Source organism: Arvicanthis niloticus, chromosome 1 (genome assembly GCF_011762505.2).
Source record: "Arvicanthis niloticus isolate mArvNil1 chromosome 1, mArvNil1.pat.X, whole genome shotgun sequence".
In the NCBI taxonomy this organism is placed as follows: domain Eukaryota; kingdom Metazoa; phylum Chordata; class Mammalia; order Rodentia; family Muridae; genus Arvicanthis; species Arvicanthis niloticus.
In genome coordinates, this window is record NC_047658.1 from 152101789 (window position 1) to 152223684 (window position 121896).

Genomic DNA, 121896 nt, shown 5'->3' on the forward strand with positions numbered 1-121896 from the left:
ATAAGGATTCCAGCTTTGTTCTTTCTATCCAAGTCCTGGTCTTACATACATATACAAAGCCTATAGTTGATCTCTCCTCTTCCCCACCCCAGCACCAGAAAGAGAGAGTGGGGAAGGGGGAAGGAAGGAAAGAAGGAAAGAAAGAAAGAAAGAAAGAAAGAAAGAAAGAAAGAAAGAAAGAAAGAAAGAAAGGAAGGAAGGAAGGAAGAAAGGTGAAACATTTTATAGCTTTCATGCTTTCCTGTAACATTTAGGGCATTTCTTTCTGTTTCTATGAAGTCTCATAGGGATTACATTGAACATGAAGAGTACTTTAGCTTAGACAGTTTAGTATAGACAATTTAGCAGTTACAAAGTCTTCTAAACCAGGTCCAGAATCTCTTCATCCGTTATGTCTTTTCTTCCTTCCTTTCTTTTTTGTTTTTTGGGGGCTTGGTCTGTGTGATTGTGATTCAGGGTGCCACTCTCCAGCCCAACCAAGCTGGCTTAGAATTCACTCCGCAGCTCTGGCTGACCTCAGGCTCATGGTGATCCCCCTGCTTTAGGATTAGGGTATGAGCTGCCACACCCAACTTACTGTACCTTCTTCAATTTCTCTCTTCAATGTTGTCAATGTTCTATCTATGCTTCAATTATTTTTAGTATGTTCAAGTATTATTATATAAAGTGTATCATCCTAACCGCTGTAAACGCAGTTCAGTAGAATTAGTGCAGTTTTGGACAGCTGTGTTTGCTAGAATTAGTGCAGTGTTGGACAGCTGTGGTCGCTAGCCCTCTCCATGTCCATCCTTACATACCCATTAAACAGCAGCTCACGTCTGCTCCTGACTTCCCAGCCTCTGAGACCGATGCATTCCCCTCTGTATCCGTGTCTATGACCGGCTTCGTCATTTGAGGGGAGTCATCCAATGTTTGTGTCTTCTCCCGTTTGTTTCCTGCAGGTTCCTCCATGATGCAGCTGCATCTAAATTGCACCGTTTTAAGCATGACTCTATACTCCACTGTGCACATATAGCGGACACATGGGGAGCTTCTCCCCCTGGGAAGGATGCTGTGATGGAGATTGGTGTTCCGAGAGCGATACAAGTGTGCATTCTGTTCTATTTGTGTGCAGACAGGAAGTGCTGTATCATCTGTGACATTTAACGTTCTGAGAAACAGCTTTGATGTGTCCACTGCAGGTGCACTGTTTCATGTCTCATCATGACTGTGTACGAGAGCTCCAGACTTGTGCTGAGTGTGCACCTGTAAGTCCAGTACTCCTGAGGTGGAGGCAGGCAGACCAAGAGTTCAAGGCCATCCTCGGCTATATAAAGTTTGAGAGAAGCCTGGGCTACTTGAGACCCTATTTCAGAAAGAAAAAAAAAAGACATCTAACTTCTCCATACCCAAGCCAATATTTGTTTTCTGGAAATATATACATTCATATGTACACATACATGTGTAGATAGATAAAATAACTATCCTAATATATATGAAATGATGATTAGTTTGTTTTTATTGCAGTGCTGGGAATCTATCACTGAGATAAATCTATTTTCTATACCTATATTTAACCAGCCTAATTACATAGGTTTTTGGTTTTGTTTTGTTTTGCTTTACTTTTTTTTTTTTTTTTTTTTTTTTTTTTGAGACGGGGGTTTTTCTGTGTAGTACTGGCTGTCCTGGAACTCTCTCTACAGGCAAAGCTGGCCTCGAACTCACAGAGATCCACCTGCTCCTGCTTCCCAAGTGCTGGGATTAAAGGAGTGTGCCACCATACTAGGCCAGTTACATAGGGTTTTTTTGTTGGGTTTTTTTTTTTTCAATTTTTATTTTTTTAATTCACTTTATATTCCAATCATAGCCCCTCCCCCTCTCTCCTCAGTCCTACCCTTTCAAATCCCTCCCACCATTGACCCCACCCCTTCTCTCAGAGAAGGGGTGCCCCCCCTTGGGGTGTCACCCCATCCTGGGGCATCTAGTCCCAGCAGGTCTAGGCATATCCTCTCCAACTGAGGGCCAACCAGGCAGTCTAGGTAGGAGGAAGGGGATCCAATGTCAAGGAACAGAGACATAGCTAGCCCCCATTCCACGTGTTAGGGGAGCCACATGAAGACCAAGCTGCACATTTTGAGGTCCAGCTCCTGCATGTTCCCTGGTTGGCGGCCCAGGCTCTGTGAACCCCATAGTCCTAGGATGTTGACTCTGTGGGTCTTCTTGTAGTGTCTTTGATCCCTCTGACTTGCTCACTTCTATTCCTCCCTCTTCCACAAGACTTCCTGGGCTCCTCCAGATGCCTGGCTGTGGGTCTCTGCATCTTTTTCTATCCACTACTGGATGAACCCTCTCAGGAGACAGTTATGCTAGGTTCCTGTCTGCAAGAATAGCAGAGTATCATTAACTACATAGTTTTTTAAAGAAAAAAAAAATCCAAGCTCTGGAGAGATGGCTCAGCAGTTAAAAGAGTACTTGGTGCTCTTGCAAAAGGCCTGGGTTCAGTTCCCAGTACCCACATCAGGCAGTTCACACTATTTGTGGCTTATTGGCTCTAAGGGATCCAACACCATCTCTGGCTTCCTTGGACCACTGCATGGTGCACATATTATGCATGAATGCACACACACAAAATATATTTTTAAAATATTATTTTTAAGATTTATTTATTTATTTATTTATTTATTCATTTTATGTATATGAGTATGCTGTCTCTGTCTTCAGACACACCAGAAGAGGGCATCAGATCCCATTACAGATGGTTGTGAGTCACCATGTGGTTGCTGGGAATTGAACTCAGGACCTCTGGAAGAAGTATCTATACTCTTAACCGCTGAGCCAGTTCTCCAGCCCCCATGAAATATTATTTTTAATATTCAAAATGGATCTCAGGAACCAGATGTGGAGAACACCTGTCATTTCTGTGCTTGGAAAGTAAAGGCAGGAGAGTCAGAAATTCAACACAAGCCTTGGCTACAAGGGACAACCTGTCTAAAAACAAAAATCAAATTAAAAAACAGCCTCATCTAGGGGCCGAGGACGCTGTTGAGTTATAGAGTATGTGCACGTGCACAAGACCTGGGTTCAACCTCCAACCCAAAGCTGCATAAACCAGGCATGATGGAATGGAATCCCAGCACTTGGTAAGTGGAGAGAGAAGGATCAGAAGTTCCAGGTTATCCTCAGCTACATAGTGAGTCCAAGGCCAACCTAAGGTATATAAAACCCTGTCTCAAGGAGGAAAATAAGGCTGAGAGGACTGAAGGGGTGGTCCTGACACTACACTTAGAACCCACCCACCTCCAACAAGCCAATGTCTAACCAGCTGAGCAATTTCTGCTCCTAATGTTGGCTGGTTGTCTGTTAGTCCTCTAGCAATTTGTCTTTCACCACTGATAACCTGTGGCCTCTGCAAAGCCTTAGACCTGAGAACTCAGGACGAACTAGCTGTTTTTCTTTTCCCAAAGACTTATAAGCTCCTGGCCTGTCTAGTCTCCTCCAGCTCAACATTCTAAGATCCCCTCACTCCATCCCTATTGCTGTATCAGGAAAGTCACCACTCCATCCAAACTGACCTGTCCTCCTGTATTCTAAACAACTAGCACATGACAGCGAGACCTCAGAGCTTAGCTAGACGATGTGGATGTGAACCTTATGTCTGGGATCTCTTTATTAGGTGGCCTTGGACAAAGTAGTTAGTCTTGCCAAGTGGGGGTTTTCTCTTTTGTAAAATAGGGATGGCAAACCTTTTACACGAGAAAGAGAGAGGGGAGAGGATAGAGAAGGAGGGAGGGAGAGAGGAGGATTTTTTGTTTGTTTTTATTTTTATGTTGTTGTTGTTTTTGAACTGCAGAGAAATGTACACAATACATCACTTCTCCAGGTGAGAAAGTTCTATAAATTATTTGCTTGGGGCCCAGCCTGCAGCACGACCTTTGACAGATCAATGCCATTTCCCTTACTTCTTAACTGAGTGCCACCTTCCTGTCGCTGGGTCCCTCTAACATTTGTTAGCTGTTGAAGACCTTCTACCCGGCCTTCCAAGGCTCAGAGACTTTTTCTCCATCTAAGGCCCTGGGTCTGCTTCCCAGGAGTGCTCCCCTGCAGCCCTGGCTCTGCTTCCCAGGAGTGCTCCCCTGCAGCCCTGGCTCTGCTTCCCAGGAGTGCTCCCCTGCAGCCCTGGCTCTGCTTCCCAGGGGTGCTCCCCTGCAGCTCTGGTTCTGCTTCCCAAGGGTGCTCCCCTGTAGACCCCTCACCTCCAGGGACTCCCGTTCTTCTAACAAAGGGCAGACTCTCAGCACAGCTCACCCGTTCCTCAGAAGACATAATACCAAAGAACCGACAGGAATCAATCCCAAGCCACCTCCTGTCACTGCTCAGTCCCCCAGCACATTTGACAGCTCCACAGCTATCCTCAGACCTAGAGCACGAGTCCACATGGTTTACCCACAATCTGAGGCAGATCCCTGTCTCCCAGCTACCTTGGTCACTGAGCTTATCTGTCCAATGTCACCCTTTGTCACCATAAAAATATCCCAGGGGCCAAATTAGCCTTACCGTAGCCTTTTCCACAGATGCTATCAGTAACAACTACTGAAAACTTACCTTTGTCCGGCTTGCCCTGTTCCTTACCCCCACCCCTGCTGCCCCAGCCGGGACCCCCAGCTCTGGAACTCGGGCACTGAGAAGTGACCTTGTAGAACTGCTTGCAGACTCTTCAGTATACTGTTCAGTTGTTGAGTACTTCCCAGGTGATCTGCTAGGCACTGTGGTGTCGGGCACAGAATCCGCCCCTTTCCTCTCCAAATGAGCAAACGGCACCAGCAAAGTTTGCATTTCACAGATACTTTTTGACGCTCTCATTCTTGCTTGGGATTTCATTCTGGGCCCAACAGGAAACTGATCTTAATTCATATGGTGTTACGGCAGCTTGCTATATGTAACTGCACAGAACACGTTGCTCTTCTCCAGGCTCCTAACTTAACCACCTGCCAGACGTCCTCGATCCCTTGTTGCTGACTTCTGCACACGGCCTCCCAGCTCAAACAAGCGTCTTTCCTCCAAAGATCTTAACCTTGGGATTTGAACATTCCCTTCTTTCTCCATAGCTCCCTCCCTCTCCCCAACTCTTCCTTAGCATAACATCAATCCAGTCAAATGAAATAAACAAACATTTACAGAGTGAGGAAGGGGGAGGGATGGGGTAGGGACGGCTGTGATTACTGACCCATCCTGCCCTGGCTTTCAGCTTCACTAAGACAAGCTCATAATGGCAGCTAAGCGGAGTCCTTTCTCTTTTCTTTCCTAAGACCCACAATGAGCAGGTGGAATTTCAATGTTTTAAAAAGCACCACTTGTAACAACACCAAAAAAAGAAAGGAAAAGAAAAACACTTAGGTATAAATCTAACAAAATACATACAGGATCAGAAAAATGGATAACACTTGCAGAAGAAAGAAAAACAAATTGAAACAAAGCCAACGGTGGAGCTGTACTCTGTAATCTCAAACATGGAGAGATGGAGGCAGGAAGACTGTGAGTCCCAGGCCTGTCTGGCCTACATCCTGAGCGCCACACCAGCCAGGGATAGTCAGCACAATGAGACTCTCTCTCAGAAAACAACAACAGGAAAGGAAGGAGGGAAGGAAGGAAGGAAAGAAGGAAGGAAAGAAAGAAGGAAGGAAGAAGGGAGGGAGGAAGGAAGGAAGAAGGAGGAGGAGGGAGGGAGGAAGGAAGGAAGGAAGAAGGAAGAGGAGGAGGAGGAGGAGGAGGGAGGGAGGGAGGGAGGGAGGGAGGGAGGGAGGGAGGGAGGGGGAAGAAAAATTCTAAGTAACCAGAGAAGGATTCTGTTTTATGAGGTCAGTGTTCAAGCCCAGGCTCCTTTCTGTGCCACAGCAGTAAGCGATAGGGTCTGAAATGTAGAGCCTTATAAACCCCGTCCCTGATCTCCAGCCCCAGCCACCGCCTTACTTTTTTTTTTTTTTTTTTTTTTTTTTTTTTTTTTTTTGGTTTTTCGAGACAGGGTTTCTCTGTGTAGCCCTGGCTGTCCTGGAACTCACTCTGTAGACCAGGCTGGCCTCGAACTCAGAGATCCGCCTGCCTCTGCCTCCCAAGTGCTGGGATTAAAGGCGTGCGCCACCACTGCCCGGCTTCTGCCTTACTTTTTAGAGTGGGTCACAATTGCTGGTTGACAATCTCAACTCAGCTCTGTCCCTTAGCCAGAATCCCTGGGACTGCTGAGACTTTGCCATGCTACAGTTCAGATCTGAGCCACAATGTTTATCAAAGCAGTGCTCTGAGTGCTGGCAGGATGGTTCAGTGGGTAAGGCCTGCCAACCTGAGTCTGATGCCTGGGACCCATATGGTAAAGCGAGAGAGCCACATGTGTGCCATGGTACATGCAGGCATGTGTACAAGTGTGTGCATACGTGTGTGTATGTGTGACATATACACACACGAATAGTTGTAACTAAATAAATAAACAAACAAACTGCTGCAAGAGGCTCCTGTGCCTATATTCTTCTTAGTCTTTTCCCTCCAGTCAGGCAGAGCCATTTCCCTTAGGGTCCTCTCTTGTCATTTTTAAGGGAGTCCCACTTTCTGCTTGCTGGTCCCAAGACTTTCACCATCCATTTCCAAAACACCTCCATCTTCTAGCAATTTTCCAGGCCTCTGCCACCTGCAGGGGTCCCTTAAGCCACCCTGTTGTCCTTTCCCCTTGGTCTCTCCTTTTTGCTCTCTGAGCACACAGGCCAGCCTTCTAGACTACACTTAGCACGGATGACTCTTCTTTAAAGCATTTTCTCTGAGGCAAATATTTGCATATGTGAACCCCATTTGGCCATATGGCATCCCCCTCCTCATCCCAGCCAGAGGAACTCTCAAATTCATATGTATTTTAAGAAATGAAGTTTTTCCCAAATGATCTCTCCAAAGCACAGGGGCAAGGGCAGGGTCATGCTTTCCTTCAGAGGTTCCGGGAAGAGGTTAGACTTCCCACGTGTTTTCTTGCCCACATCGGTCGTTATTTCCTCAGTGTGCATGATGACGGGACACAACCTGCCTTAGCTAAAAACACTCCAGAGGTGGAGGGAGATGTTGGGTCATAAACTAACATCCCCTGGGAAAAGAGAAAAACCTGCTCTGCTGCTCAATAACGAAAGTCAAAGACCCTAAGAAGCTTCCAGAGGGGGAAAGAGGAGGCCATTTGAAAAGGGATGAGGCAGGTGTGCCGAGTTCATTAGCCATTCTGAGCTCCAGAAGGGGATGGGAGAGCTCCCCCATCTCTACTGGGAACTGTATTTCTCCTTTTAAATCAGAAAAGAAAAGGGAGGGGGAGGAGAGAAAAGGAGGAGGAGGAAGAGGAGGAAGAGGAGAAGAAGGAGAAGAAGAAGAAGAAGAAGAAGAAGAAGAAGAAGAAGAAGACGAAGAAGAAGAAGAAGAAGAAGAGAACAACAACAACGTGGCCCCAAATAGAGAATGTTTTCTTTTGTAACTGGAAGCAAACATTACTGATGGCTTTAGCAGCTGCCTGCCAACATGGCCGGAGCAGGCGAGCTCAAACAGTTTTCTTTTCTGGAGATCAACACATGCACAGACATACAGTATATTAGGTCAAATTATAAACCCAGGAATAAAAGAAAAAATAAACAAGTTTCAGCTTTTTCTAGGCTTCTGCGTCCAACACTAGCTAAATTAGAGTAGTCTGAAGCAGAGAAATCTGGATTCCAAGAAGGCAGGTCTCCTGGGAGTTCAAGTCAAAACCTCCCTCTGGTAGGAAAAGAAGATGTCAGTGTAGATTAACTGGCTGAGGCTGACCAGGCCTGGGCTGCTGGGCCCAGTCTAGCTGAAGCTCCCTGCATCTTGGCTACGTAGACTCAGAGGATAGGTGACGGGCTAGGGTAAGGCCTGCCATTGATCTTTGACCCTAGTAAATCATTTAATATGCCATGTGCCTTTGTTGACATGTTGAGTTGGCTGCTATTCGGATGGGGATTCCAGTAAGCCTGAGTGTGCCACACATTAGGGCTAAACCCTTCCCTTTGGAGTCTCTAGGAAGAACCTTCTGGACTGTTGCATTGCAGAGAGCTGACGAGCCCTCGTTAGCCAGGTGGAAATGCCTGCAGATGGTGAGAGCTGCCTTCCTTTGACTGTGACACAGGAGGGCACAGATGCGGTTGTTTTTAGTCACCAAAACTGCCATCAAGCTTGGAAGATAGTTTTCCCTGAGTAGGAGTATCCAACCTTTGTCATTTACAAATCTTGTGGGCTACATTCATAAGTATCCCGACACACCTGGTAGACAGGAGGCTGTTGAACAGAAGAGAAGGTATCCATGCTCAATTCAAAGTAAGAGCAAGTACATACATGTGTGTAGATGTTTCCTGCTGACCTAGAAAGAGGCATAGGGTGACAGAGGACTGTAGGGACTCCTTCCAGACCTAAGGACAGCAAGTGTAAAAAGACTGAGGCAGTATGCCAGGCCTCCCTCAAAGTTGTCATGAGGTCCCTGTGAGATGTTAGGGCAAACAGCTATTCAGCTGTGACACGTTATTGTGAAAACATGCATGTCCCTGACAAATGAAGTTAATGTCCTTTTAGTAACTATAGTCAGGTACTGACACCATTCTGGGTTCTGGGGACACAACTGTCAATGGGACAGGGCTGCTGTCTTCAAGTCATCCTCCTTCAGAAAGGCAGGGGACAGAACACCACCACCTCAATGTTGGTGTGATAATTGTTTCAGTGAACCGAAAGGAAGCCTGGGAAGAGAGAAGGGCAGGGGTACAGGTGCCCTAGACGGGAGAGGAGGACAGGTTTCCTGAAAGAGTGATAGCCAGACCTAAATGAATTACCTCCACTCTCTGACAAGTACACATCACCTGCCTTTTAGCACTCTGTTCTTGAGCTGGCAAGCAGACGCAGCCAGTGATGCCAATTCCTCCTAAAAGCAGACTCTAGCATGATGAGGTGTGGAGCTTCAGGGTCTGGCAGATCACCAGGGAAACATGCAAGAGAGAGGAACAGAGCTAGATGTGATGGTGCACACCTTCCATTCCAGTGCTCAGGGTCCAGAGGCCCACAGATGCCTGTGAGTTCAAGGCCAGCCTAGACTACATAGTAATCACCTGTCCCAAAAACAAAATTTAAAAGAGAAAGAGGAGAGAGGGAGGGAGGTGTAGGCACAGAATTAGGCAGGAGATACCTCAGATTGTTTCTATGAACTCCTAAGTCAGAAATTCCTTTTTGTATTGGGGTACAACGTGGTATACACGTTGGTAATTACAGTTCTTGGAAGGCAGAAGCTGGCCCCAGGCTGGCTTTGAGTTTGCAGTGGTATCTGAGTGGAGATCAGAGAAAACTCTGCAGAAGTCCACTCTCTCCCTCTACCATATAGACGTTGGGGTTTGAACTTAGGTCATCAGGCTTGGCGGCAAGCACCTTTCCCCACCGGGCTGTCTCACTAGGCCTTCATACCTGACAGTTGTAAGGTTAGAAGCTCAAGCTATGGAGTTTGATTTAAACCCCAACAGGGAAGTTCTAATAGAACCACTCTCTGGGCCAAGCATAGTCAGATTAATCTATGGGGGCCAACCCTATTCAAACCACTACAAGACCAGTCAATACTCAGCTAAAAACAAAACGAAGAAGGGGCTGAAGAGGAGGCTCAGTCAGTAAGAGCACCTGCTATGCAAGTATGAAGACCTGAGTTTGAATCCTCAGCACCTAGGCAAAGGCCAAGTTTGGCCAAGTCCGTACATTTGGTTCCAGTGCTTCAGAAGGTAGAAATGGCAGAATCTCTGGGGCCTGGCTCCAGGTTAGTGAGTCTCAAGGAATAAGATAGTTCGATAGAGGGACATCTGACGTCCTCCTCAGGCCTTGCCACCCTCCCCCAACCCCCCCACACCCACACACAAAGATACAGAGACAGACAGACAGACAGACAGCACAAAGCAAAGCAAACAGGAATACTCAAGAAATCCATAGATTTGGATCAAAGAATAAATGACCTCCAGGGCAGTGATGGGACCTTTAATCCCAATACTCAGGAGGCAGACGCAGATGGATCTTTATGAGTTGGAAGCCAGCCTGTTCTACACAGTGAGTTTCAGGGTAGCCAGAGATACTCAGAGAAACCGTGTCTCAAAAAAAAAAAAAAAAAACCAAAAAACAAAAACAAACCAACCAAACAGAAAGAGTCAATCAGCTGATGACATCCTATAGAAACTGAGAGAAGCCTGTAAGCTTGAGCAGAGGCAAGAAAGGAAAGGAAAGGTGAGAGAGAGAGAGAGAGAGAGAGAGAGAGAGAGAGAGAGAGAGAGAGAGAGAGAGAGAGAGAGAGAGAAAAGCTGTTCCAGTCACAGCAGGCCCCATGAGATAGGTGTGGTGATGGCTGTCCATTCTGTGGCGGGAGACCCTGTCTGTCTTGCTTAGCGACAGATCCCTGTTTCCTGAAACATTGTTTGAGCCAAGTCGCTCCCCCTAAATGTCAGTTGGATGAAGATCTCCTCACCTAGAAGATGAGGAACTCAAGCTCAGGAGGTCTGAAACACTTGGCCTCATTCCAGAGACACCATTTGGCTTTGCCCATCACCCCGCGTTGAGAACCGCACTAGCCCCACGTTCAGGCGGCCAAAAATGTCACGGCCTGAGCAAAATGTTGAGGCCCAGGCTGCCCCGAGTTTGGCGGCCACTGTATCCTGGTCCAAGCTGCCGCTCCGGTCCGAGGGTCGGGGTTCAGCAAGAGAGAGGGTGAGGGCAGACTCGAAGAATGGAGACCAGACAGAGTATGATTCAATCCCATTTATTCTTCAGTCTCTCTTCCTCTAAGTGTCTCTCGTCCTAAGTTCCTAGTCCCTAGTGCCTCCGAGTTCCAAGTTACTTCTTCCAAGTTCTCTTCCAAGTGCCTGCTACCTAATGCCTAATTCCTACTTCAAGTTGTACTCCAAGTTGTACTCTCTGAAGTGTCTTCTTTCTCTCCTAAGTGTCTGATTCTCTCCTGTCTGCCTCTGCCTTTTATATGTCTCACTTCTAAGCCATGCCTTTTGGTCACACCTATAATCATGCCCTTAGGTCTTGTCTCTAACTCTGATCTCTACACTTCTAAATTACACACCTTTAATCTCACACACCTTTAATCTCACACACCCAAGGTGTCTAAACCAAGATTATTGGAGTGTGCTCAGCTGTTGTAGGCTGTTGTAATCCAAGTCTCATGTCAGGGTATATGGCTCAAGATGGCTGCAAAGCTGATAGCCGCTTTCTGCTAAAAGTCGGCCCCCAACAATCCCGGACTTCTAGAAACAGCCTCTCTCTTCTTTGGTTTTGATCTGTCTCAAGTATTTCTATCATTATTTTTTCTTTAGAGACAAAATCTTGACAAATGGCCCTGGCAGGCCTCCACTGCATAATCCTCCTGCCTCAGCCTCTTGATATTGGGACCAAAGGTGTACACATCATGCCCAAACTATATAACCTTCCTAAGAACTAACGTTTCTATGTCTTGACTCCTTTTCCTTGGATTTACTTTTATTTTTTTACTCATGAGAGCGTGTATGTGTGCACTTGTGTGCACATTCATCTTCAGAAACCGAAAGATGACGTCAGCTCCCTGGGGGTGGAGCTACAGATACCTGGGAGCCACCTGACATGGGTGCTGGGAACTGAACTCCAGTCCTCTGGAAGAGCAGCAAGTGCTTTTAACTGCTCAGCCCTCTCTCCAGCCCCAAGGTTTGACTTGTTTCTATGTAAAATGGAAAAAAAAAAATAATATAATCCATACCTTACAAAGTTTTGGGGGTTAAGTCAAGTAATAACACATGTAAATCTTTTTTGTTTTTTTTTTGTTTTTGTTTTTGTTTTTATTTTCAAGGGTTTCTCTATGTAGTCCTGGCTGTCCTAGAATTAGTGCTATAGACCAGGCTGGCCTAGAACTCAGAGATCCACCTGCCTCTGCCTCCCAAGTGCTGGGACTAAAGGCGTGTCCCACTACCCAGTTGCATGTAAATCTTGGACAGTATTTGACATCCAGAATTTTTTTTAAATGCTGGTGAACACTTTGCACCAAATGTAAATTGTCACCCCAGCCAAATGGGTAAAGGAGCTATATAGTGCCCTCCCCCTTCCCCCTGCTCCCGCACAGGGTGGACAGGCAGGCTTCTGTGACTACCTTTGTCTTCTTCAAAAGGTACTGTTGTGGCACATGCCCGCCATCCCATCTACTTTGAAGGCTGAAGTGGGAGGGTAGCTTGAATCCAGGAATAGGGCCAACCTGGGCAACATAGTGAAACTCTTACTTTTTCAAGTTAACTAATCAGTTAAACACTATCAGCCGCTTTGTTCTTGGCCACAGCCTCTTGCAGAAGAAAGGCAAAGGCGTTGGCTGGTAAGAGGGACCTCCCAGAATCCCCAAGCAGCTTTCCCCTCCCCAAACTCAAAGGCTCCATGCTGCTTCTGCCCAGGCCATGCTGGCTGCAGTCTTCCAGTTTTCTTCCCATCCCTCCCTCCGCACTTCAAACCCTGGGGAAAAAAAAAACGAAGAGCAGCACACGGACCAAGGAGGCTTTTCCCGGCATTGTGTTTTCCAGCTAGACCTGAACAGAAGATCGGCCCTCTCGCCCCTCCTGCTCTCTTTTCTCCCCAGTCCTCTTTGTGGTTTTGTTGTGTGTCTCTACCACCACCACCACCCCGCCCCCTGACTACTGTGTCTTCAAGCTCAGGGAAAGGCAGTTAGTGGCCAGCAGCATGAAGACAGGAGAAGTTGCTGTCCTCCACTTCGAAGCCAATGTGACTGCAGCAGGCCCTGGCAGGTCTGTTGTGGACATTGGCCCTGGGAAAGGCTGAGCAGCCTGGGCTCCTTCTCAGATTCTCTGAGAAACTTCTCTGACCCCCAGCATCTCAACACAAGCTGCTCTGGGACAAGTTGTGCAGAAACGTCACCCTCTGACTTTCTCTGGCCAGGAAACTTCTGGAGTCCTCTTGGTCCCCAGGCTAGGTGCTTTCAGTCCAAGTTTGAGCAAGTTCCAGTCAGGCTGGAAGTCAGTGAGGGGGACCGAGGGATACACCTTTTCTATCTTCAAAGCAATAAGATGGAATTTTTTCCCCCCACAAATTGGCAGGGCTTTCATGGCTACAGACTTCCCTGTCCCCAGGCGTTCACTGAAGAAAAATTTCCTGGTGAGGTTGGCATGTGTGGAGATTTGAGGTGCAGACGTGAGACAAGTTTAACAAGTAGTTAAATTGAGCCATGAATCAGATTCGTCTAAACAAGTCCTCCCCCATCGCATGCCTGGTGAGTTGGCCTCCTCAACTCCACACCAAACAGAGATTCAAAAATAACCTGTATTTATCAAGTGCCCAGTGAGTACCAGGAACTGAACCCTGCCTCTCCGCTACTCACACAGGCTAATTTTTATCTTCTTAACTATGCGAGGTAGAAATTGTTTTTCTCTCTGTGAGGCACAGCTGAGGAAGGCGATTTTCCCATAGTCACTCAGTTAATCGGCGACTGAACATGACTTCCAATGTTACCCTCAACAGGATAACAAAGATGATCATGAGAAACTTCAAAGAGAGTAAAAGGAACTAAGTAGAGGCAACAAGAAGCCACCACACCCCATCCCATGGATATAAAATTATAGATGGCACCAATTAATCTCTGTGATTACCTGGGGATGCAGTAGGGGAAGGGAGATTTACAAAGAAACATACAACTGATGAAATTGAATACCCAGAATTGGGGCTGGAGAGATGGCTCAGCGGTTAAAGGCACTGACTGCTCTTCCGGAGGTCCTGAGTTCAATTCCTAGCAACCACATGGTGGCTCACAGCCATCTGTAATGAGATCTGATGCCCTCTTCTGGTGTGTAACTGAAGACAGTTACAGTGTGCTCAAAGACATAAAATAAAATCTTAAAAAGAAAGAAAGAGAGAAAGAAAAGAATGTTAAAATTGCTGCCCCTGTATGCCTCCTCAGGAAGAGAGAGGCACAGTTAAGCCTGACAACCTGACCCAACCTGACCCATGGAAACTGTATGGTAGAAAGAGAGATCCAATCCCCAGATAAGTAGTCCTCTGACCACAAATACAAGTGCCATTTGGTGTCAGTGAGGAGGCACACACACATACCATGGCACAGGCATCATTACACACACACACACACACACATTACATACCATACCAGCATACATGCCTTTAATCTCAGCACTTGGGTTGCAGAGGCAGGTGTCTCCCTGTGAGCTGTGGTGCAGCCTGGTCTACAAGGCAAGTTCCAGGGCAGCCAAGGATGCATAAATAGACATTGTTTCAAAAAATTAAAAAATAATAATAAGCCAGGCAGTGGTGGCCCACGCCTTTAAGTGCTTTAAGTGCTGGGAGGCAGAGGCAGGCGGATTTCTGAGTTTGAGACCAGCCTGGTCTACAGAGTGAGTTCCAGGACAGCTGGTGCTACACAGAGAAACCCTGTCTCAAAAAACCAAAATAATAATAATAATAAATGAAAAGAAACCCCTCAGTTTGGAGCTGGCAAAATGGGCTCATCACATAAGTACACTTGTTGACCTGATGACCTGAATTTGATCTCCCAAACTCACAAGGTGGAAGGAGAGAACCACTTCCTACAGTTCTCCTCGACCTCCATGTTCACACCATGACACACACAAAACAAAATAAACAAGTAAATAAATGTCGGGGGGGGGGAGAAGATAGAAAAAGAACAAAATTCTTAAAGGAAAGCTAAAACCCCCACCCCTAACAATTTCCACAAAGGCATTTCCTCTGCTCTGTTGGCACCTTGGGTCCATGAGGCCTCAGGTTCAGGCCCGCCTCTGGGTCCTGGGGAAGAGAGCCAGCGGTACTGGCTCTTCTCACTGGAAACACCATCAGTCAGCCTGTGGTTCTAGACATTCTTTTGTTCCACTCACAGGCTTGCCACAGCGTCAGTGTGATTTGAGTGATGATATACAGCAGTGGTTCTCAGCAGGTTTTTGTGGGGTGCTGGGGATTAAACCCAGGACCTCACAAATGCTAAACATGTGCTCTCCCCAGGGCTCCACCCCCAGTCCCCAGTGCTCAGCTCTTAGGTCTGGGGCTCTTTTCAGATGTTTGAAAGGTCTGTATGGGCAATATCCATCAATAGTCACAAAATCAGAGATGAAAACTGGGAACTTTTAAAGACTTAGTTTGTTTTCAAAATAACACCCCTGTTACGTATGACATAAATAACTTGGCTAATTTTTGTTGTTTTGAGACTGGGTCTTACTGTGTTCTAGACTGGCCTGGAATTTGCTATGTAACTCAGGCTGACACTGAAGTTAAATATCTTCCCGCTTAGGACCCCTAAGGGCTGTGATTACAGGAATGTCCCAGCATACCTGACTAAATAACATTTTTATTAAGTGCAAATCCCTCCCCCCCCCCAAAAAAATAAGGAGAGTAGTAATGGTGTAAAATTTTTGCACCTATGAAATTTTTGATTTTCTATACATGTTTCTCATATTTGACACACTATTGAGTCTGTCTCAATATCATGTATTATATAGATTTTAAAATATTCCATCATATACTTTGAAAGAACAGATGAGAGTAAACAAGGCAAATAAAGTCTAAGTTTTCTTTGGTAGGTGTTTCTCTGTAGACTAGGCTGGCCTGAAATTGACATGTAGTCCAGGCTTGCTTAGAATTCACAGCAATCCCCCTGCCTCAGCCTTCCTAGAGGAGGAATTATAGGCAGGTGGTGCCATGTCCAACTTATGCTAGTATTATTTCAAAAGTTTTTATTTAATGTATGCTGGTGCTTTGCCTGCATGTATGTCTGGCACCACATCTGTACCTGTTATCTGAAGAGGCCAGAAGAAGGTGTTGGCTCCCCTGGAACTGGAGTTACAGATGTCTGTGAAGCCACCATGTGGGTGGTGGGAATCGAACCTGGGGCCTTTGGAAGAGCAACCAGACAAAGTGCATCAATCTAGATGGGAAACAGGTAGCTGACAGGTCCGGCCCCGTCTCCCTTTGCCCAACCATTAGCCACTGGCATCTTTATTGATCTATCAAAAACCATTGGGGACAGGACCTTTAGTGTTTGGACACACAAATTCCTGATTGAATCAAAGCATTAGAATTAGAACCAATCTCCAACAGTTTCCCTTCTCTCTCTCTCTCTCTCTCTCTCTCTCTCTCTCTCTCTCTCTCTCTGTGTGTGTGTGTGTGTGTGTGTGTATGTGTGTGTGTGTGTATGTGTGTGTGTGGGGGGATAAAACTCTGCACCTCACATTTGCTAGGCAAGTGTGCAACTACTGACCTACACCTAACGCCTCTGCTTCTGTAGTGTATGTAATCTTGTTTAACTGCTCAACCTTTTTGAACTTCAGCTTCCTCATCCATAAAAGTGAGCACATACTATCTTGTAAAAAAGATTACTGCACACTCCAGTGAGACAAAGCATGCTTGAGAATGCCAGTATCACAAAGACTTTCACCTGCTCTTGCTTACTTCCTACCCCCATGTTTTGTCATAGTGTGTGGTAAGCTCACTGTCCCACCTGAGCACAGGGCCACAGTTTGGCTTTTGAAAAGATAAGCTGTGTTTGTGTTCATGTATGCTTTGCTTCTTCAGTAAGGAGTTGTGACTAAGATCATATGGGAAGCTTAAGGGACAATGTGGTGGCCGAGAGGGACAAAGTGCTTGCTGTACAAGGCTGACAACCTGAGTCTGATCCCAAAACCCATGTGTTTTGTTTTTCAAGACAGGGTTTCTCTATATAGTTCTGGCTGTCCTGAAACTCACTCTGTGGGCAAGGTGGCCTAGAATTCACAGAGATTCACCTTCCTCTGTCTCTGGAGTACTGGGATTAGAGGAGTGTACCACCACTGCCCAGCCCCATGTTTGGGGGTTTTCTGTTTTGGTTTGGTTTGTTTTTTTGTTTTTTTTTTGTTTTTGTTTTTGTTTTTTTTTTAAAGCAGATTTCCCCTGGGAAGATGGCCTAGTGGGTAAGAGCACAGGCTCCTAAGCTTGATGACTGAGCTGTACCCTAAGGACCTCGGTGGCAGAAGGAGAGAACCGGCTCCTGCAAGTTGTCTTCTGAGCTTCACACATGTACTGTGTCATTAATGCCACACAAGTGTGCACACATACTTAAAAAAAAAAAAAAAGGTGGAGGTGGAGGGCGTAGGATAAGGGAAGGAAGGAAATCTGGGGCAGAGACAAGAGGAGAGTGGTCGAACCCAAACTTTTAAACCCAAGTCCCAGGCGTTTGTGCCAGTGTGCTTGCACAGCAGGAAACAGCAGATGCTCCTGAGCTCCACAGAAGGGAACAAGCTAATTAGAAAGCACTTGGTGTGGTTCTCTGCTGCTGGCAAGGCCCGAGACCTGAAGGACTGAATACTACTTCAATCAAGAGCCTTACCGTGCTCTTAAAAAGAGGGGCTCTTAAAGAGTTGGGGAGCAGGAAGAAAGCACAGCAGAGCTGTAGGAAGCACAGGAGAACCAAGATGGGGTGACGTTTCAGATACTTGGTCCCCAGCTAGTGGTGGAATTCAGCCAGAGAGGTAGGCCTCTAAAGCTAGGTAGGTCTTTGGAAGTATATTCTCCTCGGCCATTTCCTGTTTTACCCTCTGTGTCCTGGGCCACTATGCTGTGAACAGGTCTCCATTCCACTATAAGGCTAGGCTTGAAACCTGTGAAATTATGAGCCTAGAAAAACAAGTCCCCTGCTCCTTATAGACAAAAATACCTTTCTGTCAAGTATTCTGAACACAGCGATGTCACACCACTGGCACTGTTAGTGTCAGGCGTGTGAGGCAGCCTCAGAAGCTGGAAGAATTCTGGTGGGTGAGCAGCAGGTGCGTGCCCGCAAGAGAAGAGGTACAGGAAGGAGCACGGGGCCCATGTGGCTCCTGGTTCAAGTATACCTGCACATGTGTGCACATGTGGATGGCGGTCTCAGGTCAACATCAAGCATCTTCCAAAATTGGCCTTTACTGTGTTTTCTGAGACAGGGTCTCTCAGTAAACACGGAGCTTACTGATTCAGCTCAGCTGGCCAGCCGTGGAGCCCCAGGGATCCTTCCGTCTCCACCTCCCTAGGGCTGGGATTACAAGACAGCCACCCTAGAGCATTAACCGCTGGTCTTTAAGATCGCATTGCAAACCCTTTACCAGCTGAGCCAGATTCCCAGTTCTTCCTGCTCTGTTCTTGACAAGCGCCACCTTGAGAAAGATGAGGGACAGTGTGAGCTCCCTGCCACTGGCAGAGGATATGCTCTTGGGAAAAGTGGGAGGCAGTTCTCAGCCTTGGTTGTTCCCCTTGGTTGTTAGGCGGTCGCCCTTGCTCTATGTACGCATGCGCATGGCACCTTCTGAGCGATGGGGGAGCAGTGATGGTGGGGAGAGGAGAGAGGTAAAGAGCGAGTGAGGGAGGGAACAAAACACAGGAAAGAGAAAAACTAGACAATGAGGAGAAAGAGGGAAAAGACAAGAGACTGAGAGAGGATGGAGAGTGAGGAGGAAAAGGAAGAGCTGAGGAGGAGGGATAGGAATGGAGGAATCTATTAGAAGAAAAGACGGAGCTGTATGCCGAGGCATGCTGGGACACTCGTGTATAAAAACACACACATGAATAAATACAAAAAAATATAATAAAGTCATGTTGGAACTGGGACTGTAGCTTAAACACAGAGTGCTTACCTGGCTTTAAGGTCCAACATGACAAATGGAGACATAGCTCAGTGGTACATACTTCAGGCTCAAACACCATGCTGTCCTTTTGGAAATATACAACTCTGTTATTGTCTCAAATAAGCAGATATGTAGCTGAGATGGTCTTGAATCTCTGCTTGCTTGTCCCTCCTTTCCCAGTGCTGGACCTCAGGTGTATACTACCACACTTGAATATGAGGTCCTTAGGTCCAACATGTGAACACTCTGTCAACTGAGCTACGTCCCCAGCTCTCACGACGCTTTTATACCATGAAATACATAAACTTCTTTATTTATCTCCCAATCGTTTAAAATGTAAACACCCTTCCTAGCTTAAGGTGTATAATAAACAAACAAACAAAAACCAAGTGTCAAGTGGACTTGGACTCTCTGGTCACAGTTTCTCAAACTCCAAGGGAATTAAGGTAAAGTCTGACAATCTCTTCCAGTGCCAGAACCACTGATGCTGTCTCCCAAAAGAAGTACAAAGTACCCGGGAAATTCCTTCACCTTTGCAGACAGCATGAGTTCATGTATCATTTAATCTAGAAGGGATCCGGTGCTCCTACCTGCTCATGTTACCATTGAGGAGATTGAGCCCCATCACAGAACTCCCAAATAATGGAGTAATTACAAGACTATCAGGCAGCAGCTGGCAGAAAAGAAAGGGCACAAGGTTAGACCGAACAGGAGGCCCTGCACAGGGGCTCTGAATTCTAACTCGTCCATCTAGTATTTGCCCCACCCCCTTCCAAGGGTCTCACATATACAACCGGCTCCCTCTTGTCTCCATCTCCCAATCACCAGGCACACTTGGGAGGTACAGAACATAAAGCATACCCAGTCTGTGTGGGGCTGAAGGTAGCTGCCATTGCTTCTAGACAATCAGCAGGATCCAGAGCAGGAGGACCTTCTGTTTGAAGTTAATAAACTCTGTCTTGCTCACAGTAGATGGTGAGGAAACACAGAGAGATTTAAACAGCAAAGCAACCATCAGGTTGAGTTTGGGGGGGAAATCACATTGGCAGTCTGCCAGGCTGAGGGAAGAGGAAAGAAGATTCCATAGGGAGAGAGTAGCTTACACAAAGCCTTGAAGGCTGTGCAGGTCAAGGATGGTGACAGATGCAGTATGGCTTGGGCCTGGTGAGGAGCAGACAGGAGAAGCCAGGAAGGAACACAAGGCATAGTGTCTTAAATTCCAGGCTGACTCTTGTGGACAGTGGCTCAGATGGAGGGGGACCGCCAGTGAGTTACCAGGTTGTTATTTGAGGCTCAGTCTCCTCAGAGACTCAGGGAGAGCAATAGCCATGAGAAGCTGGCTGGGGAAGCCCCTGAGAAAAGCAGTCAGCACTATTTGAGAGCCCAACATAAAAGACAATTAGCCCTCAAAATGGCCGTTCTGAAGCCCACATGGGGTGCCTGACACACGTCCACGGGCCCTTAGGTCTTGCGGAATTACTGTTGCAGGCCATCCTCAAAGGACAAGATTCTAGCCTGGGATGTCTGACCTCTAATTTGAACCCTGGCTATGTTCTCAGCACACCCCCAACCGTGTGTGTGTGTGTGTGTGTGTGTGTGTGTGTGTGTGTGTGCGCGTGTAAGGGGGAGGTTGGCTTGCTTTGGCTTTTACGGGTCAGGGGGTCTGATACATAGTCTGGTGTCAAATTCAGTTTAATCCATGATGGCCTTGAATTCCTGATCCTCCTGTCTCCACCTCCTGAAAGCTAGAGTTGCAGATGTGCACACTCAGTAATCTCTTTGTATTTTGATGCAAAGCCTTGCTCTGTAGCCCAGGCTAGCCTGACACTTGCTATGTAACATAGGCTGACCTCAAACTCACCATCTTCCTGCCAATGCCCCACAGGTTCTGCAGTGCACACTTGCTTGACCTTCTATTTCTTTTTTCTTTTTCTTTTTCTTTTTCGTTTTCTTTCTTTTCTTTTCTTTTCTTTTCTTTTTTTTTTTTTTTTTTTTTTTTTTTTTTTTTTTTTGGTTTTTTTGGTTTTTTTGAGACAGGGTTTCTCTGTGTAGCCCTGGCTGTCCTGGAACTCACTCTGTAGACCAGGCTGGCCTTGAACTCAGAAACCCGCCTGTCTCTGCCTCCCAAGTGCTGGGATTAAAGGCGTGCGCCACCACGCCCGGCGACCCTCTATTTCTTAATGTGGAAAGTAACGAAGGGGTTGGAGAAATGGTTCAGCAGTTAGGAGTAAAGACAGATTTTGCAGTTCCGCCCACGATGGGTATTTTACAATTGCCTGTAACTGCAGCTCCTGAGTCCCTGATACACCCATTCCTCGCCCCACCAGCACCTATATGATGTGCACATACCCACATGCAAATACACTCATACAAATAATTAAAAGTAAATCTCTTTAGGAACGAAATGTAGCTGTGAATCCACACACCCCATTTGGAGATGTATTTTGTAGGTAAGCGGCAGGAACATCATATGTGTGTGTTTGTGAGAATATCCTAGATTTTGTTAACCGTTTTCTCTAGCATATGGAATGGTGTGTGTAGAGACAGGTGTTGAGAAGAAACTTGTTCTGTGTTCTGACTTTTAGTTGTGTTTGTTTTATTTTGTTCTGTTTTGTTTGACAAGGTTTCTCTATGTAGTCCTGGCTCTCTCTCCTGGAACTTGCTATATAGACCAGACTGGTCCACCTGCCTCTGCTTCCCAAGTGCTAGGACTAAAGTTGTGTACCAGCTCACACACTTTGCTTGCTTGCTTTCTTTCTTTCTTTCTTTCTTTTTTCTTTCTTTTTTCTTTCTTTCTTTCTTTCTTTCTTTCTTTTCCTTTCTTTCCTTCCTTCTTTCTTTCTTTTTATTTTGAAAAGTATTTCAAGGCTATTTTATTTTATTTTTTAATATGCCATATTTTGACAAATACATGATTATTTTACTTGGCATGGTCTTAACCAATTCATTGATTATACCACCAGCTGGCATGACCATTGAGCTTGCCTTTCCTTTGGGGTGACTCTGCCAACAGGGCCAGGTATCATTCTACTACAGTCTGTGTTGCTGTGTCTGTCCATACAGTGATACAGAAAATTCTCCCACTTTCTAGTACAAAAAAATTTTTTTTTCTGTCCTGGAAATTGAGTATCTGTTTCTAGGGCTGTGTCTGGTCACTGTTCACTAAGTTTGTCAGCCTTGAAGCTGGTTCCCTGTAGCTTGGCCAAAAGAAAGAAACATGGTGGAGCTACAGCTGCTGCAGCTTTGTACAAATCTGCCCCAGATACCCTAGTAAAGGGCCCTGAAGAGAAGAACTAACTGGGTGTTTCTTCTTGAGACAGAGTTTATGTAGCCCAGACTGGATTCAAACTCATGATTCTACTGTCTTAATCTTCTGGGTGCTATAATTACTATCATGTACAAATATGCCTGACTCCTCTCTGTGTGTGTGTGTGTCTGTGTGCCTGTCTGTGTGTGTCTGTGTATGTCTGTGTGTCTATGTATGTCTCTGTGAGTGTCCGTGTATCTGTGTCTGTGTGTATGTCTCTGGTTCCATATGTTCATGTGTAGAGGTCAGGAGCCAGCACCAAGTGTCCTTCTAAGTTACTCCCCATGTATTTGTGAGGTAGTCTCTAAGTGGCACTCTGACTAATTGGAAAGCTCCAGGGCCCTCTCAGCTCCTCCTCCCCAGTCCTGGGCTTCAGTGCACACACTACACTGAGCATGCACTGGAGGCTTGGGATTATGCTCCCCTTTTTGTGTTTATTTTTAATTGTGTGCGTAGGGGTGTGTTGCCTGCATGAAAGTCTGTGTGTCATGTGTGTGTTGCCCATGGAGGCCAGAGGAGGAGTTAGGGCCCCTAGAACTGGAATTACAGACAGTTATTGGCTGCCGTGTGGGTGCTAGGAACAGAATCTAGGTCCTCTGAAGGCCAGTCAGAGCCCTTAACTGCTGCACCATTGCTCTGGGCTATGGGATGGGTGAGCGCACACTTAGCATACTTGAGGCCCTGTGGGTTCTGTTCTCTGGACACAGGAAAAGGGGAGTGGATACCACATACATTATCTATCAAAACAAGTAAGACAGCACAGGTAGAGGAACCTGCTGTCAAGTCTCATGACCCACATTTAATCCCTGGGGCCCACATGGTAGAAGAAGAGAATCAGGGCCAGAGAGATGGTCCAGCAACTTAGAGCACTTGCTTTTGCAGAGGATCCGGGTTCAAGTCCCAGAATTCACAAGGCAGCTCTCTCTGGAACTGTGCTTCCAGGGGATCTGATGCCTTCTTCTCATCCACACAGACAGCAAGCACACACATGGTATTCGTGTGTACATGCAGGTAAAACACTCATAAAATATATAAAATAAATAGTAAATAAAAACTGAGTGTGGCAGACGAATCTCTGAGTTTGAGGCCAGCCTGGTCTACAGGGCAAGTTTCAGGACAGCCAGGGCTACATAGAGAAATCCTGTCTCAAAAGAGAGAGAGAGGCAGAGAGAGAGAACTGACCTCCACAAATTATCCTCTGACCTCCACACTTGCGTTACAGCACTCACAGGTCTGTACACATTAAATAAACAAACAAATGTAATAAAACAAACAAAAACATGAGTCTCTAAGAACCCTGCTTTTGTCTAAAGAGCTAAGCCAGAGTGACCATAAGGGTCGAGTCGTCAGTGTTGCTTTCCAGAACCTGGTTCTTTAGTTTCAAAGGCGACAGTCTTGATCCTCAGGCCTACTGCAGGCCTTAGGACCGTTCTGTGGTTCAGGCCTCCCAGCTGGGCAGGCTGGGGTGGGGGATGGGAAACACTGGCACTTGCTGTGTTCCCCACAGGGAAACTGAAAGCACTGAAAGCTGCCTGTCGGTTGGTAGAGGATTTCAAGGGTCTGAGGATGAAAGAGAATATATTAACAGAAAATACCCCCAGTTTTTAACTCCACATAGTTCTAGGGAAATGCAATACAAAGGCATCCGATCTGCTTACAGCGGCTGCACTGAAGGTGAATGTCAATTAGTGACTAACAATTGTCATCATCTCTGTGACCCTGCTTGATGGCTGGGTGCTGTAGGAGTCTTGCTACCTGAGTTTTCTGTCTCTGTTTCATCTAACTTGCCTGAAACAGAAAAGGAACCGGCTCACCTTGACGAAGGGACTCGGCTGTGATCAAGGCCAAGAGTCCTGTGGTCTAGCTGGACAGTGTTTGCCTGTCTGGGTCCAGTGACCGTGTCTTTTAGAGCAGCTAGGCTTTGCGCTGGCCAGTATTATTACCCAGAGTAAAACCCACTGAAGGTATTTTAAAACTCCAGGCTGAGTGTCTGTCTGTCTGTCATCAGGATGGTGCTTTCCAGCCCACTTTAGAGATGGGGAAAGAGAGGCATACAGAAGAGGGGTATCCTAGATGAGTTTCTTTACAGAAGGAGTCCCTGAGTCAGGCAGGTGACCCAGTTATGTCCTAAAAGCTCATCTCTTCCTCTGAACAAAATGCTTGGAGGGTGCTTCAACTCCTCTTCAAAGTCAGAAACAGAGAAGCAGTCGTTAAAGCTACTCAGTCAATAAGACCAGCAGACCACCAAGACTGTTGTGCCCCAGGCTCCAGCATCCCCAGCCATTAAAAACAATGACTTGGGTGGGCATAGTGGTACCCACTTGCAAAATCTCAGCACTTCGGAGCCCTAGACAAGAGGATTGCCACAAATTAGCCAGCCTGGTTAACATAGTAAATCCCTGACTGTAAGACCCCGTCTCAAAAGAAAAAAAAAAAAAAGAGAGAGAGAAAAGAAAGGGAAGGAAGAGAAGGAAAAAGAACAAGAGGAGGAAGAGAAAAGAGAAACAGGAGGAGGAAGAGGAGGAAGAGAAAGAGGAGGAGGAGGGAGAGAGAAGGGGAGGGGAGGGGAAGAGGAGGGAGAGGAGGCCAGCTATTATCGCTTAGGTAGCACAACCTCTCAGGTCCCTTCTTTCTCTCTGGTCTGTGTACACAGCCTGGCATCCACCAGCCCGTTCAGGCCATCTTTGCCTGCAGTTTGCCTTTCTTTAATCCCAAACTTCCAAGGGGGCGCTGTGAAGCCACGGGCTCTTCGCCCCGCAGAGCAGCCGGGTAGCTGGGTCTCTGCTGGTAACCAGGCCCGGCCCGCCTCTCCAGCGTCCAGCATGGTTGCTATTTCCATTTGCTCCTTTATTCTCCAGGTTTTCCTTGACTCTGATGTTTTTTCTCCCCGCTGCACAACAAGCCCTTCTGATCTCTGTGAAAGGCAAACCCGTGTCATTCTTCCAAATCATCATTGTATGACATGTTTTTATATGAGCCGGACAAAGGAGCTATTTGATCAGGGGGTATGGTGTGTGATTGTAAGAAATTCAGCTAGTCGGTGGTAACCATTGTTCCCCAAGCAGCTCCCTGACCCCATTCTGTTCCTGGAAAATCTCCCTGAGAGTGGCCTCTATTCATGGAGTAACCCCAGTCCCCAGCCGCTCCAGGAGCATGCTCAGTTTGGAGCGGTGTCATTGATAGCTGCCTGCAGCCAGCCTTTAACTCTTTCATCAGCATTAGGTTTCCAAGCCCACAGCTGTTATCACGGCCCGGAGCTCAGGGGGTTAGAGATATAGGCATGCTCTCTGCTCTCCCTCTTATCTTGGAGAAATTTAACCTTCCTTTGAAATGGTCATTTGGAAATTACCCGTCTGCGGCTTTCAGCCAGTGCAAGCCCTGCCCTCCTGGCTATTCCCTTGAGGGCAGTCTCCCTCGTTCTGCCAGTCCACGTGCCCTGCTGCTGGCGTGTGGTCTGGTGGCAATTCAAAACTGTTTCTGATTGCCTGAGTTGGAGGTGCAGAGCCCCTCATGATGGCTCCAAAGCCTTGGGCAAGACTGCTGTGCTGGTCCCCGGAAGAGGAAATACTTCCGTGCTAGACTCCATACTGCTTGCTCACCCTTTCACCCTCTTCCCTAGGGGGTGCACACGGTGCCCCCACAAATATAAGGACTGTATTACAATTGGAGGAGAGACATCACTTTAAAAATAAAGAACAAACATACAAATAAATAAACAAACAAACAAAAACATTTTCCTTAAAGGATCCTTGGCCCTGGAACCTCAACCCCTTAGGGAAAATGAGGTCATGGATCTCTAGAAACAGTCTCTCTCGGTCTTGACCTCATGCCACTAACAGAGTGTGACAGATGCCCAGACTCTTCTGGTCTAACTGCTCAGTACACTAACTAGCCAATTCAATGAGTGCTTGAACCCCTGTACAGTGGTGAAGCATTTTCCTATCACAAGGTCGAGCCTGGCCCAGTATGTGCATCTTAGCATTGAGATTGCTCAGTAGAACGATCCAGAGGATACTAGAAGACTCTTTGACATACGTTAAAGTCAAACAGCTTTGGGATTCCTCGTTGTCACTGTGCTTATTTTGTAGAGACTAGGGAAAGAATGGGAGGACCTGTTCAGGACTGCCAAAAACCAGGGGCTGAACCAAGCTCAGATCTGGAGTCTTCAGTCATCATGTTTCCCCTTGTTTCCAAAAGAAGTCAGCATTCAATCGGACTATTGACATTTGTCCGTAACTGTTATCCAGAAGCCAAGACCTCAGAGCCAATGGAAGTGGTATCTAGAAGGTCCAGAACCACACGTGCAGAACCTTTTCTGCTTCAGTGCCCACCCTACCTCCTGCCACTGAAGCAACAGAACCGCCTCTCGAGTCAGAGCAGTTAACTGCAGCTCCTGCCTCTGCCTCTGTCTTTGGCCCACAATACAATGACTAAGACACAAAGGTTCCATGAAAGGGGAATGAAATATTAGCATACAAAGTACTGACTTCTGCTGTGGCACAGGTGGATCCCAAAGACTTTATGCTAAAAGTGATTCCATCTATATATCTGGAGTGGGTAGATCTGGACTGGGGAGAAGAGGGAGGAAGGACCTGCTCACAAGTGGGGGCTGTTTTTAGGGGGTGATGAACAAGATTACAGGATTAGATGATGATGGTGGTTATACAGCTCTGTCAATACACCAAAAAGCCCTTATATATTCAAAAGGGGTTACAATTAGTGGTGTTTGGATTCTGTATCAACAATAAAAATACAAAGCCAGAATCTAGTCCGTTTGATAATTTGATAATTATCGTGGAAAAGACGTGGTCACCCAAACAGGCTTTGTGGCTACTGCAGCTACAGGAGGTGAACTCTGTCAGCCTTTACACCTCCAAGAGCATGAAGCAGCCTAGACGCCTCCCCATTGTGAATGCCCTGGCGGCTGGTAGGTGGAACCACTCCTCATACAGAAGCATGCACTGAGCCCAGGGAGGCCCGAGGAGGGGAGATGTCCCTTTTCCTAAAGGTGGGAATTTCTAGAAGGTCATTACCTCAGGATCAAGGAGAAACTGTTGGCAGCAGCCTTCTTTTGGTCTCCCTTAGAAGGAGAAGAGAACAGTATCTATGCCTTTCATCCCTCTCACACTTTCTTTCTTTTTTTTTTTAAGATTTATTTTATACGTGTGAGTATACTGTCAAGGTCTTGGTTGTGAGCCACCATGTGTTTACTGGGAATTGAACTCAGGACCTCTGGAAGAGCAGTCAGTGCTCTTAACCACTGAGCCATCTCTCCAGTCCCCACCCCCAGCCCCTTTCCCACTTTCACGCCCCTGGAACTACACATGGGGATCCTGGCAATGACAGCACATGAGTCTCATTGCTATGGTGATTCTCTAGCTTGTGAATGATACCTGGCCTTCCCTTCCTCCTGACTCTGTGTTCTGGCCCACATCCCTGGCCTTAGGAAGGCCTGTAAAATTAAATTGCTTCCCAAGGTTACACAGCTGACTGCTAACCAAAGGCAGGCTAGAATCCCATCTTAGTTCTCAAGATGGGAGTCCTTCTGGTCTTCTGGTCGGGGTTGGGTACTTGTTGCCAGGGAGACAGAAAGCATGGGGCATGATTGATAATAGATATGGAACTTTTTTTGTAGGTGATAAAAATGTTTCAGAAGATGTTGACATTTCCTAACAAAGTCCCCATGACCTAAAGAGGGAGGTCCAGCCAATCCTTGGACAGGCTTGCTTTGTTATTTTTAAGTTGTTCTTTAATTCTTAGCCTAGTCTATTCCAGGGTGGGTGGTAGCAGAGATAGCAATGAATAAATGGCTGCTGGTGCCTCAGTTTCCCTCAGATGAGGTATTGGTACCTGTCAGTCTGGGACTCTGATCTCTCACCAGCCTGCTTATGTGACCCCAGACTGTGTACCATGCAGTTCCCAAACCCAGAGACCAACAGTGTCCCCGAGCTGAGGCAACACGATGCTCTTCCATGATACAGATGGAAAAGTTCATACTTGGAGGAATCAGAGGCCAGAGAGGCGGCTCAGCAGTGAAGATGGTCCAAGTTCAATACCCAGCCTCCACATGGCAGCTCACAGCTGTTTGTAACTCCAGTTCCAGGAGAGCCACACCCTCTTCCAGCCTCCTCTAGTACCAGACGCCCACGTGGTGCACAGACATATATAGACAAAACACCTATACACATAAAAAATAAATAATTCTTAAGAGCCTGGGTTTGACAAGCCAACAGATGTGTATTTAAATCCCAGCTGTACAGCCTTGGAAGGAAGAAAATCTGTTCACTTTTCTGAACCTGTTTCCTCAGTTGCAAACTGGAGCTAATGGCTTATTTGGGAGAAAATATCCCCAAGAGGGTAGTAACAACCACAGTAGTATCAAGAGGCTCAATGAGGTGGATGTTCAAGTACTCAGCACAGTTCCTAGCAGACGGTGAGAACTTATAGAAAGGTGAATAAGGTCCATGAGATGGCTCAGTGGGTGGAGGTGCTTGCTGCCAAGCCTGACAATGAGTTCAACGCCTGAGACCCACGTGAGGAGAGGAGAGAACCAATGCCTGCAGTCCTCTGACTTTCAGCTGTGTGCTGTGACACGTGTCGCACACACAAATAAATGTCACACAAGTTGTATTTTAGAGGAGGCAATGGTAGCTTTTTGTTGCTCCCATCTTCTCCAAAACTGCCTCCAAATCCAAAACTGTGAAGACTGCGATCAATTCGCAGGGAGATCACGTTGCCACCCTCTTACTGAGCCCACAGTGCTGGGACCAAGCACTCAGGCCTCCATGAGGGACTTTATTCATTCATGAAGAACATAGGAGCGTTAACTAAACTCCAAGGCTGCCTGTGGTCTGGGTAAGGCATTACAGGTAGCTATTACAAGGGAAGAATGTTCCAGAGCACAGAAGACTGCCTGGGAGACAACGAGAGCCCGAAGAAAGCTCAGGAGTTTACTGAGGCAGAGGCGCATGAAACTGCAAACACATGGAAAAGTATGGACTATCTGGAAGGGGTGGGGGTGGGGGGGCATATCTGAATTACTAGAACCTTCCACAGAAGTGGAAGGAGGTCAGACTAGTAAGATAGCTCAGCAGGTAAAGATAAAGTTTTGCTCCCAACCCTAGAACCCATGGCAGAAGGAGAGAAGCAATTCTGCAAGTTGGCCTATATGTACACACACACACACACACACACACACACACACACACGAGAGAACACAACAGATAGACAAACAGATGATAGAGATAGATACATGATATAAATGATAGATAGATAGATAGATAGATAGATAGATAGAGACAGACAGACAGACAGACAGACAGACAAAGCTTTTTTTTTTATTTAAATGGATAGTCTACAAGGATGTTACCATATCTGCTGAAGGATTTGACTTTTATCCCCGGGTCAGAGTGAGCAGTGCAGCTCTCTAAGCCTGCAGGGGATTCACATTTTCTTGGTTTTGTTTGGAAGTTTTGATTCTAGCTGCTTTGAGTACCATGATTACAGCATGAGCCCTACTTTGGGAACAGAGAATAGTGTCCCAGCCTCACTAGAGAAACAGCTCTGAAGGAGACCCCAGCCTCTGGAACCATCAGTTTCCTTTCCTCTTCTTGAAAAAAGCTTTACAGTTTTTATTTACATCATTTTATATGTATGCGGAGTTCAGGAAGAGGCCAGAAGAGGGCGTCTGATCCAAGAATTGGGAGTTAGCAGTGGTGAGCACCCCTGTAACTCCGGGAATTAAACCGGGGTCCTCTGGTCTTGGAGGCAGTGCTCTTAATGGCTGACTTATCACTCCAGCCTCGGAATGTGCTTTTAATTCACAGAATTTTCATGGAGGTTCTGGGGGACTCTCAAAACTTTAGAATAGCAGCTGAGGTAAGGTCTGACAGGGTCATTATCTCCACCATTCAAAACTAATGTTGATCTCAGACTAAAAACCTGAATTTCACCTCTAATTCCTGACTGCGGGCAGGGAAGGGTCTGTCCATTCATGCTGTTCTCTGACTAGGTGGAACACTCCCATCCAAAACCTCCCTAGCATCATGGTGACCCCATCATGGGTCACTCTCCCATTAGATTTTGCTGGCATTATTAGCTACTGTGTGCTGGCTTTGAATTCTGGTTTGACCACTTAGCCTTGCTGAACTCTGTAAATTTCCTCCTCTGTAAATGGAATGCCCACATGTCTGAGTCACAGAGAGGCAGACAGGCAGGTGTCCTTTTTCCAATGTATCCGTTTATTGTTCACAACCCACAGCAAATGAATCTTAACAACCTGACGCTCTGGTGCTAAGTGGTGCCTGTGATAGCCCCCCACTGTGTGGGACCCAGGGATGAAACTCAGGTTGTCAAGCTGGGCAGCAAATGCCTATGGAGCCATCTTGCTCACCCAAGTGATTGCCTCTTTTGCAGCTTGAGATGCAACAGCTGAAGAAGCAGAGATGTTCCTTCCATCGTAATTTCGGAAATAGACAATTTACTCTTTTTCTAGGTCTTAGCGACATGAGCATAAATTGTCTTCCTATCTTTATTAAGCCATGGACTTTTAACCTTTTGCTCAGAGAGAATGTCATGGCTTTTCTTCAATCTAGAGAAGTTCCCAGCACCACTCTCTTTGTGTGCTGGGACCATTAGTGTGTAATGAGAGCCACCTGGACACAAACACGGTGATAACAGAACAGTAGATCTGATAACCAAGACAAAGATGTGATTCGTGTTCTAGGTAGGACTGAGCAGGATGGCATGAGGCTTGATCATGCTACTCAAAACTGTGTGCAAAACTGTGTGTAATTTAAAACTCGGTAGTTGGAGCTGGAGAGATGGCTCAGTGTTTAAGACCCAGATTTGATTCCCAGCGCCTACATGGAGGCTCACAGCCACCCATAACTCCAGTTCCAGGGAATCTGACACCCTTTGGCCTCCACAGGCACCCCATGCATGTGGTACCCAGATATATGTGTGGGCAGAACACCAATCCACATCAAATAATAAAGTAACTTAAAAATAAATAAAATGTGGGAATCGTCTGTTTCTGAAATGTTTTCACTTGGTACTTTTTGACTGTAATAACTGGTAGACTATGAGTCTGTGGCTAAGGAGAGCAAGGGTACCTTACTTCTCATCCTAGATCACAAGACCCCAGGAACAAGAAGAGCCCAGGCTGTGGTACCTGTTGGTGGAATCAGTCCTTCACGGACCCCACAGTCTATCAGCTGTGTCCACTCTGTGATTTGTGGGCCACAGGCAACCGAGGATAGCTATGCATGCAGCCCAGTTCAAAATTCCAAACATACTTTAATATCATGAATGTGTGTGTTGTGTGTCTCTCAAGCATATGCTGTGTCATATTGGAACATCTAAAGGTTGAACACACCTGCTTAGAGCCAGGCCCCCAAGCTGGAAGTTGTCCTGATGCTCAACCCTCTATGACACTGGTTCAAACACAGTTATGGGGAAAGTATTCTCCAAGTACGGCTTGAAGGTAAGTACCCTGAGACCTGTAACCAAAGCCCCAAGCCACTGATGGCAGCAGCCACACTCCAGTCCTTAAGATATTGAAGAAATGGCATTGGGTATGATACTATACGACTTTTAATTCCAGCACTCAGTAGGGAGAGACAAATGGATCTCTGAGTGTAGGCCAGCCTAGACTATAGTGAGTTCGAGGCTAGCTGCAGCTACATAGTAAGCCCCTTTCCAAAAAATAGGGGGTGGAAGGGCAGAGAGGGGGCTGGGAAAGACAATGAGGAAATGTCTTTGTACCCAGGGTGGGAGTTGAGCCTGACCCAATCAGTTTGCTAGAGGTTTTTCTCCCTGGGGCTCATATATGTCGTGTGGACTCTGCTGAACGCTGTTGTAAGAATTTTATACATGATATGTTCTTTCTGGCACTCCACCTGTGGGTAGATAGTATGGTGAACCCTACTTTACATAGAAGGAGACCGAGCCTTATTGGGTGAAGTAACTTTCACAAGGCCGCAGGATCCAAGTTAAGAAATGAGCACTTTGGGGTTCCTTTGTCTGTTACACAGTTTGAAAGGAAAGAAAGGCCTTACCTTGATGTCAACCAGGCCTCTCAGGCTCTAGAGTTCAACATGGCAGAAGAGCCATTCGTCCTGTATACTCACAAAGTCCTGTTCTTTGATGCTGGGTAAGCCATTACCCAGCTAGCTAGCTCTACCACTTGTGGGTGATAGCAAATCGCCTATGTTCTGTGGGCCTTAGTTTCCCTGTCAGTAAAATGAGGTAGGACTGTTGTCTAGATCACAGACATGAGCCACGTGCCTGGCACTTGTTGGGCATTTGGTAAACTGAGAGTCTAAATGTCTGACCATGGCTCTCTTCCCTGATCGCCCACCACAGGACCCTGAGTTCCTGGCTGGCCCTTCCCTTCAGGCTAACAGCAGCCCATTATAGTAAGTGGAAGCAGCTGGAAAGCATGGGAGGGTGGGAACCAGGGAGGAGAGGGGACAGCTTGAGTGACTGCAGGCCAACCCTGAAGGCCTCCTGGGGGATATTGGCCGTGGCCACAGGTGTACCAATTACTCTCCCCTAGAAGCAAGCCTTCCTCCCCACTGTCTCGGCCCTGACCTTGGTTCTGCAGGAGGCAGGAGCGGCACTACTGCCTGGTCGTTTGTCTTCAGGGTTTCATGGCCTCTCTGAGGCTTCCAGCACTTTGCAAGATTTCTCTCCCTCTCCAGCCACTTCCCAGTCTAAGGAGCCTCTTCTTGGCAGCTCGGGTTTCATTCCTAGGAGCTTTGTTCCAAGTGGAAGTTTCTGGTCGGGATAATACCTAGGTGTTCGTGGTCAGTACAGGAAGAGTCAGAGGCTGCTCTGGGAACATTTCTGCTAGCCCAGGTGCTCTGAGGAAAGCTGGGTTTGGCTTGTCATCCTGGAGGCGCCTTCTCCTTTGGGATCCAAGAATGCCTCTGAATGTCAAGCCCAGAACCCACCCACCCACCTCTGCCTCGCTGGAGGGTCCGAGGCATCATTTCCTGAATGCCCAGAAGAACCCTGAAGGGCTCAGTCTTGCCGTCTCTTGCCACAGCTGAGGACACTGGAAGAATCTCTTCACTGCCAAGGCAGACATTAGCAACTATTTTACAAGATACCGTTCCCAACTAGGTTTGCCTCCTGTGGGGGGATGGGTTTCTATTGCTGGAAAAAAAAAAAACCCACAAAACTCATTTAATTTTTAAATTTATACTTATTATTTAATATGTGCACAGGTACATCATGGCACATGTAGAAGTTCCAGGACAACTTGTAGGAATTAGTTCTCCCACCGTGTGGGGCCTGGAATTGAACACAGGGAGTCAGGCTTGGTGACAAGCGCCTATACCCGCTGAGCTGGCTCACTGGTCCTCTCTCTTTTCAATGCTGGTTTATTGGCACAGGCTGGTCTCAGAGTCACTATCTAGACAAGGATAACCATCAAATTTTCATTCACCCTCCTCCGCCTCCCGTGTGGTGGGATGGATAGCTATGTGTCACCGTGCCCAGCTGCATGCTGGGAACTGAGGCCTGAGCCACACACATACTAGGCGGCACTCCACTGACATACGACCTAGCCAAGTCTCTCCCTTTCTTGTACAGAAAAGATGAAAGTTGTCAACGTATGAGAGTCCATACGTGTAACCTCAGGCAACTGAAGACAGAAGATCTTGAATCTGAGGCCATCTTGGGCTACACAGTAAGTTTCGGGCCAAAGACTCCCTGACTCCACAAACCAAACCAAAAATGGAAAAAGGAAGGAAGAGGAAAAGATGGACGTCCCTGAGATTCTCATAGCTACTCACGCTTAGCTCCTTTCTCCTCTGTGACCCCCTCTGGTGATTCAGACAAGCAGGGGACCTGGTGCTGGTACGTGAGCTACCCAGACCATGTTGCGTGACAACTACAGGTGCCTGACCACACAATGTTCTTCATTAACTCAAGGCACTCGGGAAGGGAGAAGGTGGGCATTTGCCTTTAGGGAAACAAGAAGCCCTGGATACCACATCTCTGTCCTTGGTGTTTCTCTCCTCTCTATGTTTTCCGACTCCAGGCAACTCAGACTTAATCTCCCCACCTTGCTTGTGCCTTTCTGAGAGTCAGAGGGAGAAGCTGTAAGATTGACTCAGAGGAGTAAGATGTACCGGTTTACACCACAATCCCTAAGAACAAGCAGGAAGAACTTCTCCCATACGGACAGTCACCACATCTGCACCTCTTGCTTCTGCTAAGGGTCCAGGCCTTAGGCAGCCACATCCATTTGAGTAAATGCAAGGTTGAGAGAGAGGCTAGGCATCGTGGGCACATAGAAGCTTGCCCTTGATCTTTGCCAGCTTCTGGGTGACCTCAGGACCTCGGGCCACTGAACTGTTTCCCAAGAAAGCAGCCTCCTTGGAGGCTCAATGCAGCTTCTTATTGTACCATTGAGTGGTATCAATTTGCAAGCCTGGACTCAGAGTCCTTACTCAGCTGGCCCAGATCCTCCCTCAGAGTCCCTCCCCACAGAAGCCACTGGTCCAAGGAGTGACATTCTAAAGCACCCACTGGACACTTCCCCTACTCACACAAACATTGATCCTGACAATTCTAATCAGACCCAGGATCTTTCCATCCCCTGGTCTCTCAGGCCTATCTCTCGGGCCAGCTGTTCTCAACCTTTGGTTTTCAAGCCCTCTGGAGGTCAAATGACTTTTTCACAGGGGTCATATATCAAATATCCTGCATATTAGATATTTATACTACAATTCATAACACTAGCAAAATTACAGCTACAGGAGCAACAAAATAATTTTATGGTGGGGGACGGTCACCACAGCACAAGGAAGTGTATTAAAAGGCTGCAGTATTAGGAAGGTTGAGGCTGTCTCAGGCTCCCCTCCCCAGTCTAAATTAACTTTAGAAATTTCAGATAGACAAACTTAGGCTCTGTCCCTTCCTCTCACTCAGCACAGACCCAGGCCCTTTTGGTGCTGGAGTCATCTGGCTCATTTTGTGTCCTGGCTCTTAGGCCCTCAACTGACAAACCACACCTCACTTATGGGAAACGATGAGGCCACTCTCCCTCCCTGGACTGCTACATCACATCCCTTCACAGGAACCTCTGGGCAGCTCAGGATCTGAACCTCCAACTTTCCCCTGGGAGGATCAGGACCGGTTTCAGGGAAGTGGCTGGAACCTGAGCCCAAGCCCAGCCCCCACTGACCTGCCTGTTCTATCAGGACAGCCATCAGCAGGTCCTCCACAGCGGATTACCCACCATGAATGTTTCATGGGCTTGCTCTTAGGCACTGTGTAGAAGGCAGTGACTCCGGGGAAGGCTGTAGAAGAAACCAAAGGAGGCAGGTGGAAGGGTGCAGTATAACCCAGGCATTTGTTAGGATGGGACCAGGATTTCTTTGTGAAGAAAGATACTGTGGGATCTGATGGTGTTTGTCAAATTGAAATGGTTGAAGCTGAAGCCTTTGTCCAGCATACACAAGGTCAAGTGGTCCATTCCAGAACTGGAAAGGAAGAGAACGAGAGATAGATAGATGGTAAATAGATGACAGACAGACAGACAAGGCTGGGTGTAGTGCATGCCTTTAACCCCAGCACCCAGGAAGCAGAGGCAGGAGGATCTCTGTGGGTTTGAGGCCAGTGGTGTACATAAAGAGTTATAAGCCAATTAGGGCTACATAGTGAGACCCTTTCTGAAAAATTAGAAAAAAGAAAGAAAGAGATAGAGAAAGAAAGAAGGGAAGGAAGGAAGGAAGGAAGAAAGAAAGAAAGAAAGAAAGAAAGAAAGAAAGAAAGAAAGAAAGAAAGAAAGAAAAGAAAAAATTGAAATTATTAAATCAGAGACTGGACATAAGATGGAGTCCATAACAGTGGAGGTATTTGGGGACCATGGACATTTAGGGGACTGCTCTGTCTTGGATCCAGGTTCCAGACATTTCCCTGAAGCCTTCTGCACGTACATTCAGCAGAGGGACAGATGTAATTTGGTGGTGACCCTGGCTATTCCCTCCCTTGAAAGTCACTGACCTGTTCTTCACACTGTTGCCCTGGGACTCAGGACCAAGTTGTCCAGGCTGCTGGTGGGTGTCATGGATCCTCCCAGGCTCCCTGCAGGCTGTAGGTTCTATCATCCTCAGGCTTCAGGCTCAGATAGTTCCCAGAGGGAGAGGCAGGTTGCTGCTCTAGAAGAGTTTCCTTCAGGCTTCTCCTGCATCTCTCAAAGCAGCAACCACACCTGGACCTTGTTCAGAGCACTTCCAGTCAGGTCCTACGGGTGAGCCATCTGATCTTTAACCACGGGGAGCCAGGCCATGATCCCCAAATGTCAGCACAAAGGACTATGTTCAGCAGGGGATGGTGCCTGGACAGTCCTTTTTCTCTCCTCCCATGGACAGCCAAGCAAGGAAAGGCAAACAAGTGTTTCCTGAATCATCCCATGGCTCCCTCTTGTTTCTTGCCGAGGGATAGAGTCCAGGCCTTGCTCAGTATCTGCCAACCAGTGGGAGGGGGCTCACAAGCGATCAGCTCTGGGCCTGCCCAGATGGACAGTCACTTCTTAGGGTGCAGAGAGACCCAGATGGGAAGGATAGCAACAAAAAGCACCTTCTTGGCACAACCTTCCAGAATAACGTGGGACTTGGGGATCCCCCTGGAGTTCCTGCCAGCTCCCCATCTGTCTCCCCACCGCTTACTCCTCCTCTCTTCTCTGCTCTCTCTGGCTTTTAATTCCCCATTCACCATCTTTACTGAAGCCCCTTGGTTGCTATGGAAACCCAATGCAACCAAGGAAGCAGAATTTGGAGGGGTTCTGAGATTTCCAGCCCAACAGATCCTGCTTTGATCTCCGTTTGCCCAAGGTTAGGGAACATTTATTGTGCCTTCAGAAAATGGGTTTGTGGTCTCCTCTAGTTAAACAGTAAAGGTGTGAACTGGGTATGATGGCTCACACCTATAATCCTAACATTCAGTAAACGGAGGTAGGAAGAGTGTCAACAGTTTAAGGCTAGCCTGGGCTACGTTGTGAATTCTAAGTCAGCCCAACCTTGTCTCAAATAAATCTTGTCTCAAATAAGTAAGTAAATAAGTAAATAGGTAGGTAGTAGAGTTTAAATAGGCAACAGAAGACACCTATGCTAAGAGGTCAGCACTCACTGTCAACAATGCTGTGCCTGACATTGCCTTAGGCAATGAGCAAGTTACACCAAGGTTCTTGCTCATTGGGAAGGTACAGCTAGACAGACCAGAATCTAATAGGTAAACAGAAATCAAGAAAATACCAGAGAGTGAGAAGAGTAACATAGAAAATACAACAGACCCTGGTGGTAGCAGGCCTGTTGCTGGCTAGCTTTCATCAACTTGACAGAAACTCGAGTCACCTGGGAAGAAGGTTAAGGCATTGCCTCCTTCACACTGTCCTTGTCTGCCTGTCTGAGGGGATTGTCTTGATTGGCGATTGATTGATGTGGAAGGCCCAGCTCACCAGTGCCGCCCTTAGGCAGGTGGTCTGGAGTTGTATAAAAAAGCAAGCTAAGCAAGCCGTGGGGAGCAAGCCCTGAGCAGCACTTCTCTGGGCTCTTGGCTTCAGTTTCTGCCTCCAGGTTACTGACTTAGGCCCTTGCCTTGCTTTGCCTTCTCTCAATGATGGATTGGAGCTTGTAAGCCAAACAAACGCCCCCTCTGACCCCAAGTTGCCTCTACTCAGTGTTTTATCACTGCAACGGAGCAGCAAACTAGGATGATTGTAAACCTCACTACTTGGGAGCTGAGGCAGAAGGATTTCCAACTCAAGGCCTTAGGTCTTGAGCAAGTTCAAGGCCAGCCTAGGCATCTTAGTAAGACTTTTCCAATAGCTGTCCTATGACCTTCATACGCATGCCACAGTATGTAAACTCTCATTTCCAGAAACCAGAACAACAAATGTGTAAAATAAAAAGTAAAAAGAGGACTTACCCAGCGTATGTGAGGCCCTAGGCTGGATCTCAGTACTGCACAAGGGAACAAAGAAAGCAGAGAATTTTCTACCACACAGCCACCCATCCCATGACCCCAGAGGACAAGCATTCCCAGCAGGGAGGACAGCAAGTACACAGACAGGCAAATACCCACTCAGCTTGTGTGAGAAGCTAGGGAGAGACTGAAGAGGCAGGGTCAGGATGCTGTGGGTGATGGCAAAGTGGCTTAGGCTGGGGGATCAGAGAGGCTGATCAAGACCAGAACGCACGGGAGACTGTAAGCGGTGGGCTCTGGCTGGACTTCCGGTGTAGGTTTGGTGGGACTAATGCAATCCGATCTGGGTTTTGGAAATTCCAGTGACTGAGAGTTGAGGGATGGTAGGGATACAAGAGAGACCAGAGAAAGCAGCTGTGTGCAGAGACTGCTGCTATGTAAGAATAGAGAATGGAGGCCTGGAGAAACAGTTGGTGAGTAGAGTTCAGATTCCCAGCACCCATATAAAAGCCAGGAGTGCACACCCATAACCCTGGCACTCAGGATGGGAGTGGTGGCAGAGTAACATGGATTCTGGGAGCTCAGTGACCAGCTAGTCTGTCTAAAAGGGCAAGCTCCAGGATCAGAGAGAGGCCCTGCCTAGAAAGAAAGAAAGGAAGAAAGAAAGAAAGAAAGAAAGAAAGAAAGAAAGAAAGAAAGAAAGAGGCCAGATATTGGTGGCACATGTCTTTAATCACAGCACTTGAGAGGCAGACAGAGACCCTCTGTGAGTTCAAGACCAGCTTGGTCTATGTAGTGAATCACCAGACATGGTGAGACACTGTCTCAAAAAAGAAAGAAAAAAAAAAAGTAGAGGTGCCTTGGAGTGGGGTGGTAGCAACTGACAAGCTACTGGATGGACTGGACAAGAGAATGTTCTGGAAGGGAAGCCAGCAAGACCCACTGAGTGAAGCAGAACTCAGTTTGTTGGAAGAATCCAGGAGGCTCCTGATGAAACAGTTCTTGGTTTTGGTCACTTCCTGGCTCTGGATTTGGTAGGTAGGGGTAGAGGAAGCTAATGGACAATAAAACTCTTGACCACACGTAAGTTCCAGGTTCTGACAGGGCTCTTTCTCCTGCTTCAGCAGTGTTTACAGTCTCCCAGGGTTCCTACCATTTCTCAGGCTACACTTCCTCCATCTCTGTGTTCCCTCTCCCTCCCCTCCACTCTGAGGCTTAAGACTCCAACATGGATATTGCCCTTTTAGCTCCCGCCCTCCCCTAGGACTCCATTCTGTCTTCTGGCTTTGAGCATTGCTGTGTTTTCAGTGCTCCCATTATAGCACAAGAATGAGGCTCACCCTGGCATTCCAGATCCAAGTAGCTCCCCACTCATGCCTTCCTCTGGAATACTGAGTCAGCTCAAACCTCACATGTCCGAACTCAAACTCCGGAGCCTCCCTGAGAACTGGCCCCCACCTGACACCTTCTCAGCAAACCACCTCAGCACCTCTACCTTGAGGACCTTCAGTTGTTCAAGCCTTCCAGGTATCCCTAGCTGCTTCCTCTTCCTACTCAAACCATAGCCAAACCCACCTGCAGATCCTGCCATCAACTACCTGCCCCTCCCCAAACAAAAAACAACAGAAAAAAAAAAAAAAAACTCACCAAATTCCAATCGCTTCTCACCTCTTCCAATCCACTATTATCAATCACTTAGCTTCTCTCTGTCTCTTTGTAACTGTCTCCCTTGCCCCCCACTGTCTCTACTTAACACACCGCAGCCACCGCAATCTTCACATCCCTGCCTTCACATGGCGTCTCTGTTGCTGTTGTAAGCTCACAGTGGGATGCCACCTCACCTCACCAAGGCTAAGCCAAAGTGGCCCCTGGATGATCTGCCCTCCACTGGGTGCCTTGCCATCACTTGGTTATCAACTTAATATTCCAGCATCAGGTCCAGAGGCCTCCCCTAACCTTGTTCCAGCCACCCTGCTCTCCTCTCTAGTCCCCTCTAGTTTTGAGCTAGCTATTCCTTTACCTGGGGGCCCCCCCCCCCCCATCTGAGAACCTCACCTCAACAGGTGTCTATTCAAACATGAAGTTCTCAGCAAGGCCTTCTTTGATCACGGTGTTTACGCCAGCCAGCACCCTTCACACTCACTCCTGTCTCTCTGACACTGTGTCTGATATCTCTGTCCTGTTAGCTGTGCCCCCTCCTGCCTCCTTCTAGAAGCTGAGCAGAAAACAATGGGGATTTCGTGGTTTTTTTTTTTTTTTTAAACTTCCTGCTCTATCTCGTCTGCCCAGAGCAGAGTCAGGCATATAATAAGCACTCAGTAAATATTTATTGAATGAATGGACCGTATTAGGGTGAGACCTACAGTCCTCGAGAGGAAGCCTCGACCTGGAAATGTTATAGCTTTGACACCATGTGACTGCTGAGCTGGGTTGTCCACCTGGAGAGAGCGAGCCCTAAGGTCCTTCGCACAGCAGCATTCAAGCCCGTGTGGTGTCACAGAGATCAGGACGGGTGGACAAGCCCCATGGAAGAAGACAGTGCTTCCTCGTTTATTTGATCCTTCCAGTCAAGACCTGGGTTGGGTCTTTGGTGGCTTTGAATCTGATTTAGACTTGGCATGGCTCTGGGAATCCCAGGGGAGAATGAGTGAGCGAGGGTCTAGCCCAACCTGCTGAGTAGGGGCCTGACCACTGAGCTGGACATCTCCCTGTGAGGGCATCTTGAGAACTCACTAAAGACACAATGTCTGAGAGGCACTTGGAGGAGGCTCAGGAGTTCAAGGCTGGGAGGCTACACAGTGAAGCCGATGCCAGCCCAGGTTCTGTGAGACGCCATTTTAAAGAAAATGGACGAGTGAGAAAGAAGAATCCAAGCAGGACTTGGTAAGGACAGAAGGGAGAGAGCTCGAGTAACTAACCTTGCTATAGCTGACCCAGGGACAGAGTGGTCTGTCTACCTTTTGGCTGAGCAGAAGCCCAGTCCTCCTCCCTTTTCTGGGCCTTGCCACAGCTCCCTGCTTGTTTCCCCCAAAATAAATGGCAAAGCATATTGGGCCGGCAATAACCCCTTGAAATCAGTTGTTATCACAGTTAACAACCAGTTTGGCTTCAGTTCAGGCTGTTAACTATCAAACCACTAAGTACGGTAATGATTGATTCTTGGCCAGTTGCAGCTTGAGTGGGCTGTAAAACCCCATTAGTGAGGGCTCTGTGGAGGCAGCAACTCAAAAGATAAACAAATTGCTGGGTGCTCTGGCCCAGCTTCATCCTACTGCTCGCTGCTCGGCTCCCATGGGTCCCTGGCCTGGGGGGGGGGGGCTACTCGAATCAGTCCTTCCCAAAGCCTCCGGCAGCCTCAGCAGATTCCCACCCTCCTGCCCACCTCTCTGGCCTCTCCCCTGTAGGGCATTTTTTTCTCTCTGTACTGTGCACCTCTCCTACCACTTCCACCAAGTACTCTTGACTTGCTGCTCCCAGCCCAGAGGCTTGAGGCTTAGCTTTGGCCTAGCCACTGAGCACCCTTGGCCCAGCCAGGCAGGCCTCACTTTGTAGCCAGAATCGCAGGCGAAGACATTCCCTCACCCCCTAGACTCCCTCCCACCCTGTGGCTTTCCCCCAGGAATTGCTCTCAAACAAATGACATGTGGGTAATTACTGGGCTGGGGGCTGGACAGGCGACCGTGCAGATGAAAGCGTTTCCTGGACGGTCTCTTCATTTGCATGGCATCAGAAGCTGCTCAGAAGGTGTGACTTTTCCCACAGTGAGACCCCAGCTCCTCGCACAATAAAGCCAGGCTGCTCACCCAGAATTAATTAAAGGGGGAGGGGAGTGGAGGACAAGGCACCGGGTGCTGGGGGAGCTAGAAGTCAGCTAGCTGAAGCCCCTTCCCCACACCCCCAGTGTCCACACCTGAAGAACCACACTCTCCCCAGAGGCCCAGGGGTGAGGAGGAGTAGACAGGGCCTGAGGATCCCCAGCCTCTGTTCCAGGCTTTCCACTGAGCCTTGGCAATCCTGATCAACCTGGAAGGTCTGAGCCTGGGACTTGGACTAGAACAACTCTGGGATACCCAGTAGTTAGGGAGCCTTTGGCTGCCCCAACTCGTGCCAACTGAGGTGCCAAAGAGAGGCCTATAAGGAAGAAGTTTCCAGGTTGTCCTAGTAGCTGGGCTATAGGAACAGCCAGGATGGAAGGTTTGCATTGTGAAGAGTGGTCCAGCTCTGGGCATGGGAGTCCCGCTTCTGTAGTAAGGCACAGTGCTCATCCCAGACGCCTCTCTTCCCCTCTTGCCTATGTCTAGCTTTTTCCTGAAGACCCAGGTCCCCCAGGTTGGCCTCTTCATGGACAACAGTGTCTTTAGTTTTTCAGGAGCACCTGAGCCTGGGACTTTCTGTTCACAGCCATGGCCTCAATCTCCTAAAGTTGACTCAGCCCCATGTCCACTAGCCTAGGCAGTGCTCCCAACCCCCAGACCCTTGGATACTGGGCAATTGCTCTTCATCTTTTGAAGTCAGATTCTGTAGACTATAATCAGTCCTATGGTCTCTGTCCTGTTACTCATACAGATTAGAGCTACAGAGCCAAAAGGGCTCCCCACCTGTCACCCACAGAGGGCTCCAGCGTGTTCTTCATTTTGGCCCTGGGCTTGGGGTGTGTTAGCAGAGCGAGGTGGTTCCCATCTGAGAGATCCAAGGCCAGCTCAGAATTTTTCTGTCCCCCTACCCCACAAAACCCTTCCAATGGAGTAGAGGAGAAATCTGGCAAGCAGGTCCTTAGACGGAGGGTGGCCTTGGACCTGCAGTTGGGACAGCACAGTGGGGAGGGGCTACTCCTGGCAGGACTCAGTCTCCAACACACATTTCTAATATGCAAGTTAAATAAACGTTTCAGTCGTTTAATAGTAACTAGTACACAACCACCTTCACTGACACCCACCCCTAAGGGACTGACCTAGGCTTAATCTTTTTTTTTTTTTTTTTCTCCCTACCCCTGCCTGGGGTACAGAGTGGCCCTGGTTGGCCTGGCCAGGTGCCCTGCTAGTGCTGGGACTTCAGGAGAACATCTGCCAGACCAGAGAGCCCTCCACCGCAGGGAGCCCCACAGGAACCCAGTCTTAGGTCACCAGTGGGCTTTCCTGAGAGCTAAGAAGACAGACATCACAGCCAGTGGAATACAAAAATAGAGCCTCTCTTTTGTTTAAAAAAAAAACAAAAACAAAAACAAAAACAAAACCCAACAGCAAACAATATGCACAACTAGAAGGCAGCTCCCCAGCTCCTCCCCTTCGCAGTGCCGCCGCCGAGGTCTCACTGGAGTCCGCGGCCAGGAGGGCGGGCGGGGAGGGGCTGGGCGAGCGCCTATCGGGGCTCCGGGGCCCAAGTCCTCTGGCTACCGCGCAGGCTGCGCGTGAAGGGCGGGTAGTTGAGGAACTCGAAGCGCAGGCTCTGCTCGGTGGTGTGGTGGCCCCGCGGCAGGCGCTTCATGAAGTGCACCTCGCGCTGGTGCTGGCGCGTCTTGGAGCCCTTGCGGGGCCGGCCCTTGCGGGTAAAGGCCATGTACCAGCCCTCGTACTTGGCGTTCTGCAGCGCCGTGTAGTTGTTCTCCAGCACGATCTCCGTGAACACGCAGTCCTTGCCTTTGCCGTTGCTCTGCAGGTAGTTGGGGGGATAGGGGTGAGGGGGCAGACGAGGTGTTACGGAGCCTCCCTCCTTGTGAGGCAGAGGGCCAGCGGCCCCAGACAGCAGGTGGGCACCCCAGCAGATGGCTAGGGGAGCCTGAGCCCGGCCCCACCCCCTACCCGGGCACCCGCTCCCTAATCCCTCACAACCCACAGCCCACCCGGCAACTTCCTGTCCTCCTGGGCAGCAGTGACACATGGCTCTCCACCGAGGGGCTGGGCCCGAGGCAGAGGAGCCCAAAAGCCTGCCTGTTCTGGCCTACTGCCCGCCAGTCTGGCCTGGGCTGCGGGAGTTTCTCCACCTGCCCCCCAACCCCCCAGCATCTCTGGACTCAGGATCAGCCCCCAGGACAGACACCCTATGCGGGGGAGGGGAAGCCTAGGAGGGACTCTGAGGCCCAAGGCCTGAAGCCTAGGAAATGGGGAGCTTGAGACTGGAGAGGAGCCGTGACTAATGGGGCCATTTCAGAGCTAGGCCGAGGGGCTGGGCCTGCGGCTTACTGAACATTCCAAATGCTGGTACCATGTAATTGGACATAATAGCAAAGCAATTTGGCGATTTGTTAAAAAGATATATGGAATTTGCCATCACCACCCCCAACCCCTTCCCTAGCCTTCCTTCTTCATCTTCATAGGTTTTACTCCCTCTGGTTGTTTCTCTCTAATTCCTCCATCCAATCTTTAGGCAAACCCTGAGGTAACCAAGGTGCCATGCCTCTCCACTCACCTTGCTGGGATTAAAGTATACTAGAGAGGCCCAGTCAGTGCTTGCCACCTCTCAAACCTCACGTCCCTTCCAGCCTCACCTTGGCAATCAGCTTCCCCTTCTTGTTCATGCAGATGTAGAGACCTGTCTCTGCTCCTCGGACTCGGACTCGGCTTCCAAAAGTATCGGTCTCCACAATGAGTTTTGCTGTCGGGGAAGTTATGGGATGGATGGTCAGTACATCTGTGACCTCTGTGTTCTACAGCTTTACCTCAGTTGGTCCAAGGACAAGGATGTGTCCTATCCCTGGAACAACTGCTCCAAGGGAGAGCAACGTAAAACACAGGCTCCAACCCAGCCCAACCCATTTGCCCTAAGAAAGATGGACTCTCTTTTCAGGACCTGAGACTCCACCTCTGGGCTTACAAAGGGTCTGAGACAAAAAACAGTTTACAAGTTAAGTTTCATAGGAATGTTTGGATGCATTAAATCTCCGTTCCTTTTAGCCTCCTTTTCATGCTAGAAGCTTTTTTTTTTTTTTTTTTTTAAGGTCAAGATGCCAAGTAAAATTTAAGCTGTGTAGATTCCATAACTTTTGGAGAGATCGCTGAATAGCCTTCCAACTTAGAATATCATGAGCTCATACCCCGCAGACCACTAAGGACATCTGGGAACAGTGGCGAGCTCCTGTCACAATGCTAAAGGTAAAAACATCCTGTTCTGTTCCTTCCCAGTTAGTTCTAATTACCAGCCAGGGCCATCCTTCACCCCTTGGGCAGCCCTGTTCTGCAAGAAGTGACAGAGGGGGGCTGGAGAGATGGCTCAGCGTACTGCTTCCTGTAGAGGACCAGAGTTCAGTTCTCAGGACCCACATAGGGTGGCTCACAGCTGCCTGAAACTCCAGTTCCAGGTGATCAAACAACCTCTCTGATCTCTGTGGGCACCTTTACGTGTGTCAAACACACACACACAGAGCACATATAAAATTTAGAATAAAGGAATCAGAGAAGAGGAGGAAGCGGGTGTTTCTCCCTCCACTGACTTTAGCAGTCTGCCTTCTGGAACCAGACTAACCCTGCCCTTCTCCTTCCTTCAGCTTCCCAGTCTTCAGAGTCCAGCTCCAACATGCAGACTCCGACAACTCATTGTCTTTTCTATGAAAACTATAGCAGGTTTTCTTAGACAGTGGCCAAAGCTTTCAGAGGTGACATAAGCTTGGGCTGAATTCTGTGCCCTTCTCTACTTCCTGTTCACATAAACAGCCAACTAGCCCCAGAAGCTGGTCCTGGCCACCTCTTTACAGAATTGCTCTCTCAGAGGCTGTTCCCAAGAAGAGGGAGAGCTGAATTAGATGACAGGACAGAAGAGAATAAATCTCCTGCCTGCCCCACTGTAAAGCCCAGGCCTTTTCCTCCTTGAGAAAGCAATTCTATCTTGACAAGTGGCTCTCAATACATAACCAATACCAGGGGTAAGGGGGCACAGAGACTATCAGTGAAGTCCTCACACTGCCTCGCCTCTGACTGCCTATTTCACATAGACACAAAAGTGGGACCCAGAAGCTGAAGTCCAGTCTGTCCCCAAGTCAGCTAGGAGGTGCAACCGTGTACCTCTCCCCCTGACCACCTCCCCAGACAGACTGTTCACTCCTCTCATGCCTGCTTTGGAGAGCAAGAAGCAATTGCTACATGGCCAGGGAAGGATGCTGGCTAGAGGGGGTTACAGGACCCTGCTCTGAGGATTCCAGCCGAAGATCATATTGCAGAGTGAGTAACCTCTGCCCATTCTCGGATCCTAACATAGCAATTGGGACCTCTCCTCTGTTGTCTTCAGTCTAGATACATTAATGCCTCTTTTATGGGCTTTTTGGAGCCCCAGACCCAAACTTCTGCCCTTCAGGCAGAGACCAAGGAATCCTGGAAGCCTCCTCTGGGTCTGAATGAAGTAAGTGGGCATCTAACCTTGCTAATGCCTAAAGACCAATTCCATCACTGCCAGCCTAGTTTCTCCTTCCCACCCCAAAACCCAAGGATGCTAGGCCATTTGCTTCAGTAGAGTAAACTCTGGAGGAGCCCGGCATTCTTTCCCTTTTCTTGTTGGGAAGCTGAGAAGGGCAGCAAGCAGCCAATTTGGAGGGACAAAGGGCCTGAAGGCCAGCTTTGCCAGCCCAGCGGGGGAGCTCGGCCACCAGGCAGGCTGCCCCCACCCCCACCCAAAGAGCCCCCCCCCCCAACCTCTGGTCTCCTCGGATCGATCAGGGGAGCCTGGCCATGCAGTTTACAGAGGCTTTCCCAACCAGGCTTTTGGAAAGCTTAACATTTTCGAACCTAGTCTTCCACCCCAGTGACAGATTTATCCCAGGAAAATTATGTCTCCTTCTCTAGCTTTGAAGGGAAGTCAGCTACGTCCATGCTGAAAAAATGCAGCGAGACATACTCGATCCCCCAAACTGGCTCGAGAAGAGGAGAAAGTATTCAGGAAATGTTAAAAAAGGTGAAAGTAAGAAGAGTTTTAATCGCTCTGCCAGACGTGGGGGTCTCTCCAGAGATTCCTAGAGAACAATCTTGAGCCTCTTTTTTTAACATTTACAGACTTGCAACTCCTTTCAAACTCTACATCTGAAAAAAAAAGGGGGGGGGGCCTGGTTCTTTTTCTGTTTTATATCATTCTTCATTTTTCTTCTTAGCTCTTAAAATGCCTCACCTCTTTAGTATATTTTAATAGAGCCTTTCTTTCTCCTTTTATGCTTATTTAAGTTGGTCATTATTTAAGGGTTTTTAAACTCACAATATTCTACTCTTAAAAACAACACCAGCCGCCCAGAGGGTTTGCCTTCCTTGTGGTACATCCAGGAGTCTGGAAATTGGCCCCATTTCAAGACAAGAATATTGAATGTTTTAGAAATCAATCAGTCGCGGCCCCTACCCCAGTAGCTCCCTGTACTCAGCAACCCTATAGGGAGCCGCCAGCCGACTCAGCCCCCTGGGGTATCCACAGTAGAGCCGTGTGTCTAACTTCCAGGCCAAGCCTCCCTGTGCAATTGACCCTTCTGAGCAGTCAGCAGTTATCTCCCTTTTTCAAGCTGGGCAAACTAGGGGATTTCTCTACCTTCTTTTCCCCACTCTCCTTTTGTGGACCCTGGCGACATATCCTCTTTCAAGAACTTCCCTTAATTCTGGGCCTCTCCCCTGAACCCTCTGCCTCCACCTGCAGCTGGGAAGAGGTGTGTGAAGAGGGGGAGGATGTAAGGGAGACTCCAGGATTCATTCATTTGGGGAGCAGGGAAGAGAGGGCACCTGTTGGCCTCGTCCTCCCCAGGGTCCTTTCCCCACTATTCTCTCCAGCTGACCCCAAGGCACCTTTCTGCCTTAACTCCTTCCCTCCTCAGCTGGGGAGCCTGCAGGCCTCTCTGGCCAATGCAGCTGGGGCTAGCAGGGAGCGGCGAGGTCCACAGCTAACCTCTCCTCTCCAGGGTCCGGGGAATGCGCCTTACCGAAGGGGTCTCCGTCTTCTGCCATGGCGTTGATGCGCTTGTTGGCCAGAACCTGCACGTGCTTCCCGCTGGTGCGGCTGTAGAGCTGGTAGGTCCGGATGAGGCGGCGGCTGAGCTGATCCGTCACCAGGCTCTGCTCCCTCACATGCTGTGTAAAATTAGGTGAGGACTGAACAGTTACCTTTAGGAAATTGAAAAATACACAGCACGCCATTATAATGCTACTCTGCCCAGGGACCCTGAGTTGGTCCCCATTGCCCTTGTACCCCCCTCCCGCCGCGCTAGGCAGCCAGCGGGGACTGGGGGCATCCCAACATGCCGGCTCAGGTCACCAACCCCCGCGGGGAAGTCACGCAGACCCATCCCAGGGTGGATGGATGAACCCGGGATGAGGGAGAGTCTGGACCCACCTGTTGGGAAACACCCTGGGGCTCCCGGCCAGCTCGGAGCAGGGAAGCGGGCTCCCTGCCCAGCGCAGGCCCCCCGCCCGGGCCTTCCTAGAGGAGCAGGGTGCTTTTAAGTAGCGAGGCAACGCTACCCGACCCGTGACATTTATAAAGACAAATTTACGGAGCAAATGTTGAGCGTGCAAAGGGCCTAGGTTAACACGATCATTGGCCCAAACCGGCCACACGTCTCCCCAGAGAGCAGCTGAGAGGGTGTTTGCTGCAACTACATCCCAACTACCCCTGACAAGGAACACCCGCTGACTCCGGCTCCCGCCTTCCTAGGAGGCCAGGTGTGGCTACAGGTAGCCTTCCCATCCACCCGAACTGGCCGGCGCGCCTTTGAGACTCGCTGGGCTCAAGACCCTTGGTTCTAGTCTCTCCACTCACTCGCTGTGTGACTTTAGGCAGGACACTGTCTCTCTGTTCCTTAGATCCCTCCTCGGGGTAGTTTGGGGCTGGATTTGTAAAGTTCTTTCCAGCCCTGCTGCGCTGGCCGAAGGGTCGGTCCTCGTGTCCCTGCCCGAGAGTGTCAGCTGGGTCCCCCGCGCCCGGCCCCCGCTTCTGCACAGCGCTCCTTACCTGGGCTTGGAGGCAGAGAACCAGCAAGTGCAACAGCCTGTGGGAGACAAAAGCGGGCAGGAGAGAGGCGCGGGGTGAGCGGAGAGGGCTCGGCGGGCGCTGGCCGACGGGGACGCGGGGGCGACCGCGGTACTCACAGGCAGCTCAGCGCGGAGCGGGGGCTGCCCATGGCGCGCGGCCCCGGGAGCACCCAGAGCCCGGGCGGGGTCACGCCGTCCCACTGGAGGCCGCGGGGGGACAAGCCGAAGGTGCGGAGGCCGAGGAAGGTCGGGGTGCGGGAGCCCAGCGGCTATCCCGACGCGGCTCGGCGGGTCCCGTGGAATGTCGTGCTCGCCGCGCGCGCCGATCCCCTCTGCGCCGCTGCCGGAGCCGGTGGCCGCTGGCTGCTCAGGAGCCGGAGCAGGCGGGAGGGTAACGGGCCTGTGGGGTGGGTGGGGAGGTGGGGAGGGAGGGGGAGGGCAGGGGCGGGGGGCGCCGCACCGGCCGCGAGGGGGGAGCGCGGGGCGGGCGGCCGGAGCCCGCACCCCCGGCTGGGCGCTGGGGCCGGGTCGCCGCCCGGGGCGGGGGCGGGGCGGCCCGGGGCGGGGCGGCGGGCAGAGCTGGGATTGGGGGGTCTGATCCAGGGGAGGGGTCTAGGGACCCGCGGGAGGGGCGGGGGCGGTTAGTGTGGGCGCCTCCCACTACCCTTGCCTGTCTCTTCCAGCGTTCCGGGGGCGGGATCGCCCAGGGATTGGGGGGTGCCCGGGACAGCATGTTTGGTGGGGTTCCGTACGCTTGAGTCCTGCAGGACCGTTTCCCCGCGTGGGGTAGGGGTCTGCTTATCTCTGGCCTCCTCGAAGGTCTCTGAGTCGCCTAATGTGTGTTTCGGCTGCACTCGCCCCTCTTGGAAGCGCCAGCTAACGTAGTGAACTGGGCCCCGGTGCTGCGCGTCCCTTGGGCTCCGCTGGAACCCGGTGCCTTCACCTTTCGGAGAACCCAACCCTGCTGGTTTCCTGTCTCACAATCTCCAAAGAGGCTCTGGGAGGGAGAAATGCCTCTCGCCAGCCCATTATCACCTTCAGCCCTGCTCCTGTCCGTTCCCATCCCATTCCCACTAATCTGAAGCTTGAGAGGAACCTTGAGGGTCTGTGTGGTATGAGCTCAAGGGTCCCTGTAGGACCGGCAACCACTGCTTCCCACCGGAAACAGCAATTAGCAGGGGTAAAAACAACTACATTAAGCAATACTCAAGACATGGACCCAAGCTACCCAGCGGAACCCTCTGAGTTCCAGGTTTTCCTTGAGCAGGTACCTGGTGTCTTTTGTCAGTAGGAAGAGGGGAGGTGCTGGTGAGAAGGTAAAGTCTTCTGTGAGTCTTTCCAAGCCCCTCACCTCATTGCTTTCTTCACAGGGCTTCTGGGAACCCCGAGCCACTATTTTGTTTCTGGGGCACAACCTGGGTAGGCAGAGATTTCCCTGGCCAGGTATTTTTGAGGAACAGGTGGCTCCATTGACGTACCACCCAGCTGCTGCCTTCATCCAGAGTCTCCTCTCTACTGACCCTTTGTGCCTCTGGGGTAGAACCAGAGGTTTGAGGTGGCCCTAGGAAGTCTTTGTAGGCTAAAGAGAGGCAAGCAGGCCCTTGTCAGTCAACATCCAGTTCTGCCTGCCACCCCCTTTTCTGTACCCCATCTTTCTCCATTCCACGCTACAAATGCAAGCAATATATATATATATATATATATATATATATATATATATATATATTCAGGGGAGTCCATCTTAGCCCTCCTCAGAGAAGTAGACTTCCTGAGCTCATGGGCGATTCTCACAAATTCTGTTTCCCTTTGTTTTGATCCACACAGACCTGGAGGTGAGGGATCTGTCTAGCAAGTTCAAGGATTGCAGCTCATAGCAGAGCTGGGCAGAGTTGCTCTGCAGGTAGTTTTGGTTGGTTGGTTGGATGGATGGATGGATGGATGGGATGGATGGATAGATGGATGGACAGACAGATGGGGGCAACCTGACTGAGCATTTAGACTGCCTTCCACCTGTGGTGACTTTTCAAGGGGACTTGGCTTCACCTGCCCACCGATGATAGCTTGTATCAGTTAGTAATTTGGCAGGTAATAGCTCTTTTCAACTCCACTGGAAAGTGAGTCCATGAAGGGGAAAATGGACTAGAGGGGCTTCCGGATCCTCGACAAAGGCCAGCCCCTTTCTTTCTCTGTGTGCTGTGCAGAGGGGCCTTCGGGATGACTTGTCTTTTTTTTTTTTTTGCATTGCTCCAAGCTGGCAAAGGTGATGTGTGTTTTCTCACAGAATTTACTTCATGTGTAGAGCATAAGAGACACTCAAGAGTGATTATTCTTGAATGTATTAACGAGTGAATGCCTAAACAGATGAAAGCAAAGGACGGGCTCTTCTGGAAAAGGAAGGGCCCTCTCATCACTATGGACACAACACTTTGAAAATAAGCTTAAGGAACAAGACACAGGTAGTGAGGATCAAGGAAGCATCCTGTCAGTAGAGCCCGGGTTCTAGTTCCTCCCAGGGAGGGGTGTGTGTGTGCCCGCGCGTGTGGAGGGTGGAGCACCTGAGTTGCATCAGGGTTATGGATCCTCCAGAGCTGAACCTTATTGATTCACCATCTGTGAAGCACTTTCCTCACCCTCAGCAGACACCAGCACCTCCGCCTCAGAAAAGGACCCAGGTCACGATTTTACTCCTACTTTTGAACTCTGTGCCCACCTCTAAGAGACCAAATTCTTTCACATGTGAAAACTCCCATGAACACATCAGAGCTTCACCCAGATATTCGGGATTCTCCTCTTCTCTCCAAAATTCTTTGAGGGGAAGCAAGGATAGATGTGCCTCCCCCACAGTGGGCACCCAGAGCAGGCGGTGACTGACAGATGCAAATGTTCCATTGGGCTCCCGCAGGCCGCTCTCCCTCCCTCCCTTGCTAGCCTGCCTCCCGGCCAGCTCCCTCCTTCCTTTATCTTATCAAAGCCCCGTAATTACAATTGCTATTTTGTTTCCTCGAATCTGCAATCAGAGCTCCCGCGCCTAGATGAGGGAGCGCCTGTCATCCTGATCTCTTGAGTGACAGCCTGGCCACCTTTCCCTGCCGCCCCCACACTCCACAAACACAAACACACACATGCACACACTTCCTCCTGCAAACACAAACACACACTCTTTGCCAACACAAACGGCCCTCTCTGCAAACATGCGGTCGCCAGGACTCAAACGCACCCCCTCACCAGGCCCCAGGCCCCTCAGATACACAGCCAGGCCACCATGGCTGCAGGTCACAGTGTTGCGCCCCTCCAGTGCCCAGCGTTCAAAGTGCCACAGACTCTATCAGGATGGTTCAAATGCAAAATCTCCGCGCCTGCGTTAGCCACTTCGAACCGCGACAGAGAGCTGCGGTTCTTCGTGTCTGTCCCCGACCCTGTATCGGGTTGCCCTTCTTTCAGCGTTCTCCAGACACCATCCTATGCCTATATCCCACAAGTTCTCTGAGGCCAGATAATTGGCAGGACTCCTGTTGTGTGCTGAGAGTACAGAAAAGGGTATCTCGAAAAGGTGTGATCTGGAAAGGAGGAAAAAACAATTCCCAGGTCTGTCTGCACCGCGCGGCAAGGGGCCGGGAAACTCCTGAACTAGAGGCAAATGTGGATTGGGCTCCCACTGCGGGCAGGGCTGTGTTCGTAGTCCACCCGCCAGGAAAACAGGCGAGAAATACAATGGGCGATCAGTGGAGTCACAGGGGGTACACTGGTGGTGGTGGGGAAGTATGACCGTGGGCTAGGCGAGTTTGGAAGGCTTCCGGAGAGGTGGCCCGTCGCTGCACTTACAGGCACCTACAGGGTTGGAGGCAGGAGCCGAAAGGAGGTAGGAAAAGAGTGCCTCCAACTAACCGCTCTCCTCTAGCATGGGCGCTTCGTGTGAATGAAAACATAAATGCAGTCAAAATTTAGTGATTTATCCTCTCCTATCCTGCCTTAAATTTAGCTATCGTTGATCCCCGTAGAGCGGTAGGACCATGAGCAATTTTAAACACGCCCACCAGAGGGCGCTAGTCTTCGCCTTCCCCCTCCAATCGGATAACTCCTAGCTAATAACTCCTAGCCAGGGCCGGTGGTGAAAACAACTAGAGGTAAGGTCCTGGACTCTTGAAAAGGCACCCACGCCGCGCAGTGGTGGCGCACGCCTTTAATCCCAGCACTTGGGAGGCAAAGGCAGGCGGATTTCTGAGTTCGAGGCCAGCCTGGTCTACAGTGAGTTCCAGGACAGCCAGGGCTACACAGAGAAACCCTGTCTCGAAAAACCAAAAAAAAAAAAAAAAAAAAAAAAAAAAAAAAAGGCACCCAGGACCCTGATCTTTGAAACACAGAAAGGCATCTCTCACTTGAGAAAGGAAGGTTGAAAACTTACCCCTAACTCCTCACATAGATGGGGGCAAACTTTTGTGCTCAGGAGGACCGACTTCCCCCTCTCCCCTTCTCACCCCTACCCCATGGAGCCCAAGCTGGACTCCAGTTCCCAATTTTCTTGACTCCTGTGCTCCCACACTTGGGTTAGGTATGCTTTCCCTACTGTAGGGGACACTCTTGAAGTCAGCAGCATGAGCTCAACCCAGCCTCTGTATTATCGAGAGGCCCCCTACTTGTTGGTCAGCTGGTGTGAATTGGCCGGATTCTCAGGCCCTGTTCTCTGTCCGTCTTCAGCTTGTCTGGGGAAGTAACCTTTTGTTTGTTTGTAAGGCACTGATCCCCACCCATCACAACCCATCAACACTGCTGAACTACTGACCCCTGGGTGCACAGTGCTCACACAAGCAACTCCATTTCTCTTCCTGGCATAACATTAGCCAGGCCCAAGAACCACCTCACTCTAGGGATAAGACAGTATGGCGGTGCTGGGGGCGGAGGGGAGGGGGAACCCCTCAGCCGAGGAGGTTGATTCCCATGGGTTCCTTTCTGCCCCCATATGCCAGGCCACCCGGATTCTGGTTTCCCTGTCACCCAATCTGGCCAGTTCCCTCCATCTGGCCCTGAGAATCAGGTTTCTAAGGGCCCTGCTCTACTCAACCTACCTCAAAAGGCCAGAGGAGCAGAGTGGTCCCCACCCTCATAGGGCCCTCTCCCTGGCTGAGCCGCCCTCATGGGGCTAGGGATGCACATTCCTCAGGTTTCTTAAGCCCACTTATCTGTCCCGCTGCCCATCAGCCTGAGTGCTGACAGAGGCCCAGACCCCTTGTTTGGAAGTTGATTACCTCCTGCGACGGCCCTCCCCCACCTGCGGGAACATGAAATAGGCTGGAATGGCAGGTCCCTCGGCAGCAAGGCAGAGGGACTTAGGCCTGCTTTGGGCTCAAAGCCCTGGGGACTAGGATCCTACATCTCACCAGCCCAAGGCCTAGGCCAACCTTTGTGCTGCCACAGTGCCACCTGGTGGTCCCTAGGGAAATGTCATCTCAGCATTGAAAAAAGCCACACAAGGAGTGCAAAACAACCATACACCACTTTATTTAGATATTTATCTAAAAATGTAAAAAGTGTCAAAAATGCATCCTCAACTTTTTTTTTTTGCAGTGCTGGGGACTGAATCTGGGTGTGTGTGTCAGAAGAGGTGTTCAAAGGTTGTCCCACCCCAATAGAAAAGAGAACCACAGGACCAAACACAGGACCTTATGGAGAATGACTGCTCTCTTAGCACCAGCCCAAGTCCCTCCCACCTACCCCTTCCCAAACTATCCTTTTCAGCGAGAAAAATATTCTTGAACTTGTCCAGGAACACATGGAGCACGGCACCTGTAGCAAGCAGCTACCTAACCTGAGAAAAGCAAGAAAGAAGTCAGTATCTTTGGCCTCACCTGCCTCACCCTTAACTTCCCAGATCCTGCTGGAATCCCCTCCCTCCTCCTCACCAGAGGGCTAGGGCCTGCCCCTATGCTTTTTGGCAGGAAGGATGCCACACAGTTTAATTTCATCTTCGCTCTCATCTTCACTTTCTTCTTCAGAAAGATCGTTGTTTATACAAACTGGTGAATACACAGTACAGACAGAGGTTAAAGCCAAAGGTCCTTAAATACCACTTAGTCTGTGCCCTGAGCTGCTAGGCGGACAGGGCACCTCATCTCCCCGAGTTCCTACGTCTAGATGGGAAGAGCCTCGGCTACTGAACTGCGGGGGGGGGCGGGGGGGGCGCGAACCAAAAGAGCCCAAGCACATCGTTGGAGCTGGACACCTGGGGCAGGGTCCAGGAAGTTCACAGGCCTGAATGAGGCAGTGAGAGGCACATAATACTGGAGGCACACCCTGCGATGCAGGATACACTGGGAGAGAAGTCTGGGGTAAGTCAGGAGTGGAGAGGGAGGGCCTGCTCTTCTCACCGATCTGATGCCGACCAGTGATCCGCACAGGACCAGAACCGGACTTCAGGCGGAAGGTTACAGGTGGTTGGAGCTGGAAATCGTCTAGACTGAGCTGGAAGACAGGAATGAAGGCCCGATCCGCTCCGGCCCACCCATTTTGAGATTAATACTGAAGTTCTCAATCCCCACTATACTCCAACCAACGAACGCTTACAACTCACCATGGGCTGGCAAGACAACCTGAGGTTGGCCACTGGAACTGCAATCTCCTGATTGTCGTGATCCCGGGCCACAACTTCCACCACATTACACTCGTCCTTGGCCCCCTCCGTAAGGCACAGCTGAAAGGCACACAGAACCTCAGCGTCTCAAGTGAGGGCTGACACCAAAGCGAAGGCAGCTTACCCTAAAACCAGCCTAGTCTCAGTGGTACCCGATGAGGGGACCAGAGAAGTAGCCCTTTGAGGGTAGCCGTAGTGACACTCAATCCGAGATAGGCGGAGTGTCCGCTAGTCACCTGCATCTTCAACTCCCTCTCCACCCCCTTACCATGTTCAAAGCCAGCACGTGTTCCGTGTCATCCTCTTCCTCAACCTTGAAAGTAAAGGAGCGGGTGTGGCCGGAGAGCTCACAACCTGCAAGAGCCAGCGCGTTCGCCTGAGAGGTGCACTCGTGGAGGGGACAGCGCGCGAGGGCGTTTCACAGGCTTCGCTGTCCCCTGCACCTGGTCATATGCCGCAGCGGGGTGACCGGCCGTTTAGTCGCCTAAAGCACGTGGATGGGCGTCCCTCTCGGGCCGTACAGGCCGCGAAGGGTTAGGGAAAGGCGAGGAGCCCTCGGCCCACACCCACGTCGCCCAGCCGGGTTCCTCAGCCCGACGCCTCGCCCGCCCCGCACCACACTGTCACTCCCGTGTTCAATACCGAAGAAGAAACTATCCATTGTGACCGGTGCCGGGACCCTTAGGCCCCCGACGCCCCCAGCCCGGGCTCGGCTCTCTTGGCTCAAGAACGCTAAAGCAGCCGCGGTGCCGGCGGCCATGCTGAAACGGCCGTGAGAGCCCCGCCCCCCACGCACCGAACGCCGCACCTCAGCCAGTTCCGGCCCCGCCCATTAAAGGAGACGCGCGCAGCTAGGCGCGAGGCACCTGAACCGCCACACTGGGCGAGAGCAGCCGTCGTCTCTACTGTCTCTTCTGCAAGGGCAGGTAGCAAGGCCTCAGGAGAAAATTTCACGCGGGATTAAAGTTAGCGTCCATTCACCGAACCCCTATCTTCCAGCCCGGGGATATGTACAGATGTTAGTGTAAACTCGGGGTACGGAGCGGTCATTTTTACTTTCCCCAGGGATTCCCACCCACATCCATGCCAAATTAGACACCCCTTATATAAACTCTCTTATTCCTGATGGAGGCTTGACAGCAAGGACCTAAACTCAGATGTGGGAATCAACTACTGTTCTTATTACAGCTTCCTCTCTTCTTAGGTGAGGACCCCCGACTCCACACCAATATTCCTTCACTTAAGATCAAGCCATGTGCTCCCTAACCCATAACTCAGTGACACCCCTCAACTTCACACACATCTTACATGTAGCAAGAGAACAACTAACTTAAAAGACAAATGTACTTTTCTGAGAAAAATCTTTGCTGTGGAAGGCAGGAAGGGAGGGCTGTCTTCAAAATCCAGCCTACACTGAAATAGCTACCTTTGGATACCTGAGGGATCAAGAGATGTGAGGGAAAAAAAGATGCGAGAAACCAGAGAAAAGGCAGCACACCACACATACTCACTCCAAGTTTTATTGTGCCTCTTGCATGGTCTGCAGGTAGTTTTACAGTTCGTTTTCTATAGGAACTGAGCTGTGATCCAAACAATGAAATGTTATTCCAATGTTAATAAATATTCATAACCATGAAAGATGGCATAGCACTTTATCCTACAGTATAGACCTGCACATGTTTTCAGTTATGTCCAGATCATCCCAAGTGATTACTGAAAACCAATATTAAACAAAAAGCCACTTGTTTAAAATTCCTGATTCCGTATGAAACTGAAATCCTCCAAATAAAACGTAATTCCCACTATGGCATGAGATGTATTCAGAAAGCTGAGGAACATTAAACAGTCTTAGTATCTAATAACAATTTTGCCCTTCACCCCAGCCTTCAAAACCAAACTTGATTTAAGTTTTCCAACACATCCTATCAAAGGCTTGTATCCCAATGAGGTGGTTTATTTCAACACACTCCTGGGCCTCTGGTGCAAGTCACTGGGTCCACTATAGATAGTGCTAAAACTAAGACTAGCTCAAGCTCACACTGGAGTTCTATAAAGGAAAATGTTTCAGGCTTCCTTTTCTCTCTCCCCCACTCAGCTCAAAGTTCAAAAGCTGATGTAAAACTGGAGGAAAGCAGTTAACAAAATACTGTTGAAAATTTATGAAGTTACTAGATAGCTAGCCATGATTAAAAAATAATAATCCTGCAGAGAGTATCTGCCAGCTTCATGCTCAGAACCCTTAAATTCACCAAATCTAAATTAAAATAACATGAAGTTTTCAGAATCTCTGATTAGAAGAAAAAGTATACTTATGGTTAACATATACTTATTCTTTCTTTTAAAAATTAGATACAAACATGCAAGAATTAAAGACTGATACAATTAAACCAGTAGTTAACAGGTCTTTTCAATTAAATGACAACTGTTCCAAGGGCGAATGAGACCACTAGTCAGTCCCCTTACCCTTACTTGACAATGTCAAAACATTTCACATGCGAATCTGCTATTAAGGTTAATTCCCAGAAGTAACTGCACTTCCCAACAGATTTGAGTCATATGAAGTTAGGTGCTCATACCCCATAGTCATGACCTATCCCTATGTGGGAGACACTTCAAAAATAAAACTTCTTAGGAAGAAAGGGACAAATGTAAAGGAAATCTACCATTCACTGGTTTACATTATTCAAAGTGCCATCCTAAACCAACACCTTTCATTTTCAAAGGGAAAAAAACCCATAATATATAAAACAGTAAACAAAGAACAGTCAGGTTACAGCTAGTCTATATACAAAGAGATTTACAAGTTTGTCAATTTAGGCCTTTGCCACAAACAAATGCACATTTGTCCCTAACAAAGCACAATGGCCTGAACCAACAGTTACATGAGACAGTTGCCCAGAACTTTACAAAAAGCAGAAAAATTGCCCCAAATTGAAACTCACTAAAATTTTCTCATTCCAGCCATGTCTCCAAAGAACAGAGACATTTCATTCTGCACACCAAGGAGAATAAAGAGAGTGATTGATCTTCATTGCTCTTAGGTGAGAAATGCAACCACACTGGATGCAGAAAATAGTGCTGACTCCATTTATTTAAGCAGCTCTCTCTAAAGAACCCCATGAGAGGCCCTGACACTAACACCAGACCCCCAGAGGAACACAGCACAGGCCACACAGGACATGCAGCAGTACTGTCTTCTCCCAACCAGCGAGCGTCTGAAATGTGAGGGGTGCGCTTTACAGTCATCTTTGTTTTCAATTCAACTGGCTGATCTGCTGCCGCTCCAGACACTGAACTGTGTGAAGACCTCAACCACAACCACAAGAGGGAGTTAAGAGACTTTTGGACAGTTCACAGTGCCAACAAGTGTCACAGGCTTCGACCCAGTATAACCACATCCTTTGGAAATCCTTCCATTTTTGCAATTTCAAAACAGCCTAATTTGCTGTAAAATTCCAGAATCCTTTTATCATCTGGTCTTACTTCACAGAAAGCTCCCCGGGAGCCTAGGAAAAACAAACAAATGTTTTAAGTATATTATATAGATATGAATCATCATGTTTAATACAGATAACAGCTTTATCTATTCCCTAAAAATTTTGTATTACAACTTTTATTAAAATTTTTTTTGTGGTAATGGGGTATTCTGAGCTATATTTCCAGCCCGACAATTTTTTTTAAATCTTGTTTTTGCTTTTGAGAAAGGGTCTCACTCTGTAGCCCTGGCTGGCCTAGAACTCACTAGATCAGGCTGACTTTGCCTTAAATACACTGTAGCTGTCTTCAGGCACAACACAAGAGGACATCAGATCCCTTTACAGATGGTTGTGAGCCACCATATGGTTGCTGGGAATTGAACCCAGGACCTCTGGAAGAGCAGTAGCAAGTGCTCTTAACCACTGAGCCGTCTCTCCAGCCCTGGCTTTACAATTCTTTTTTTTTTTTTTTTTCCGAGACAGGGTTTCTCTGTGTAGTCCTAGTTGTCCTGGACTCATTTTGTAGACCAGGCTGGCCTTGAACTCAGAAATCTACCTGCCTCTGCCTCCCAAGTGCTGAGATTAAAGGCATGCGCCACCACTGCCTGGCGCATACTCTTAATACTTAGCCAACAGTGAGTAAAATTCCCCCCACAGAAGAAAATCCTTGCTGGGTGGTGGCAGCTTTGCATGCCCCCGAAGTGCCAGTGCTGAGGAGGCAGAGGCAGGTTCAACTTCTGAGTTCCAAGACATCTAAAGGCTACACAGAGAAACTGTCTTTAAAACAAAACAAAAACAACAAAAAACCAAGCCAAAGAAAAATGGACAAAGGAAAAAACAAACAAAGGGCTAGAGATACAGTTCTGTGTGTCTGCCTATTGAGGCCCTAGATAGATTCTCCTATGGTATAAAATGGACAAACAATTTAGGGATTGGGAGGGCAGTGCTTTGTGCATGCTGGGTAAGTGTTTTCCCACTAACTCTGAAAATGGCCAACAAAGTACTTGCTTTTCAACCAGTTAAAAGATAATAAACTCTGTTGAGTCAGATTCTTACCTGTTATAATCCTCTTACCTCAGATTCACACACTCTGAGATTATGTGTACTACAATGTTCAGTTTTAAAATGTGTTCTTACATTTTTTAAAGGGCTGCCTAAAAATTCAAAAATACCATCTGTGGTACTTACAGCCTTTATAAAACATCATCTTGCCTTATACAGATTTCACCCCCACAGTATTAACGGTGAAGCAAGGAATTTTTGAAGGCTCCATTTAGGTAATATACTCCCAACAAAAGTTGCACAGTTTCTCCATTAGGTTAATTTAATCTCCAACCATTTATGGGCTTCTGAACAAAATCAATTACCTCATGTGTTAATTTCTCGTTCAATTGAGTCTCAAAATTAGTGTTCACGTTACAAAAGAGCAGCATTTTTCAAGGATCAATGCACACTGCACTCTTACACCAGTTAATTCAAAATAAATAAGCAACAAGCCAGATACAGTAGATGCAGACTAATTAAGAGGACAAGGCAGGAAGATAGTTAGCATCCAAGAATTTGAGGGTAATCTGGGCAATAGAGATCCCACACCACACCCAGTGCACGCCAGTGCACACTCACCCCCCCCCAAAGGGGGAGTACAATGTAACTGGAAAGAAAAATTATTGAGCCATGGCATATTATGGAGGCCAGAGGCCAACTCTGTGGAGCTGGCTCTTCTGGAGACTGAACTCAGGCCATGAGTATGTGAACATCAAAAAAACAACTTGTGTCCAGTCACTTCTCACCTTCCACATTAATGTGGACTCTGAGGACCGAATTCAAGTTATCAGACTTGCCTCTGAGAAGCAAGGGTCCTACCCAATGAACCTTCTTCTCTCATGCAGTGTCATTGTCATTCTCACCTCCAGCTTGTCTGGCACACACAGCCATTCTAGGCCCTTGGCACTTGAGTCCTGGGATTATAAGTGCTGAGCGACCAGACTCAACTTTCTTTTACTTTCAATTCCAAAATAGGGCTCTAAGGGCAGACATGGGAGCAGGGGTCTTCTTAGTGCTCAGGAAGCTCTGGCAAAAGACTACGGGATTCCAGGTCAGACTGAGTGAACACATACAAGACCTTGTTGCAAAAGGCCAAAACTAAATTAAATGCTTTTAAAGATAAGGGGATGACGAGGTGGGTCGGTGAGTAAACGGAGCAGCTACCAAGCCTGTCAACCTGAGTCTGATCCCCGGGATCCACATGGAAAAGGAAATCAATTCCTTCACGTCCTCCATGTCTCCATGTCTGCACACCCATACACATACATGCCCACAAAGTATAAAATGCAGCCCCACAATTTGTGCTCACCATTGGCCTTCAGTGAAGACAGGAGGCAAGCCATCATGCTTTTGGCAACACTCGGGTCAGTGACTTTTTTATGAATATCCATCTTTATCAGAGAAGGGAAGTTGGCAAGAAAAGTTTCTGGCAACACCTCCTGCTCTTCATGGAAACTCAACATTATTTTCTGCAAAAGAAATAATTAGACTCTTTTATACTTACAAGTTTCTTTTATATATCAGTATTGCAGAACTCAGGAAAAGCAAAGCAGTATTTAGCAACTTTTCCAGCTCAGAGAGAATGAATTAGTTTACAATTCTAAAAGGTGCTACTTATGGCCAGGTATGGTGCGGCTTCACCTTTAACCCCACTAATCAGGAGTTAGAGGCAGGCAGAGCTCTCTTGAATTCAAGGCTCGTCTATACAGTGAATTCCAGATCACCTATAGATAAACAGTAAGACCCTATCTACAAAAATGAAAGAACACACAGGGACAAACAGACACACACCCAGACCAAGTAACCAATCATTTAGGGGGCTTGACACCAGCAGTTAAGAACACTTATTGCAGAATTATGAGCACTGTGCTTCAGGATGACAGCACCCACATAAGACACCAGGCATCTGGCACATGCCTCGAACCCTGCTTTGAAGGGGCAAGATAAAGGGCTGCTGAGGCTTGCTGGCTTCCAACTATCTGAAAAAACGTGAACCCTGGGTTCAACCTTGCCTCAGAAATATGCAGAGTGACAGAGGACACTCTTTCAATGCTCAGTTCAGGCTTCCATGTACACACACAGGTATATATGTGCAAATACACTCATATAGACACATACAAAAATAAATTATTTTAAAAAATGGTTTAAACCAGTTATGGTCATTCATGCTTGTATCCCCCAGAGTCCTGAGAGTTTAAAGTCAGCCTGGTCTGCCATCACAAGTTCTAGAATGCTGGGCTACTCAGGGAGATGCTATTTCAGAAGAAAAAAGAAAAGTCACTCTAGCTGGGCGGTGGTGGCGCACGTCTTTAATCCCAGCACTTGGGAGGCAGAGGCAGGCAGATTTCGGAGTTCAAGGCCAGCCTGGTCTACAGAGTGAGTTCCAGGACAGCCAGGGCTATAGAGAGAAATCCTGTCTCGAAAAACCAAAAAAAAAAAAAAAAAAGAAAGAAAGAAAAGAAAGAAAAAGAAAGAAAAGTCACTCTAAAGGCAGCAATGAAAACACTTGCTTACATGAGGCTGTAGATCCCACCCTCAGCAATACACAGACTTGAAAATAAAAATCGAAGTCTCAGAATGATGGTACACACCCACAATCCCAGCAGCTGGGAGGCAGAAGCCAGTTAGCTCCAGGACCCTGTCTTGAAAAATCCAGACTGAATAAATAAATAAACTTAAAAAAACAAATGAAAATCTGAGTTAGCTAGTCAGGAGGATAGGAAGATCTGGAGTCCAGAACTGTCTTGAAAAATCCAGACTGAATAAATAAATAAACTTAAATGAAAATCTGAGTTAGCTAGTCAGGAGGATAGGAAGATCCGGAGTCCAGAACTGTCTTGAAAAATCCAGACTGAATAAATAAATAAACTTAAAAAAAAAGAAGATTTGGAAGTCCAGAAGGCTCAAAGTTAGCCGGTGCAATACAATATAATAAAAATCCCATTTCCAAGAAAATAGACAAATATTCATGTTGTACTGAATCAGGCACTAAATAAAGAATGCTAGTAGGAAAACTGGTGAAGTTTAGAAATTGGTTATTAATAACTCACCAGCAGCGTTTATTTTTTAAATATGTATTTATTTTATGTATATAAGTACACTGTAGCTGTCCTCAGACACACCAGAAGAGGGCATCAGATCTCATTATAGATGGTTGTGAGCCACCCTGTGGTTGCTGGGAATTGAACTCAGGAACTCTGGAAGAGCAGTTAAGGCGCTCTTAACTGCTGAGCCATCTCTCCAGCCCATCCAGCATCGGTTCTTAAGCTTGAGAAATGTTGGAAATGAACAAGGGACAGACTGAAACACTATACTAACAAACTTTACCCGGAAATCTACAAATTAAATTACATTGTTAACTCTTAACAAGTGTGTGTACTGGGGCTGGAGAGATGGCTCAGTGGTTAAGAGCACTGATTGCTCTTCCAGAGGTCCTGAGTTCAATCCCCAGCAACCACATGGTGGCTCACAACCATCTGTAATGGGATCTTCTAATGCCCTCTTTTGGTGTGTTGAAAGACAGCAGTGGTGAATACATAAAATAATAATAATAATAAAAATAAAAAGCTTAAAAAAAAAAAAAAAAAGCCGGGCAGTGGTGGCGCATGCCTTTAAATCCCAGCACTTAGGAGTTTGAGGCCAGCCTGGTCTACAGAGTGAGTTCTAGGACAGCCAGGGCTACACAGAGAAACCCTGTTTCGAAAAAGCAAAAAGTGTGTGTACTTGTATCTGCCAAAGTGTGAATATAGTTACAACAGAATAAAAGAATCACAGTTTTCCTTCAAGACTCTTTGTAACGAAGTTTTTATTTAAAATAAGAAAAACAAAGAAGTACTGTAGGTTTAGGTCAGTGACACAGCACTTGCCTAATGTGTACAAAGCCCTGACTATAACCTGAAGCACAGCAAAAAAGAACTCTTCCTTGGGAACACAGCCGTTAGCGGATGATGGAAAGGGTGCCAGTGTAGTGCCCACAGAGGATCCAGCTACAGGGTACACACAACAGAGGTCTCACTGGAGCTGCAGGGCTTTCAGAGCCAAAGCTAGAGACAAGAGGTGGATCCCCATCACTGAGCCTGACTGCCTGGTCAAGGACATGCGTGAAGATCACACCTGGAGCAAATCAACCCCTACTTCCAGCCCAGCAAGAAATCTGAGATTACTTACTTTTTTCCTGGGCGCATGCCTTAAGGAAGGATGAGGCCTTTTTTTTTTTTTTTTTTTTCTTTTGCTTATTTCTAGCAGTGCAAAAGCAGATTTAGGCTGACCAGGCCAGACTTAGGGCTTGTGTCATTGCTGGGGGTTCACTGCAGTCATGTCAGTCCTAGATGCTGGGCTCTCCAAGGTGCTAGCTACTGCTATCCAAAGGCCACGGTCATGCTTTTCACTGTCCTTTGGAGAGGCTACAAGGAGGAACAAGACTGACAACCCCAGATTGTCCCATGTATGGTGACAGGGTTCTATAGCCTCCATAGATACTGGCATCATTTCTGCTCCTGTGCCTAACCAGTCCTGATAATTACTACATATCAATGGGCATCAGGATTGACGCCCAGGACAACTCTGCCAAGGCTTACTGCTATCTGATACCCCCAACCTTACACAAAGCTAGTCTCTGCATCAAAAACTCTCCAAACATCTTTTGAAAACCCATACTAGAATCTCCACTCAAAAGACTCAAGACTCCAGTTGTGGCCATCACACAGGATTTTTATAAAAAGCAAACCAAAAATTAAGACAACTAGCTGCCAAGTGATAAGTAGAGGAAGAATCAGGAGTTCAAAGCTAGCCTTGAGTTCGTGGACAGCCTTGACTCAATGTGACTCTGTCTCAAATATATATAAAATTCAGAGCAAAGATGGCTGTTTTTCAGAAGGTCCTGAGGACCCAGATCACAGCTCACAACCATGTGACTCCAGTTCTAGATCTGATGGCCAAAGGGAACACCAGGCACACAGACATACATGCAGACAAAACACTTGCACACTCAAACTGCTAAAGAATTAAAACAAATAAGCACCAAACATTGTAACTGAGTGCATCACACAAGATAAAACACGTTAGCCCACACAGCCATAAATTCAATCCCAATCAGCATAAAAGTAACTTAAAAAAGCATTGCAAGCTGGGTGTGGTGGCACACACCTTTAATCTTAGCACTCAGGAAGCAGAGGCCAGCCTGGTCTACATAAGCTTTTCTTTTTTTAGAGAGACAGACAGAGAGACAGAGAGAGAGACAGAGAGACAGAGACAGAGACAGAGAGAGAGAGACAGAGAGAGAGACAGACAGACAGACAGACAGACAGACACACACACACACACACACACACACACACACACACACACACACACACAAAATTTCCCTTGTCAATCTGCCTGGCCTCAAACCTGCTTCTGCCTCCTGAATGCTGGTCAAATTTTTACATTTTAATTTTTAAAATTATCATAATTCTAAACCAGCGAGTTACCTCAGCCTCTGAGAGCTCTTTGTCACCATTTGGCTTGGTATACTTCTCCTGCATGAAGGGAATCCAGGAAAGTTTACACTTTTTAATGAAGGGGGTCACATCTACAGTGCCTAAGGCATAACCACAAATGCCATCTTCATCTTCCAGGACGAAACAGTAATCCAGGCTGAGAGAGAGCAGTCCTCCTACTAACCTGCTCAGAAGGAAGCAAGCCAGAGTGAGCATGTGAATTACTAACACAGAATTCACAACCAGTGGCACGAGGTCCAGTGTACTTAGCTTATGAACATGACCTTTGGAATATCAGAAACTAACATTCATTTTCTGGTTTAAGATTAAACTTGATTTAAAAAAAAAAAATCCTTCCAGTGAACACCTCCCCTTAACCCCAAAACCCTGCTATAAGAAGTATTTATTATCCAAACCAAGTAAGTATCACATACTTGTCTCCAATAAGGTCAGGCTGGCTTTGAAAAGGCAAACCCACTCCATCATCATACATTTCTCTGCAAATCTTGTACACGGATGCCTGAAAATATAATCTAGTTAGGCAACACACCAAGAAAAACAGCAAAATGAATGAATGTAAGTAGTCATGTATGTTTAGTCATGTATGTAGTCATGTATGGTGCACACAGGAAGCCGAGGCAGGATGACTGTAGGTTAATGCCAAGTTCTTTAATGGGCTACATGCTGAGTTTGAGACAACTTTGGCTGTCTCAGAAAAATTACAAATTTAGAGAAAAAAAAATGTGTGGCCTATCAGAAACGTTACCTCAGCGGGGGCAAGGTAGAGTCATCTTCATTATATTAGATACTGTTGGTTGGATGTGTAGCTCAGTGGTACTTAACACACAAGGTACTAACTACATCTGATCCCCTGCACGAAAATTATATTTATTGGGTCATATCTGTAAAACCAGTCGCAAACAGCAGGGCATTAATCAAGACTAAGAACCCTTTAAATTTGTATTACTTTAAAACTGTGCACACATGTCCTGGTGTGGGGTATGAGCACGTAAGTACAGGCTCTCTGAGGTACCTGGTCCTCAGGGAGCTAGTTACAGGAAGCTGTGAGCTTCCTGAAGAGAGGGTGCTGGAACTAACCTCTAGCCCTCCTTTAAGAAGAGGAAAGAAGTGCTCTTAACCACTGAGCCAACTCTCCAGGCTAGGACAAAAGTTTTTAAAGTAAATTGTGGATTCAAAAGCCAGTCAACTTCTGAAGTCTCTCAACCTTTCTTTTTGGAGGACAGAGTCTCACTATATATCACAAACTTGCCTAGACTAACCAGACCCTATGATCTCAGATTCAAGTTCTGGGATAAATCCACAAACATCTGCTAATCTTTCACTTTTTCTTTCTTTCTTTTCTTTTCTTTTTTTTTTTTTTTTGAACTTGGGAGATTTTTATGACATTTTAATCTTCCACTTTTTGAAACAACAGTTCTACAATACTTTAAACGTGTCTTTAAAGAGACTTCCTTACTGTCTTTCAATAGCTAACTGCCAACAGCTAAGAAGCACTTTACAACAGAAAATAAAGGACATACAAGAGAAACAGGAGTTAAAGATAACACATAATTAAGATACACTGCTATATAATTCCTACTGTGAATTAGGCATTTTATTCATTTACTGGGCTTAATTTTATTTTGTATTTTATTGTGCATTGGTATTTTCACTGCAAGCATGTTTATATGAGACTGTCAGATACTGGAATTACAGACAGTTGTGAGCTGCCACATGGGTGCTGGGAATTGAACCCAGGTCCTCTGAAAGAACAGTCAGTTCTCTTAACTGCTGAGCCATCTCTACAGCTTTTTTTTTTTTTTTTTTTTGGTTTTTCGAGACAGGGTTTCTCTGTGTAGTCCTGGCTGTCCTGGAACTCACTCTGTAGACCAGGGTGGCCTCAAACTCAGAGATCCGCCTGCCTCTGCCTCCCAAGTGCTGGGATTAAAGGTGTGCACCACCACCGCCCGGCTTCTACAGCTTTTCAAAGACAGGGTTTTTCCACATCTTAGCTCAGGTTGTCTTAGAACTCACTAAGGCCCAAGATGGCCTTGAACGTGTACCAATTCTGTCTCAAGTGCCGGGATTACAACCTTGTGCCAATAAAACACAGTTGTCATTTGACTTTTTAAATGGGTACTTTTCTGCCTCTCCCAAATAATAGTGATTGAACCCAGGACATTCTATGTGCTAGGCAAGAACTCAACGAATACTTGCTATTTACCTCTCCCTAATCCTCTATTTTTCTAAAGATTTTAAGTTTTACTTTTGTGTGTTTGCCTGACTGAGTTGAGTGTGTGTACCATTTGTGTGCAGGAGCCCATAGACCAGAAGATGGCTCTGGACCACCCCCTGGAACTAAGGTTACAGGCAGTTGTGAGTTACCATAAAGGTGCTAGGAATGATGGCAAAAGCAGCAAGTGTGCATGACCACCAAAACATCGCTCTAGTCCAAACTATTTTTTTTTAACTTTTTTCATTTTATGTATACGAATACACTGTCGCTGCCTTAGATACACTAAAAGAGGTCATTGAATCCCATTACAGATGGTTGTGAGCCACCATATGGTTGCTAGGCATTGAATTCTGGACCTCTGGGAGAGCAGTTAGTGCTCTTAACCACTGAGCCATCTCTCCAACCCCCAAACTTTATTTTTTAGACAGTGTCTTCCCATGTGTAGCTCTAGCTGGTTTTGAACTCAGAGATCCACCCATCTCTGCCTCCCAAGTACTTAGATTAAAGCTATGCGCCAACACGTGTGGCCCCATATTGACTTTTTAAAGGTAAGAATTAAAAGACCCAGCTCAAGTTATTAAAAGTTCTAGAGGAGGTAAATACCTTACACTTAGGCTTAAAATTTTCTCCTTAAAATTTCCCTAACGTTAGCCCTCTATGCTTTGGAATAGGATTTAATGTTTTAGTTAACTTCCTCAATCTCAGGGTGGTATTTTAAGGGCTGGATATTTAGTTACAATTTCCTTCTGGCCTCCACCTCTCCCTACAAAGGGCCTTATGTTTAAAGTTTAATACTCAGCTGACAGGCTTCTAGAAGGTAGTGGAAAACATAGGAGGTGCGGCCCCATTGGAAGGGTGTGGTTTAACTGTGACTGACTCTTTAGTCTCTGGCGGTCATGGGATGAGCGGATTTGCTTTGCTCTGTTCTGCCACTGCACCGTGAAGATGAGACAACACAGAACAATGGAGCTGGCTGCCCACTAAAACCATGAACCAAACTAAAACCATGAACCAAACCCATCTCTTTTCTTTTTTGAGACAGTCTCACCATGTAGCCTTGGATGTCCTGGAACACACTGTGTAGACCAAGCTGGCCTCAAAAATCAGAGCTCTGCCTGCCTCGGCCTCCCTCCCTCATACGGCTTCCATGGGTATTTTAAAGGAAGACTGATTAACGCAGGCCTGGAGCTCAATGGCAGGCAGCTGAGTCTGATCCCTAATCACATAAACAAATAAGTGAACAGTAATTTAAGACAGAAGCAATTCTTTCAACCATCTATTTCAAGGGGAAGTTGTAAACATGCACATAACCATATAATAAGTTGATAAGCAAAAAAACCAATTACCTCATCTTTAGGGAAATACGGTCTGATGGTATAAACCTTGGAGGTAGGAGTCAGTGGGGGTGGTTGAAAAAAGAGATCATTTGCTCCATCAATTGGCAGCAAACGCTGTAGGAAGGAAAAACAGGGAGACAGATCAGTGCGGAGAAGACACCCAATTCTTTCAATGAGTGTGCACTGCAGATTACCAACTTAACATTAACTGGCTACTGCAGGCAAACCTAAAGAAGAGGGGTATACTACGCTTTACTAATATAATACCTCTTTCCTGGGGGAGGGGTGTTTCAGAATAGCAATTATCCAAACTTACACAGCTTTAATGGCATATTAATAGAAATCTAAATTTATAATCAAAACAAAACAAAAAACCTAATCCAATTATGACATAAATATGTTTTAAAAACCAATCTTAAATGAACCATCTTTCTACAAGATGGCAGAACAGAATGTCAGGAGGAGAGGTTTGGTCTGAAGAGGGTTATCTGTCCAGGAGACGCTTTATCCCCAAAGCAATGCGCTTCAGTTTGCTGTGCGCAGCAGAGCACCTGTTGGGGGGAGAAAAGTAGAGCACCTGAAAAATCCATGAACAAATTCCAGCAGCAAGAACATGTCTATCTTGTTCAGACTGTCACTAGCAGACAGATTTCTATTAAGTTTTAAGTATATGGTCCTTATTAAGTCAAAGGAACTGCCCTTTAGGCAGTTAATCACTTGTTAATCACTTGCATCATCGGCCATCTTTTTTGCTCATGGAGTTTCCTATGGCAGACAAGCATGCGCGCATTGTGCATTGCGGGCGCAGATTTAAATGCTGTGCGACCTGCAAAGAAACAATGTCAAGTGTAGACCTAGAGCCGCTGCGCGTCGCAGGCGCGGGGGATTGACAGCATCTCCTTCAGAAATTACTGTGAAAGAGGAGGAAAATTTGATTTAAAATCCAGCTATGTGACTAAATTGAATTTGGGACTAGAAAGCCTTCGGCAGACCAATCCTTCCAGCCATCAGATGCGCAACATAAGGTTTCTCATAAAACAAAGGAAAATGTCAATTCAGTTGTGAATTCATATTGATACCTGGAACTCTCCTGCTAGACCACCTCTAAAGGCCCAGGGTTCTTGGTCTCCAATTAAGAACTGTGCTGAAGAATGACTACGACACCCTGTTGAGATCAGATCCAAGCGGAGAATGTTACGAGAAAGGGGATTTCCTGGGGTCTCAAATGTCCAACAAACTAACACACACTGGAAATAGCTCTCTAAAAGTTCTAATACAGGGTTTTCAAGGCAAGGCTGTGATAATAATTATTTTAAAATGTATAATGGCATTTCAGTTCTTCTACTCCTTCCTCTGTTAATGGAAAGCACTCCTACCAATCAGTTCTGCATGTTAACTATAGGAAGGAATAATTAGGTTATTTATCTACAAAGTTTCTATATTCCTTACATACAGCAGTAAGTCAAAATAACTGCTTAACTATCAAGAAATTTTGTTAACTATAAATTGAAGAGAATGAGATAAGAGACATTTTATTATCACAGCCCATGAAGGAACTGAATTAAACCTGTCTGAAGTCACATTTTACATTTTGAGGAAAGGTACAGAACAGGGAAAGGGGGTCAATCTTGTCAGAAAACTTAAGGTCAGCAGATACTGTTGACAAAAATAAAATAATAAAAGTTTTGGTTTCAGTGAACAAGGACTATCAAAATCTAGACACGGCAGTAAGAATACCAATCTAATAAGATCTGAGAACTAGAGAGGGCCAACTAAATTTCTTAATTTGTCCAAAGCTAAAAACACACTTTTCTTATAAGAATGACAATGTGTGGTTCTTTTAAGCATCTGCTAGATCACTGCCGGTGTTGGATGCAGGTGGCGAATGGCAGGCTTGAAGGCAGCCAACCTCACAGGCAATAAAGCCAGAGAGCAAGAGATAACTAACAGCTAATGTTTGGAAACCAAATAGAAATGACCTGCCTAGTTTTCTGACAAGATATAGCAGCGCAATACAGTTCTTTTCCATTGGAAGACAGCCTTCTACCTCCTGTTCAAGTTAACAGTCTCATCAGTATAAGATACAGTGTGCTAGTCAGACAGTCCCAAAGCAAACCAATTTTTTTTTGGACAATTCGGCCCATTAAAAGACCACATCTAGGTTTGTTACGTTTAAGGGTAGGGTTATTTATAAAAAAACAAAAAACCAAAACAAAAAACCAAAAACAGAACACACATACTCACACACACACACACACACAAACACACACAAAGAGAAAAAAAAAGCCAACAAACTCCATAAAATGTAGTATTTTTAAAATAAACATGAAATGGGTCAAAATGTAGACTACAACAAGAGCTTGCCCCATTCCAGTCAGTGATTTACACTATAGGAAAATACAAATGACAACAAAACAAAAAAAGTTCAAAACAAACAAAAAAAAATTAAAAAAAAAAAACCAATATATTTCTCAAAGTTTAAATTCAGCCAATTTCCCCTACCCTCCACTTTGAGACTCCAACATAACTAGCACTTCCAACCAGTACAGTAAAGCGCTGCATGTGCCAAGGAGGAGCTGTGTGAACGAAAACACGGTTAACGCCTGAGTCGCTGCGCAAACGTGACTTCAGCTCATAGCTGCTGCCCTCACTTATCCTCCCTGAGCTGCCTCACAGATACAGCCTTTCAACCTAAAGCTAACAATCAGGACGCGCTGTGAACATCTCCCGCTGTCCATCCAATAGTAGTAGACACTTGTGCTGAGGATTCTCCCATCTGTACACAATGGGGAAGAAGATAATACAAGTCGTTAGTCATCAAGAGTACTGCACAGCACATTCTTTACAAGGACTGAATGCCAGCTGGATTGGAGAAGAAGAAAACAGAGAAGTCTAATCCTAAGTCCCGGAAATTGGTCAGGATACTCTCCCTGTTGTGGGCCTGGGACAGTCTCACAGGTGTGATGGTAGTTATTTAAAACTACAATGTTCTGAGACTGTACAACTTGGGAAAATGATCCTCACTGTTGCCTAAGGCAGACATAGCTTGAGAAGAAAAATGAGTAATAGTGGATATAATAAGATTTAACTTTGAGTAGTAGTCCTTGGATTGGGGGGCAGGAGGTGGTCCCAAGGACTGAACCCTAGAGTGTAATATTTAAGTGCTGTATTCTCAAGCTCAACAGTCTGGATTTCAGGTTGAAAATCCCTAGGGGCCTTCGAGACTTACAACGTAAATCCCTGTAAGGATTCATAACTCCCTGGCAAGAAGCCTGGAAGGCAAGTGCTTTCATTCAACTATCAATAGAGATGTTTTCCCCCTGAGCCTAAGAAGAGATAGATGTCTGCCACCCTTAGGTGTCTAAGATAGACACACCTATTTTTCTTAAAGGTGCTAGCTAAGGCTCCTGTGCTAAGAGATACAATTCTTTATTTTAAAATCAGTAATCAGTGGTTTTTTCTTAATATTTAAGAGCCCAAAGACATGTGGACAGAGAACTGGAAATCTGAGAACTTGGGAGCTGACTGTATTTCAGACCATCTATTTTACAACTAAGACCATGAAAAACCCAGTTGCAATATTTGTGCCTACTATGAAAATGGACACAGGAGTTAGCTTTGCTGCCTGCTGTGTGCTTTACGCTCACTGCACGGAATCTGAAAATGAATGAAGTGAGGTCCCTGGAGAAACTTGGCCATGCTGGTGCTTTTTTTTTTTTTTTTTAACCAAGTTTGGGAATTTCCAAAAGAAAAAAAAAGAGGCACACAAAAGTCCACTGAATGAAGCAGAGTTTACAGGTGACTGTAATTTCCATCCCGTGCTAAAATTAATTAGCTGGTAAAGGGATAAAGAGCAGCCACAGGAAGTAATACCAAGTAGCACCAGAATAGCCGTCCACTAAAGCTCGCATGCGCACAGGGCTGGGAGGACAGCTTCCTCTGGCCAGGCCCCTGGGGGGATTTCAGCAGTTGCTCTATCAAACACAGCACTAAATGTTATCAAGACACAGCAAGCAGCAGAAAGCTTACAGAGTCACATCTCATAGAGTTTTATCTCCAAATCAGGTCAGTGTTGGACTCAGGGTTCCATCCAGGAAGCATTCAGTCAGAGCATGTTAAAGTCAGTACTTTCTAAAATATTTTCAAGGTATTTATGAAATTAACCCAAGGGAGAAAAACATGCTTAATACAACTGCTAAGGCTTTCAAGTTTTTCAACTATGTTCACCTTTGAAAAAAAAAAATCTGGCCAAAGAACTGAAAAACATGGAAATTGCCAATTCTCTAAATTGTTTTCTCCCTGTGGGATAATTTTTAAAAGGACAATATATACAAATGTGGAGAAGATCACTGCTGGTGCACCTACCTAACCACTGCACAAAAGATTTCACCATAGACATTATACTCTTGATATCCCAAACATAGGAGTACATGTCATAAAGGATTGTCCTGTTGGCGCAATTGGAGAGCCGAGTGAACATCCCCATCACTAGTGCACACATCTCTTCAAACTTGGCTGCTCGAGACCGCCATTCTTCAATCTATACAGAATTAAAAAGAAAAATAAGATGACTCAAAAATTGTAAGCTTAACAAAACGATCTAAGAGTTACACACTGAGCTGTTTATCTTAATCATCACTGGTTTAAAGTTTAGGTGAACAATTAGTTTGTCTCTCCAAACCAACAAATATCTAAAAACCCAGAATCCTCCATTTCTAACTAGAACATCAAACAAAGGAAGTGAAGGCACCAGATGTATAAAACTCCATCATTATTTTAAAGAACATACTCTAATCATGGTCAAGTTTACACCAGTTACAATTACGTCATTTGAAGATCTCTAAGGTGAAGAGAGGGCCAGCAGTCCAGCACACTGTTGCTCTTGCAAGGGACCCAGATTTGTTTCCCAGCACCTACATAGTGGTTCCATCAAGGCCCATTAACTCTAGTTCCAGGGAATGTGATGCCCTGTTCTGCCTCAGGCACCAGGCACAAATGTGGTGCACATGCAGGCAAAATATCCACACATATGAAATAGAGAAAAACTTCCTCATAGCAACGTGGGTGAGGGAGAAAAGGAAGAAATCAAACTTGGGGAAGAGGAAAAACCAGGATTTTTTGTTGTTGCTGTTTTGAGACAGGGTCTCCTATAATCCAGGGATCCAGTGCCTCTTTGGAAACATGCATTAATGCATGTGTACACACACACCAGCACTTAATTACAAATAAACTTTAAAGCTGGGACGTAGTGGCCCACACCTTTAATCCCACCACTTGGAACTCTTTGAGTTCCAGGACAGCCAGGGCTACAAAGAGAAGCCCTATCTTGAAATACCAAAACAAACAAACACTTTAAAATGCTTTTAAGACACTATAAACAAACTTTCCTTCCACATTACCAGCAGCTAGAAGCCACTGAAGAACAAGGAGCATACTCACTTTTTCAGAGTCTTTCCCTTTGCAGTTGACACTGACAACACTGCTGTTGGCTCGAAGCCACTGGAATTCCCGGAGCATCTGGGCTCCTTTGGGTCCGTGCTCATAGGGAAGGTAGAAGAGATCAGCCAGCAACTGTAAATCCTCTAGAGTCACCGGCTCCGCAGTGTACAACGGCTTTTCATTCGGACCTGGCACAAACTGCTCCTTGTTGGTTTGCTCATCTGTCTGCATAGGAGCGATGTCATTAATGCAATCTTCTTGCATAGACATCTCTGGGGATTTTGATTCAGCTATGCTCTCCTTATCAGTGTCCATTGGCTTCAACTCCTCTGCCATTTTAGCTTCAACAATTTCAGTTAGTATTTGGTTGTCATTCTTGTGCTCTGATTCTTCTTGCTTTTCTACCACCATATCCATGGGTTCCTCATCTGGCTGTTTCTTTTCTTCTTCCTTGGTCAGAGCTGAGGGTTCACCACTCAAAGCTGCTCCCTGGCTCATAATGGGCTCCTGGTAAACTGTTGTAACTACAGTTGTGGCATTTAAAGAGGGTGCTGCAACTAAGGGAGTCCCATCAACTACACTTGTCTTAGCTCCACTGTGTGCAACTTGCCTACCTACAATGGTGAGAGGAAGAAACAAAGGCAATCAAAGTTAGAAACAAAACAAATTGGACTTTAGGATGCTTGCCCTCCGCCCCAGACCAGGAAGATAGCCCAATGGGCTAAGACACTACCCACCAAGCCCAACAACATGGGCTTGATCCCTGAGACTGACATGGAAAGAACTAACTCTTGAAAATTGTGCCACAGTATGTACATGCCTATGTGTGAACATAATAAATCAATAAACTTAATTAAAAATTGTTTGAAAAGTAGGCATGATGGCACACCCCTCTGCATACTCTGACAGGCATGGTGGTACATGCTATTAATACCAGCAATCAGGAGGCAGAGACAGAATCTTCCCGAGTTCAAGGTTGGCCCATAGTGAGTCTCCAGGACAGCCAAGGCTACAAAGTGAGACCCTGTTTCCAAATAAAAGTGTGTGTACTGTGTTTGCAGAGAACCTAAGTTCTGTTCCCAGCACCCATATCGGGGTGACAACTACATGTAACTGTAATTCCAGGGAAATCCAATGCACACGCACACACGTACACACGTATATGTATGTGAACCACATGTATGCCAGAAGAGGGTACCATATCTCCTCAAACTGAAGTTACAGATGATTGTGAGTTGACACGTGTGTAGGGAAGAACTGAACCCAGGACCTCTGTAAGAACAGGAAGTACTCTTAACTACTATGCCATCCAAACTTAATTGCTCATGCAGGGCCTAGTGCAAGCACCTGGTATTTCCAGCAGATGGAAGGCTGAAGCAGGAGCGCTGCTGCAGCCAGACAGGAACCACACAGCAAAGTCAAAACCTCGCCTCAGAAAAAGTTAACAGTTAAGAACACTGGCTGTTCTTCCAGAAAACCCAAATTCAGTTTCCAACAACCACATGAAAGCTTACAACCATCTGGAACTCCACTTCCAAAGGCTCCAACACCCCTTTTCTGGCCTCCACTAGCACAGTGCACACATGGTATAGAGACATATATGCAAGCCTAAGACCATATACATAAAAATATTTTTTTAAAGGGCTGGCCATGGTAATATATGCCTAAAACCCCAGCACTGGGGAGGCAAGGCAGGAGTAGGAAGGACTCCAAGACATCTGTGGCCACACAGCAAGTTCTAAACCAACCTGGGCTATATGACGGCATTTCAAAAAAAAAAAAAAAAAAAAGAGCCATGAAAACCTCAATTACATTTTGCTTAGTGGATCTAAAGGGGCATGACTGCACTTTTGTGACAACTCTGCAATTCAATCTCCTGATAAAAGCTGGCTAGGCCTGTGTAGTAGAACAGGTCTATATTCCAAGAACTCAGGAAGTGGAGGCAGGTGAGTCTCTGTTGAGTTAAGAGGCCAGCACGGTCTACAGTCAATTTCAGGTAGACAGAGAAACCCTGTCTCAAAGCAAAACAAAAGTTCAAGCTCTTCTTAGGTTACATGTCAAATTAGAGGTCAGTCTGGGCTATATGAAACCTTATCAAAAACGAAAAGTCCCAAGGCGGACAGTTTCTGAGGAATGACACCCAAAGTCTATCCTCTGGCACCTACACACACAAGCAAATATATATACACATAAATGAATATAAAATCCAAAGTAAGACATAAAACAAGAATTAGTGGACTAAGAGAGTGTTAAAGGAGACTTCACCCAGCACGCACAGGACAGACTCTAGCCTCACCGCAGCAGCAGCAGCACCAAACCCACCCCAGCCCAACTCACTGCTGTACTGATGAGGTACACCGAACTCCTGCAGCCACTCAGTTAAAGCCAGCTTTAAAGCCATCTGTGGGCTGTAAAGCACATCAGTCTCAATATCTTCGTCACTGCCTTCATTTTCTAACTTTATCTGTATTGATACAGTACTGTCTTCACTGTCAGCTGTGGGGGAAAAAAGCATAAAAATAGTTTTTATTAGAAAACCCTCCTCATAAGTGAAGACATATACCTAAGTTTCACTTGTTGTAGGTAAGATTAAAGCAGCACAAAAACAAAACAAACCTCTAATATAAAACACAAATACAGCCAGGCAGTGGTGGCACACACCTTTAATCCCAGCACTTTGGAAGCAGAGGCAGGAGGATTTCTGAGTTCAAGGCCAGCCTAGTCTACAGAGTGAGTTCCAGGACAGCCAGGACTAAACAGAGAAACCCTGTCTCGGAAAGAAAAAAGAAAAAAAAAAAAAAAAAAAAAAAAAAACTAGATCCTCCAATAACCATCTAGAAAGTCACTTACTTGTTCAAGGTTTCAACTAAAATAAGTATATTAGAATCATTAGAAAAATGGGTCATACATGTTCACCGAATACTAATAGAGATGGCAAGGTTAATTAAAAGCATTATACTACACTAGTCTTTAGGCTATTATAACTTCATTATTAATCAATCACTAAGGTATAGTCTTCCTCCCCCCCACCCCCATAGGATCTCACTATGTAAGGTCTCACTGATCGTCCCTGAACTATGTAGATCTGCCTGCCTGTTTCTAAATGCTGGGACTAACGACACCACTCCATCAGACTGAGCATAAGGTCATCAAGTTCTGAGTGAGGACAGGCAGAACAGTCAGCTTGGCATTCAGCAACTCTAGTCTAGCATGGAGCACAGCTGAGTTTGGCTAATCTAACAGCTATCATGGAAGTGTTGTTATCATGCTCTGTCTTAAAATATGTAGGAGTTAAACACCATGTATGCAGATTACACTAATTGTGTCTTTTATTGGAGTGAAAGAGACAGCAATGACAAAGCCATAGAAGGCTTCAATTCAATGAAAAATTGCAAGGGCACAGACTCCAGCTACATACATACACCAAGCACCATGACAGACAGCACTCCTATCTCAAATATCATTAGTAACCCTGCTTCAGACTAACTTCAAATTTTTTACATATTTATTTATCATGTGTACCCAGTGTCTGTGGGCATGGATATCTTGGTATAGACACGGCAATCAGAGGACAACTCTGTGGAGTTCCTTCTTTCCTTCCATTATGTGGATCCCAGACACTGAATTTCAGGTTGCTGGGCTGGAGCCATCTCTTGCCTGCTCTAACTTCAAAGTGTCTATGAGCAGCATTTCCTGCTGAGGCCAGATGCAGCAGCTTTACCTGCACTCAATCCAGCTCGCATGTCAATGTCCAGCTGTCTATCAACACTGCAAGTTACCACTCTTCCTGCTACCACACTGCAGACCAGCATCACAACATGACACACACCACAAATGTCTGCAGTCGTCCTGAACTTAAGATTCTTTTTTCAAAAGTGGTACACTTAATTCTTTCTATTTAACATCCAGGAAGATGCATGTACCTGTCATACAATACCATTAAATGCAAGTCAATAAACAGCGAACATTCTCACTTATAACTAACTCTACTAGGGGGACTTTGAAAAAAGTGACTTGTCCAAAGCCACTCAGTCTTTTTCTGTTATGTATCTAAGTAAGAGAAATAAAGACAATTGTGAAAAGGCTGTGCTGTGAGACAGAGGACAGTACTTACAGCTGCTGGCCCCCCGTCCACCACCAACACAGGTACTTACTCATCACCACATCCTTTCTCACTCCATTCATGTTAGACTTGTACCAAGTAGCAAGGGTGTGGATGGCAACGTAGTTAGCTTCAAATTCACAATTTGGATTGGTCAGCACTCCCTTTAACCGTGGGATAAGCTCTGTGGATCTTCCTTTGTAGGGACCCAGAAACAGCCTCTTCTGATCATAATCATTAGCATGAATGTTATCCCAGATCACTGGAGCTCTCTTAATGATCTTAGAGACTTCTTCAATAGATTCTACTGGAATTTCTTTTGAAACAACTTTTGGACCTAGAAATAATGTTAAAAGAACATATTTATAAAACTTTCTATATGGTTCTCAAAATATACTGTAGCAGAGCTGGAGAGAAGGTTAGGTGGTTAAGAGTATTTGTTGCTCCTGCAGAGAACATGAAATAGATTCCCAGCACCCACATGGTGGCTCACAACCACCTATAAAGGGATCTGATGCCCTCATCTGGCATGTGGTGTACATGCAGCCAAACACTCAAACATTAAATAAAATTTAAAACTATAGAGAGATAAGTAAGAGCTGGAAAGGTTAGTGGCATGGCTCAGTGTATAAAAGTGCTTGCCCACCAAGCCAGATGACCTGAATGTAACTGCCAGTACCCTCATGGCTGATGGTTCCAGCTCTCATAAACTGTTCTCTAACCTACATACGTATCATATCCCACGGCAGGGGTCAAGGAATAGAGGGCCACACGCACAGTCTCTCTCCTAAGTGTAATGAAAACATAAACACAACCAGGATGCTAAGGAACTGGCCATCAAGCTTAATGATCCTCAGGACCCAAGGGTGAAAGGAGAAAATGGTTATCAAAAGTTGACCTCTGACCTCCACGTGTACCACAACACACATATACCACTTATAGAAATCAAGCAATAAAATATTTAAAATACATAAACAGCTTTGTTTTCTTCATGTATACACTTTCAGAGCTTCTCTCCACCCACTTGGTTTTTGAATCAATGGAGATTAAACCCAGAGTTTCACATGTAGTAAACTGATGGGCTACACTACTAAGCTATGTCCCATTTTCCCTGCCTCCCTTCTCTTCAGTTATTTATAAGGGTGGCTTCAATCTAATAATCCTCCTACTCCAGCCTCCCAAGTGCAGAACAACCCGTGTGTACCACCTCACCCAGGTGCTCCATTTTTCTTCTTTTTTTGGGGGTGGGGGTGGGGTGGGGGTGGGGGTGTGTCAAGACAGGGTTTCTCTGTGTAGTGCTGGCTGTCCTGGAACTCACTCTGTAGACCAAGCTGGCATTGAACTCAGAAATCCGCCTGTCTCTGCCTCCCAAGTGCTGGGATTAAAGGCCTGCGCCACCACTGCCCTGTAATTTTTTTTTTTTGGGAGACAGTTTCTTAGTTTCTTCTGTGCAGCCCTGGCACTCACTATGCGGACCAAGTTGGTCTTAAACTCACAAAAATCCACTTGCTTCTGCTTCACAAATGCTGAGATTAAAGGCATGTGTCACTATGGCTGGCTTCAGTTTTCCTTGCTGAATTAGTATAGCAACATATCCTTTTACTCATTTTATAAAAAGGAAGCTTCCTAAGAGTCTAGTGATACAGCTCAATGGTTAGCTTAGTTAGCACTCATGACCTGCCCTGGGTTTGGCCCGCAGCATCACTTACACTGGGTGTATTGGATAGAGCTGTACTCCCAGTTCTTGGGAGGCAAGAACTGTTGTTACACTCAAGATCACCCTTGGCTACACAGCAAATTCTAGGCTGGGAATATACAATACTGTGTCTCAAAAGATCCTCGACCAGAGACCAGTTCTCTAAGCCCTGATAATGGAAGTTTCATTATAAATTATTGAGAACTTACCTGTCCAAAGCACTTCAATTCCAGGTAGAAGCTTTTCACCCACAGTCCTCAAGTAAGGAGACTGAGATACATTTGGGTAACAGAAAGTGCCACAGTATTCTGAATGTAGAAGAGAAGAAAAATAGTCAGAACTGAAGTGCTCATTTGTTTGTTTTTTAAAAATTTATTTACTTTATGTATCTAAGTACACTGTAGTTGTCTTCAGACACCCCAGAGGAGGGCATGGGAGCCCATTACAGATGGTTGTGAGCCACCATGTGGTTGCTGGGAACTGAACTCAGGACCTCAGGAAGAACACTCAGTGCTCTTAACCACTGAGTCATCTCTCCAGCCCCCTGAAGTGCTCATTTGTAGCTGGGGAAAATGCTTACAAATTCTGTATTCTGTTTATTCAAACAATAAAGGGTTCTATTATAGATAAAAGGAGTAAACGTAAGCAGATGTTACATCAGATATTCAAATTGGATGGTGTGTTTGACTGTAATCTCAACTCCAGAACCCAAGACAGGAAGTTCCCATTAGGGCACTCTAGGCTCAACATGGTGATGTTACAGACCAGCCTTCGTTATATGGAGACTCATTCTTTTATATATATTTGAGGAACAGCGTCTTTAAGTAACCCACAACAGAGCTGTGACCTGGCAGTAGTTCACCTTCCTCTGCTCCCTAGTACCTGATATGAACCTCCATGCCCAGTTTCTAGAAACAAAACAGGGCCTTCCTGTGAAGTGGTAATTTCTGGTTTCTATGAAGATCCAGTTAGGTCATAATGGGATTTCCTGTGACAGACAGATGAAAGAAGTTTTGCTAAAGCAGACATGTGAAAGAATGTTTTTCTGAAGCAGACACAGGTGAGAAGAGGTTTTGCTAAAGTGGACACGAGAGGACACATGATGTTTAGAGAGACTATAAATAGAACCCCACGGGCAGTGGGAGAAAGCTATCGTATTGGTCTGCTTTGCTTCAACAGTCTTTGCTGACACTCATATACTGGCTCGCCTTGCATCAAATTGCTGATCTTTGCTCATTGCGACTACACAGAGTAAGTAACTCACCAAAGAACTTCTAATGATATTCTGGCAGCTTCTTGAAGAGCCTCGAAGTTTATTCTGGATCGAGATACCATTGCTGATTTGTGTGAGGGTGAGTGGACTGGCGTGCATCTGCTGATTCATGTTGCTGTTTTGCTAGAAGACTGGATTGCTGACAGCAAAGATTGTAACTGTCCCAAAGAACTATTTCTAAATAGGTCCACAAGCCCCTTTACCCTGTTAACTTTTGTTATCCACTATCTCTGGTGGGTGGCAGGCTAGGAGGTTAAAGCATTTAAGAACCTTTATTAAAGTAGGTTTTGAAAAACCTAAGCCTGAAATCCCTACGTACCATAGCCTTACACAGCTCTGAGAACCTGTATCTTAAAAAACAAAACAAACCTTGGTATTTTCAGTAGTACCAAGCAATCTTCATGATCTCAATCATTAGAAAGTTATTTCATGGGCTGAATAGATGGCTCAGCAGTTAAGAGCACCGACTGCCCTTCCAGATGTCCTGAGTTCAATTCCCAGCAACCACATAGTGGCTCACAACCATCTGTAATGAGATCTGATGCCCTCTTCTGGTGTGTCTGAAGAGAGTGGCAGTGTACTCACATACATAAAATAAATAACTTTCAAAAAAAAAACAAAAAAACAAAAAAACCAAAACAATTAAGCTTGTCATGTGATCTATGCATCTGTATGCACAACTGTATACATCCCAGACTTGGGACAATGAGGCAGGCTGGTGTTCACAAGTCTGAGGCTAGTCTGTGATCCATGAGACCAAAATCTAATATCCCCACCAAAAAACAAATTCTGACTAAATTATTTCTTACAACTAACATCCTTCCTGTACAAGAAAGAAAAAGTGTGAACAAAGTTTTGTGGAGGTGAACCATGAGAGGTAACTGAGAGGGACTGAACCTCTTTCAGTGAGGAGAGCTATGTGGTGCGGCTGCTGTACTTTCTAGGCTATGAGCCCCAGAAGCAGATGAAGAGTGGGAGGAGTAGAATGGGAGAGATCAGAGCCATGGGCAGAAAGAGGAACAAGTAGGAGGACTAAGGTAAAAGCACAAGAATTTGATTTTTTCAAGCTTTCATTTCAATACAATTTTTCTTAACATGAACAGTGTAATAATGTTTACATACTTCAAATACTAAAAACACAAAACATCTCCAACTTACTTCTTTGGTATATTAAGGTCCTAATTTTTTTCTATATAATATTTTGAGAAATGTCTTCTAAAAAAGCATTCCTCTTTTCATTCACAAAGGGAGGGATGCAATAGGTCCAGTGCACCTATTATTTCAAGACTAATTAAATTCAGAGTTATTATATACAATACCTGTAGGGCAGAAGAGGAAGGTTTCTGGTTCTCCCAGGTACTGATAAATTTCATTTGTGATGGAAACTTGAGCATGTGCAAAAGAACTGAACACCTCTTTGTCTGCTGCACACATATTATGGTCAATATCATCAAAAAGCAAAGCAAATGACCTGCACCCAAACTGAGAGACCTTAGAAAAGAAAAACCAACATGATTATTAGCTTATCTCAGAGAGGGAAAATTCTTTTAAAATATACTAATGGTCATCTGAAAGGCAAATATTTTACTTGGACTATCAAAGCATATCTGATCTTTTTACATTTTCGGTGGCAACAATTCCAAGTTAATATAGCTAGTGTTTTGGAACCCAATTTTAATTTTGGATTGGAGTGTATGACTAAATCAGCAATCAGTGAGGGGGTGGTGGTGCACAACTTTAATCCTAGCACTCAGGAGGCAGAGGCAGAAGGATCTCTGAGTTTGAGGCCAGCCTGGTCTATATAGAATGAGTTCTAGGACATCCAGGGCTACATAGCCCTATCTTAAAACAGCAAGCCAATCCAAAAGAAGTCAGCTTAACTTAGAAGATCCAAGAAATTCACAAACTTACAGACACCATGAACAAGTGTGCTCAATCCACAAAAACACTTCGACCTCACTCTAGTCCCCAAACGCACATTCATCTACCAGCTCCTTTTCAGAGGTGCCTAACTAGGCAACCATCAGAAGGAACAACTGACTGACAGAGCACTAATGTCTCAGCAGTCCATTCATCAGAGCCATCTTCCAGTCTTTACACTAAATCCCCAGCACACAGAGCCATACCCACCCTGCCCTTAAATCCTTACTAATGTGTGTATGCAAGCACACGTGATCAGACAAAAACCTTTCAGGACCTGAACTCTCTTTGCTGCCTCCTTAAGGAGGTAGACAGCTACTGTCGCTATCATGCTATGTACAACACCTACTTGTCCCACTCAGCTTCTGGGCCATCTGCTACATCCACATCTAGTTTCTGAGCAGGAATGCCGAGTCACTGCAAGGCACTGGATCCTCTTTTTAAAAGTGGGCATCAAGACTCAATCTGAGTTCTTTAGGGCTCCTGCAGCAAGAGCTTTGACTTACTGAGCCATCTTCAACTGGTTCTTATTTTCCGTTTCTTTTTTTAAAGATCTTTTTATTGTATGTATATAGTTTTGCCCATATGCATTTCTGTGTATCACATGCATGTTATTGCCCATAGACAGCAGCAGAGAGCATGGACTCTCCTGGAACTGGAGTTAACAGTTGTGAGCCCCTGTGTGGTGGGAATTGAATCCATGTCCTCTCAAAGAGCAGTCAGTGATCTTAACCACTGACTCATCTCTGCACATCCTGTTTGTTTTTTAAGAGTGAGTATCATACTACAGACCAGGCTAGCCTCAAAATCTTAGCAATCCCCCTGCTTCAGCCTCTCAAATGCTGGAATTATATATGAGTTACCACACCCAGCTTCTATCTCATTAAGTTTTACTAGCCCTGTGATGACACTAGTATAAATCTTTGCTTAAAGAACAAACCATACACATAGAAAACCCATTAAACGTAAACCAATGAGAAACCGGGAGTCCTACACTACACAAAAATACAGTTAATACAAGCCAGCTATGAGTCAGAGCCACCAGCAGCATACATGCTTATGTAGGCTCCCTCTTTCCTTGAAAAAGTAGCCTTTTCCAGACTGAATGAATATCATACTATGTCTATCAGGAAACTGACATCTACCATTATTTTCTAACATTAGCACCTATTTAGTCAAGTATCCAATGGTATGTGTAGTTTCTGAGCACAGGTTAGCCTAAGAGCATCACCTGAGCTAGCATAAGAATCTGAATGGAGCCTTCTAAGCTGCAGGGGCTACTGTGGGCTCTGTGTGATGCTGGAACTTGAATTCAGGACCTAACACATGCTGGGCAAAGCTCTACTATTAAACCACATCCCACCTCCCCCAATCTCCTGAGAGCTGCGAACTGAAATGTGACCAGCACAGGTACCTACTTCTAATTAAGTTTTTGATTGACAACTACTTCTCTACCCAAAATTTGAGCTCATTTTAACATAAAGCAAAACAAACAAACAAAACCAAAAAACCTCAAGAAAAATAAAAAAGAATTACCTGGTCCAGTTTGCGTTTCAATGTTGATACTTCCTTGGGGTTAGAAAAAGTGATATCTAATCCTGGTGAGATAGCATAGATGAATTCTATTTCATATTCTCGTGCAGCAGAGATCAGAGTCATAAGTTGCTCTAGAGAACAGAGTCCATAATTTTAGAAAGCAACAGGAATACTAAAAGAAACTTTTACTTCCTAACTGAAGAAATCATCTCTTCCAATTTACAGCAAAGGAAAAATTCTTTCATTTTAAAAATTAAAATTTAGAATATATCACATTCCTGTAGTGTGTTTTAGTATACTCTGGTAATCTCAGAAAGTTCTTGAAGCAGGAGGGCAGAAGTTCAAGACCAGCCTCAACAACATAGCAAACAAATTCAAGGGCCAGCCTGGGCTATATGATGACAATGTCTCAAAATAACAAAGAGAAAAAAAACCACCTATCTAATGTGCTAACAGGCCATACAAAGTGGCACAAGCCTGAAGTAATCGATTATACCAAGAGAAAAGAACAAGTTTCACAAGTCCAACATGGTGGCTGATACCTAAAATCAGAGCACTCAAGAGGCTGAAGCAGGAGGACCACTGTGAGTTTAAGCTCTGCCTGGACAACACACTGAAGCGAATTGCAGGCCAGCTTGAGTTAGTAGGACCTACATCAAACACAGAGGTTCACAAAGAGACCTTTTTTCCCCCTCATTTTCAAATAATTTCTTACCTTTTGGGGGGGCAAAGAAGTATCAGTAAAGTAAGTATCACTACCAGTAAAGTATGTTCTTTTTAATATTTTTAAATTTTTGTGTTTTTACATAGGAAAGTGCCACTTGTCTGATTTACAACGATGTTCTAGGAGATCCACCTATACCTCTGCCTCTTAAATGCTGGAATCAAAGGAGTATGCCACCATGCCCATGGTACTTTGAATAAGTAATGGGCCCACAGGCTCATATGTTTAAATACTTGGTTTAGTCCCTGGTTGGTGGAACTGTTTGGGAAGGACTCGGTTCCAGCTTTGAGGTTTCAAAGCCTGCATCCTTCCCAGACGCTCCCTGACTCATGCTTGTGAATCACGACAATCTCACAGCTACTGTTCCAGCTGCCTGCCTGCTGCCCTGTTCCCTGTGGACATAAACTCTAACCCTCTAGAACATTCTTTTATCATTTGTCACAGCAACTGAAAATGACAACGTCCCTTCCGAAATCAATTATATAAAATATCTCCAGTACTTAAATTTGCACTCAAAGCAAGTGCCTTATTTCTTTGTCCAAATCCTACCCCCGGCTTCCTTCAGTATTTCGCCTAGTCTTTTGTGGTCTAAAGTCCACCAGCAGAAGTAAGGAGCATCATCTATGACCACAGAAGAAGTGCAGCCAGGACGGTACAGCCAGCCATGAGCCACATTCAACAGCCAGGACTCTTAGTACCACACTTCAAATCTTCTCTAGTTCACACACTAGTTACCAGATAACACTACTCATAGAATAAAATACAATTTTTAGTAAGTGTAGCATAACTATCTTAAAACAGTCTCCTCATCCATTCATAGATCATATTTGAACTCATAGATCAAAATTTAAAAGCTGCCACCAAACAGACAAGATAGCTAAGGATAAAAGTACTTGCCACATAATTTGACAGACAGAATTCAATCTCTGGAACCCTCAGTTGGAAAGAGAAAACCAACTCCATGCTCAAACCTGCACAGGTGTGCAAACTCAGGCAGAGACAAGCACACACACAAACACACACACACACACACACACACACACACACACACACACACACACACAGAAATTACCAGCTTCTTCCACTGAATACATCTCTCGCCAAAACATCCTATGTTTGTAGTCATCTTTTGGAGCATACAAGTATGTATTTAATTCCCATTTCTGAAGCCTTTAGAGAAAAAAATTACATATGCATAAGTAGGCAGCAATAGTAGGCTACAAACATCAATTTTTATTTTTTGTATACCTCTATCTCATGACAAAGTAATTTTCTACTTTTAGACTTATCAATGGAATCTTAAGACATTAAATATTACCAAGTATTTCAACCTGTTAAATCTTGAACAAAAATACAGCTCTGAATAAAGCAGTCAACACCCCAAACCTCTTCAATTTCCCCGTGAAAAGTTCGAAACCCACTCGCCTAGGCAGATGTAAAGGACTAAATGTAAAGAAGCAGGTTTTTCAGTAATTTGGTCTCCTCTGCTTCACACATCAAAACTTACCTTCTAAAGAGCTCTTTTCTCTGCTCCATAACCCAAGGTCTTCCATAAAACCCTAGATTAAAACAAACAAACAAACAAAAAAAAAAACTTTCTCAGGTTTCAAAATGGGACTCAGTTTTACTGGGGGGGGGGGGAGGGGGGGAGGGGCGCAAAAAGGTTACAAAATGCAGAATCCCTTCCCAAAGAACTGTATAGAGGTGCTGATAATGTGGCATCCTGTGGAAATAGCCAGCCTACCAAAGCCCTGGGTCTGGACCCCAGCACTGTCTTAAAGAAAGAAGTGCAGGCAGGCGGTGGTGGCGCATGCCTTTAATCCCAGCACTTGGGAGGCAGAGGCAGGCGGATTTCTGAGTTCGAGGCCAGCCTGGCCTACAGAGTGAGTTCCAGGACAGCCAGGACTACACAGCAGAGAAACCCTGTCTCAAAAAAACAAACAAACAAAACAAAACAAAACAAAACAAAAAAAAAAAAAAAAAAAAAAACAAAACCAAAAAAAAAAAAACAAAAAAAGAAAGAAGTGCATAGAACACACCAGGATCTGAAAACCATTTAGTGAAAACATTGCTTATCTATGAGATCAATTATTCCCTCACTGCTCATATAAATTTTTGTATTTCCCACTATGCCATTTATAACATAAGGTTGAGCCCTGCATGGCCTAGAACTTTTTAGGATGCTCTCAAACTTGCAGCAAATCCAGTGCAGGGAGTACCACCATGTATAGCATGCGACTGGCATTAAGAACCCAAACTTACCATCTTTTTTACTGACAATAAGGACCAAATAGTGTTTATTCTTGCTGAGGATACAATTCAGTGATAGAGTACTGGTTTAGTATTCACAAGACCCTATATTCCCAGTTACTCACCTAACACACAATTTTTTTTCAATGCTGGAAATGACTCCAGAATCTTGAACATACTAGGCTCTGCCACTGGTCCCAGTACAGACAGAAGAGGCCAAGGCAGAAGTAGTTTGAAGCCTGTCAGGGCTACACAGTTTCAGGCTAACCTAAGCTACATACAGTATGAGACTGTGTCTCAAAAAACTGAAAAAGAAGGCAGCCCAATTACTTCCAAAAGAGTGACTTTAAGAGCCCAACAAGGTAGTAAAATCAAATAATTAGAGAAAGATGTAATGTGTGCAACCTCTACCTACCTACATACCCCACTTTGCCATAGAGTTGCTCTGTAGGATGGTCTAGAACTTGTAGCCATCTCCCTACCTCTGCTTCTAAGTGCCAAAATTCCAGGTGTGAACCATCACACTTGGCAATGATCCCCTTTTTAAAAAGTTCCTACAACAAAGGGGACCGAGCAAATGAACAAACAAGAGGTGTTTGTGGGAGTGCCTTTACGGACCCAACAGTGGCACTGACCTCAACAGTAAACCTTCAAGCCCTCAATTCCACAGCCAAACATGAAACCAAGTTAGGATATGTCCCTAACTGACATCCTAGTGTCCAGTGCAGGAAACACACTTGTAACTTGTTTTGTTACAGCTATTTCTACACTTAAATGAAAATTGCAAATACAGGGGATACTGTATAAAACAGAATGATGAGCAAAGATGGCACCACAGCCCCCAGCACACTAGGAACACCTGAGAGCCTGCCTCAGACTAATCACCAGCAAGAGGGAAGAAAATCTTCTCAGCAGCACCATGGAGACGGTCACAGTAAGCACTCTAGGAACAGCAAGATGGCTGGGCAGATAAAGGTGCTGGCCAATCCTGACAACATTGGGACCCACATGATGGAAAGAGAGGTGACTCCTTCAACCTGCCCACCCTCTCCCTACAAAACTCAAATCTTAGGCAGACATTCTGCGGCCCCCCCCCCCCAAATGACAGTTAAACATCCTGAAACTAGCAGCACTCTCTAGTTTCTCTTCTTCTGTTCTGTTCTTTTTTTTTTTTTTTTCCTCAGAACAAGGTTTCTCTCTGTGTAGCCCTGGTTGTGTTGGAACTTGCACTGTAGACCAGGCTGGCCTCAAACCCATGAACGGACTGCCTCTGTTTCAGAGTTCCGAGACTAAAGGTGTAAGCCACCATCCAGTGAGAGCTCTGTTTTCATACTCTTTAAAGACTGACTTTTAGTACTGTCAAGAGAAGGCACAGTAAGCCTCCCTCACATCTGAGAACACATTTCCTTCATGCACGCCACAGCTTCCATTGTAGACTTCCACTTTCTTCTTGTTGTCAGGGCTGGCCTCCCAATCCTAGATTACAGACTGTCAACACCAATGGCTAGCTCTGAATTCCGTATTCTCCAGAGTGACGGCTGGAACACAAACGAAGTTCCAGGACACGCTGGGATAGTGTGGGGAAATTAAAACAAAGCAAAACCTCACACCTAAAATAGGATGGCGGCCGGAATCCCAGCCACTCCAGAGGGCAGGAAGATAACAAGTTTAAGGTCATCCTGTGCTTCCACCAGCTTCTGGCACACCTAGACTACAAGAGACCCTGTCTGCAAATAGGACTTCGATCTTCTTTTTTCATTTACAGAAGATTGCAGAGACTAACAACAGATAGTCATGAAGACCTTAGCACTGTGTATAACCTGTTTCAGACCCATGATTTCTGTTAGAAATGAAACTGTGATGCCCTGTCTTTTAAAAACAAGAAATCCCACCGGTTGTGTCCCCCCCCCCCCGCCCCCCGCCCCTCAAAAAAAAAAAATGTCTGTGCTCTAGCAAGCCTGGCATGTACAACACACAAAGCACCCATGTTTTCATAGATCCGGGCTAGGGAACAACAGTGTTCCCCAGAACTTTGCTGAGCTGTTTCATGTCTTACTGTAGCTGCCACGAATGTTCTCCCCTGCAATCAGCCTCCATCAAATACCATACCGACCTCCTGTCTCAGGACAGTGGAAGAGCTGCTCTTCTCAACCATGAGGGGAAGCGGACCTTTAGCCTTTTTGGTTTGGGTATTAGTTTTTTAAATGTTTTGAGTTAAAAAAAAAAAAAAGATTTTCTTTATTTATTGTATGTACAAGTACACTGTAGATGTCTTTAGACACACCAGAAGAGGGCATAGGATTACAGATGGCTGTGAGCCACCATGTGTGTGGTTAAAGGGAACTGAACTCAGGACCTCTGGAAGAGCAGTCAGTGCTCTTAACCTCCAGCCCAGAGTATTAGTTTTTATATTCTCCAGTAAATAAGAAAAAAGATAACAAAAGGGAGAAACTAGAAAACGTTGAGTTTGCCAAATAACAAAAGAAAACTCAAATTACGGTGTACTTAGGGAAAAGGCTTTCCTGAGTTCAGTATCTACCCATTCTATTTCAGAAATCTTCCCTATCAAAACGCCCTCGTTCTTTTCAACTGCCAATGAGAAGACAGAAATCATTAAAATTTAGCCTTGCACTGAAATCTAACTACACATCACAGATGCTTTGAGATGTGATATATTGGCATTTTTACACACACACACAGGTCAAAGAGCTGCAATTGGTAAAGGATGATACTTTTCTAGGAGTCTTAAGAGATGGAGGCTTGCAGGGGAACAAAAAAATAAATAAGAACAATCCTAAGCCTGAAGGAATCTGTAGTATCACAAACTGACTGCGCTCCCCTTCACCAGTAAAAGCATGCCCGTGTAGGCTGATTTTTTTTTTCCTTCTACAAGGACGGGGGGGGGGGGGAGGATGAGAACGCTGCACAAAATTTCCTCATTTGAAAGCGGGCAACCCTGCGGACTAAGCTCCCAAGGTACAAAGAAGTGAAACACACAGCCTGACGACAGGCTCCTTGCCACCGCCGCCTCCTCCGACAATCCGCCTGGCTCTAAGCCCAAGGAGGGTGGGGTCAGGCTCCTCGAGCCAGGAGACTGCGAAGCCGTGAAATACCAGAGGTAAAGGAGTCCTCGCGCCCTCCCCCAACCCCGTGTTAGTAAGGACACCTCTCGTCCTGGGGGCGGGGAGCCCCTAAAGAATCACCAGCACGCCCCTCCCGGGAATAGGTGCTGAGCACCGACGCGGGGCTGGAAGGCCAACTTACCTTCCACTACGCCGCAAAGGAACCTGCGGGCCCCTGCGGCCGCCCCGGCCACCGCCGCCGCCCCGGTTCCCGATGGGTTGTCTTCTCCAGGGGCTGGAGCTGCAGACGGCTCCAACGAAGCCCCCGCAGTGGCGGCAGGATTGGCGTTGCGCTCGCTCTCCCGCTCCTCCAGCGCCGCCTGGCTCTCCTTCTGCACCATCCTCCCGCCGCCGGCCGCTGCTCCCCTTCGGCCTCGGTCCGTTGGGCCACAGGCCCGGAGCCCTGCAAAGGGCCGCGGCTCCGAACGCGCGCCTCCTGGGCTCCTTCCCCTCCCCCTCCGCCCTTCCCCCTTCCTCTCGGCGGGGGCCCGGAGTGCCCGGATGAGAAGGGCGGCGGCACCGGCTCGAGCCCTTTGTCAGCCGCTGCCTCCGCCCGCGCTGGAAGCCGAGAGCCTAAGCGGAGGGCGAGGCCGCCACCGCGTCTTCTCGGAAGGAAGGCCGAGGAGGCGCCTTCGCTCGTCCTCAACGTCTGCCGCCCTCCAAACAGCCTTATTTCTCCGGCTAGCTCCCCCACTGGAGTCCCTAAGCAGCTCTGCCGCTGCCTCTGCCGCCCGCTTCCTGTTTATCCGCACTGCGCCTGCGCCACAGACCGGCTCAGACCGGTCCCCAGCCCGGCTCCCCCTCCTTTCCTTGGGATCAGCCCATTGCGTTTTATTTGCTAGGGGGAAAAAGAACAAAGGGCGCCGTGAACACCGCGGAGGTGCGCGGCGGTGGGACGTACCATTTTGGCTTGCCACCCTCCAGGATGAGCGACACACTCTGGGTCGGACCATTACCCCACCCGGAGGAGGGGAACATGGGAGAATGCGGCCGGCTGGGGAGTTTGGGAGAAGAGGGGGAGGGCGGAAGGGAGGTGTTTACTCTCTCAGGGCGCAGGCGCCGGGGCGATGCCTCTGGTTCTTAAAGTGGTAGGAAACACTGACCTACTTTGGAGATTGTTGTAGCAATTTGGCTCATCGGGCCTGCCTGACCCACGCTCTGTTCTGTGAAGACACCATGCCAAGAAGCTCAGCTCACGCCTCTGTCCCGACTCATTTTCTTCTACTCCCTCTTCGGAGTTCACCCCGTTTTAAATTGAACAGGCAACTGTTTATTGAGTTTGCCTCATCCTGGGCTGTGGGACCATTATGACCTCATAATGTGGTTAAAACAAGCTGTTGCGTTTTTGCTTGATAAACCCCTGCGTTTGTTTTGTTTGTTTAGCCTTGGCATCAACATTTCCTAGGAAACCCTGCCTCTAAGGGCTTGACTCCTGTAGTCCTCTCAGAGTACCCTGGACATTTCTGTTCCTTAAGAGAGCTGTCCTGTTTGGGAACAAACCTCATTTTCAATATTAAGAAAGTAGTCCATATATGTGTGTATATATACACATATACATATGTGTGTATGTGTATATATACATACACACACACATATGTACATATACTTCATCGTAGCAGTAGCCCAACTTGTAGCTCCAGAGACGTTAGGGGTGCGCATTACAGGCGAAATTTATGCCAGGTTTATGCAGTGTTGGGTATCCAACCCAGGCAGGGCCTTGTACTGTACAAGCACTCCAGGGATTTTGTGGTTTTCTTTTGTGTGTGTTCACATATGCCATGGCCCATGTGGCAGTCAGAGGACAACTTGTGGAAGTCGGTTCTCTTCTTCCTTTTGTGGATCCTGGGGATCAAACTCAGGTTGTCAGGCTCAGGCTGGGCAAGCACCTTGGCTACCAGCTCCATCCAAGACTTTTTTTTTTTTTTTTTTAATGTGTGTGTGCCACGTTTGTTGGGGATGGAGCAGCAGAAGAGGCAGTTTCGAGCCACTGAACTGAAAGTGTTTGTTGGGAACTGAACTCAGGCCTCCGGAAGAGAGCAGTACCTTCTCTCTCCAGCCTAGCATGCAGGAACCAGTTCTTTCCGGTTCTGGATTATTGAGTTGGGAGTTAGAGAAAACAATGAGTAATCCGCACTCTTCCCTCCCCCTGCCTGCCTTCCTGGAGTTGGTTTGTAGATTTGTCCGGCCTGTCTCCAGCCTGTTTCCTTTTGTTTGTGTGTTTCTTCCATTTCTCTTTTTGAAACTGGGTTTCATTCATTAAGTAGCCCGAAAATCATTCCTGTCAGCCACCACTGGCAGCTGAAGAACATTTCTTTTTCCTTCAGTGTAGTAATCAAACCCAAGGCCTCATCTGTGCTAGGGGACCACTCTACCCTCAGCTACAACCCCAAACCTGAAAGGTGGGAATTTGGGGGTTTTGTTGTTTTTGAAACAGGCTTTCTCTGTGTAGCCCTGGCTGTCCTGGAACTCACTCTGCAGACCAGGGTGGCCTCGAACTCAGAGATCCACCTGCTTCTATATCCCAAGTGTTGGGATTAAAAGCATGTGTCACTGAAGACCCCCATACTCGGGAGACCCTTCCTCAAGCCTCCGGAATCTCGACCACCCAAAAATCACAAGGAACCATACCTGGATGCAATCAGCAGAGGTTTATTAGGGGAGGAGCCGGCGGTCAAAAACGACAAGCTCTTTAGCTCCAAGAGCAGGGTTTTTGGCCACGTGTGGTGGGATAAAGGGTCTTTTATAGCATGGGGTGGGGGCAGGAAGGCATTTTCGCGCGCTTACACATGATTGGTTGTTTTACAAATTTTGAACATAGCACTGGGAAGACCAAGGGAGGGGTAACCAAGAACAGTGGAACATTTCAGAGAATCTAGCCCAAATGATCTAGAGTCATGTGAGATCACTCTGCACACTCATTCTTTTCAAAAATGTGGTTTTCACCATGCTATTGTGTCCTATTCTGCCATTTCCTCCGGCTATAGGGCTATGGCCCCACCTAGGTGGTAGCATCTTTATCTGTAATCAGGAATGCCTTCCTGCCTTGGGCGAGGCTTGGGGAATGTAATCCAGCAAGTGTCCTTCACCTGGAATGTGAAGGCCTGAAATCTTATTTTCAGTTCCGAGTTCTGTAAGGCAGAAAAATCTACACATATTTCATAAAATGGCCTTTATAATTTTTCACTCTACATCACCATCACCCAACTTAGGTGTGATTCTGACTACTCGCCTGGTCCATATTTTCCATACCATCCAATGCTTACCCTGCTCCTACTCTGTCACCTCCCAGAGGTACCAGTGGGGACTGGAGAAATAAGAGCACTACTGCTGTTCCAGAGAACTGGGTTTGAGTCACAGCACTCAATGGTGGTTCACTGTCATCTCTACCTCTGGGTTCTTGGTGGCAGTGTCTGATGCCCTCTCTAGCCTTCCTGGGCACTGCACACACAGTAGTGCACAGACTGGTGTATAACGTGTTAGGGGTTGGTCTGGTGCTGCTTGTATTCAGATGCTAAATACCAGCTCCCAAGACCCCCTGTTGCCCCAAAACGAGCAAATCCTCACGTACACCAAGTGATGCAACTGGCTCCCTAACTAAAGCTATTGGCTAAATAAAAGTGGCGGCTACAGCCACTGCTGGGGAGAATAGAGCTGGGCCGGGTTTCAGTTACTGGTCTGGGGGTTGCAGGTAGGGAGCACTGGGAGAGGTGGAGTCGGGAGGGAGGGGCCCTTCATGGGGGGAGATGGGTCATGAGCACATGGCCAAGTCAGTCCCCAAGTCTAAGACACAAGCACTTCCAAATGAGCCATCTCCCCACTCCTATCTGCTTTTGAAACAAGGCCTCCCTCTATAGCCCTACCTGTCCTGGATAACATGTAGATGAGGCTGCCCTGAATTGTGTGGTCCCTCAGCCTCTGCCTCCCAAGTGTGAGGGTTCCAAGCCACACAAGTTTTAACTCCAAGGCCACCCTAGACAGAGGTTTGGGTCTGAGTCTGGTGGTCTAACTTTGTGCTACAAACTTCCCAGATAGCCTTGAGTTAATCCACTTTGTTAGCTGAAGGAAGAACTAGAGCCTAGACGTGATGGCTTTACGCCTATAACCCCAGCAACTGGGGAAGCAGATGCCAAAGGATCTGAGCTCTGGGTTAGCCTGGGCTACATAATGAGACTGAGTCTATTAGGTAGCCAGTTAAGATGGACTGTTCTGTCACAATCAGTTGTGGATATTACCTCCTGTTTCCCTGGTAACTCTAAAACTGGGTATGTCACAAATGCCTCTCCTTAAGAGTCAAAATACCAGGGCAAGCAAGTTGGCTAAGGGCATAGAGGTGCCTGGGCTCACTTGGTGGAAGGGGAGAAATGACACCTGGCTCCACACATGATGTCGTGTGTGTGTGTGTGTGTGTGTGTGTGTGTGTTACACACTAAAAGACTTTTTAAGGTGTAAAATACCTTATGAGAATGCAGAAGTATCAGGACTTTGTTGAGGCCTTTTTAGGGAAAGCTGCTTTCTCCAGGTCAAAAGAACAGACTCTGGCCTTGGGTAGAACATTCCATCCCACCTACCTCAAGAATTAGAATATGACATACTGTTGTCTCCTCTCTTAGGAGTGAATCCAGCTGGAAGCTAATTATAACTTCTCTATCTTCTTCAGATTGCAGCCCAGTCCTACAGTTGCTTCCCCCACACTCTAGGCTTTATGTAGGTTTCTCTGAAACCTTCATCTCTCCCTTCCAGGCAGCTCCTTGCCAACCTCGCCTGCCAAGCCTGCCAGCTTTCTTGGACCTTAACTCAAAAAGACACGTCTTAGCTTTTCTTCTCCACCTCTTTCCTCCCAGTAGCTGCAGAGATTTACAACTTGCCTGTCCTGGTTTCTTCTTCTTGTTGTTGTTTCTCTAATTAAATTTTAATAAAACAGTCCTTGAGCTTAAAATTCAGAAATAAAAGGGGTGAGATCTAATCAGGCCTGAAAATCATCGGGCCGGGACCACTCCTGAGGAAAACTGATTCATCTAAAGATATTTTAAAAAAAAAAAAAAGGGAGGAAGCTGGGCATGGTGGTGCATGCCTTTAATCCCTGCACTTGGGAGGCAGAGGTAAGTGGGTCTCTGAGTTCAAGGCTGGCCTGGTCTACAGAGTGAATTCCAGGACAGCCAGGGCTACACAGAGAAACCCTGTCTCTAAAAACAAAAACAAACAAAAACAAAATGGGAGGAACAGTTACCTCCCCTCCTTCACCAACTTGTGTACAGATATCTGCTGAGCCTGCCAGCTCTTCTGAGCTTTAACTCAAAAAGTATAACTTTGCCATTTCCTCCTTCCTCCTCTCATTTGAACACCAGCCAAAACTCTCAGCACGGTGGCTGCCTTTACAGCCTGAGCTTTGGTTTTGGAAGACTTCTCCCCTGCCTTTTACAGTGTGCAGAACATCATTGCTGACCCCAAACTCAAACCTTTCCTCCTGTCTCCAAGATGCTAAGATTTACAGCTTGCCTGCCCTGTTGTTTTTCTCCCAGATGCTAATAAAACAGTAAAGCAGCCCTTCTGAACTCCCTTCACTCTTGTCTCTAAGGCTGATTTTAACACTGCGCCTTAGAACTCACAGACTGAAACCCCACTTCCCCCATGACAATTCCAGAAGACATCAACAGCAACAACATCAAAAAAGGAAATCTGGGGGGGGGGGGTATACTCGATCCTAGGTTCTTGACTTAGGATCTGAGGATAAACTTCAGGGATCCAAAATTTATGAGAGTGGGTGTTGGGGCGGGGGGAGTACAGCTTGGTGACAGTGCTTGTACAGTAGGTACCAAGCCCTGGCTTTCACACCCAGCAACCTCTCAAAACCAAAACAAACAACAAACCTTAGCCCCGTCCCTACCCCTTCTCACCCACTGTGGATAGTGGGCCCACAGTTTTGATCAGATCTTTAATTTGAAACCAAAAAACCCAAGGAACAGGGTTCTCAGATGAGATATGCAGGAAAAACAGACAACAAAACCACTCCATAAATTAGATGCATTCTGTGATGCTGGGGACTGAAGCAGGGGCCTCCAATGGAATATTTACTCTAGTCCTACAAGGGAGCTTTTGCTTCTTTGAAACCAACCTCTCCATCGACCTTGTCATTGTGTATAGGAAGGGAAAGGGCCTGACTTCCTTCTTTGGATGACTCAGCACATAATGGAGTTCCAGGATAGGAGGAACCTACCATTCACCACCCCCAGGGTACAAGCACTCAGGGAAATTGGACCTTCTTGCCTCAGGCAGTCTGCACCCAGTCAGTCCTTTTGATCACATGATCACATACATAATGGCAGCACCATTTGCATTTGGTGGGAGAAATTCTTTTAATCCATACAACTTGTGAATTGGTGACATGTGTGCATGTGGAGATCAGAGGGCTCTTGAGACAGAAGTCAGGTCATCAGGCTTGGAGGCAAGCCTGGGTCTCTCCTTCCACCATGTGCATCCCAGGGATGGAACTCCAGTCGTTAGGCTTGACAACAAACATCTTAATGTGCTGAGCCAGCTCACTAATTGTGAACTCTCTCTTTGATAATGCCCAACTCTGCTTCAGTTAAGGCAGGAAGGGAGGGAGGAAGGATTTCTCAAAAGGCAGCATTCTCAGAGTAACTAATTACTATAAGTCTGAAATTTTTTATTCAGAATTTAAGAATGTTTGCCAAAAGCTGGGCGTGCTGGAACATGCCTGCAATCCCAGCATTTGGAAGGGACAGGTAGGAGGGTCAAGAGTTCAAGGTCATCCTTGGTTACACAGGGAGTTTGAGCTGTGGCTACATGAGTTCCTGTCTCAAACATTTAAAAAAAAAAAGGGGGGGGTTACCAAAAAAGATAGCTTGCCTTTATGAAAACTTGTACTGAGCTGATCAAGGAAAAGCTCATATATATGTATATACACTGTATATACCATATACACTGTATATACCATATACACTGTATATACCATATACACTGTATATACCATATACACTGTATATACCATATACACTGTATATACCATATACACTGTAGCATACTGTCTCTCCAGTGGAAATGAACAGCCTTGTCATTTGTGTGTGGACAGAGTCCATCCACAGCAGCTAGGGCTGGTGCCAGGCGTTTACTCAGCTATAAAACATTGAAACAGTGGTACCACTTGCCTATGATCCCAGCACTGAGAAGGGGAAATTTAAGATTCAGAGTTCAAGATCATACCCAGCTACAAGGGTATCTGAGGCTAGCCAGGACACATGACACCCTGCCTCAAAAAACAACGACCCAAGAAAGGAGGAAGAGAAACTATGTCTTCAGGATGTAAAGAAAGGGAGAAAGGAAAAAAATTGTGTACATTTCCTCTTATATGCAGAATCTAGAGTTTTACACACACACACACACACACCACACACACCAAAACAAAAGGAAGACTGCTGGGATGGAAAGTGAGACCAGCAAGGTGGGCGAAGGGAGGTAGCTGAGCGAGTGTGTATGAGAAGATACATATGCTATGGGAGAGGATGGTTCAGTTGGTAAAGTACCTGCCACTGACCTCCCAGGGTAGACCTCCAGCTGGGTTAGGAAGCAAACATAATCCCAGCAGGTGTAGACAGGTGGATTCCTGGGAAGTGTTGGGCCAGCCAGTCTAACTTAATAGGTAAGCTGAAGTTCCAGTGAGAGACCCTGCCTCAAAAAATAGGCTGGAAGAAGACACTCAAACATTGCCCTCTGGCCTCCATAGGCACATGCAGGAGCACCTACAACCCACACAGAAAACACATACACATACAAACAGCCACACACAACAAAGAAAAATAATCACAGAAAACCCTATTATTGTGTATGGTAACAACAATAACAAAGTCTAAGAAAGAACTGTTGAAGGTCATCCTTGGTTAGAAAACATTTTCTCAAAAGGAGAGAGAGAGAGAGAGAGAGAGAACACAACAAAGGTTCAGACATCAATGAAGCTAAAATCTGAAAAATATGTAAATGTATATATGCATTACACATCTTTATATGCATATATATTCATATGTGTGTATTTGCTTCAGTTTTCAGAATTCACATTCATGTTGAAATGGCAAATTTTTCATTTTCCAGAAGTGGAATAAAATACATTTATGGTAAAGGGGAGAAAAGACAGCATGGTTGGCACATAGTGTCATTAGACAGCGTCCTATCTTCTCCTGTGTCCTCTCAAGTCACAGAGATCTGTGTAGGGGCTGAAGTCAGACGGATTCCAACCTGAGTCTTGGTTATGTGCCAAGTCGTTGCTTCACTTGAAAAGACAAGCACTTCCTTGAGACTTTAAGGGGCTGCAGGCCTGTCACTGTGGCAATTGTAGGGGATAAAGAGGCAGAGACAGCGGGCTGTGCATAGCCATGTATTTTATTGTATCTGGTGTCTTTCTTATTTTACAAAATAGGTAGAAGAGCCCAAAATGCAAAGCAGTCAACAATGTCTGATGGGAGGCGGGTGTGGGGCCCTTCCCCTCAGACCCTGGCTGACTGGGGAGAGCACTGAATGGGACAAGCAGGCTTATTAATAAGGAGCAGCAGCATGGCAGGGTGCTGACAATAGGTTGGAATTGAATCCTATCGTCCCTGCCCTCTAGGTGAGCTCAGGAGCCTCTCTGGGTAGACTAGACGAAATAGAGGGAGAGGGGACCCTAGGGAATCCTAGGGCATTGTGGGAAGCCGGGCAAAGATTCTAATGAATGCCCTCACACTGGGTTCAGATGGTGTGCCCATCTTTTTCTTCCCATTCCCCTAAGGCAGCCACTAGGAGGAGTGAAAAGACTCAAGTTCAGGAAATCCCTGACTCACTTCCATGCCTCTATATCTAGATAGGGGTCATGGAGAATCAAAGAGCTGTCATCAGAGCAGCTGACAGCCGGGGTGGGGGGTGGGGTAGGACCTTGACAAGCATCATCCAGGACACTGCTCGCTCCCACTTCATCCCCTGGCCACCACTCCCACCATACAAGCAAGGAGGAGGGAGAGGATTCAGGGATGAACCAGACATCTGGATCCCAGGCTCTCCTAAGACACTGAGAAGTGTGTGGTGAATTTCTGGGACATTGCTAAGGACATAAGGCCTTCTGGGAAAGTCTGGAAACTCATACTCTGCTGACCCAGGACAGCAGGCCCGTGGAACCTGGCAGTGACAGCCCACCTGGCCTTTCATACTCTGCCCAGCCTTTCTGGTTTCTACTCCAGCCAATTCCTAGGACCTAATCACTGGGCTCAGGGCCAAGATTTTTCTGCTTTCTTGTCCCCCCTCCTACAGGGTTCTCAAAGGCTAGGCTGAAAAGCCAGCCAGGGACATGGACAAAGCATGTTCTCTGAGAAGGGAGTCTCAGAGGAAAATCTATGAGATTAGGGATGGGGAAAGCACCATAGCAGGAGACATTCTGTCTAATGTGATTTCTAGAGTGGGGTTGGGAGGCGGAGAGCCACTCAGTCATTACACCAGGGGTATCCTTAGCACTGGGTATCAGTCGAGAAGGGGGTGAGAGCCGTCAGGGGTTGGGAATTTCCCCCTCCCAGACTTAGCTTGCCTACTCTCGCCACTTAGCTCAGGGATCTGGACTGCTGAAGCTCCAGGATATTGAATCCCCACAGCCCCCAGGGTACAGGTAGGATGAGGACAGACCTGGGGAGAGGAGGGTTAGGTTCACCTGGACTAGGGCTACAGCGTGGTCACCCCAGGACACACTAACCCCTCTCCCTGGGGAGCTAGATGACATTATCAAAGAGTTGCATGGACCTCATGATGTTCTCGTCCTGTGGTCATGGCATGAGGGAGGCAGGTGGAGAGAGAGAAAAAAAAAAAAGCTTGTCAGAGACACAGAAAAAGACATTTAATCAAAGATGGGGACATTCAGGAAGAAGAAGGTTACCTAGGGGAGATCTGAGGTGGAGAAGGGGTAAATCTGCCCTGGTCATGAGAGAACAGGGTTGGGAGGTAGGGTGTGAAGTAAAACTGAGGGGAGCCTCTTCCTGTTTCACAGATTTAAGTCTAGAGTTCAGAACAGGGACGTGTAGAGAGTGGAGCCATACCTGTTGACAAGACTCAATGAATTCCTCGATGGTCACCACGCCGTCCTTGTTTCTGTCCATCTTCTGTAAGAAGGTGGTCAGGCAGGGGAATGAGGAGAGCAGTGGGAGAGAGAGATACTTAGGTAAGTGGCTTCTTGGGCCCGGCGTCCTTCCCTCCACCCCAGGGCCACCAGCCTACCCAGCCCCGGGCACCTGGAAGAAGCTCTCCACATGTTCTCTTGGGGCCTCCTCCCGGAGGGCAGGGTATGTGTACTTGCCCATCATGTCATAGATGGACTTCATAATGTCAAGCATTTCCTGTTAAGCCAAATGAGATTTCTCCTAAGAGCCTCCAAATTTAGAGGCCTAGGGCCAAGGACAAACCTCACTCACCCCTACTGCTGACACCTATGATGTCACCTACTGCTGACACCTATGATACTGTATCTATGATCTGTTGTTCTGTATCAGATCCCTTTGCATATTAGTGCCCAGCACCCCACCCAGCACCCCGCCCAGCACCCCACCCAGCACCCCACCCAGCACCCCACCCAGCACCCCTCTTGCCCCCCCGGTGGCCCTGCACCTCCTTTGTGATACAGCCATCCTTGTTGAGGTCGTATAAGTTGAAGGCCCAGTTCAGCCTATCATCTATGGTACCCCGAAGAATCACCGACAAACCAGCCACAAAGTCCTGGAAAGGGGGTGGAGGGAACTTTGCCAAACATCCCTTGGGTTTGGCATGGAAATTTTGGCCCCCACATAAGCCCGGAGAAACAGGCTTGTGTAACTCATCTCTCCTAGCTCACCTCAAAACTGACAGAGCCATCATGGTTGGTGTCAAAGGCATTGAAGAGAAAAGCAGCATAATTGCTGGAGTCTGTGGAGGAGTGTGGGACATGAACATGGCCTCCAGGCAGGCCAGGTGTACTCCCTTCTCCTCAGCACTCCCAGAACCCTCTTCCCACCTCAGCCTAGGGATGGGCAGCTATCGCCCCCTTGGGTGTCTGACTCCTCACCTCCTTGGGGAAAGAACTGAGAATAAATCTGCTTGAAGTTCTCCTCATTGACAGTCCCGCTGGGGCATTCCTGGGCGGGGACAACCAGCCTGAGCAGACACGCAAACCCCTTTCCCTTTCCACTCACCACCCTTTGAGAGACTCCCAGAAGGAGGAAAAAAAATCATCCTGCCTCTGTGGAACTTGCCACAGAGTTCTAGTAAGGACTGGCAACAGACTTCTTCCCCATGTACAAGTAAACATGAACTAAACCACCACAAGTCCAGTTTGCCAACCCCAGTGCCCCAATCTCAGGCTAGAAGTTGGGTCTATGGGCCCATCTCCCTCTTCAAAGCAGCCAGGCAGTATTTCCCAGTACCTGCAGGTCAGCTAGGCCTCTCCAATCCAGCCCTTGCCCAGCTGGCTACACCCTCCACTCACGTTCTTGAAGCCTCGGTACAGGACCTGCAACTCTCTGCGTGTGAACTTGGTTTGTTCCTGGAGCTGTTCCAGACCCTCAGGCCGGTGACACACCGTGGACAGTTCAAACTCATCCTCCACGCTGTCTGCGGGGAGTGGTAGGGGGATAGTTTTGCTTCAGGTCAGGTCCCTGACATCACTTGGATAATCTTCAAAGTACTCCCTTCTCCCTGCCCCGTCTTCCACACCCGAGAGAACAGTTTGCCAGATTCAGAGCGAGAACGTCAACGGAATAAAAGACACTAGTGAGCTTCTAGGTCCGTTGTGACTAAGGCTATGCTTAGCTCCAGACTCAGCACTGGGCCCTGGCCCTTGGTGGGAGACAGCCTCTTGTTGCATCTTCTCATTAAGGTGATAGAATGGACCCTCCCCCCCCCCCACTCCCTCCTCCCACACGCCAGAAGGTGGAGCCTTTCTTGAACTAACTTAGAGCTGCCCAATCCTAGCTCTGGAGGGCCCATAACCCAACCCGATCCCAATCAGCCCCGCCCATCGCAGCCATGCCCGAGCCATGCCCCGCCCAGCTCCAGCCAACCATCATTCAGACCCAAACTCCACCCTCAGTCCCACCCCAGCTCCCATCGTCCATCCCCCCAGGCAAGTACCCCCATCCCGCCCCAACCAGGAGAGTAAGTCACCTGGGTCCAGCGGGCGGGGTCTGTGGGGGCGGAGGGAGGCTGGGGCAGCTAATGCTGAAGGGAGCGAATTGTCACCGAGGCGGCGGCAGAAGACCAAGCCAACTGTAGACACTCCCCTGACCCCACACTCACAGGAAATCTCACAGACTTGAATGTTTCAACACACGAACCCCAGACCCACAACAAAGGCACATCACAGTGCACGCAGACATTCATGACGAAATGGACTCCCCATAAACAGTCCCCTTCTTTTCCCAAATTAACTCCCCATGGTGGCACCATCCGAGTGATGCAACTTTAAGTGCTCAAATAACTACTGGGCCTTTCTGGCTTACAAAATTCAGTATGCTTTTATAAGGTGGGCAAGGCTCAGCGGAAGAAATGGAACCTATAGGCAAAAGGTCACTACTCAATTGGGGACCACTCAGTTGAAGATCAGGCTAGGACAGAAAAAGCCTGGTATCTTGACATCTGGGAAGCTGGGCTCCATCCTCTACACCTGTCACCTGTAAGGCGCGGGTGACAAACATTCCAAGGTCTAAAACAGTAGGGAGGCCACAGAATTGCAGACCAACCTCACTAGCTAGCCGCACCCCCACCCCCCACCCCCCCAGCCATGGCCATGCTTGTGCAGGCTCAGGCTTTAGGCCTAACACACTAGCCCTGCTTTACCATTTTGCAGGCTAGGGATGCTCGCAAGCACTCGTGATCTGCCTATACATTCCAGTTGGTAGCTACACCCTTCACATTCAGACCCAGCCAGTTCCCAATTCCCATCACACGTCACTCACACATGCACGCACGCAGGCACGCACGCACGCACATCCCACCCCTAGAAACATAGGAGAGACACTTGCTTTCACTGACTGAGGGCAGGGCTTGGGGCCCGCAGCACGGCAGCAGCTTGAGGAAACGCTGCTTCAGGGCTTTTTTACTGGGCCCTGGAGGGTGGCCTGGGAAGAGAGAAGACCCCAGGAAGGCACATTAACTCCCACAGCCCCTCGGTTCTCTGTTTGCCTGTTTGCTCCCCCACCAATCACAAATGAACACTGGCTGGGGTAGGGGTAGGAAATGAATGGGGGGCTGTATAGACGGGCAGGATAGCTGGGGCCAGGTTGCCTACTGGGTCTTATAGGCATGGAAAGTCAGCTGGGGCCAGGCTTGGTCTCACTGTCTAAGGAGAAAAGCAGGCAAGGGTGAAGCAGCCTTAGAGTGCTCTAACTGCTAACTGGGGTAATATCTAAGAGACTGTCTGAATAGGAATCTATCTCTCTTTTTCTTTCTTTCCTCTCTCTCTCTCTCTCTCTCTCTCTCTCTCTCTCTCTCTCTCTCTCTCACACACACACACACACACACACACACACACATGCACACATAAGCATGTTGTATAACAATAATTTAGAATGGCAAGTGACAAGAGAAGACAGAACACTTGATGGCCTAAGCATGTTCCAAACACAAAGTTTTACCCAATACTCTAATATACACAAATATGATCAAAGTAAAACATGATCACACCTATGGAGAGCCATATAGACCATCTCATGCACAGCATGATCAAACCACATAAAATATACAAGGACCCTCAGGCATCATAATGTTATGTATGAAGGATCTCAAGGCATGATGACCAAAGTTATTATGACATAGTCACGACATTCTGACCTAGATCTCTGTGAAGGTTAGTATCTATTGTTAACTTGACTGGATTTAGAACCATCCAGAAAGCCTGGCAGTGGTGGTGCACACCTTTAATCCCAGCACACAAGAGACAGAGGCAGGTGGATCTCTTTGAATTCAAGGCCAGCCTGGTCTGCAGAGTGAGTTTCAGAATAGCCAGGGCTACAAAAAGAAACCCTGTCTTGAAAAAGCAAACAACAACAAAAGAATCTCCTAGGAGACACACATCTGGACATCTGGTTGAAGAGGAGAGACCTACCCTGAATGTGAGAGGCAGCATCCCATGGGCTGGGGTCCATTCATATGAATAAAAAGGGGACAAAAGAGAAGGTGGGCTGAGACCGGTAATAATGTGTGTTTCCTGAATGTGACAGCTTACTGTAACCCTCACTACGCACCTCCCTGACATGATGGACAACACCTACAACTGTCTGCCAGTGGTCATTTCATCACAGTAAGAAGTAACTGATACAGTAACTGGTTCCAGGAGTGGGGTTGTTACCACAAACCTGGGTGGTTTGTAGGCCTTTAGAACAGATTTATGAGAGAGACAGACTGGCCGGGCAGTGGTGGTGCACACCTTTAATCCCAGCACTTGGAAGGCAGAGGCAGGCAGATTTCTGAGTTCGAGGCCAGCCTGGTCTACAGAGTGAGTTCCAGGACAGCCAGGACTACACAGAGAAACCCTGTCTCGAAAAACCAAAAAAAAAAAAAAAGAGAGAGAGAGACAGAGAGAGAGACAGACAGACTGAAGCCATGGGATAGAGAAGGCCTAAGACACTCTAAGTAGGGCTTACTGGGCCATTGCAGATAAGCATGCCAACAGAAATGCAGATGGTAGGGCTCAGGACATTGCTCAGTGGAAGAGTACTTGCCCTTGAGAAGATATGACATGAACCTCTGCAGCTGAAACCTCAGCTGCATTGGAACCCTCAGCGTGCTGAAGGTGCCAGAGCTATGGGAACCATCAAGGAAAGCTGCAGGCATTAAGCAGAGAAGGTTCACGAGAGACTACAAGTAAGGTGGAAAGGAACTACCCAAGACTTGCCCAGGTGATGCCACCAAGACCCCCAATAACAAATGCATTTTGTATTTTGCAGAAGTTACTGTTTGCCTTGCTGGGTTTAATTCTTCATTGGTCAAGTCTGTCCCCCATCCCTCTGGTGGCTTTTTTTTTTTTTTTTTTTTTTTTTTTTTTTTTTTTTTTTGTTTTGTTTTTTTGCTTTTTTGAGACAGGGTTTGTCTTTATAGCCCAGGCTGTCCCGGAACTCACTCTGTAGACCAGGCTGGCCTCAAACTCAGAAATCTGCCTGCCTCTGCCTCCCAAGTGCTGGGATTAAAGGTGTGCGCCACCACTGCCAGGCTCCCCTCCCTCTGTTAAAATGAGAATAGTTGCTCTGTACTGTTGCATACTGGGACATCAACACGTCTTTTTACTATTTTAGGGCTCGCAGTTAAGAGATCGCCCTGAGTCTCAAAAGAGACTTTGGGATCTTGAACAAATTTAGAACTGTTAAGATTCTGGGAAATCTTGTGCCAAGGAAAAAAGCTCACTAGGTGAAAAAACAAACAAACAAACAAACAAACAACAAAAAAAAAACCATTAGTCAGGCAAACCTGTTGACCTGAGTTCAGTCTCCAGCACCCAGGTAAAAAGTGGGATGTGGTAGCACACATTTGTAATCCAGGCGCTCCTATCGTTGTAATTCAACCATAGAAACCCAATGACAAACACCCGAAAAACCCACCCTTTATTCAAAATTATTAATCACTCATTTATTGACCTCCCTGCCCCATCTAACGTCTCATCATGACGAAACTTCGGCTCCCTACTAGGAGTCTGCTTGATAGTACAAATCACCACAGGCCTGTTTCTAGCTATACATTACACATCAGACACAATAACGTTTTCATCAGTAACCCATATCTGCTGAGACATAAACTACGGATGGCTAATTCGATATATACATGCAAATGGAGCCTCAGTATTCTTCATTGGGGAGATGGGAGCCAGAGACAATCACTGAGAAGCTCACAGGCTTGCTCGCCTGGAGTACATAACACAGCAGCAGCAGAAACCAGAGAAACCCCTCATTCAATAGAAAGTGAGAATGGACTCCTGAAGGGTGACCTCTGACCTTCACATCATGAGGTAACCAAGAGCCTTTGAAGACCAGGGATGGAAAAGTTGACAAAGAATATATTTGTGATGGCTGGGTTTAGAATCACCTAAGGGGACACACCTCCATGTGTGTCTGTGGTAGTTTGAATGAGAATGGTCCCCAGAGGCTACTATGTTTGAATACTTGGCCCCCAGTTATTGGAACTGTTTGAGAAGGATTATGAAGTGTGGCTGTTTTGGAGGAGGTGTGTCACAGGGGGTGACTTGGAGGTTTCAGAAGCTCATATTCATTCATTCATTTCCCCCCTCCCCAGTGTCCCAGTGTCCAGTGTGTGTGTGTGTGTGTGTGTGTGTGTGTGTGTGTGTGTGTGTGTGCTGCCTGCAGATCAGGATGTAAAGCTCTCCGCTGCTGCTCCAGTGCCGTGCCTGTCTGCTTCCCACCAAGATGACCATGGACTAACCCTCTAAAATGGCAAGCAAGTCCCCAGTGAAATGTTTTCTCTTCATACGGTGTCTCCTCACAGCCCAGGAACAGTAACTGTCTCTGAGGATGTTTCTAAACTGCTTTAACTGAGGAGGGAATCCCCACCATGAATGCGGGCAGCAGTATTACCAGGCTAGGGGCATACACTGAATGAAAAGTTAAATAGGAGAGACTGAGCTGGGCGTCAGCATTTAGTTCTCTGTCTTCTGACTGGGGACACAATGCAACCAGCTGCTTCAGGGTCCTGCAGCCACAGCTAAAGACAGCTTACCACCCTGCTTTCCCCGCTATGATGGACTGTACATCCACCCTGCCTTCCTCGTTACGGTGGACTGTACATCCACCCTGCCTTCCCCTCTATGGTGGACGACTATACATCCACCCTACCATTCCACTATGGTGGACTACACATTGAAATTATGAGCTAACAGAAACCCTTCTTCTCTTAAGTTCCTTTTGTCATGTATTTTGCCTCAGCAATGAGAGAAGTAATAAATACAGTCACCACATACATGGCACCCACACACCTATGACTGTCCTTCATCCATAAAGACCTAATTTGTCCTGGTGCATGCTCCTGTCCCGCTTGAAATCCTCCTCTCCACAGCACCCTCAACCTTCCTTCAGAGGAACAAGGTTCCTTGTCCTGAGTCCTTCACTGTATGACCAGCTCTTTGAAGGTGACATAGCAAACTTTTACACAGTGACAGATCTTAGACAACTGGATGTGATCATTCATGCCTATAATTCTAGCACTTGGGAATTGGAGGCAGGAGGATCAGGGGTTCAAGGCTAGCCCAATGAATATGTCTTCCTCATTTCTACATGTGTCTGTCACTGTAGTTGAACCCTGGGAGACCCTAACACAATTACATGTGTCTCTCAGCTGCACTCCCTACTTCTACAGATCCGCTGGAGTCGGTACCCGGACTAAGGTTGATGTCATTCCTAATGGGGACCAACGTTCTCCAGTTACATTCCTCTTCTGTCAGAGCTCTCTATGCCAGGCTCTACCCATAGGATCAGCCCTTGTTCCAAGGGGGTGACTGTGTAAGGTCACAGCCTTCTCCCCTCCAACCCATCCCATCTCACCCGAGGAGTCACTGAAAGGTAGGGGGAGGCAATGGGCCAAGCAGGGATCAATGGTGGCCTGGCCCTGGGCCCAGGCATCCATTAGCCTGCACTCTGGTTTCCTGAAGCCGGATTATATATACCAGGGCCTCTGGTGGTGGTGTCAGCCGCCCAGGCGGTGGGTGGCTCTCCTCGGCTCCCACCTTCCTTGCTCCCCGCCCCCCTCCCACCCCCGTCACCTGCTTGCATGTTCCTAAGCCTGTCTCCTCTCTTGCATATTCTGTGATCATGGGGTTTTCCAGACACCCCCTTGCTCACCACCACAGTCTAAAGGGGATGGTGAATTAGAGGCAAATGACTTCATCTGTAGTGAGAAGCTCGGGCCAGCTCCTCAGTTGGTCTGGGTCTGACTCCTTGTTTCCTACCTCAGTAACTGCAGGGAGAGGATGGAGGGTGCTCTTATTGAGCCCCAGAACAGGCAATTCCTAGACCTTCCTCTTGTCTCTGCCTTCCTGAACATCTTTCCAGTTCTGCCAGCCTCCTCACCCCCTTCCCTTGCCTGTCATGGTTCTTGCCCTGTCTCTAATATCACAGGGTGACAGTGTGCAACAGTTACAAGATTCTTGCTGTGAAGAAGAAGGGGAGGCCAAAACTCTGGGCAGGTGGAGTGTGGGTGGTCCCTGTGTACTGGCAATGCTACCCTCCTACCTGACATGGGACAGGAGGATGGAAGCCTTAGAGACCATCCTTCACTTACTTCAAGGAGTTTGGGAGATGAAGGGCTTTAGATATCCAGGCTAAGACCTGATCCACTCTTGATCCCAAGCCTGGAGCCACAGATGTCTTGGTCACAATGTTCCTGCTCTTGTGCCCCCGAATCCTCTCCCACCTTCTGCCTCAGTGTGGAGCTATATATCCTCTGACAACACTGGGAACAGATACACATTCAACCTATGACCCAAAGAGGCTGAGCCATGCGTCCTGCCCAGCCTGGGAACAGAAGCATCCAGTATCTCACAAAGTCACGTTCTTGTCACTTCGACATGCATGTCTCTGTCACATACACAAGCTTACACACGAACACAGAGGGACACCCCATGTTTCACACAGTAAATTTACCCCCAACCCCATCCTGAAAACCGTCATACATCCTGAGAGTCACTGTGGGACCCTGATTCCAAAAGAGACTTATCCCGGTGTGCTTTCTGGTTTCCTTCTTTACACTACACAGTGTGCCAGAAGGCTCTTAGTGTGCCCAGGTTCTTCTCACTCTCTCCATCCCCCTCCCTGTCTCCCAGATGCCAACCTCTCTTCCCTTTGTCATCTCCCATGAATCCTGTTCCCAGCATTCCCACTTGTCCCTTTTCCTTGGCGCCTCTCACTCACCTGTTCGCCCTGCACCCGGGCATGAAGATAGCACAACCCAGTCCCCAAACAGTAACTCAGATATGCCCAGCTACCTGGGTTACCTTCCAAGGAGACAGGCTCAAAGAGGCCAAACTGTTCCAGAACCTTGACAAAAAGAACCAGGACCACGAGTACAGCCACCATTTCCAGCCCTTCCAGGGTCATGGCAGTCCTGGGGCATGGCCCCACCTACTGATGCTCAGACAGGACACAGTGTTCCACACCACTTCCCCCTCAGACTCCCCTGTTGAGTATGGCTGAGTAAGGCTGCCCTGCAGTCTCCCTCCCTGTCTCCGGCCCTGGGTCTCCTCCCTTCCCCTCTCTCCCCGCCTCTGCCCCACACACCTCCCAGCCACAGCCTCCGCCTTTTTCCTCCTCTTCAGACTACCTCAGCCTTTGGCCAGCACTTCCTCCACAGGATCTTTTGGTGTGAGGGAGACGGGCTTAGAAGAGTGACTTGCTCCAGCTGTGGAGAGCTTCCCCAAGGCACTTTGTGATGCAGGAGGGGTCAGTGAGAACAGCTGAGCTCTAGAAGGTACTATGCAGGATATGTGTGGAAAACTGAACTGCAGCCGGGTAAGTAATTGAGGGTAAGAACACATCATGAGTACTGGGTGTTTTACTGTGTGTACGTCCCCTTTTATGTGTGTCTGTGTTTGTGTGTGATTGTGTGCGTGTCACAGAGGTGCGTTTGGGAGTATGACTGGCTTGAGTGTCTGTGTGTCAATCTGTGTGGAGATTTCTGAGTGTGTGGGATGAGGTGTGTGTTTTAGGAAGTTTCAGGTCTGGGATCCGAGGTCGGGTAGGCATGCATGTGCTGTACAGTGAGACAATGTCTATGGTTACATGAATAGATTGATAGAGAATTGTGTGAGAACATAGGTGAAGAGAAGACGAGTGACCTCTCCAGTCAGAAGGACACTATCAACATCGATTGCGGTTGTCATGGAGACCGTGAGGCGGGAAGCACTCTCTTCCCACAGGCCACAGGCAGTGAAACTGAGGTCCGGAGGAAGGGAAGATTAGGTCTCACCACAGAAGCAGGAAAAAGGCCAGTGGCCCTTTTATGACCCTCCAGGAAGGGAATTTACTGAGGTTGCCTCTGCCACTCAGACAGCTAAAGCTCCTGAGGGAAGGTGGGGGAGCTGTGTTTTCCTCTTCTTGAGGCTACAGACTCATCCTGATATGCCAGAGCCTGACCCCTCCTTGGGGAGGAGCCCAGGATTATGAACCCCGTGACGTCATTTTCTACCGCCTTGAAGCATTTCTGAAGTCTCTCCCTTCCTGGTGTGGGGCAGTGAGTGGGGGTGGAGAGGCCTTCAGCGCCTGTAAACCACAAGACAAGGGCTTTCTGAGTTAACACCGTTACCATGGCATTGCAACTGAACACTCCTACTAGATGATGCACTGGAGCCTACCGATGCTGTCAAGGGGAGCTTTCCCTATAAATCTTTGAAGGCATTCCCCTAAGCCAGACCCAGAGTTAGCTTATGGCCAATGTCAGTGCCTCCATTTCAACATAGTCTGATTCTAGGCCTATCCTCTGTGGCCTCCTTCTTGAAATGTTCCACTTTTGTGGGGGTGGCCCTTTCGAGGTTCCCACTCTGAAGCTCCAGGATTATTGGGTCTCGGGCGGGAACCAATCCCTTTGAAGGTCCAACTGCACTTCTACAAAGCTACCACTAGGGGTCAGTGTCTACCTCATACCCTATCTCAGCCCCGCGTTCCGTTTACCAGGTTGGGGAGGTCTAGAAGGGAGTCAGTTCACAAGTTGGCTGCAGTTTCTCACACCTTAGAAGTTACTGCTTCACAGATGAAAACAGTACATATCCCAGGAGCACACTCCACCCATGGCATGTAATGCCCTTTTACCATCAAGAGAGCCCTCCCTTCAGCCACTGTCACACAGGTGCCCCGACCTGATGACCATAGACTCATCACCCTCTATGCCTATGAAGCCTTCCCTTTTCACTACCCTAGAATCCAGAGGTATCACCCACCTTTCCAGGCAGCTGAGCTCTCTTTGCTCTCCCAGCCCTCAGCCCTCAGCCAACTACCCAGTCCCTTGAGCTGGGTGGGCTGAAGCAGCACATTCCTGTAATAACCGCAAGTGGCTGCAGGAGGACTAGGCATTCAAGGACAGCCTTGGCTACACAGGTCGTTTAAGGCCAATCTGGGCTACTTGAGATCATAGTTTTTTGTTTTGTTTTTTTTCAAGACAGGTTTTCTCTGTATAGCCCTGGCTGTCCTGGAACTCACTGTGTAGACCAGGCTGGCCTCGAACTCAGAAATTCACCTGCCTCTGCCTCCCAAGTGCTGGGATTAAAGTTGTGCACCACCACTGCCTGGCTTTTGCTTGGCTTTTTGTTTGTTTGTTTTGTCTTTAAAATCCTGTTGAATCTGCAAAATGTAACACATAACTCAATAATGTTAATAAGCAGAAACAGAAGAAAAGAGTTGGGTATAGTGGCTCACTCCTTTAGTCCTAGCATTTGGGTGGCAGAGGCAGGCAGGTCTCTGAGTTCAAGGCCAGCCTGGTCTAGAGTGAGTTCTAGGACAGCCAAGGCTACACAGAGAAGCCACATCTTGAGAACAAAAACCAAACCAAATAAAAAAAACAAAACAAAAAGTATTATTTGGGGGAAGAGTTCAGGGAACTGTCACAGCATATGATATGTGTGGAGGTCAAAAGACAACTTGTAAGACTCTCTCTTACCTCTCAGGTCCCACCCAGAGCTGGAATGCAAGTCATGAGGTTTAGTGGCAACTGCCTTTTCTGGCTGAACCACTGATGAGTGGTTTTTATTTTTTTATCTTTTTGGTTTTTTTGAGACAGTTTTTTTTGAGGAGTGAATTCTCTAGAATTCACTCTGTAGACTAGGCTAGCCCGAAACTCACAGTTCCTCCTGCCTGCTGAGAGCTGGGACGGAAGGCGTGTGAGCACCATCACCTGGTGCCTAGCTGAGTCTTAGCATGTGTGTGTTTCAGCTTCTCACCTTACAAAGCTTTTGGTGGCAGTGAATGGACCAGAGCATGAACACTGGACAATTTCGTGAGTGCCGAGTAAGCATTGCCACTGTGACTGACAGACAGAGCACTGCCACGGGGTTCCGCAGCACGCAGAAGTTCACAAATGGAACGTTCAGATTTGTTACTGTGATTATTATTATTTTTTACTGTTTTTTCCCCCCAGACAGGGCCCCCCGGTTTAGATTTATTTTACATGTATATGTATTTTGCCTGAATGTATATTTGTGTACCACATGCATACTCGGTGCCTGTGGAGGTCTGAATTAGGGGTCAGAAGTGGAACTGGAGTTGCAAATGATTGTGAGCCACCTTGATGCTGGAAGCCAAATCCAGGTCCTTTGCAAGAACAGTAACTGCGCCGGGCAGTGGTGGCGCACGCCTTTGATCCCAGCACTTGGGAAGCAGAGGCAGGTGGATTTCTAAGTTTGAGGCAACCCCACCCTCCCCCTGGGGAAAAAAACACACACACACAGTAACTGCTCTTAACTGCTGAGCCATTTCTCTAACCCCTCACCAGGGCCTTAACACAGCCTAGCCCCACCCCAAATGCAATTAGCTGGGAAAGGCCTTGAATCCCAGATCTTCCCGCCTCTGCCTCAGAAGTGCTGGGATTACAGGTGTGTTCCACCAAACTGAGCAACATTTCTATCCTGATGGCTTCTCGTGGCGACCCCTTCAAATCTTCAGCAACTAGCACTGAGCACCTTGGACTGACGAGGTAAAGAAGGCTCAGGGTGACTTTCTCAAGGCACTTGACTGAGAAGAGCTAACTTGGAGACTGGACTAGATCTCAATGCACCCTCAACTAGATTCTAAGTGCTGGGATGGTAAAGAGGCTAAAAACCAACCAACCAACCAATCAACCAACCACAACAGTAACAAAACACTCCACTGGACCAAGCAGGCATGGTGGCACACACCTGTCATGCCAGCGCTGGAGAGACTGGGTCAGGAGGATCTCTCATGTTCCAGGCCAGCCTGGGCCACACAGAAGAAAACCCACGAAAAACATAAGAAAGCAACATACACAAATTGATCCCAAGATGGAACAAGGTGAAGGAGATCCAAACGCCAGCCTGTGATTAGGTGAGGAGACAGCCCCCACCGAGAAAAGCTCATTTAAGATTGTTCTGTTGTGTGGCTACTGTATGACAAACTGTTCTAGTCAGGTCACTAAAAGAGTTATATTGCAAACGATTTCTAATTGGGAGGTCAGGAAAAATCCAATCTAAGATGGTATCATGTACTGAGGAGCAAACCCAGGGCTTTGCAATTGCTAGACAATAGTTTTACCACTGAGCAGCTAGAGAGGACTCAGTAGCTAACAGCACATACTGCTGGTGTTCCAGAGGACGTGGGTTCAGCTCCCACACCCAACAGCTCTCTGCCTCCTGTAAAGCTAGCTCCAGGAGACTTGGTGCCCTCTTCTGGCCTCAGAGGGCATCTCCACAAACATGTTATACAGACGCACTTTTGTTTGTTTGTTTGTTTGTTTTTTGTTTTTAAAGTAGTTCTACCATTGAGCTACATCCCTAACCTTCGGAGTGTTTATTTTTTAAAGTCATATCCTGAGTCCAGGATCTTGCTATGTAGCTCAGGGTAGCCAGGTTCTTCTGCCTCCACCTTCTAGGTCTGGAACCAATGTGCACCCGTGTCTAACTTTAAGCTGACCATACATGTCTGGAACACTAACACTCACAAGGCTGAAGCATACAGAGCTTGGAGTTGAGGCCAGCCTTTACTACACAGCTAATTCCAGGCCACCCAGCCATGGCTATATAATGAGAATCCATCTTAACACAATGCTGGCTCAAACATTGACAGTCCACTTTAACAAAAAGATCAGCATTTGGTAAGCACACTAGTTATCAGTATGCATTAGTTTATGGCACCTCCATGATAAACCTGAGAGGAACTGATATTCATCAAGTGACTTTTCCCAAGAAATGGTTAATATTCTAGAAAAGGATGACTTTGGCCACAGCCTGCCGTCTGGTAGCTCTCTCAGCCATCTCTCCGACAGTCTTGGTAGTGTCGAGAAGACAGTTTATGTTGTGAGAACTAAGGGTGACAAAATTTAAAAGGGCTGGATTCTAAGAATGCTAAGCAGACTACCTAGATTAAAAGAGGCACCATCTTTCTGCGTCCTGCTGCTGGAGAGAAGTGCAGACCCACAACCCCGCGTTTGAATGTCCTGTCCACGTGCCTTCCTTTTTCCTCCGAGCTCTCAGACCTTGATCCAGCCTCACAGTGACTCCTGATTCTAAATCTACCACTTGTCCTGGGAAGTAAGAGACAGCTCTTCTCCAGAGTCTCTCTTCTCCTACAAAAACTTTTCAAGTCTTAAGAGTACAATGAGAGACTGTTATAGACTTGACTTGGCTGTTCCAAGGGCTTTAATCATCCAGTTTGCAGTGCCTGGGGATCAGACTCTGGGTGTATCTCCTATGAGGCAAACACGTGACTTGTGAGCTGAACTTACAGAGGTCAAGCCAGGAGATGGTGGCATATGCACAGGGAGGCAGAGGCAGGAGAATCTGAGTTCGAGGCCAGCACGGTCTACAGAGTGAGTTCCAGGACAGCCAGGACTACACAGAGAAACCCTAACAGTCTCTAAAAACCCAAACCCAAACCCAAACCCAAACCCAAACCAACCAACCAACCAACCAACCAACCAACCAACCAACCAACAGAATTCATGAGCGTCCACCTGCCTTTGCCTCCTGGGTGCTAGGCTAAAAATGAGCTCCTGTTCACCCAGGCTGAATTTTACTTTTTATTTTTAAGGATGGGCTCTCACTGTGTATCTGTAGCCCAAATTACCTGAGTACTTCAGGTTAGCCTCAGACTCATGACACTCCTCAGCCATGATGCTCAGACTTTTTTTCTTTTGAAGACAGGGAAGACAGGGTCTTTATTGTTTTTTCTTAGTTTTTTTTTTTTTGAGACAGAGATTCTCTGTTTGACAGCCATGGCTGTCCTGGAACTCACTGTCTCAGAGATCTGCCAGGCTTTGCCTCCTTCACAAGGTCATGGTTTTTCTATGTAGCCTTGGCTGGCTTGATACTCAATATGTGACCTAAAACAGTTTTGAACCCCTAGCAATCCTTTCTAGCCTTGGTTTCTTGAGTGCTAAGATCATGTGTATGTGTGGCCAGACTGTCTATAACGATGTTTGTTTGGGTTGGTACTGGGGACTGAACCGAGAGCCATGCACATTGAGGTGAACACTCTATGACTGAGCCATATAGCCAGCTCCAGAGGGAAATCTTAATGGACTCACTTTAGGCAAAGTGAGAACTCAAGGCTCAACTGTTAGGGCACTGGGCCGGTCCTTCCCAGGCATCTCAAATCTCACCACAGAAATGCTGCTAGCATTCAGTCATTTACTATCCACAGTTCAAGTCTGGAAAAATACTGCCTTGTGGAGGAGCCTACACTCTAAGCCACCTGCTCTTCACTGTCACTCTGTCAGCAAAGACACCAAAGCCTGTGTCTCAGCCCCCAGACCATTCCATCTCCAGCTAATCAAGAAGATACTGCAGCCCCCAGCTGCATCAGGTGATTAATGACCTCCCTAGGCGTTGGGGCTATTTTGGGTCCTGGAAGTCATGTCCGCAGTGATTGAGAGCTGGCCCCGCCTGGCTTCAGCCATCTGTCACTGGAGACAAGCCCATGCAGGGGGCTTGAGAGGATACATGCTCCCCAAGAGACTTGTAAGTATGGCTCTCACACAGCCCCAACACTCCTTCTTCTGAAGGCACATGGCATGAAGCAGCCAAAGGCCCTGAATATACTCCAGGGGCTCAGGTGGAACCCTATGTAATGAGGCAGAGAACTACAGATCCCGGAATGCCATGGGGCCAGATTGTTTCAGTTTCTTTGAAGCCAGATGAGGGGAGAATTCCAGGTTCTGTGGGCCCAGGCAGCCCTAAGGAAACCTAAGTGGAGGTGTGTGCAAACCTCAACAGCATCATATGGAACCCACAATTCACAGCAGAAATCCACAAACTTCCTGCCAACGTACAACTTCATGAAAGCTAGTTAATCTGACTCAGGGTTCTCAAACCAAACTCCAAAGCGTTATAACCTGGGCAGTCCTAGGGATGTGCAATCCAGGATGCACAGTCTTGGAGACATACAACTCCATCTGTCTGGTCAGGTCATTGTTAGACATCCCCCCAAACCCAAGTAATGCAATACAGGGCTGTGCCTTTCCTGCTCAGAGGCAAGCTTCTTCCTTCTATCCCCGCGCCCTGCCCCTTTCTTGAGGCAGTAAGCAGCCCTATCCAATGTTGTGAGCCCTGATGCCCGAAGCTTCCTTTATTCTGATGCTCTGTGAGTGATCCTTATCCCCTGCTCTACTCTGTGAGCGGAACTTGCCCTCTTACCCTGATTATGTGTGAGCCCCTGCTCCCTCCGATCTCTGTGAGAAGAGAAGCCCTTCTCTCCACTTCTAGAAGGCTCCAATCCCAAGCCACTCATTTTTAGAGGGGTCCTCCCTTCCCTTCCTCATACCTGGCGACAGTGACCCAGTCACCAACTGGTAGAGAGATCGAGCTGCCTGCCCCAACGGGCTCCGGCACCTGCGAGGGCAGCGGTTCATGGCTTGGCTGAGAGCACTGTGTCCAAGCTCCGCCCCCAAGGTCCCTGACTGAGGGCGGTTCCACCCCCATTAGAGTGGGTGGTGCGAGAGGGCAAGACTGACAGGCGGAGTGTCTCAGACCCTGAGCCTCTCAGCTGCAGCAGGTTCCTAGTCTCACAGAAGCACCTTGACCAGGTCATGTTAAGCACTCTGCACCCACCCGCAAAGCTCTTAGAGACCGGGGGTGTGGCGGAGGGGCAGGGCGTTCTCTCCTCACAGCTCTCTCTCCAAACGTCTTCTGGATTTCTGGTAAGGAAAAGAGGTATACACGAATTTTGAAAGAAAAGCTGGATGACTGATGAATGATGAATGATATATTTGTTTATTTTAGATCGGGTCTTGTCTGGCACTTACGACATGATTCAGGCTGGCCTCAAATTCGTGGCAATCCTCCTGTCTCATATTCCCAAGTGCTGGGATTACAGATGTGGGCCACTACAGATCTTATTTAGCCTTTATTGCTCCCACTTCAACCCCTCTTCCGGCCGTTTTCCCTACCCCCACCTCCCATACTAACACAGGGGCGCTATAGGGGTGAGAGGACATAGTTGTCATGGCAACTCTCCACACTTCCTGGACCAATGGGAGAGAAAACAGGAAGGAGGAGAAAGGACAGGACATTAGCTTAGGGAATCTAGTGCTGCCTCCTGGCTCCAGATCTCTTTCAAAACTATGCCCGTCTTTCGAGTCTTCTGTCTTAAAAAACAAAACAAAACAAAAAACCAAAAAACAAAAAAACCTCGACCATCACACGCTGGCTCCCAGCCACGTACAACAAGTAGAAGCCCCCTAATCCATTGATCTTCGTCCAAACCCCTTTCTAGGTCTTATTGCTATCAATAAAACTCTATGTAAATCCTTCCAGCACCTACAAACACTTCAAAATCCTGGAAAGGCCATAAAAGATGCATGCTCCCATTTCTTCTACTATGTGTGTGAAGGGTAGGGGAGCGAGCCTGTATTAAGAGGAGACTAATATCACCAAACACCACACCTTGTCCACTCGATCCCATTGGCAACTGTGCCCACGAGGAATTAGTTTCATACGCAGGACTCTTTGGCCACACGAGGGCGCTCCACCCCCAGGAACGATATTTTAAATTGCCAAAGGACCAAGACTGCAGAGATCCTAGACTCAGGCCCGGGGGTATGGTCAGTCAGGACCCAACTCTCAGCTCAGCTTGTACTGCTCTTCCTCAGCCTCTATTTAGATGGGGTTGCTGCTGAGCAGCACCGCCAAACAGCCCCGCTCGGCAGGTAAGATACGAAGAACCGAGGGTGAGGAGGCGGGCACATCCTACCCTACCCCTACTAAGAAACCGATTTTCCCAACTGCTTTGAGCTTTGGGTAAGACTGTGACGGTCGGGGTGTATCCGAGATGCTCGAAGTTATAACTTTAAGACCACTTTGCAGCCAGTATAATGAGCTAAGATGATAGAAATACAGACTCTTTCCCTATCCCAAATTCAACTGAGGAATTCCGCCTGCACAGGGAAGGGGAGGGCTGGAGCACGCTTCAGCACCGTGGACAACGACTCTCCTTTGGGCTCCAATCAGCCGACTCCAGTCACAAGATAAGCCTCTCATTACAAAAGAGAGGTCTCTATAGTGCTTTTTCTACTTCTCAGGTTGTGTGCAGAACTACCCACAGCAAGGATGCTGATGATTGGAGAGCTTAAGGTTTGGGTCCAGCCTAGGCTACATAGTGAGTCCAAGGCCAGGACTATGTAGCAGAACACTCTTATAATAAATTAATTAAAAATAAATAAATCGAGTAGACCAGCAAGGAGAAGAACATTTCACTAAAAGGGGAAAATTGGGGCAGGAAGCAAACTGGCTAACAGTACGTTAAGGGGCTCCTGGATCCTAAGAGGGCACAGAGTAGAACTGGATCCCACACAGGTAAACATTCTTCCTTCTGGGGGTCTTGACATGGCAACTAGGGTCTTCCCAAAGTCAATAGCCGAGACTTATTCTCAAAGCACAAGATCCTGGTCCCCTTCACTGCTTCTCAGGTTTTACCCTGACTCCATTAAGAAGGGCAAGGATATGGTCTTCCCCGCTTGCCCAGTGTTGTTTCTGTCTTAGGACAGACAGCCTCCCTTCTACTCTTGGTTGGAGTTCTTAGACTGTACAATGAGACACACAAATACAGAAATATGGAAATTTGGAAATATACAAAGGTGACAAAGTCGTTTACATAAGCAGAATCTACCTACCAAGCTCAGGACTCTACACAGATAGATGCACTTGGTCTCACTGACTCTCCCAAGGTGGGCCACAAAGTGACGCCGGGTGGGGGGGTGGGCACAAGGGGAGACCTTACTCCACTTCGTAGGCCCATAATTTCTATCTTTGGCTCCGAAGGAAAGCAAGAGGTTTAGATGAAGTTCTAATAAGGTTGCTGGAGATTAAAGGAGCTTTGCATGTCCAGAATGATCTGAGTAATTAGTTGTCCTCCTGGGTAGAAACTAGCCCAGCAGTGACCGAAGGCTCTCTACAGGGGCCAGGTGCTAGAACCCCAGGGTGTTTCTGCAAGCCAGGCTGTTTGGTGCTGAGTCTCTCTTTGGGTCCTTGAGCTATTTGCAGGAAATGGAGGGAGCAAATGGGGGACACTAAAGACCCTTGCTAACACCAGGAAGACGGAGAGTCAAAGAGGACAGAAATGCCATTAACACTCACAGCCCCCCCCCCAGCAGCCATCATGCATGAGTAGACAGCACCAAATGCTGAAACAACCCATAGCCCCACAACTACAAACATACTTTTAATGAATGCTCAGCTCAGAAGTCTAAAGGGATAGACCACCACCAAGTGACACCCTGATGCACCCTGGTAGTCTCACGCAGTTTCATACAGACTCATTCAAAGCACATAGTTGACCATGTAACAGACATACGGTTAAAACAAACTTCACTAGTACAGCCAGGGCCCTATGCAACCACACTCAAACATCTGGCAAGACCATAAACAGCACTGCCTCACACAATCACACTCACCCTGGCTATCACCAAAGCTCAAACACATGGCAACTAGCTGTAGGAGGTACACACACACATACATACATACATACATACACAGACACACAAGAACGACAGGTGCTCACGCACGTTAACACCTCCCACTCCAGACACACTCCTAGCCCTGTGTCACACACGCCTACACCTGCTGCCTCTCTACACCTGCCCCACCTGTTCTTCCTCAGCCCCCTAGGAACCCAAAGCTTTGACTCCCAGAGACTGCTCCCCAGACCAGCCTGGAAGGTACATAGAAACGGGGCAGAGTGTGTATGAGGGCCAAGCCAGAATCAGAGGGACAGAAGGGTCTAGGGGGATGGACTCCGCTCACCCTCCCAGGACCCCTGAGCCACCGACTCACCCGTAAGCTGGTCATAGGAGCCGTCCAGATCTCGGGATTCGGACAAACTCTCCTTTCGGCCTTGGCCCCGCATGGCCCCCGGCGCCCCGCTCCCGCCTGGGCCGTGGGAGGGGGCGCCGGGTGGCCGGGATAGGGCGCTCACACAGCGCCCCCTGGCGGCCCAGCGATCTGCTGGGGCTGGGGGCCGGGAGTAGGGGCTGGCAAGGCTTTTCTCTGGGGAGCGCTGGGTTTTAGGGCCCACCTCAGAGTCCTGGGGTAGGAGCAGGAGCCTTGGGAAGCAAGTGAGAGCGGAGCAGAAGGCAGAGTGGAGCAGAGAGCCGAGCCTGAGCCCAGCCGCCTCTCCTCCGCCCCCTCCCCGCGGCTGTCACTGCTGCCTCCCCCCCTTAGGCGCTGCTGGGATTGGCTCCCCCTACCCCCGCCCCCCATCCTCTGCAGCTCGGAGGAGGCACTGGGTGAAGGGGTGAACTGGAAAGTGCCGGAAGGGAGAATAGCTCTCCAGCTACACCACCCACTAAATTGCGGGGCTTAGGGAAAAGGGGGCCAGAAAAGCCCCGCTGTGAAGAAACCCCGCCTCCAATTCTCAGGCACCCGCACCCCCACCTCCAGTCAGCCAGTCCTGCAGAGCAGGGCCAGAGCCTGGAGTATGTCTGAGTCCCTCTTCCCTCTGATCTTCATCCCAGCCTTATTTTTTCGGTTTTTCCTCCAGCCGCCCGCGTGTTGCGTGTGTTCCCAACCAGCAGCTACCCTTCTCTAGCGGAATGGATGTGTGGAGCACCCGGCCTCTGGACATAGGCTCACAGGTGGCACTCGGGACATTTGTCTCTCTCAAGTTCCAGAAGGGGCC

The 121896-nt window shown here is 47.3% G+C and overlaps 4 protein-coding genes and 1 long non-coding RNA gene across 19 annotated transcripts in view; all 5 read right to left on the reverse strand.

Moving 5' to 3' along the window:
- LOC143437775 (uncharacterized) overlaps positions 1–1097 on the reverse strand; it is a 9273-nt gene extending 8176 nt beyond the window's left edge. For both annotated transcript variants that reach the window (XR_013107061.1, XR_013107060.1), the window contains exon 1: positions 798–1097. This is a non-coding gene — a long non-coding RNA (uncharacterized LOC143437775). The remainder of the gene's footprint in view (positions 1–797) is intronic.
- Positions 1098–43251: 42154 nt separating this feature from the next.
- On the reverse strand, positions 43252–48967 carry Fgf8 (fibroblast growth factor 8). Of its 8 annotated transcripts, none has more exons than XM_034512639.2 (6): positions 48936–48967; positions 48799–48835; positions 48181–48267; positions 47771–47918; positions 44378–44484; positions 43252–43542 (listed from the first exon to the last, which is right to left on the reverse strand). In XM_034512639.2, exons 1-6 carry the CDS (start codon positions 48965–48967, stop codon positions 43252–43254), a joined length of 702 nt encoding a protein of 233 aa, XP_034368530.1. The 8 variants fall into 8 exon arrangements, with proteins under 8 accessions (XP_034368530.1, XP_034368524.1, XP_034368513.1 ...); XM_034512633.2 differs by having other exon boundaries at positions 47771–47951; XM_034512622.2 differs by having other exon boundaries at positions 48607–48835.
- A 5323-nt stretch (positions 48968–54290) lies between these two features.
- Positions 54291–56255, reverse strand: Npm3 (nucleophosmin/nucleoplasmin 3). The gene is made up of 6 exons (XM_034511867.2): positions 56086–56255; positions 55712–55797; positions 55384–55503; positions 55181–55274; positions 54716–54829; positions 54291–54621 (listed from the first exon to the last, which is right to left on the reverse strand). Exons 1-5 carry the CDS (start codon positions 56201–56203, stop codon positions 54723–54725), a joined length of 525 nt encoding a protein of 174 aa, XP_034367758.1. The 5' UTR covers positions 56204–56255; the 3' UTR covers positions 54291–54621; positions 54716–54722.
- A 692-nt stretch (positions 56256–56947) lies between these two features.
- On the reverse strand, positions 56948–91416 carry Oga (O-GlcNAcase). 2 transcript variants are annotated; one of them, XM_034516782.2, is made up of 16 exons: positions 91218–91416; positions 87211–87262; positions 86776–86873; positions 84980–85110; positions 82843–83014; positions 80460–80558; positions 78607–78891; positions 76790–76948; positions 74453–75066; positions 73379–73553; positions 70093–70178; positions 69023–69127; positions 65875–65960; positions 65432–65624; positions 61273–61432; positions 56948–58949 (listed from the first exon to the last, which is right to left on the reverse strand). In XM_034516782.2, the coding sequence occupies exons 1-16, from the start codon at positions 91414–91416 to the stop codon at positions 58813–58815; spliced, it is 2751 nt and encodes a 916-aa protein (XP_034372673.1). In that variant the 3' UTR covers positions 56948–58812. The 2 variants fall into 2 exon arrangements, with proteins under 2 accessions (XP_034372673.1, XP_076778975.1); XM_076922860.1 differs by lacking the exons at positions 65432–65624; positions 65875–65960.
- Positions 91417–99448: 8032 nt separating this feature from the next.
- On the reverse strand, positions 99449–121405 carry Kcnip2 (potassium voltage-gated channel interacting protein 2). 6 transcript variants are annotated; one of them, XM_034512912.2, is made up of 10 exons: positions 121053–121405; positions 104092–104187; positions 103235–103336; positions 102558–102682; positions 102138–102207; positions 101928–101998; positions 101705–101812; positions 101332–101436; positions 101140–101202; positions 99449–100863 (listed from the first exon to the last, which is right to left on the reverse strand). In XM_034512912.2, the coding sequence occupies exons 1-10, from the start codon at positions 121123–121125 to the stop codon at positions 100816–100818; spliced, it is 861 nt and encodes a 286-aa protein (XP_034368803.1). In that variant the 5' UTR covers positions 121126–121405; the 3' UTR covers positions 99449–100815. The 6 variants fall into 6 exon arrangements, with proteins under 6 accessions (XP_034368803.1, XP_076779053.1, XP_076779064.1 ...); XM_076922938.1 differs by having other exon boundaries at positions 103235–103288; positions 121053–121404; XM_076922949.1 differs by lacking the exon at positions 103235–103336 and having other exon boundaries at positions 121053–121404.
- Between the last annotated feature and the right edge of the window lie 491 nt (positions 121406–121896).

Bases quoted from the DNA above. Each gene is read 5' to 3' on its own strand.
- Fgf8 (XM_076928267.1), bottom strand. From the start codon at position 48,967: ATGGGCAGCCCCCGCTCCGCGCTGAGCTGCCT. The intron at 47,952-48,180 runs GTGGGTCCAGAC...AATTTCCTAAAG, and splicing joins CCCAGGGTGTTTCCCAACAG to GTAACTGTTCAGTCCTCACC. The intron at 43,543-44,377 runs GTGAGGCTGGAA...AACTACCTGCAG, and splicing joins AGGGGAAGCTGATTGCCAAG to AGCAACGGCAAAGGCAAGGA.
- Npm3 (XM_034511867.2), bottom strand. From the start codon at position 56,203: ATGGCCGCCGGCACCGCGGCTGCTTTAGCGTTCTTGAGCCAAGAGAGC. The intron at 55,798-56,085 runs GTATTGAACACG...TGGCTCTTGCAG, and splicing joins AATGGATAGTTTCTTCTTCG to GTTGTGAGCTCTCCGGCCAC. The intron at 54,830-55,180 runs GTGAGAAGAGCA...TGTATTCACCAG, and splicing joins CACTGGTCGGCATCAGATCG to TTTGTATAAACAACGATCTT.
- Oga (XM_034516782.2), bottom strand. From the start codon at position 91,416: ATGGTGCAGAAGGAGAGCCAGGCGGCGCTGGAGGAGCGGGAGAGCGAG. The intron at 86,874-87,210 runs GTAAGTTTTGAT...TTTTCTCTAAAG, and splicing joins AGAAAAGAGCTCTTTAGAAG to GCTTCAGAAATGGGAATTAA. The intron at 85,111-86,775 runs GTAATTTCTGTG...TCTGTTCTCTAG, and splicing joins GTATTCAGTGGAAGAAGCTG to AGCAACTTATGACTCTGATC.
- Kcnip2 (XM_034512912.2), bottom strand. From the start codon at position 121,125: ATGCGGGGCCAAGGCCGAAAGGAGAGTTTGTCCGAATCCCGAGATCTG. The intron at 102,208-102,557 runs GTGAGTGGAGGG...GTCCCCGCCCAG, and splicing joins TGTACCGAGGCTTCAAGAAC to GAATGCCCCAGCGGGACTGT. The intron at 101,999-102,137 runs GTGAGGAGTCAG...ACTCCTCCACAG, and splicing joins TCAGTTCTTTCCCCAAGGAG to ACTCCAGCAATTATGCTGCT.